A 120,497-nucleotide genomic window follows, 5' to 3' on the forward strand; every position below is an offset into this window, starting at 1 on the left:
TCTGGTGTGAGAAAGGCAAGCACTCAGCTCCTCACGTGCAGGGCTAAAATTATCCTTCCATGAGGATTATTCTTATAAGGAAAAGATCAGCAGTGCGGGGAGGAGTGTCAGCTGAATGCTTCACACTTCCTGGCGTGGGGTTTTCTGTGGGTGATGGAGCAGATCATGTGTGTGCTGGGAACCTCAGGCTGCTGTGACGTAGGAAAGGCACAGGATGAGGTTGCAAAACATTTTCTTCCAGCAGAGTGAAAGATGGGTTCCCCTCTTTCGAAGTGAGAAAAGAGAGGAAGGAAAACTTGGACTCTGCTTACCCTGCATGCCTGGATAAATGTCTGTCTTCATTTTGGAGACTGATTTGTCTTATTTAAGGATGAAATACTCTGAGATTAACTCAGGTGCTTGAGCCCAGTGCTAAGGCAGCCAAGACCTCAGGTTCAACCCTGCATGGGCCACTCAATTCAGTGTTGGCCTCCATGATCCTGCTGCATCCCTTCCCCTTCAGGCTATTCTGAGATTCTGTGACTAAAATGGGAATTCCTCTCCTGGTGCCAACTCTGATTTTCCTTTCAGAGGGACTGTCTGATAACCTGCTCCTCAGTTTATTTTTGCAACAGGAATGGAATTGCCTGCTGTAACTCAGCCTCACCCATTCATCTTTTCCTATGTGGCTCTTGGAGGGCTCTCAAAACTCTTCTTTGAGAAGGTTCTTCCTTCTGCCTGCACAGCCCACGAGCCATTCTTCTCTTTGCTTGTGCCACCTGCAACTCCTCTGCCAACAAAACTGCAACTCCTCCTCCTGCCAACAAAACTGCTCCATTTTTGCTATTTTTTGGTCGCTGTTGTTTCCCTGACTCCTGTTCTCAGACTCAGAGGTCATTGATATTCCCCTGATCCTGTTCCTGACCATCTCTGTGGGAATTGGAGTTTCCCTGTTGCACATTAACTGCCAGCCGTGGCAGATAGGAAATGCTGATATCTGATGATTTATAATAATGAAGATACCCAGGAATAACCTTCCTCTCTCAATCTCATCACCAAGGCATGAGACACACAGGTGGTGGGGATGCACTCAGCACCTGAGGAAAAGCTGAGACACCTGTGAGGAGCAAAGGGTGGATATGGCATGAGGGAATGTTTATTCTGAAGCTTTTATTGAATATTAGAGAGGAAAGCATTATCCCAACAGGTTGCTCCAGGAGCAACAATGTTCAATACTCAGGCAGTGATTGAGGCAGTTAGTGCAGACGTGGTAGAGGCCTTAAAATCTGAGGGTGTGCTGGTTTGGGTGAGCCCTGCAGGGTAAATTCTGAAATGGGGAAGAGCGAGGCAGAGGCTGGCTCATGCAGCCACTCATCCTTCCCTGGGACAGGGACATGGCCCGAGGGTCATGCTCTGGTGGGCGGCCCTTGGGGACAGAGGGAGGGGAGCACAGGCTGAGGTGTCATAAATAGTCACCCATGGGTGCTCCTCAGGGCTCAGCTGGGCTGGACACTGCTGCTCTCCAGGCATCACTCCAGGTAAGCTGGGAAGGGGGAGAAGCTCCCTGGGCTCTGCTGGAATCTCTGTGCTTTTGGTCATGGGGCTGGGCTGGCAGAAGGACACAGGACCAACCTGCTGTCCAGATGGACACAGGACCACCTGCCCTTGGGCTCTGCCTCCCCTGCACAGGGGTTTGTCTGTGCTGGCTGAGGAGCTGCGTGCTCAGGGGGTGTTTGGAAGGCACAGCACACCATGGGAGATTCCTGGGGGAAAGAGACTCCTGCCATCCCCAGGGAGAGGGCAGTGGTGGAGGGGAAGGAGAGTGCTTGGAGAGGTGGCAGAGAAATGAGCAGAAAGGTGAGAGGCCAAGCTGTGAGCTCAGAAGGGCTGGAGCTGTTCCAGAAGGTGGAGGGGAGGTGGGACTCAGCAGAGGGCACTCATGGCTGGGGCAGGAAACAACCACACACAACCCCTGGACTGCAGGTGGGGACTGAAGGGGGGCAAGAGGCCCTAAATTCCCTGTAACCAAGGCAGGGAGGATGGAAATCAAGAGAGGTGGGATTCCAGGATGTGTGGAGCTGATGGTGTGCTCAGGTGTCTCAGAGCCCTGTCCCTCCATGCTCAGCCCTCCCCAGTGCCCTGCTGTGGCTGGTCCCGAGCAGACTCCCTGGACTGGTGTCCCCCAGCTCCTGGGGCTGTGCCAGGGCTGGATGGGCTGCCCTGGGCTCCTCCCTGGCCCTGGGGCCCTGCAGGGGTGGCTGAGAGCTCTTCCACAGAGCCAACCATGGTCCCACAGCTGCTGCTGCCTTGCAAAGGCAGAGCAAGAAACAGCTTGAGCTGGGGAACCTGCGCAAAATGGGCTGCAGTCGAGCAGGAAAGGGGAAAATACTTAAGCCAAACTTCAAGCCAAGAGAGCTCAGGGTAGAAAACAGCTGGGAGCCAGCAGAGCAGCAAACCATGCTGTTTTCAGCAGTGCCAGAGTGACCAAAGGACATCCTGGACAGAAAGGGGCTTGTAGGCGCAGAAGAGAGGCGATTTTGGACAAGGTATCGCCTGGAGATGGGCAGGTGCTTTCTAGATAGACTCAATAAGATGCCAGTGGAACTGGAGGATAGGTAATAATGTTTTCTTAATTAAATTTAATCGGTTTCATACTCAGACCTGAGGTAGGGACAAGGATGGAATTGCTGTTGGATTCAATTGGAGACTGATGGGCTTTCACAAGTCCTGTACAAGGATTTTGCCTCTTTCCTGCCCACTGTAAACCCTGAAAGCCAAGCTGAGCTGTGGTGGGTGCTTGGCTCCCTGCAGTAACATTTCCATACAATCTCTGACTGGTTTTGGTTGGAAGGGACCTTAAAGAAAAAAAAAAAAAAACCCTCTCCCCCTGCCAGGAGCTGGGACACATTTTGGAAGAGCCACACAGGTCTTGGGGTTTGGCGTGGGAACACCAGTGCCCATTTAGCAAACAAGTATTAGAATTTCCACTGGAAATTGCCCCAAGTAGGGGCAGTGCCAGCAGGGTGGGCTGACACCCAAAAGCACAACCCAGCAACTCCCACCCACCCACCCACAGCTGTGAGATGGGCTCGGGCTGGGGAACCCTCAGGGCGCTGCGGGGCCGAATGCAGCCCCTTCCTCTCCTCCTCCTCTTCCTCCCCGTGCCCACACAGGACGGCCATGTGCGTGGGGAAGTGCAGCCGGATCGTGGGGCCCTGCCTGCTGGTGCTGGGCACGCTGTCCATGCTGGCCAGCATCCTGCTGCTGTTCCCGGGCGGAGCATCCCGGTACCTGCTGCAGGGACACCTGGGCCGCCACGCCCGCGCCCTGCCGGGGCTCTGGGGCGGCGGCATCGCCGTGAGTACCGCGGGGCACAGCGCCCTTTCCGCCGGCTAGGGGCACGGCCGGGGCATGGAGCGGGGCAGGCGGCTCCCCTTGGTCCCCCAGCTCCGCTTCTGTCCCCGCAGGTGCTGCTGGCAGCGACCCAGGTCACGGCGCTGGGCTGGCAGCGCCCCGGCTGCTCCGGCCGCCACAGCGTAAGCCAAGGGAGCCGGGCCGGGACAGCGGGGATGGGGCCGGGAACCGGCGGGGATGGAGCCGGGAACCAGCGGGGATAGAGCCGGGACAGAGGGGATGGAACCGGGAGACAGCTCCTCCACGGTGGGACAGGGCAGGGGTCTTCCTGTGCCACGGAACCGTGATCCTGCCGTGGGACAAGCAGGGATCCTCCTCTGGCCCCACAGTGGGACAGGGCAGGGATCCTTCTCTCCCCCGGCCTCCGGTGGGTTGTGTCGGGTCCCTCTCTCCTGTGCTGGGCACAGACCCTTTCTCAGGTGCCACGGTGGGATGTGGAACACCCCTGTCCTACAGCGGGTCCTGAGGCAGGGAGCCACGGCACGGTGTCCCCTCCCCAGGAGCCATGGCACGGGTGTCCCCTCCCCACGAGCCATGGCACGGTGTCCCCTCCCCAGGAGCCATGGCAGGGTGTCACCTCCCCACGAGCCATGGCACGGTGTCCCCTCCCCAGGGCGCAGGGCTCCAGGCCGTGCTGGGATGGGCTCCGCGGGTCGCTGCCTCTCGCTGCCGTCCCAGCGGTGCCTCCATCCTCAGGCACAGCTGGGCAGGGCAGTTCCCCCCTCCCGCACAAGCTGAGCTGGTTTGTCCCCCCTGCCCTCGTGTGTCCCCGCAGGCGCTCCTGTCCGCGCTGCTCTCCAAGCTGGCGCTGCTGGGCGCCGCCGCCTGCTTCGTGCTCTGCGGGGTGGGGCTGAGCTCCGGCCCGCTCTGCCTGCACAACAGCACCGCGCTGGGCCCCGGGCACGCCGCCCTCTGGGGATACCCCTTCCTGGATCCCATCGACCTGGGGGCTGGTGCCAGGTGAGGGCCGAACCGCCGCTGCCTCATTAATTTATTGCTAATTGAGTGGATTAATGGAGGGGGTGGGTGGGCGCTGGCTGGTGGTGGTTGATGCAAGACCCTGGTAGCTCGAGGAATCCTCACCTCCCATGGGTTTCTGCTTTCCATCTTCATCACCTTCCCAACTCCCAGCTGAAGTAATTGTAGAATCAAGTGACAGAATAGAACTCGAATAAGAAGTTGCAGCACTGTTTGCTGGTTTATTATGAAGTGGAATCATCCCCTTGCATTCACTGTTTGAACCCCACTGCTCCCATTTCTTTATTTCAAACCCTTACCAACATTTTATCATATCTGAACCCATGGTAAATCTTTTATTCCAGTGTTTTTGCACTGCAACATCTTGATATGAGTTTGCTTCCAGTGGTCAGGTCAATTCTCAGAGATTTGGCAGGATTATTGTATAGGTTTCTTTCCCTCCTGTCACTGTATGTGCTACAAAATAATTCTGTTCTCTTTTTAGATTCGCACACATGACTACATGTGATTCTTCTAAGCATTCTCTTTCTTGCCTGCTCCTTTCTTTTTTGCTTCTAAGCTTTTATCCTGCTCATCCTCTGCATGAAGGGTGGGATGTCTGGGGGATGTTTCGTGGCAGAAAGCCATGGGATCCTGCACCTTGTCCCCTTCCCGTGACACAGGGCTGAGAACTACCTGTACAACCGGAGCACCTGGAGCACCTGCCTGGAGCCCGAGGGCATCGTCGCCTGGCACGTGGCGCTCTTCTCGCTCCTGCTGCTCATCAGCGCCGCCGAGATGCTGCTGGCCCTGCTCCAGATCCTCAACGGCCTCCTCGGCTGCCTCTGCGGCTCCTGTGACGGCAAGTAGGGCCCGGCGGCGCTGCCGGGAGCAGGTGCCACCTCGGGTGTCCCTTGGCTGCTGGCACAGAGGGCGCAGCAGGAGCTGTCACACCAGCCCGGTGCCAGAGCCCTGTGTGAGACGGACAGAGCCCCCCAGGGGATGGACACCCCGGGGCTGGAGCAGCTCGTGGGGATGAGGAGCCAAGGGCTGCTCCTGTGCACATCCCCTGGCCTGGGCCGTGTCCCCTCCCTTGGGGCTGGTGGCCCTTTGGGGTTGGGATGGAGGGCAGGACCTGGCTGCCAGCAGCTGCCTCAGCCACCCCTCGTGATACTGAAAGGAGAAGAACTGAAAGGCAGATAACCTCAAGATACTGAAAGGAGGCAGAGAACCAATTTCCCGACATAACTGGGAGCATTAGAAAGCAGGCACTCCTTATCCCAGAGCTGGACACACACAGGACATCTCCTCTAACAAATGTGTGCTGTGGAGTCCACAGCAGGGTTTGTTCCACCATGATCAGACAGGTTCTTTACAAGGGGCTTCCCAGAGGAGCACAGAAACAACACTGCCTAGAACCAGCTGACACGCCTGCATCCCTTCCTGGAGGGGATTTTTGATCCCAGAGGTTTGTCTGCAGGGGTGTCTGCTGGTTGTACTCAGTGCCCCAATGCTGTGACCTTGCCTTGAACCTCTCAGGGCACGAGCTGCTGTTTCTTGTTACATAACTTTGCCACAAAAGTCACCATGTTCCTCATTACCTGTTTCTCCAGTGATTCCAGATGTGTTTAGCATCCTTTGTGCCAACTTTTACACCCTTTTATCTCACTTGCTAGTTAGTCTTTAAGTTCTATTTCACAACTTCAGCGGGACTGAAAATTTCTGTTCTACACGTTGTCTGTCATTTGTCAGCCTCCACCCACCCTGGTGGAAAACGAGGCATGGTGGTGTCACAGACTGAAGAGCTGGACACTCTTGTTAATCAGTTTCGTTAATCAGTTCATGTTTAGGGCAGCTGAGCTGGTGTTTGCCCCCTGCACAGGGCAGGACAGGTGAAGGAGCCTGAGGAGCTGAGCTGGGCACTCGGATGGAGTCGTGCTGGGGGAGGCGGAGCAGGAATTGAGGTGTAACCCCCAAATTTCACCCCCACACAAGTGTCAGGAGCAGCTGCTGCTCATTCCCCACAGCAGGATCCCGCTCCTGTGCTCAGCCCCCTCCCCAGGACCTTACAGGACCCAGCGTGGGCCCGGGCTGCGAGGGGCTTTGTCCCCAGACTGACAAGGGTCACAGGAGAGCAGGGATGGCCCTGGCACATTGAAAACCCAAATCCCAGAGCAGACAAAACAGCAGCTGGGCCATTTGGGCTGTTGAACCCCAGCTGGCACCTGAGCACCACCCAGCCACTCACCCCCATGCCGTGGGAGGGGGAGAGAATCGGAGGGGTAAAAGTGAGACATCTTCTGGGTTGCCATAAAAACACCTTTAATAATTGAAATAATAATAATAATAATAAATTGTAATGAAAAGGAAAATACCAAAGAAAAATCACTAAAAGCACAGAGAGACAGAAATGCAATACAAACATTTATCATCAGCCCAAATATAAAACCCAGCCCCATCCCAGCTGCAATGAAGGAACAGAACTCTACCCCAGCCCAAACCCTCAGAGTGACTTCAGAGATACCATAGAGAAAAAGCCTTTTCATGAAAAAGAAGGAATTTAACATTATATACCGTATTTATATGGCATAACAAGGGGAGGAAAGCCCTTGGAGCAGGGTGGTGGTGCCAGCTATCCCACACCCCCCTGAGCCAGCACACAGGGATGGCACAGGGTACCCCTGGCTGCCCCCCCTGCACTGCTGCTGTTGCCCCCCAGTATTTGTTTCCAGAGGTGGCGCTTGCTTGGAGAGGAGCCTGAGGCCGGGCTGGGTGTCACGGACACATTTTATGAAAAATCCTTTCGTTAGGATATTTCCTCCTGAGAAGCTGAGAGGCCTCAGAAACGAAATGTAAACAATGATTATCTGCTGCTGTGGAATGCAACAGGTGCATCTGTCATTGGTCTCATGTGGTTGTTTTTAATTAATGGCCAATCACAGTCCAGCTGGCTCGGACTCTCTGGTCAGTCACAAGATTTTGTTATCATTCCTTTTCTTTCTATCCCTTGCTAGACTTCTGATGAAATCCTTTCTTCTATCCTTTTAGTATAGTTTTAGTATATAATTTTCTTTTAATATAATATATATCATAAAATAATAAATTAGCCTTCTGAAACATGGAGTCGAGATTCTCTTCTCTTCTCTCATCCTGGGACCCCTGAGAACACCACCAGAGCTGGGGGCAAAAGCCTCCCCGCCCAAAACAGAATTTAAAAAACAGCAATAAAAATGAGACAGACCCCAGTGTGGGGACAGTGACACACCTGTGTGTGCTGTGGCCGTGCTGGACGGCGGCAGGACCCAGCCGAGGGGTTGATGCTCCAGGATCCAGCACTGGGGTGGTGGGAGCTGACCTGGGCGGGCTCTAGGAGATGAAGCAGCTCCTCCTCCTCCTCCTCCTCTTGCCGCCGCGGGGCCGCGGGGGAGCAGCGGCTGTCAGGGGGATGTTCTGGAGCACGTCGTGCAGCGTGAACATGCTGAAGGAGATCTGCTCGTAGGGAGACCTCATGCCGTTCTCGTAGAGGCAGGCGAAGGCGGTGGCGGTGCCGCCGGCCACCGGCGCGTCCCGCTGCGGCAGCTCCAGGTACGCCAGGTCCGAGTAGGCGCTCGGGCCCTCGTAGATGACCCAGGGCTCTGTCCAGCTCTCGGCATCCCTGGGGAAGGTGCTCAGGTGAACGCCCATGTTCACCCGCGACATGGGGCTGGTGGGGTGCGAGTACAGGATCCACGTTGGCGCTTGGAAGAAGGGAGCGGGGCTGGGGCTCGCTGCAGAGTCCCCCTGCACCAAGGTGACACTGCGGGCATCGCCGTGATGCCCTGCGGTGGGACAACCCTCACGGGGCTCACGGTGGCTGCCAGCGGGCAGCTCAGCATCTCCTGCCTGTCGCGTGTGCGGGTGCCCAAAGCCCCGGAGCGCCGCGGGGAGCAGCCGGCACCCCGAGCCCCGGCAGGGCGCCCCGGGGTCCCGGGAGGCGGCGGGGACGTACACGAGCGGCGCGGGGAAGCCGATGACGCTGCCGTGGCAGCCGTGGGGCGGCTCCACCAGCCGCTGCACCAGCTGCCCCCCGTGGAACACGGCGCCGTCGTCCGTGCTCAGCGCCTGCACCCTGAAGCCCAGCGGGCTGCGGGCGTTGCAGTAGAGCACGTTGGATCCGTCCTCCTCATCCACGGACACCAGCTGGCACTCGCCCGACTGCAGGTTGGGGATGAACTCGCCGAAGCGCCAGGCGCGGCCGTGGTCGTCGCTGTAGAAGGCGAAGGAGTGCGGGGTGGTCTTGCAGAGCTGCCCGAAGCACTCCTTGCAGTCGATGTGGTAGCTGTAGGCGGGCACCAGCAGCCGGCCCGAGCGCAGCTGGATCCCGTGCCCCGGGCCCAGCGCGAACGTCGCCCAGTCTGGGGAGCAGAGACATGGCATGGGGGGAACGTGGGATGGGGTAAAGAGGGAACACCACGGTGCCCTGCCATGCCCCACGTGGGAAGCTCCCCAGGGCTTCCTCTCAGCCAAGCCAAGCCAAGCCAAGCGGTGGGGTGGGAGGGCAACAGAGCCCAGTGCGGCCCATCTGTCCCCACACATGCCTCCCCATCTTCTCCCCACTCCCACTAACTGATATGCATACTCCCTCCATCCCTTTTCCCCTCTGCTTGAGGTCCTCCTCCACCTTTGTGGAAGCTTGTGGGATTCCCGTGTCAAAGCCACCCCCAGCAATGTCACTCGTGGCTCCAGCAGAGCAAAGCCAGGGCCACCCCCATGCTGGCTGCTGCTCCCTTGTCACAGACATCTTTTATGCAAAATCCTTTCCTTAGGATTTTTCCTCCAGAGAGGCTGAGAGGCCTCAGGAATAAAATGTAAACAATAATTATCTGCTGCTGTGGAATGCAACAGGTGCATCTGTGATTGGTCTCATGTGGTTGTTTCTAATTAATGGCCAATCACAGTCAGCTGGCTCAGACTCTCTGTCCAACACACAAACCTTTGTTATCATTCCTTCTTTTTCTATTCTTAGCCAGCTTTCTGATGAAATCCTTTCTTCTATTCTTTTAGTATGGTTTTAATATAATACATATCATAAAATAATAAAGCAAGCCTTCTGACACATGGAGTCAGATCCTCATCTCTTCCCTCATCCTCAGACCCCTGTGAACACGGTCACATCCCCTCTCCCCCAGCCCCCCTGCAGCTGGGTACCTTTGATGGTGGCACCAATGACCTGCTGTGTCAGGTCTGTGGCTGTGCTCCAGCTCAGGCCCTGGTCAGCGCTGGTCACACAGCACAGGCGGGTCACGTTTTGGCCGGTGACAATCTGGTAGGCTTCAGGCGTCCTGCCCAGCACGGTGATGAAGAAGAGGAAGAGGGTGCCCGTGAACTCATCGTAGAGCGGGCAGGGGTTCATGGAGCGGTGGTGCTGCAGCGTTGCCGTCTCCAGCACACGCATGTCTTCCCACTGCCCACGGAGGAGGAGGAGGAGGAGAGGACGGACAGGGGTAAGGACTGTCCCAGATTTTGCCCAGAGCAGCTGTGGCTGCCCCATCCCTGAATGTTCCCAGCTGGGTTGGATTGCTGGAATCTAGGAAATTCCTCTGACTGCCCTGGAGGACTCGAGACCCTGGCAGGGGGCTTGAAGACCTTGGCACAGAGCCCAAGACACCTGTGACTTTCATTTTGATCCATGGAGCAAATTACCACCTTTATATGAAGAATTACAAGGCAAGAGATTTTAAGTAGAATAATAGTTAGTTTGTCACGGGGTGAAAAATAGACTTTTGAGGTTTTTAGAATGGGGGCTTGGAGTCCCAAGATGGAGGAATTTGGGTGTACCCTGTCCTTCTTCCTTCTTCTTCCTAGCCTCCATGTTCTGGGTGATGCTGGCACTTTTAGATTGGTTTAAGGTGGAAACTCACTGTCTAACATAGGTGATAGGGTATTGGAAAGTTATTGTAAATGTTCCAGGTGATGTTGGCACTTTTAGATTGGTTTAAGGTAGAAACTCGCTGTCTAACATAGGTGATAGGTATTGGGAAGATATTGTAAATATGATACACATAGATTTTAGTATAAAAAGATAACACTGCCTCTGAGGTGGGCAGTGTGCCTCAACCCAACCTGCCAGACAGACCTCAGCAGGTCAGAAAAGAATGTTATAGATAAGAAATAATAATCTTGAGAACGAGAACTGAAGAATCCTGACTCCTTTTTTGATAGCCAGGCTGGGAAAAAGAGCCTTGTACACATCTCAGAGCCACTCTGACCAGCAGAGATCCTGAGACTGGATGGGGCTTGCAGCAACCTGGGATAGCGGGAGGCGTCCCTACCCGTGGCAGGGCATGGAGTGAGATGTCCTTTGAGATCCTTTCCAACCAAAACCAACCTGTGGCCCTGTGGTTCCACCCACGCCATCCTCCCCTCCCCGTGTGGCTGTCTCCAGAGCCCGGCTGTGCCACCCCCAGGCGATGGGGACAGCCCCAGCGTGTCCCCAGGCTGGCACACCGTGTCCCACCTCCACGTAGCTGCCGTAGATGGAGCCGCGGCGCAGCACCAGCAGGTTGGCGTGGGCATCGTCGGCGCTGAGGCGCTCCTCGGCGAACGCCAGCAGCTTGGCCACGCAGGGCAGGTAGAGCAGGGCGGGGACACGATAGGTGACACCGCTGGATTCCTTCTCGAAGAGCACGGTCCGCGCCGGGAAGTGCCGGGAGCCCATGGCAGCAGCTGCAGCACAAGGATGCGGGGGGATGATGAAGGCGGGGGCAGCGGCTGCTGGGTGCCGCCCTGATTTTTTGAGATTTTCTAAGCTTTCTAATATCAACGTTCTTGTAGAGAACTTTCTCACACGCTTTCTGTAAGTAACTCATTGTTTTGCATTCCTTTATGGAGGAGGAGAAAGTTGGTAGACTGTTGGTTTGTCCAGTGTCATTGGAGAGGTGGCACTGTCACCCTCCAATCCGCTGTCACCCTTGGAAAACTATAAATGTCGGAGTCAGAAAATAAACTTCCCTTTTTTCCTCACTTTAAGAACAGCAGTGTGTGCTTGTGTTCTTTTGTGTCCTATAGCGGCAGCTGGGCACGGCCAGGGCTGTGGGGCTGTCCCTGGAAGGGTTTGGGGTTTAACTCGGTGGGCTGGGGTCGGGGCAGCCCCCCGGGGCAGGGGTGGGGTGGAGAGGGGCTCAGTGTGCTATGGCGAGTCACCACAGCTCAGAGATGGGTCAGGGCACCAGCGAGGAGCCCGAGCTGGGGACCCCAAAATAAACGAAATAAAATGAATTTGATCTTTAAGATGCTTGTCTGGGAAATCAAGGCCAGTGAGCAGAGAGCAGGGTGAGACCTGCAGCTCCATGCATTGGGAGGGCAGAGCCCACAGAGGAGCCCCGGAGCAGCCCAGGCTCACGGTGACAGGGCCAGGGGCTGTTCCTGTCCCCCTGCTGCCCCCAGTGCAACGGACCCCTTGTTCCCCTCCTGTGTGGGGGAACCTGAGCTGCACAGCACGGACAGCGGGGTCCCCAGCTGGGCTGTCCCTGTGGCACTGGGTGAGAGCTGTCCCCAAAGCCTTTCCTTCAGGGACAGGTCAGCTGTCCCCAGCGTACATGTCCCTACATTTCCCTGGAGATTATCACCGCAGAAGGAGATGGCATCCACCCCAGGCTCAGCTGGAGCTGTCACCTGTGGTTTCATCAGGAGCTTTTGCTGATTCCACCCCCCCGAGAAAGCGAAGGCACTCACCGTGTCCCGCTCAGCTGAGCGTCCCCTCTCTGTGTCCCTGGCCCCACCGCGGAGTGACGCCGGCTCTGGGCAGAGCTGTGGCCCCTGCTCGGCGCCCCTGGCCCGCAGGGTGCCCCCTCCGCTGGGTCACGGGGCTCCCCCGCACGAATCCCTGACTCAGCAGCGGCGGCGCCGGGGCACAAAGGAGCCCTTATGGCCGGAGCGGGGCCCCGCGCTGCCCAGACACCTTGCTCGGACCCCCGAGGGGAAGCGAGGGCATCCATGCCTCAGTTTCCCTCCTCCCGCAGGCCGGGGGAGGCCAGACTGCCCTGTCCAGGGGCTCCAGCCCATGTTCACCCCAGCGCAGCCCGCTGTGAGCTCCCCAGCCTGGCAGCTGTGGGACAGGGGGTCCCAGCCCTCCCAGGGCCCCCAGCACCACAGGATCCACAAACTGCCCAGGAACCCCGGCCCTCCCAGCCTTTCCAGGATCCCAGCCCTCCCAGGACCCCCAGCACCACAGGATCCACAAACTGCCCAGGATCCCCGCCCTCCCAGCCTCCAGGGCCTCGCCTGCAGTCCCCAGCCATCCACAAATGCCCAGCCCTCCCAGGACCCCCAGCACCACAGGATCCACAAACTGCCCAGGATCCCCAGCCCCCCCAGGACCCCCACTTGCACATAAATCAGCTACTAAGAAAGCATTTTTATATCTATATTCCATCTCTGTGATCGGTTTAGCTAAAAAAGTTTGACAAAATTCATGTCAAAATCATAGATCAGAAGCTCCAAGAGGAGAACAGGTGGAGGCTGCAGAGCTGCTCAGGGAGGGCCCCTGGGATGGCCCAGGGTGACCAAGTGTGGCTCCTGCAGCTCCACCCGGCTGCTACAAAAGCCTCGGGTTAATTTCAGCGTAGCAAAGTGCTGTTAATTGGGTTCTTCCTGCTGGGCTGCTTAACCCCTGCCTCAGCAGCTGCTAAACACAGCTGAGGAAAATCCTGGCTCTGCTTCTCACCCCTCTCCCCCTGACAGCATCAGCATCATCTCAGCCCTCTCCCCCTGACAGCATCACTCCTGCTTCCCAGCTGGAGCTGCTGCCCCACAGCTTCACCCCCCCCCAGATCCCTCCTCCCCATCCTGCCAGCCAGGGCCCTGCTGCTGGGGCAGTGCCAGGAAGGTTTGTGAGGATGGATTTGGTGTCACTGTCACCTGTTCCCAACTCATCTGACAGTGCCAGCTTACACTGACAACACCCCAGTGTTTTAAAGCTGGGCCAGCATCTCCTCCTGCTCAGGGCAGCAGTGGGGACCTGGATGCACCAGTGTGCCCAAAGCTGTGCCTCACTCCATCCCCTCCTAATCTGTGCTGGAGTTTGGCCAACACAGCAATAGGAGCCCCAAAAAAAGTGTCTGCTTTGCCAAAAAAGGGCTCTGGGGATGCTGCACCCAAAGGAACAGCCATGCCCAGGCACCCTTGCCTGAGAGCGAGGGGCACAACCACAAAACCTCCTCTCAGGGAGCCCTGAGCTCTCCCACAGGGGACAGAGGCACATGTGGTGACACGTGTGAGAGGCACAGCTTACATGCCTGGGCAAGGCATGCCTGGCTTTGGGCAGGTGCCTGGCACTGCCACAGCAAAGGCAGCTCCAGCAGCGTGTGGTGCTTAGTCCTCAGTGAGCATGGATGCTGCTGGATGGGACAGCCACCATCTCCCCTGCTTCTCTGAGCACTGTGTCCCCTTGTCACACCCTCCTAAACCCTCCAAAGTCAGGACTTGCTCCGGTGAGCTGTGACCAGACTGATGCAACGATGGGTATCAAATAAAATCAAATTAAGGCAAATGATCACGCTCCTGATTAATGATTAAGAGGCTGGAATGTCTTGGCCAGCTGCAGCCAGCCTGGCTCCCTCCAGCCAGGAGCAGCCAGGTGGGATCGCCCAGCACCTGGACAATGCAAAGCCTTTGGCTCAAGGTCCCCAAAAAGAGACCAACCACCAACTTGGTGTCCCTAAACAAAGCCCCCACTGCCTCTCCCTCATGCACGAGAGTCCTGTGGGTCAGTTCCATGTCAGACAAGGGGGGATGCAAAGCCCTGGGAAGCCACAGTGGGTTGCCACATGTCCTAGTTGGACCCTGGGAGCTGCATCTTCTCCTGGAGACTGGTCCACAGCAATGGCAATCCCACATCTTTCCTCTTCTTGTGGGGGTGTTGGACAGCATAAAGGTAGGAGGTGTACTGGAGCTCTGGTATGACCATTTTCTGGCAGGTTCTCAGAGTCGCGTTGTCCAAGTCTTGTTTGAGGTTGTAGCCCAGGATATCTGCAGCCCCTGACTGGAAAGGCAGGAGAGCTTTATTCCTGATGTGGTCCTTCCTCACCGCCTCCTGCTCTGACAGACAAGTCTCCATGAGCTCCTTCTGTCTGGCCCGCAGGTGATCCACCTCCCTTTCCAGCACCTCCAGCCCTATGGTCTCCTCGATTCTCCTCCAGAAGCTCTGGTTGAAGTGCAGGTAGAGCTTCCAGTCCAGCGAGCACCAGGCTTTTATCTGCTCCTCACTTTCCGGAGTCAACGTCTGGATGGTGTCCTGGCTTCTGGAATTGAGCTTGAAGTAAATCACATCATCCAGATCCCAGCACAAAGTGCGCTTCAGGAGGATCATGGACTCATCAAAGTAGTCTGCTATCAAGATGAGGTGGAAGTTGCGCTCGATCTCCTCCAGGACAGCCTGGGTGTAGTTGGTGTCATCCTTGGCGTTGTTGTCGTAGCCGAAGTCAAACCACATGATGTTCCTGGCGTAGATGTTCCTCCTGTAATCTGCTGGCTCGTAATACCTCGTGGGTGACTCCAGGAACTCGTTCACGTTCTTGGAGCTCCTGAAGGCAGGCACATAGTCCTTGTAGTAGATGTAGGAAGACTCCAGCAGAGAGATGGGGTTCCTCAGGATGGAGAAGTAGAAGGTGTTGGCTGCCATCACCTTTTTTACCTATTTGTGGGAGGAAGAAGAGGTTAGTCTGTCACAGACATATTTTATGAAAAATCCTTTCATGAGGATTTTTTCTCTTGAGAAGCTGAGAGGCCTCAGAGGAAAAGAAAAACAATGATTAGCTGCTGCTGTGGAATGCAACAGGTGCATCTTTGATTGGTCCATGTGGTTGGTGCTAATTAGTGGCCAATCACAGCCCAGCTGTCTCAGACTCTGGTCAGTCACAAGGTTTTATTTTCATTCCATTCTTTTCTATTCCTTGCAAGCCTTCTGATGAAAACCTTTCTTCTATTCTTTTAGTTAGGTTTTAATATATAATTTTCTTTTAGTATAATATATATCATAAAATAATAAATCAGCCCTCTGAAACATGGAGTCAAGATTCTCATCTCTTCCCTCGTCCTGGGACCCCTGTGAACACCACCACAGTTAGTCCTGTCCCAGCCAAGTTTCTCCTCAGGTTTCATGGCTCTTTCTTACCTCCAAGGGGTTAAACCTCAGGTGATTGCACATGATGTTGTAATTTTGGCCTATGGTTTCAAAGCCCTCCACAAAGTGAGCCACGAAAGTCCTTGGGTAGCCCAGGTGGAAGAGCTGGTCAGCAGGGAGGGCGACAGTGAGGTTGTACCTCTCTGCAAACCTGAACATGATGTTGAGCACAGTGCTGCTGGCAGTCTTGTGGGTTTTGAGGAACATGACGTTTGTCTTGGCATGGCACGGCGTGGGAGGGATCAGCAGCTCCTCTTGGCTCTTTGAGATTCTGCAGGAAGGTGACAGATGGGCAAAGGGACTCTCTGGTGCTGCACCCCATCTCTGAGACCTGGCAAAGCCAAACCCAGCTGCTCCTCTGACCCCACACCTGCAGCTGGTCCAAGGCTGCACCCAAATCAGCCCCAACCCTCCAGTGTAGATGTTTTCCCCCTCTCCAGACTCCCACTTACCAAAGATTTCATCTCAATCCCCTTTTCCCACACAGCTGATTTTGTCCCAAAGAGGCTGAGCTTTGGCTAAATCGATTCCTTCCCCAAACAAGGACCTAGTTTTGAGCCACTCCCCTTTGAACATCAGCCCAAGGCCTCGTGAGAAGTAAATCAGGTGTCAGAGGCCACGTCCCTGCTGCTCCAGGTACAGGAAACAGTGCAACCTTGCTTCTGCCTCCCTTACCTGTAACTCTTACTCTTCATATGGAAGAATCCCGAGAGGCAGGAAAGTCCCAAGCAGAAGATGAAAATGATGAGACACCTGGCATGCCTGGAAAAAGAGAAGAGTTTCTGTGGATTTTTATCCAATAGTCATTTCCCAAACCACCACATTTTGCATCTTGCCCTCAGGAATGTGAGCACAGTTTTAGATCAAAGTTCTGGCAGCCACCTTTGGACCCTGAGCAGGTGTTAGGGGCAAGAGAGTGAGAAACTGCACTTTCACTATCACTCTCCTAATTTGGCTTTTGGCAAGACACAGTGTGCTTCAGACAGAGCCTGAGCTCTTCCCACAGCCTCCTGCTCTGCTTGGCTGCCTTTTGTTTTGCTTTTCTTTTGGTTTTCTGGGGCTTTAGAGCTTATTCACTATTCAAACTCCTAGATTATTCACCAGAAAACGAGCCCTTTGTAGGGGTATAAAGACTGCCCTGGTGAGAAACCTGAGCAGCTCCTGTAATCACATCACTCCAGAAGATGGGGATTGGGAAAAAACCACTGAACTGAGGGAAAAAACAATCCACCAAACAGAGGTTCTTTTGCAATGTAAGTATGATTTTTCAAGACAGTAAATCAAATAACCCAACAGCACCTGTAATTGATTTATTACACCACACTTTGAAATGGGTGGGTAGATAATGATGAGGGAAAAGTCTTTTCCAGCACTAATTAAGCAACCTGAGAGATAAGGATGCATCAAGGGTTCCCTGCACATTGCAGGCGGTTGGAATGGGATGGTCTTTAATGTCTTTTCCAATTCAAACAATCCTGTGGTACCATGAGCATCACCAGTGCACTCCAGCTGGGACACAGAGGGGATCTTTTGAAGGTTTGATGCCCACCTAAAAGGAATTTTTCACCACCAAGTTTGATCGGACTTCTCTCACCCTGGAAGCCTTTTTAGCTCTGTGTGAGTCTCATATCTGCAGACATGGCCAAAATGCAGCAGGTCTGGCTCAGGCTTTACACTGTTTTAAGAAGATATAATCCCAATTTCCACACTTGTGGTTTCCATTCTCCAAAGGGAGCAAGCAAGCCTTCAAGCCATCCTCCAAAAGCCCTTCCCAAAGCCAGGGAAGACCCTCAGCCACAGTTCTACCAACCTCTGACAGGAATTTGCAGCACAGCTTCTACATGAAGAGTTTCAAGACAGACCTGCAGGCAAGATTTCATCAGGATTTCCTAAATTTATGGTCCCAGGACTGTTAGGGGGATGGCAGTGGGACAATCCCCTGTCCTTGGAGATGAGGTGGGAGAAGAAAGGCAGAGCCCATGGGCTGTGAGCAGGCTCCATGCAGCCCCCACACCAATCTTCCTTCTTGGTCTTTCACTTAAACTGCCTTATATCTGATGGTTTTCCAAAGCACATCACCCTGCCTGCCTGGAGGTCCTTCCTAAGCTGACATCCTCCTGCTGCACCTTTTCTGTCCAGTTCAATGGGTGCAGTAACAGCCCATTTATCAATTTAGGTAGTGTCCCCAAAATGGCAACTCTGAATGATGTTTTATGGGGCAAACAAATCACATACACCCAAAATCATCCTGAGGGCAGCTCCAGATCAAAATATGCTCTAGAAGACCTATCAATGCCTTCTGCTGCAAGAAGACAGGCTCTCTAGACCTCTGCATCTTATCACCTCAAGGCATCCCTCAATATTTTAATAGTTGTTTATTTAAATAAAGGATTACACAGTGCCATTCTGCCTCCAAATATTCGGACACATTCAGCACACCAAGCCCAACTCCAGCCTGACTGAATGCTCCCAGACACCCATGTTGTCTGGACGTGCCCCACACCAAACAACAGCGAGATTTTGTCCCTGGAGACACAGGGAGGAAGGGAGGTTTGAATTATCTAGGCCAAAACTATTTCTTCCTGGAATGGCATTATCATGGCATGGTGCTTGCTCCTGTGCCTGGGATGCATGGGTGGATGGATGGATGGATGGATGGATGGATGGAAAGGTATCTGCCTTCCTGTCACCATGATATTTTCTGAAAAATCTTCTTTACCCAGGATTCTTCTCCTGGGAAGCTGGGAAGCTTCAGCTTCTCCCTGTTTTGCTGCTTTTTGGAATGTGATTTGGAGAATTGTTTACCCAGCATGTGAATTGTTTTTAATTAATGACCAATCCCAGTCCAGCTGTGTCGGACTCTCTGGTCTGTCACTGGTTTTTATTACTCATTCTTTTATAGTCTCCTGAGGTCTCCTTTCTCTTTCTTTAGTATAGTTTTAGTATAGCATTTCTGTAATATGATATAATATAATATAATGTAATGTAATGTAATGTAATGTAATGTAATATAATAACGAATCAGCCTTCTGAGAACTTGGAGTCAGATTCTCATCTCTCACCTCATCCTGGGGACCCTCACAACTCCACACCACCTTCCAGCCCAGGGAACAAGCAGGGAGTGGTGGCATGGAGGGAGCTCTGGTGCACCTCAGCCCAGCAAAGGCAAGTGAGGAAGGTGCCCAGAGCAAGAGAAAAGGGCAGGGATCCAGGAGATCCCCAGGGAGGAGTGTGGGAAAATGGAGACCCTGGGGATGAGAGGAGGGCTGCAGGTACACAGGGTGCACTCATGGAGTCCTGTCCCCATCACTCCCTGGCTTGGCCACCACAGTTGCACTGTCAGGGCTGTCACTGGCTCCAGGGTGACATGCCCACACACACTGGGGGAATAAGGTGGCTGAATAAACAAACCTCTCACACAGCAAACTGATGGCACCTTTCCCTCCTCTTGCAACAAGCCTCCATCATTTCTGCACAACTTGTGCTTGGAAATAAATGAGCTCCTGAAATGCTTCAGGGTTTTTACTGACAGAAAGTGCGTAGGATCTTCACCTGGAGCATAGTTTTGAACACAGTGTGACTGCTCTCCCAGGAAACAGCACAGGGCCTGTGTGGGATTTGCTACCAGACCTGCTTCCAGTGTTCATTCCAGAATAAGACACGACAACTGTTTGAAATTCTGCAGAGAATGATTACATCTCAGGCTCTCTGTGCTTCAAATGCATGTAATGGAAATTATGAGAATATCAAGAAGCATTTGGAAAATGCTCTCATGCACTTAGTGTGGTATTTGGGGTCGTCCTTTGCAGAACCAGGAGTTGCACTCAATGATCCCAGCTCAGAATATTCTGATTCTATGTCTGCAAACCTGCACTGGGGTTTCACCCCAGCTTGGCCCCCACCACCCTGGCACATCTCTGTGAGAGCCTTAAGCTGTGTTCCCTTAGTGCCACACACCCCCTTTGTCACAACACTGCAGGTCTCTGACCTGCACAGCATCACGGAATTGTTTAGGTTGTGAAATACCTCCAAGATCTGGTGCAGCAAAGTTCAGGAGAGAAAGCCCAAATTTGAATGCTGTGCTGAAGTTACCTGAACGAGCCTGGAAAACCTTTGAGCAGTACATGGGAGACACAAAATTCTAAGAAGCCAAAAAACCCACGGAGCACTTGGTGCCAGAGGTTCCACTTGCCTTTCCAGCCTGTGCTGTGCTTTTTTCCCTTCTAGGAAGAAAACATGGAAATCCACCTCTCTTAGAGCTATAGATGCTTTAAGGCTTGTGAGCCCCTTCTTGCTCCTTCGTCTCAAGCTGAAAATAACAGACGTTGGCATCAAACTAACAAAGTTCTTTGAAATTCAAAGACCTGGAACACAGGCAAGAAATACTAATGGCAAAACGAATCCCTTCCCTGGAGCAAATTGTAACTAACCCTGTAGGTTATTAACAACTTCCAGGGATGACCTTAAGCAGAACTTCCTGCAAAGCAAGTCTTAGTTGGGCACCCCCAGCACTGAGCACCCTCTGCCCTTACCTTGGAGTGCACCCAGGGCTTTTCATGCTGCCGCAGGCTGGGAAATCTCTCCTTTTGCAAACTGACTCCAGCGCCTGTTTGTCTCCTCCGGCTCTCAGTGGCCAAGTCTCTATTTCTAGCATCTGTTCACTGCTATAAATGGCTGGGATAGGTGAGGATGAAGGGAGTGGCTAGGTGTTCCCGGAAAGGGGTGGTAGTTAATTAATAAGCCATGAAAAGTGCTGGTTTCCAGGACATCAACACAGGTATACAGAGCTGCCTCGGGGCACGGCGTTTGCAGCAGCTTTGCTGGGAAGGAAAGGCTGAACTGGGATTCCTTACAGGGGATCCTTTTCTCTCCTGGCTGCAGGAGGGAGGCTCACAGGGGGCTGCTGGAGGGCACTGGACCTTTGTCACCCTGCACAACATCACATCACCAGGGGCCATGGTCAGTGCCTGCTGTCCCTTTTATCTGCTTCTTGCTCGGTGGGTAAGGACAGGAATTCCCTGCCAGACACATTTGGGAAGAGCAAATTAGGGATAACAGGAAAACAGGAATGGTGTTCAGCTATGGAAAATTCCTCTTAAAACATTTAGACTTCAAACTTTTTGGTAAAAATGCAATTATTGTAGCTGAAGGTTAAGAGCTTCATAGACTTGAGACATCCAGGGCTTGGGAGGGAGAAATCTTGCCCCTAAAGGGGCATTATTTTATCTCTGGTGTCATTAACAACTGTTACAATTGGTATTATGCAGGAATTTTAGATTCCACTGAGGCTGCTGTACACCAGGACTTCCAAACTGGGGTTGATGGTTGCAGTTGGCCTCGGGAGAGCAGAATCTGTCCTGCAGGTCTGGAGGTGGGGTCATCTCCCCGCTCCCCATACTGGGATGAAGCCAATGCTCTCCCCATTTGGGCGACTAGAAGTGTACCCACATCTCCCAGCCTGGATTAGGGGGGACTGAGTTGTGACTTTGGTCTTTTATAGTTGTGACTTTGGTCTTTTATGCTGAGTTCCATGCACCTCCTGGTGGTCCCCTTTCCCTCCCCTCACAGTGCCACCCTTCTAACCCTTGTATGCTGTTGGGCCCCACCAACAGCCAAATCCTCAGCACTCCAGGATCCTTCACCTACACTGCTGCATTTCCAGAGCACTGAAATACACAGCATTTCTTTTTAAATCACAGCTCCCCCAGACCAGCCCCAACTCCAGCACTTAACCAAGATGCAGAGATTAGCAAGGTGTAGAGTTGCTTTCCTTGAGTTTCTTGGTAGAACCTGAGTCAATGTGCTCTTTTATGGAGAATTTCTAGGGTTACTCTTGGCACAGCAGCAGCTGCTGCTGGCAGGGGGGACAAATTTCAGCGACCTCTTTCTCCTGTTACATTACACACGTCAGCTGTGCCATTTCTTGCTTCCAGGAGCTGGTAGAGCCCACAGATCACAAAAGCCCATTTTTTACACTTTTACAATTGATTCATTGCTCTCTCCTGGGGTGTTGTACACGAATTGTCAGCTTTGGTTACACCAAAATAAAATTAATTATGCCAGGCATGAATACTTGTCCTGATGTGGAGGTGGGCTGGGGCAGGGAAGGGCAGCCAGGTGAGACAGAATTGGTGAGCTGGGGTGGGATTCATCACTCCATCCTGCCTCTGCTTCCTGTTGGGGTCAGGCCCTGGGGGAGTCGGCCCCTTGCAGCAGGATGGGGAGAATCAGAAGGTGGGAATGCAATGTGAAAAATGCATGTATTTTATGATTGGCTTTTCGCAAATATTAAAATGAATTTTGTATGTGTTGTGTTAGAAAGTAATGCTGTATTCTATTAAGTAGTGCGTTAAATATAGTTTTAGGTTATAACAAAATGTTAAAATAGAAACTATGCTGTGTAGGATACTTTTTTTAAAGAAAGGACTCGCAGCAAGATAGCAGCCACAGGACACCTGAATCTTTCAGAGAAAAAGAATTTATTGCCCTCTTATCAGAAGAAACGAACTTCGTCCTGCCTCAAAGGCACTGTTAGGATTCAGAGGAAGAAGTTGACGATGACCAGACAGAATCCTGTACTAGAATGGAATTTATGCATCATGTATGAGATGTATGAGTATGCAATGGGCTATTGCTTTTAAGGGTTAATCCTCTGTTAACTTGGGTCCTTTTTCGGGATTATTTTGCCCAGAAAATGGTACCCAGACATCCATAACTCTTTGTCTCTATTGTCTCATATTGTCCTAATTCAATTTGTCCAAATTATTATTACTCTCATTATATTACTATTTTTATAACCATTTTATTATGATTAAACTTTTAAAATGTTAAAAACAAGCGCTTGGCGTTTTTCACATGCAAAAACTCGTGGGTTCCGATAAGGGCACTTTAACAGGTAAAGCAAAACCTGCACAAGCAAGTGACTCAAAAGGAATTCATTCCCTGCTCCCTGCCGCAGGTGGGTGTTCGGGCACGCCAGGAAAGCGGGGCTCCATCACGCGTAACGGTGACTTGGGAACACCCCCTTCCTCCTTCCTCCTTCCTCCCAGGTTTTATTGCTGAGCACCGCCTCCTCCGGTGTGGCAGAGCTCTGTGGGTCCCCTCCCAGCCCCGCACTGGAGAGGAGCAGAACAGACCTTGATGTTGTGTAAGCACCACTCAGCAACAGCTACAACATTCCTGTGCTTCCATCGCTGATCCAAACACAGATCCAGACCAGCCACTGTCAAGAAAATTAACTCTATCCCAGCCATAATCCTGTACAGAGAGAGGCAAAACCAGTAGAGAGAGCCAAGAAGACCACTGGTTCTAAGTGCAGAGCATTCACAGCATTCTAGTATTTAAGTCTGTCTCAGAAAAATCAGAATTTTGGACGAGAAATTCCTGTCACAATGATTCTTTCTGAAAATACACACACATGTACCCACCCTGTCTCTCCCTGCTATAAACAACAGTGCACCATTATGTGAAAGCACCACTGAGAACACAGAAGTAAGGTCTAGGAAAGATAAAACAACCTTACACTCACTCCTCCCTGTATTCCCCCAGGAACTGCTCTATTGTTCAGTGAAACAGTAACACTTACATGGAGCTTTAGGATCTTCAAGTGTAAGGAAGATGTTAAATGGAGCTGTGCCAGAACTTCCCTGGCCACAGCACAGGGTTGTGTCTCCCTCCCGAGCACCCTCTCTGTACACAGCTGAAAAAGAGAACTATGGAAAGTTCCACTTCCCAAAAAGAGCCTTTCATGTGGAAAGTCTGTATTTTACACAGTGATGGTCAGTAGTTTAGGGGAAAAAAAAAAGAAAGAATGGTGCAGGAAAAGAGCAGAAAATATAAACAGCTTGATTCAGAAAGAACTAGCTGCATCAGCCTATCCTGGTAGAAAGCAAATCCTGCAGATTTCTTTTCCAAGGACATCATGGACTTCCCATGGCTTTTCATCACCCCACACCCAAGCAGCACAGGCTGACTGTGTTGCACAGGCTGTCTTCTCTTTTCACAGAGCCACAGAATTCCATTTGGGTTGGGAGAGACCTCCAAGACCATTAAGCTCAGCCTGTGACCAATCCCCACCTTGTAACCAGCCCAGAGCACTGAGTGCCACGTCCAGGCCTTCCTTGAACACCTCCAGGGATGGGGACTCCAGCACCTCCCTGGGCAGCCCCTGCCAATGCCTGACCACCATTTCCATGACAAAATTCTTCCTCTTTGCAAATGATGGCATTGTTCACTTTGCTTCAGCCCAGAAGATGACAATCAGCTCCCCTCTGACTGATCCTGAAGGATGGAGGGAGAGGTGGGGAGTGTGCCATAATGCAGAGAAAGGGCTCAATGGACAAGAGTGGAGAGCAGGACTAGGTACTGGCAGGCCATGGAATATGGAGGTGGTTCTGTCAAAAGCATCCACAAGGCCAAGCTGAGAGAAGTGTGATCTTAGAACTGTATTGAGAAGGGCATTGCAACACATTGCTGAGCACAAGCCAGCATCCTTAATGCAATCTGACAGTGTGCAGCCTTGTAGAGATTGTGTTCTGCCTTAAAACAGAAGAAAACACTCCTTAGGATGGTTTTCCTCTGAAGAGCAAGGCTCTGGATGGAACATTTATTTCACTGCTCTGTGGAAGAGCCAACATCATTGGAAAGCAGGTAGTGGAGAAGATGGCTACTGCATGAGACACCACCTTCCCTACTCTCACGACATCCAGTAAGGCTTTCCAAACCAGCACACCTGAGTAAAATCCATCAGTGGGCTCCCTCTGAGCAAAGCCTGAGCCAGCTTGTTACCTGTCCCATAGCCCACCCAGGCAGCCCAGGAGAATCACAGAATCACAGGATGGTTTAGGTTGGAAGCTCATCTTGTTCCCATCCCCCTGCCACTGGCAGGCGACACCTTCCATAGGCCAGGCCACTCAAATCCCTGTCCAGCCTGGAGAAGATTGTGGGAAAGAGCATAACAGGCTTTGCTGACATCCACTGCTCTGCCCATGTTGACAGAAAACATCCTTTTGTTGTAAAAGGTTATCAGCTTAGTGAGAGTATTTACCTTTGGAAAATGCCCTGGCTCTTTCTCATCACCACCTGCTTCATTTGGATACGAGAGCTTAGGTTATGAGTGACACGTATCAGTAAATAAGGATATAACTAACAAACACCGAGCAAGCCAGAAGATGAATGACTCACAGCCTCTGTAGCAGAAAGGTGACTGTGGTTTTGTACAACAAACCAGGAATTACAAAACAGACGCTGTAGCAAATAAAACCAAACCCCAAAATCAACAAAACCCATGTTAGAATAGAACAGTTCAGCTGGAAGGAACTTAGGACAATCATCTGGTCCAACAGCTTTGACCAGTTCAGGGCTGCCCTAAAGTTACACCACTGCTCAAATGCCTCTTGAACACAGACAGTCTGGGGCATCAGCCATCTCTCCAGGAAGCCTGGTGCAGTATTTGATTATATGCTCTATAAAGAAACACTTCCTAATGTCCAGCCTGAACTCCCCTGGCCCTGCTTTGAGAGCAGCATTCCCATGAGATCAGCACTTCCCTCTCCATGGCCCCTCCTCAGGAACCTGCAGAGGGGATGAGGCTGTCCCTCAGCCTCCTCCTTTCCAAAGCAGACAAACCCAGAGCCCTCAGCCTCCTTCTCTCCAAAGCAGACAAACCCAGAGCCCTCAGTCCCCTCCCAGGTCACACCTCCCAGCCCCAGCCTGGTTCTCCTCTTCTGGGCACACTCAAGCCCCTTCCCCCATCTCTGACCCTGGAGCTCTCTGGGTGAGGCTGCCCAGAGCTGAGCACAGCCAGGCCATGCCCTCTCCTGTGTCGGTGTCCCCAGGATGCCACCTGTCCTCCTGGCCATGGTTCCTGCTGAGCTGCTGCCCCCAGCACCCCCAGACCCTTGCAGGGGCTGCTCCCCAGCCTCTCCTCTCCCAGCTCAGCCTTGCTCCCCCTGGGTGCAGAACCCACACTTGGACTCAGCAGTTCTGTGTCACTGGCATTGCCTGTGGTGCATCTGTGCAGAGCCCTCTGCAAGGCCTCTCCTCCCTCCAGAGAGTCCACAGCACTCCCAGCACAGAGTCACAGGGTGGTTTGGGTTGGAAGGGGCCTGAAAGCCCATCTCATTCTACTTCTCTGCTATGGGCAGGGACACCTTCCACTAGACCAGGCTGCTCCAAGCTCCATCCTTTAGGATTATCACTCCAGGTTATCCCAGGTTGGGAGGGATAATTTTTACACCTCTATGTGAGAGCAAATCATGACTTGCTGTGAAGAACAGACTGGAAGTCAAGGAAGCAGGAAATGTTGGCATGCCTAGAGCCTGCCCCTGGCCAAGCAGGAGGGCTGGGATCCTCCCCCTCCTCCTGGTTGCTATTTCTCCTCCAGTTAATAAAATCCAGAAGCTGGGTCTCCAGCACCCTCCTCTGGTCAGTCCTTCCAGCACTGCAAACCTGTACATGGGACAACACTGATGCTTATTTGGGACAGCCTGGAGGTGGCATCACTAAAGAGGCCATGGCCAGATGCTGTTGTGGGCTTTGGGATAAGTGTATTAGATAAAACAAGTGAGGAAGTGTCTCAGGTTTAGCTGGGTGTGTATTTTATTGCCATCTGTTAAAGGCAGGACAGTTATCCTCTGTTCATTGGGCAGTTTACTTTCTCTCTCCCACAGCCAACCCTCCCTCCAGGAGATCTCTGCTGTCCATGGCCACTGAGTGTCCCTGCAGGGCTGATCAAATGCCATCAGCCCATGGGGAGATGCTCCGCCCAGGGGAGGAGCCAAGCATTCCTACCTGGATCCAATCTGAGCCTGGCACAGCACAGCAGCCTTTGCCCCCTGCATTGCCAGAGGAGCAGCTTTCTGCTGCCCTGCATTGCCAGAGGGAGCCCAGGCCCATCTGCAGCAGCCCTGGAGCTGCAGAGGAAAACTCCCCCCTTGTGCAGGATCCCTGCTCCAGCAGAAGCACAGCTGGCACTGCAGGAGGGCTGAGCCCCCATGGGATGGGACTGTGCCACCACCCTGACCTACAGCATGTCAGGGCATATATTCTGACTCTGTCGATGGTTTTGTTTGTTTGTACTATTTCATTTTTATTTTAATTTTTCTAGTAAAGAACTGTTCTTCCTATTCCCATAACTTTGCCTGAGAGCCTCTTAGTTTCAAAATCATAATAATTCAGAGGGAGAGGGTTTACATTTTCCATTTCAGAGGAGGCTCCTGCCTTCCTTAGCAGACACCTGTCTTTTCAAACCAAGACAGGAAGAGCAACAGCTTCACTTGGAAGACTTACATCCACAGGTTCTCCTGTGTCTCTGATGCTTCACTTGCACAGCCCAAGTGAGAAAATGCCTCCTTTGGCTGCTGTCACTGATAAATCAGAGCAAACCCAAGGGGACAGAGAGTTGGAATACTCATAAACACAACGTACCTCTGTGCTTGGTTTCAATGTTCAGACTAAGTAGGAAACCCAGCAGTGTGTTCTTCAGCAAGAGCAGGCACCCCCAAAAAGAGCAACCACATTCCTTTACTTGTTCCATCCCACTAACAAAATCAGACATGGAGCACTCCATGTTCTTGCTGATCCAGGGTGCTTATGGCCCAAGTGCAGGTACAGAGCTGGAGCTGCCCTGCTCTGCTGCCTCCTCAGCACATCCTCCTCTCAGGAGATGAGGGCAGAGTCTTGTAGGGGTTGAGGATCCCTTTGGGGTCCAGCATGGCTTTGAACTGCTGCATGAGCAGCACTGCCTCGTGTGGTTTGCTGTACTGAATGAAGTGCCTCTTCTTGAAGCCCAGCCCGTGCTCTGCGCTGATGCTCCCACTGCACCTCGCAGTCCACTCGTACACGAAGGGCTCGATGGCATCCAGCAGGGAATGGCTGTACGACTCCGCCGTGATGTTCAAGTGCAAGTTCCCATCTCCTGAAAGAAAACATTGCACAGCTGGGTCTGGGAGAAAAACCTGGTGCCCCTGCAATGGATACTCATTCCTGGCTCCTCCACATTCACAAACAACAGGGCCTTTGTTAGTCTGCAAACTGGGCAAAAAGGACAAGCTCACTGTCCTACAAGTGTCAGCCTCTCCATGCAAAAATAATTCAAATGAGATCTTTGCTTTTCCATGCTCCAAGTGCAATATTTGAGGAAAGGTTCTGAGTTAAGCTACTTTCAAACTCTGACTTTTGTGATTTTCAAATTCCCACTGTGCTGCATTAATGTTTGTGCCACCACCGTGATGCAATGACAAAGACTTGCCCAATGGCATTTCACAATAATTATTAGATTTTAACATGGTCCTTCATTAATTTTTCTCTCCCTATTATGCTTGTGCAATGCTCTAAATGTGCTTTGGCACTGTGTCAATAGAAACAAAGAAAGCAGAATAATTTCTCCTTTTGCCACTGTGTGTGACAGTATTTGATTAAGCACAGAGTTGCTGGGTACTCCGAAAGACAAAACAAACAAAGAAAAATACAACTTGCTCATTCTCCTCCTGTACCCTAGCAAACCCTCACTGCACACAGCTTAGTCCTCAAAGAGCTACCAACAGGAAGCCTTTGTTATGCAATGTGTCTTTCAAATGGTTCCTAATCAAGTGTGCTCAACAGTGTTCCATGTTTTTTTGTAAGAGAACAGCTCTCTTAAACGACCAGTTTACCTGCTTGTAAAATCAGATTCGTTTCCCAGCAAGCTGACAAATCTATCAGCCTTTCTGTGCATTTATCATTATCATTCTCTGTTGGAGGGTTAATGGCTCACAAAAAACTGATTTCCAGTAGGATTAATCACTTTGGACAAGAAAGTGGTTATCTGCCAAATGTGTCTAAGTTCATCAACCAAACTGATGGTCCAATTGAACAAATTACATATTTAAATACAAAGTACACAGCAAGAAGATACAGATGACCAATCCCATGGCTCACTGGCCAGCAACCTGCCATCAGTATATGGAAAACAATCTGAAAGCAGTGAAATTCAAACACAAAGATCCTGACGCACTCTCCTCTTCCACAGCCCTCAATTTAAGCCTCTCACCCACAGCACAGAAGGGCCATCACCTCCTTTCCCAGCACCCCTGTGGCATTCACATTCTCTGAAAAAATCCTTTCACACGGGATTTTTCTTCTGGGAAGCTGAGAAGCCTCAGAGAAAAGGAAAACAATTCTTATCTCATTTGCTTCTCCTGTGTTTTGCCCCTTTGGAATGTGTTTGGAGATTGTTTACCACATGCAATTGTTTCATTGGATTCTGCTGTGAGTTGTTTTCACTCATTGGCCAATCAGTGTCAAGCTGTGTCAGGACTCTGGAGAGAGTCACAAGTTTTCATTATTATCTTTTTAGCATTCTGTAAGCATCCTTTCTGTATTCTTTGGTATAGTATAGTATTCTTTAATATAGTATAGTATCATAAAGTAATAAATGAGCCTTCTGAGAGCATGGAGTCAGATTCATATTCCTGCCTTTGTCAGGGCATTCCCTGCAAATCCAATAGACCCCCACTTACCCAGGTGGCCATAGCCCACCACATTTTTGGCACTCTGGCCCAGGCGAGCCCTCATGTCAGTGACAAGGTCATAGAGCTTTCCCACGGGCAGGGAGATGTCGTACTTGTACACATAACCATCGTGAGTGAGGGCCTCAGTGATCCTCTCCCGCAGGCTCCACAGCACCTGAGTAATGAAGGACCACAGAAATCCACGTCACCCAAGCAGCTCTTGGATTCCATGCATACACCAAACCTGAGTCTGAACACTTCCCCATAAAAAACACAAATCCACATCAAAGAGATTTGTGGGAGAAGAAACACTGACTTGCCTTTATTTTCTTTGTGTCCGTTGCCACAGTTCCATCAGTGACCAAACCAGAAGCCATGGCCCGTTCTAGGAAGTTGTTCAATTTTTCTTCATCATGAGTTGAGTTGGAGCCCGAAGTTTCAATTAAAACATAAAAAGGGCTGTCTGAGAATAAGGGAGAACAAAGTAAGTAGATGCCCTGGGGCAAAACAGAGGAATTCAGGGCAGGTTTTGGAGCTTTCCCCACATGTTATGTGCCCAGACTCCCTGGTGCCAGAGAGAGTACTTCACTGACATGCTAGATCTTTTATTAAGCAACCACTTCCCAAAAAGCTACCAGTTTTGTGAGGACAAATACAAGTAAAAAGTCTCATCTTAAAAGATAAAAGGTGTTTGGAATGGATATACTAGATACAAAAATTATGTGGGATGCCCACACAATCACCAACCTTTTAAAAGTCAGTGAGTCAACTTTTTAAAATGAGTCACTTTTTAGAAGTGTTTAAAAGTAGTCTAAAAATTCCCAACAAAGGTATTCCCTGCCCCTTTCTACAGTGTGAATATCACTGGTACCTGCCACTGGGCTGGACAGCTTGAGATGTGTCTCAACCAGTTCCATGCACTTCTCATCCATGAACTCATAGGCAGACAGGATCTCACCCAGCATGGCTCTGCAGGTTGTGAACGTTTCCAGAACCTTGGCAAAACTCTGACACCCTTCAGACAGAACAGACAGGAATCAGGACCAAAAAACAGACACCATCCCAAACCCTCTGGAGGTTTCTGAGAAGTAAAACAATCTCAGTGAAGGCTCCCCACGAACAACTCTGGACCTGCTGAGGGACACCCAGAAGCAGCTTTTAAGCAGCCTGGCCACATACTGATCCAGATCCTGACCTGCAGATGTGATTTCTCAGCCTTGCCTCATCACCTGGTCACCCACCTGACTCCTGGATGGTGGCTGCCTCTGCCTGCTGTCACAGTGCTGCCCTGCTCATCTCCTGAGCCTGTCAGACCAGGCCCTCCCTCACCAGTGAGGGGACTGTCCTGCCTCCTCACCCTGCTAAGCTCCTGGCTTCACTTTCCTTACAGAACAACCTGCCCTTGCAGACATTTCGACAGATATTAAATATCTGCACAGGTATTTTAGCACAGAGCCCTACACTATTTCCCAGAACCAGCTGATGCTGGCAGTCCAGCTCAGCAGGCTGAGCAATGCTTTCTCCTCTCTATCCCTATTCCCAGCCTTTGAATTCAGGTGTGAAATCATTCATATCAGCTTCTACCTAGGAATGCCACATTCACAGCCTTAGGCTTCTGAGGACAGAGGATGGAGACAGCAGTGATAACTCCCAAGGTCCCCTCGGATCCGATGAAGAGCTGCTTGAGGTCATAGCCCGTGTTATCTTTGCGCAGAGAGGTCAGACAGTCCAGAGCTGAGCCATCAGCCAGCACCTGTGGGAACAGGGGCCCAGTCAGAGCACCTGCCTAGGAATCTGCTGGCATGAACTTGCCTATCACCAAGCTGATGGGAGTGTCACAGTGTCACTTCCCTTGAGCACGTGACACAGCTGCAGCCCATTCCCACACTGCTGCTCCATTCCCAGCTCTTCCCCCTCTCTACATCCTACCTGAGTAGGACAGAGTGGGTATTCCCCTCCTACTTCTCTCCTTCCCTCATCACAAGTAATAGCAGAAGATCCACTTTGCTCTGCTTTTCTTACTAATGGTGGAGAAGACCAGACATTCTCTGCAGCCCTAGCTCCCACTATTCAGCAGAAACAAGGAAAGCTACTTGAAACAGTGAACAGTTGAGCAGAATGAAGTGAACCCTCTGCCACTTGAGCCTTAAATTAAGGCTGAGTAGCTCCAAGACAGGTTATTAAAGGCTATTTTGACATTAGAGCCAAACTGATCTCAGACAAATGCTCTCCTTTCTAAGTCTACACAGTAAAACTAAGCCATGCTTTTGTTCCCTGCCCAAATTTTGTCCCCAGCCATGAAAACTTTTAGAGCTCCTAATCCAGCCTTTACAACCCAGGGCACTTGCCTATAGGACAGGAGCAGCTGGGGAACAGCAGAGACTCTAGGGCACAGCCAGCAGCCAAGTGAACCCAAAGCAGACAGCTCTGTTATGGGGTGGGCTTTAAACCCTAAGATAATCCTCAAAGCCCTGTCCAACACAAGACAGTTTGTGATCCTATGATTCTATTAAAATCCGAGTGAGCAGCCACTAGAAGAGAGTGATGCAGGATGGATTTAGCAGAGTGTTCCAGAGACCCTCTGCTCAGAGGCACCAACTCCATATAACCTGGGATGGCCCAACCTCTCCCTACCTTCTTTTCACTTGTCTGGATTAGAAAACCACCTAACACCACCTCTGTCAGCAAGCACTGGAAGTCAGGAAGCTGGAAACTGCAGCAGCAATAACATGCTACACGCATGAAGACCCTTCTCAAAAGAGCCCAACAAGGAGAAGATAAGAGTGGAAGCCTGCAGAGGAATGTGGCAGTGTGCTGGATAGTAAGAAGAGCAGGAAGCAGTACAGCAGAGGATTATACAAGAAGGGAACTGCCAGGTACTCGCCTTACCACTTCCAGGCCCAGCACGGTCCCTCGCAGAGAGCCGTACCTCAGGAGCCGCAAGCCCCCGGCGTTGGTGGCCACGTTCCCCCCGATGTGGCAGCTGCCCTTGGCTCCCAGGTCGAGTGGCATGATGAACCCCTGCTCCTCCAAGTACTCACTGAGCCTCTCCAACACACAGCCTGCCTGGCACACAAGGATTCCTGCAACACAAACATCATGCTACAAGCTGATGGCCCAGAAGGTGCCTCCTCAAGAAGCAGGAGCAGTTTGAGCAGATACAGCCACCATTTTCTTCAAAACTTCCTGGGACTCAGTTTAAATGCACGAATCTGTGCATGTTCCAAGGAACTGTCCCCTCCCCAAGCCTCAGGGAGCTTCGCTATTGCCTCAATATCTCGTCACCCACAACTCTGGACTGGTAAAACACAGTCACATTAAGTGTGTCTCTGCCTGTTGTTCTCCCTCTCTGAACAGACATACTCACACCAGCCTGACCCCCCAAATCCAAACAAACCTCTCTATGATGCTGCTGGGCTGAACCCTGCTGATCCTGCTGCTATCTGTTCCCAGGAAAATGCCTGTTTTGTGGCCTAGGGCTCATTTCTGTGCTTCACATCCCTGGAATATTTACCAGACACCTTGTCAAAGCTGATGATCTGGTTCATGAGAGCAGTGGAGAGAATGATCTCGTCAAAGACAGGAACACTGCCCCCAACAAGGCCTGTGTTTCCTCCCTGAGGGTTCACTGCCAGGTTCCTCTCATAGCAGTACCTGGAAGGAAAAAGGTTTCTGACTTTTTATGCATTTAAAAGCCACAATCAGTCTGTCAGAGAAGTTTCACCTCTACATGAATGTCGACTGTTGTGACAGTGCTCCTTAAAATTAAGCAGCATTACACAGAAAGATTAAATTGATGGAAGGAGAGAGTTTCAATGGCAAAGTGAGAAAGAGCAACTTCTGTTTGAACTCAGCCCAGGGCTGGGCAAAGAACCAACACCTGAGGTTAGGGCCCTGTGTATCTACACATGTGGCACACAACATCTGCCTGGAAAGCACTGCTTATGCTTCTGCAGCAGTCTGTTTTAACAGCTTGGGCTCCCCAGTGGGCTCTGTCAGCCATCCTCTGGCAGTGCTTTCAGACATGACTGCCCCCCTCAACCCAAGAAATTAACGCCCTGTAGGTGACAAAATGTGCACCTGTGCCTCAGCTGCTGCACCTGCCACATCCCTGCCAAGCAGCACCCACCACATCCCCTCTGAGCCCACAGCAGCTCCTGCACAAGGGATGGCACAGAGCCCACAGCACCAGAGCTCCTTCAGAAGCCCTGCCTGCCTTTCCTGTGCTCTGCATCCCTGTTCTAACAGAGCCAGGAGCACGTTCCCACAGCTGTCAGCTCCTTAGCCAAACACTGATCTGGCACAGCACTGCCCAACCAGAGCTGTGCTCTCACCAGTGTGGATAAAACAGACCCTCAAACTGCCTGGTTCTGCCCTAACCTTCTTTACCTTTTCAAACAGACCCTCCTGAATCTTGCACAAAACTGCTCTTTTCTGAGCACCTGTACGATACCTAATTTTAGCCATTTATCAGAACAGAAAAGTCATGAAGAAAACTAACTCAGCAACTCCAGCACTTAAGGAATTGGTGTCTGAACACATACAAGCTCCCTTCAGGTGCTGGATCATCCCTGACTCAACCCAAGTCTCCTCAGCACCAAGCCCAGCAGAAAAGGTGTGTGTTACCTGAGAATCTGAGACACCTCTGCTGTTGTCTGGGGCTTCAACACCAGCTGGCTGCAGCCTGCAATGAAAGCAAGGGACTCTCAAGGCAAGCTGTGGCTCTGCAGAGGTCAGAAAGAAACAGGGGGGAAAAGATGAGGTGGGAAATAACAATGCTCCCTCCACTGTTAGGCATCTCAACTGTTAGGTTGAGATGCCTACAACAAACAATTTCAACAGCAGCCTTTCCCTTTAAGCACTGCAAAAAACTTTGCATGTATAGGTAGACTTGGGTGCCACTGGAGGCAATGGGAAACGGTTTAAATTCTCATGAAATCTTTGAGAGAAGCAACAGAGAATTCACAATGCCTGATTTAGAATCACAGGATGATTAGGGCAGGGAGGGACCTAAAAGTTTAACTCCTGCCATGGCAGGGACACCTTCCACTATCCCAGTTTGCTCCAAGCCCCATCCAGCCTGGCCTTGGACACTTCCAGGGATCCAGGGGCAGCCACAGCTTCTCTGGGCACCCTGTGCCAGGGCCTCAGCACCCTCACAGGGAAGAATTCCTTCCCAATATCCCATCTATCCCTGCCCTCTGGCAGTGGGAAGCCATTCCCCCTTGTCCTGCCACTCCAGGCCCACGCAGAAAGTCTCTCTCCCTCCTTTTTATAAGCCTCATTAAGGTACTGGAAGGCTGCAATCAAGTGTCCCAAAAGCTTTCATATTCTTTTGTGAGGTTCAGTCAAAACTGTTAGCTGAATCAACTTGTCTCAGGAAAAAAATTAATTATTAAGTTAGAGCGTTTAGATTTTTTTTTTGAGAAAGCCTATAAGTTTTCCAGCTACCAGGTAATTCTTAAAGGAATAATTTTATGAGAAAAACTCATTTTGGATTGGCAGGCACTCATCTGCTCTCTGGTGACCAGCGACAGGACCCAAGGGAACAGCTGGAGCTATGTCAGGAAAGGGTTAGGGTGGCTATCAGGGAAAGGTCCTTCCTCCAGAGAAGGCTCCCCAGGGAATGGGCACGGCCCCAGGGCTGCCAGAGCTCCAGCAGCATTTGGATAACACTCTTAGGGATGCACAGGGTGGGACTGTCGGGGTGCCTGTGCAGGGCCAGGAGTTAGACTCGATAATCCTCATTGGTCCCTTCCAACTCTACGGCCTGTACAGATACGATCCGCCATAAATAAAGATAAGCTTTCCTTTGGCAAACTCCTTGTTCCGGTAATTTACAGAGGCAGGGAGGAGGTTTTACCCCGCAGCTCGCTTACCTCGCACCGACTTCAGCCAGTCCACATTAAACGGCTTCACCTCCTCCTCTCCGGTGATGACCCTGCCGGGCATGAGGCGCTTGAAGAAAGCCACATCTCCATCCGCCAACTGAGCGAAGGGCAGCCTCCGCACCGCGTACCGCTCGCAGGTCGGCACCACCTCCCGGGAGCCAGCACAGCCCCTGGCCCGGGGCACACCGGGGAGCTCCGGGTTCCCTCGGCAGCTCCTCAGCCAGGCGGCCCCGCGGCGCCACAGGACTGCGGACGCCATGGCAAAAACCGCGGCTTCGCTCCGTGAGGGGAGCGCAGCACTGAGGGCAAGCGCACCGCCTCAGCGAGACTCTTCCGCTACTCCCACCGCGACACGCAGCCTTCTCAGTGTAGTTTAGCGCGGACCGGGAGGGAAAATTCAGGATTATCCCGGTAAAACGGAAGATTCCAAGGACGCTCCGTGGCCTGGAAGAGGCGGGGATGCGTCGCTCGCCTCACTCCGAGCCGCCAGGGGGCGCTGCTGCCCGCCGCGATGAGCGCGAACGCGCTCAGCGCGGGCGGGCAGCAGCGCCCCCTGGCGGCCGGAGGTTGCAACAGCACCCCCCACACATTCCCGCCAAAAACAACCCCCTCACACATTTATTCCCAAAAATACTTTATTTATAATATAATCCAACATCTCCAAGATCCAAAAATACAGATATACATTTTTTTTTCTTTTAAACTTTACATTCCTTAATTTTTTTTCGGGAATTGGGTGAAAGTCGGCACAGACCTCCAGTTTGGATGAGCTGCAGTAAAGCTGGGCCCCCCTCTTTGTGGGTTTTTTTTTTTTGGGGGGTAATGTTTAGTTGGGTATTCCTTTTGCAGGAAATATTTTAACACTGTACATTCAAAAGTCAGAAGATTTAAATCTTTTAGTAAGCAAAAATGAAGGCTGCTGGTATTTCTGTCTACAAGGAGTCGTAAAAATTGTCTACGACCAGGTGTAAGAGGGCAGGAGATGCTCCTGAGCCCATCCAAGCCCTGCACTGGCATGTTCCCAGTGGGAGAGTTTATTGCTGGTATCAGATCTCAGATGCTTTACACATCACAGGTGTTGTAAAGAACAGAATGTTGTACCTCACACTATTCATCATTCCTAGCAAATTATCCTTCCTTTTGAGGGCTTTACCTTCCAGAGCTTGTTTTCCTTTTTGCTTTGCTGGTTCAAGTAGAAAATGCTCTTCAAAGCCCCAAAAGTACTATTAAAAATGTGGGTTTTTATCCCACCTGACCAAAATTTTAGAGCTGAGGGAAGTCAGCTCCACACTGGCTCACCCAGAGCTGCTCTCTTCCCTCATGGCACATTTCCAGCAAGATCTCCAGAGTGGAGTTTTGAGATTGAGATTGTTTCCAATAAAATGCTTAATCCACAGCAATGCCAGTAATAACAAAACTTAGGAAAATCAGGAAGAGAAGTTGCCTACAATACCATTGGTGGAAGGGGAAAACAAACCCTGGGACAGCATCAGGGACTGGATTACAGGCTGGCTCATGAGGTACCACAAATTTGCTCTCATGAAGAGGCAGGAAGAAGAGAGCTCGCTGAACTCCAGGTTTGTGTGACTGCTGTTTCTCCTCCTTCCATCCAGCACTCTGGCTTTAATTTCCCTGCCTGCTTTCCATGTGCTGTTCTGAGGCAGCAATGACAAATGTGCATTTTCATGCACACAACTGTGGGAACTTCATCTCTCTGTGATGCAGTGTCGTAAAGACACCTGCAACATCACACTGGAAATGACAGCACCCTAAAGACAGGGATTTTATCCTAAAATCCATCCTTTTTTCCTGCCATAAATCAGTGTTCACAGAAAAGCTGCCTCACAATTGAGAGGTTTCTTCTATGTCAGCAGCAAGCACAAAGCCCCACAGGGGGAAGGAGAGGTGGCAGGAGCTGTGTTCTACTTTCCTTCATTGCAAAACATGAGTAACAGGCTCAGTGTAAGAGGAAAAGCCTTCTTTCTTTTGAAAACAGGTGCCAGAATCTGAGTAGAAGTGTTTTTAATCTTCTGTGCTGTTTTTTCAGCAGAAGAAAAGTTCATCTGGGAGTTTCTTGGTGCCTTTCCAGCAGTCTGTACCAAGAGCTCCTGCACACTGGTATGGAAAGCAGCACACAGCCCTGCACAGAGCTGCCACCAACACCCATTGGGGACCAGAGCCAGCAAAGTTCATGAGTTTGGGGCTTTTTTTTCCTCCTTTCACCAGCAGGAAGGAAACCTGGAACACCTTCCCCACTACATCTTTCACTGAAGGCAGGGATGCCTCATGATGCAGGAGACAGATACAAAAGCAAGATTTATCTCTGCTCTTCCCTCAACTTCTGTATCTCAGAGGAAGGAAAAGACAGATTTTTGCTTTCCAGCTCCTGATTTCCTCTCTCTCTTCTGCTGCAGCCACTGACACTGTGCTAATGCAAGGATTCACATTCATCATCTGAAAGGCAGCTAGAGAAGTCAAGAACAAATGTGGCCAATTAAAAAAAGACAAGAAGTTCTGTTACAACATTCCTGATGGCCTTCTTCAACAGCAGAGCCACACCATCATGGGAACAAACAAATATCCTCATGGAGCCTTTCCCTAAAACCTGATTTACCCATGTGCCACACAGGCAATCACAGCTAACAATTCAGGCCTTCATCTTATTTGGTGAATAAATCCGACCTTCTCTCTCTCTCCAAGAATACTGCAGGTTTCATCTTCACAGTGATGTACTCAAAGAATCTTCAGGGAAATGGAAACAGCCAGAAAAGGCAACACCCTCCCTCAGTATTATTGTTCAAGACTAACATAAATAAAATCTCCGTGGCAAAGGGATTTGGGACTCCCTCCCAAAGTCATTGACTTAGGAAAGAACAGGAATTTCAACTGGCCACTGGATAATTAAATATCATACCAGAAAAAGATGGATGATAGACTAACAAAAAATAATCAACGGTAATATTGCAACATGAATGAAGGAATATATTAAATTCTTCTTGCCTCGGCGGTGTATCCCCCTCTACTCCTTACTTCTTTTTCTTTCTTTCCTGAACACAACGAGGACAAAACCTGTAGGGAAAAAAAAAGAGGCAGTAATTAGCTCCTGAAATTAACAGCGCAGAGCCTGAGAACTGTTTTTAACATTTGTGCACAATTAAGCCCGTTTCTGACAGGCAACTTGTTAATTTGATTAAAACTGTTCATTAGATAAAAATAACAATCCCATGATCCTTTCCAAGATAAGCACATAGTAAAACCCTGACAAGTCTTCAAAATTTGCCTCCAGAAGTGAAACAAAGTGGTGCCTGGGTCTGTTTTAAGCACAACCATAACTAGTGACAATACAGCAAACCTCAGATGTAACATGTCCCTGTTTACAAAGGCCTCAGGTAAAAACCTGCTCTGTTTATCAGGCAGTTTTGCTCCCATCAGTACCTAAGACTTTTGTGGAAATGGATTTTAACAAGAAGGTTCATCTTGTATCTTCTACCCTCAAAATAATCCCCAATCACAGAGGATGCAAAGTGTCAGGGTCACAGCAGGGTTTGAATTCTTGCTGAGGCAAACTGCAGCCTGATAAAAACCCCAAAGCTGAATGCTGTCACACTCACCATTTCCCTTTTGGTTTGGTGGTCAGGTCCACACATGCAAAGTGGAACCACTCAATTGGGCACTGCAAAAGAGAAAGGAAAAACCCACAGAGGAGACTGTTAGTGGCTCACAAACATTCCCATCATTTGGTATGAGCTAAGTGAGCAAGGACTGAGCTAACTGAGCAAGGACCCCCTCCTTGGGCTGTACAGGGTTGGGAGGCAACAAACACCTGAAAATCAATAATTTCTCAAGTGCTTACATCTGGGTTGTCACAGCCAATCATCTCTCCATAGGACACCTGGTGACACAGGCAGTAGGTGGGCTCGTTGGGATCCACTGGCATGTCCAGGACATCTGAGGGATGCACTGACAGGATGGTATCAGCAAACTCAGACCTGTGGGCAAGGACAGAGTCAGGACGAAACACTTCTCAACTGCAGACAGCACTGTGTTACAAGGGCATGGCTCCCCACTGCCAGAGGGAAGGGTTAGATGGGATACTGGGAGGAAATTCTTCCCTGGGAAAGTAGGGAAGCCCTGGCACAGGAAAAGCTGTGCCTCCCCATTCCTGAAATGCTCATGGCCAGACTTGGAACAACCCAGGCTAGTGGAAGGTGTCCCTGCCCACTGCAGGGGCTGGAATGGGATTGTCTTTAAGGCCCCTCCAAACCCAAACCATTCTGGGATTTGGTGTTTCCAAGATCCAAATCCTACAGTCTTTTACAGTATCTTCCCTAAACCACACTGAGCCTGTTTTAGAGTTTGTATTACATTACCACAGTCCAGTAATTAAAATCATAAGGTAGGTTGGATCAAACACAATATGACTGGAAAGAATTAAGAGAGGGATTTGTAGCTGTCATGGGTAAAGTAACAAATTATCATACAGATCACTTCTGGCTGTGGGTACAATAACCTGTTTGGGGTTTTTCCCAACCTGTTTCAATACAGATTTTTTCTCATTGTCAGGCATGAGTCAACCGTCCTACCCTGACAGGGATGTGCTGACATGCCAGTAGCAGTCCATAGAAACTACTTTTAGTTTCCTGCCAACTGAAAATATCATTATAAACTGAGCCCCTTTAATATAAATCCCATCTCAGAGAGGGGACAAGCTTTCCTCCTTGCCTCTCAAAACCAAATCAGATTATTCAAGGCTACCTAGGACACAATCCTGTGAAAACAACCCCCCAAAATTCTCCAAGGTTTCAAGAACAGCAGCACAACATCAGTTTCTGTCCTGATGGCCAAGTGAATTTCTTTTACCACCAAGACCACAAGCAACTGTTAAAAATAGCCCTGTGACAAAAATCAAAGCTTTTTTCTCCCAGCCTGCTAACAGCAACAGGAGACTGATCTTGTCCTTCCAGTCAGAGTGTTCCAAGCATGCTGAGCTTCCACATGCCAACCAAGGAGTTAATTAACAATGCTGGCCTGTCCTAAGCAGGACATTAATGAAATGGAGTAAGACCAGAGCACTCCTAACACTGCTCACCATCTGGACATGAGTCATAAATAGGGTAATATGAGCCTGTGGAAAATTCATCAAGTGTCAAGCCCAAGGACCTGGAGTTGTGCCTGGCTCTGCCTTACCCTCCTTTGAGCTTCTTTTTCTTTGGTGTATCTTCTTCAGATGTTCTCCTGCCTCGACCACGAGAGCTTCTTTTGTCTTTCTGACTTCGTCCCTCTAGAAAGGAAAACCAACCCCATCACTTTATCTGAGTGGCAGAAACATCCCCAGCTGCTCTTTTGATGCAGTTACTGGCTTGAAATCCCCATTTCATATGCAATTGAGTAATCCTTATTATATATGCAATTGAATATGCTGACTGAAATGCATTTTTAAGCCACAAGTACACCAAATTAATAACAACTGAGCACCAAACTTGTGTTTGCACTTTTGGCAGTAAAGCACTGCAGTATGTCATAAGCAGCATCACACTTGATTAGACATGCAGTATTTTTCTTCATCTCAGTGTATTTTTAAACACACTTAATAGATTACTCAATAACTAGCATAACTTTTATCTCCACTTCCTTGCTCCTACCCCTTATTTCATTGTTCAAAGGCATAAAGCTGTGCTGTGCTGCTGCCTTTCATTTTAAATCTTCTTTTCATTCCTAATTTCTGCTGAAACTAAGACTGTTACAGTAGTGCAGTTTTGGCACAGCACCCTCTTTAGAACCAGCAACAACCTCAGGATGAAAATGTGACAGAAAATTTGACCCCAGCACCACATTTCTCTTCATCTCTTGCCCACTGTAAGAGCCTTGAAAACAAACAGAACGACACATTTCTTTCCTTCCTCCAGAAATAACAGCCTATTTTACATCTCAGCCTTCCTTCTCTGATACTCTAAGTGCAGGAAAAGGTTGCCAATTGTGTAAAATTCACCCACTTTTCAGGCTCCTGGATGCAGGGGTTTCAAAGTCGCTGCCTTCCAGTTTATCTTTGAGATCAGCTTCAAAGCGCGCCAGGTCCGCATCCAGCCGGCGGATGTGCTTATCCACCTGCCCCGAGAGGAAACCACAAACTGAACTGCAAAGAAACACCCAAAACCAGAGCCCCAGACAAAAACAGGAAGGGCTCGAACTCGGCTGTTATCAGCAGGAGCAGTGTGGTGGTGCAGAGCGAGGCAGGAAAGGGGTATGGGGTGGGGAAAGGGAAACGGCACACGCAGAGGGAATGAGGAGGGAAAGCACAAGGATCCAACCCCTCCACAAGAAAGCAGAAAGGAAGAAGGGAGACAAGAGAGACTCAAAGCAACTCAGGGTAATGAGTTTCAGGACAAAACAAGATAAGAGATACTAAAAAAATGGTTTTGTCCCAGCGATTTTCAAAATTCAAAGGTAGTCCTTGAAATGTGTTGAGCAGAGCAATTTGGGTTTTTCCCATGGTTCACCAGTGTCATGTCAATCAAAGTTTAATAACAAATACAGTCAGAGGCTGGCTATCCTCAATATCAAGTCAACACACACTAATTAAGTACCTGGTACTACCCTGGCTGCAATAAAGTGACTTTCAGAACAGGGAGTTCAAGGCACCTCCCCCAAACTGTGCTGCTGCAATAGTTTGTCATTAAATGAGTGCACTAATTATCCAGAGCATTGATATTCCTGGGACATCATTCCCTTTCTTGCAGTGTTTGATGGCAGCCAAACACCTACTGCAGCTGTAGCAAAACCCAAAGCATCTCTGCAAGCTGGACAACAAACACTTAGTACAGTCAAAAGGATTGCCCTCACTCAACTTTTATCCAGGGGGTAAAACAAGCGGAGATAAGAATTATTCAAGGGACAGAAGGAAAAAAAAAAGGTGGAAAGATCAATCTTAAGAAATGGGATTTTCCCCTGAGGTCCATAGAGGAAATTTTGATGTCCAATAAACCAAGAAACAGAGCAGAATTCCTACTGTTCCTCCACAACACAGCACAGCAGCTGGCTTAAAAGAAAAAAAACAACAATTTGCTTTCAACTAAGTGTGCCCCAAATAAATTATCAGTGACAGAGAGCTGCTGGGGAGGAGGGAGTGGGGTAAATTTGCTGGCATTATCACACAGCAGAGGAGTACTGCTGATAAAGCCACCTCCAAGGGGGGTAAACTCACTAATTCTTCAGCAAAAGAGAAACCTGGTGCCAAAGGAGAGAGCTTTTTGGGGATGGCAGCAGAGAGAAATATAGTAAGGACTAATAATTTGTTTTGGTAGTAAATGTAGGTCAAAAAAAAAGAAAAAGTGAGGGGAAGCTGACACTGTGAAGCATCTCCACGTGCAGCATTCCAGAGATGCCCATTTTTCCATGGCTCACCATCTCATAGGTCTGCATGGCCAGCTGCACTTTGTCATCACTGTACTCCTTACACTTGCTGTAGGCACTCTGGATCTTCCTCAGGTGCTCCACCCTCTCCTCAGGCACCATGTTCTTCACAGACTCAATGTAAGCTGCTGCCAGGCTGTCAATCTCTGCTTTCTTGTCTGGAAAAAAGAAAATAATCAGGTATTTCTGGTTTTCTATTTCCATTTAGGAGACCCTTCCTGACAGCTGTTATCCTCCCCTCAATTCCTTAATACATCTTCCTTTTTAGAAACAAACCCAGTTAAGCTAAAGATGTTCACTCTTGGACATTTGTGGTGTGATTCTGCTTTCTTGAGTGTTCTACAGCTAATTCAGAAGTGAATTTAGTTAATTCACAGTTAAGATCAGAAACTGAACCCATTGGTTCACAAGTTTCGGCCTCTCTTCTCTTCCCACATATAGAATGTTTTAATTGTTGCAGTCACTTACTGCTCTGATGGTTCCAAATTAAAATAATTAATGTGCAGCCAGATACCGACAAAAGCTTCAAAAAGGAAGAAAAACTATCCTGGCAAGGCACACAGGAGTCTTGAACTTGTTAGATATGGGAACAGGTGAAGGAAGGCCACTGAGTAGAGTGACCACAGAGCTGTGAATGTGAACTGCAAACAAGATCAAGTCCTGCCACGTGAGCTCATGTATCCTCACAGGAAAGAGGCAAACCCTGCAGAGCACTCAGCCTGAGAGAAGGAGCAGCCACGGCCCCTAAAGCCCGGCCTCCAGGGGGCTCTCCCCGTCCTCCAGGCCGGGCTCTCCCGGCTCTGCCTGCCGGAACACCTGCACGCACCTTCCGTCCTCTGATCCAGCTCCCGCATCAGCTGGAAGTTCCTCTGCAGCTCGCACGGCAAATTCTCAATACCTACAATAAAAACACTGCTAAATGCTCTGAGCAACCTTGTCAATGAAAGGTGTCCCTGCCCAAGGTAGGGGCTGCAACGAGATGAGTTCTAAACCAAACCAAACCCAGGCCGCGAGTCACGCACCGTGAGCCGCCCGCTCACCTCAGCAGGCCTTGAGCACCTGCCTGGGTGTTGGGTCAGAACCACGGCCCAGCAGAGGGGGCAGCGGGGCCGTGAGCAGAGAGAGGGGGCAGGGGCAGGACCCCGAGCGGAGGGAGGGACAGGAGCGGGACCCTGAGAGGAGAAAGGGGATAGGAGCGGGACCCCCACCCCGCTGATCCCCACAGCCGCCATGGCTTCACTCCCACTCCCAGCGCGCACTGCTGACGTAGACCGGCGCAGGCTGATGACGCAAGCCCCGTGCCGCCCCCCCCACTCCCCCGCGCTGCCCATGGCGCAGTTCTAATTCCCGCGCTGCCGCCGCCGCCGCCGCCCCCGCCCCGATCCCGCCGCCCCCGCCCCGTTCCCCGTCCCGGCCCCTCCGCCGCCCCCGCCCCGCGCTCACTGTCCAGGTAGTGCTCCAGGTACATGGCAGTCGCCATCTTGCGGCCCGCGCGCCGCTCCCCGCCGCCCGCCGGGCCCGCATGACAAGGCCCGCGGCCTCATCCCGTATTCACGGCCCGCCCGCCTCCCATTGGCCGCCGCCGCCGCCGGCGCTGCATATTCATGAGGGGCGGGGCGGGCGGCGATTGGCGGGCGCGGCGGAAGGGGCGGGGCCGGCGGTGGCGATGGCGGCGCGGCGCGGGGCGCTGATCGCGCTGGAGGGCGTGGATCGCGCCGGGAAGAGCACGCAGGGCCGGCGGCTCGTGGAGGCCCTCCGGGAGGCCGGGCACCGCGCCGACCTGCTCCGCTTCCCGGGTACGCTGCTGGGGAGGGAACGGGCGGGGAACTGGCGGGAGGATCTCCCGGCGCGCCCGAGCTCTGGGCGGGCCCGCGTTTGAATGGAGGGACCGCCCCAGCCCTGAGCGATAGAGTCCTCCCACCATGGACGGACCGACCGCCTCCCACCGGACAGACAGACATCCCCCCTCCGGGCGGATAGACTCATCCCGGACAGACAGACAGACCCCCCCGGGTGGATACACTCGTCCCGGACAGACAGACGGACAGACTCTCATTCTGGATGGACCGAGCTCCTCCTCCCCAGCCTGTCAGAGGCAGGTAGATCCAGCCCCCTTATGGACTGATCTTCTCCCACTGTGGCAAATAAACATCGCCCTCACCCTGGACAGACCTCCTGCTACCCCTGATGGACAGACAGACTGACCTCAGCCCATCCATGACAGGCACACAGACACTGCCCTGCTCAGACCAGCCTCCCACCCATGACAGACAGACCCCCGGACAGACGGACACCCCTCTGAGAAGAGCGGTTCGGGGCAGCCTTGGCATGTTGTGTGTTTCCTGCAGACAGAACGACAGAGATTGGGCAGCTGATCAGCTCCTACCTGGGCAGGAGAAGAACCTGGAGGACCACACCATCCACCTGCTCTTCTCTGCCAACCGCTGGGAGCACGTGTAACGTGATGTTTGCTCAGCTGGGCAAGGAAAATGGCTGGGGTGGGATCCCATGGGGTTTGAGCTTGCAGTGGGCACAGAAATACAAGAATGTGGTCCTGTTCAGACAGGGGAACAGCCTGGAAATGGGGTCTTAAGGACTCAGATTAATCACAGAATGGTTTGGGTTGGGAGAGACCTTAAAGCCCAGCCAGTTCCACCCCTGCCATGGACAGGGACACCTTCCACTACCCCAGGTGGCTCCAAGCCCTGTCCAGCCTGCCCTTGGACACTGCCAGGGATCCAGGGGCAGCCACAGCTGCTCTGGGCACCCTGTGCCAGGGCTTCACCACCCTCACAGGGAAAAATTTCTTCCCAAAATCCCATCTAACCCTGCCCTTGTAATCTTAGATCAGATCCCACGGTTTGGGGTTTTTTCTGGAATCATTGGTGCCATATTTCCAGCTCCTGTGCTGTACTGGATTAAAACATTGGGCAGCTGAGACTGAACCAGTTCAGACTGTGAATTTCTTCTCTTTCCTGAAGGTATCCTGCTTTGCCAGGCAGCCCCTGTGAGTGACAGTGCTTAAGGAATTGTGCCCAAATTTCCCCTGTAGCCAAAGGCTGTGTTCAGCCATACCTGGCTGTCCTTGCTTTAGCCACAGAGCCTGTGTGTGGATGTGGGGAAATCACTGTTGGCTGTTGTTTTTACCTGGAAATACAGATTCCAAAATGTTCTCATTTTGCAGAAAAGCTTTGCTGGCTCTGCTGTAGTGGCAGTGCCAGTTAAGCAGAAGGCACAGAAGTGAGCTCTAAGAAGAAGTGTCATGAATAAAGGTGGCAGAGCAGATCACAAAATCTGCTGTACCCCCTCAAAAGGGTAGAGGACTGAGCTGTCCATGTCAATGTAGTTCATTTGTGATCTTGCCTGGAGTGCCTGGAGCAGTGCCCAGTGCTGGCACCCTGAGTTTGGGTGTCATGAGGGGTTATTTGGTCAGTGCCTGGTGGGGAATACAAACAGCTCTCTACCTGCCACCTGCATCACAGCTGATCTCCCTTAATGATGCAGCAATCTTGGAGTTTTAGATGAACTCCTTCCATCCCTGTCACCATAAGGGAGTGCAGCTCTGTTATTTTATCTCCCCCGTGGTTCCAGACCGATGATGAAGGAGAAGCTGCAGCAGGGGATCACGGTGGTGGTTGACAGATATGCCTTCTCTGGAGTGGCCTTCACGAGTGCCAAAGGGGTGAGTGAGACCTGCAGCAGCCCCTGGCCCTCTCTCTGCTTGGGGAATCAGGCTGGATGGCCCAGGGGCCATTCTTCTGGGAGGTGAGGGGTGGAAGGTTCAGCTCAGATTTTAACATGGGCCCACCCTTCCCCAGAACAAGCAGAAAAACTTATTTGGGGAGTTTTTGTAAGTCTGGACAGACTGCTGGACTGGAAGCTGACTTGTGTGACTCTGGAGAATGATTCTGGAAGTTTATTAAAGACTCTCTGTACTTGCTCAGCTGCTGGCCCATCAATTTATGGAACAAACCACATACATTAGAAGGGACCTGTGGAATTCAGCCTCCAGCAGGGCTGACATAAGCAGGCTGCTTGGGCCTCCATCCAGCCAAGGTCTGAGTATCTTCAGGGATGTAGATCCATTCCTTCCTGGGTTCTTCTCTGCTCACCTTCAGAGTAAAAGTGATTTTCTTCATTTAGCCTGAATTTCCCACTTGTCCTTGCCATGGGCAGGGACACCTCCACTACCCCAGGGTGCTCCAAGCCCCATCCAACCTGACCATGGACACTTCCAGGGATCCAGGGGCAGCCACAGCTTCTCTGGGCACCCTGTGCCAGGGCCTCAGCACCCTCACAGGGAAGAATTTCTTCTCAATATCCCATCTAACCCTGCCCTTGTAATCTTAGATCAGATCCCACAGTTTGGGGATTTTTTGGAATCATTGGTGCCATATTTCCAACTCCTGTGCTGTACTGGATTAAAACATTGGGCAGCTGAGATTGAACCAGTTCAGCACCCTCACAGGGAAGAATTTCTTCTCAATATCTTGGGAATTCCCACTTGTGCCTTTTGGCTTTCGAACAAGTCATCTCTGTCAGCCTCCCTTGGAGCCATTCTGCACAGACACTCTTGTCCCACTCCCTCAGAAGTGTCCTGTTCCTGCTGAGCAGCCACCAATCCTCTAAGAGTGGTCACAGAAGCTCCAGCCACGCCTGCAGCACCAGCTGTGACCTGCATTCATTCCTGCCCAAGCCTCTCCTGCTTCCTAGAAGGACTGAGGAGATCCTGGGCCCCCAAGCCCTGCACCCTCACCTGCCTCTTCTCCCACCCTCCTGCTTTCCTGGACATTGTGTAGCTTGACACAGATGCATTGAAGCATTTAGGTGCTAATTAGGGGTCTGCAAAAGCCCCAGATTAAGAGCCAGGATGTGTAACACGAGCTGATCACCCCAAAATAATGATCCCATATCCACATGGGCACAGCAAGGAATGCTCTGCTGCTTTCTGGTGGGGCAAAAAGGCTGTCTTAAAGTGTCTGCATTTCTTTGAATGTAGCTGGTGACCTGCAGGGCTCAGCCATGTGGATGCCACCCTTGGGAAGCAGGGATGGCATCCTTTGCTGCTGGAATGGGCCTCCTCTGCTCCTTAAAAGAATGGAGTTTGGCATGTTTTTCACTCAAGAAGCATTCCCAGGAGAAGGGGAGATGTTGATGCCCATACCTAACACAAAAGTCTGCTGGCTGCCAGATCTCACACCTGAGATGTTGTGGCACTTTCAGCTTCTCTTACCCCCTCATGGGATTGAAAAACCCACTGCAAAAATACATCCCAAAAATACCCAGATTACCAGGATACAGAACATCTGGGGAGAAACTGGAGGGGCAGATGTGCCAGCTCCTCTTAGAGGGATTTAAGATGTGGATGAGCAGTAAGTGGACTCTGTAGTCTCACCAACATCACAGATTCATTCATGGATGCCCTGGTGAAACTCTTCAGACCTGTCAGCAAAATCCCAAAGCTGGAAAACTGCATCTGTTGTGTCTGGGCTGAAATTCCTGGGGAGGTGAGTATTGGGAAGGAGCCTCCATGGGCTCAGAGATCTGCATTGCAGCTGTGTGGTCTTGGTGTTTGGGAGCAGCTTTCTTCTGGACTGAGCAAGTTTTTTGGAGTGGTACTGGCTGTGTGGAGGCTCAGAACATGCCTTGGTGGAGCTCAGATGGGATCTGCAGGAGAGGCATGAAAAGCTTTCACTCTCTCCAACTTAAATAAGCACAGGAGGTGCTGAACACCTGACAAAACCTGCTCAGCCCCAAATGAGCAGGGCTGAATTCCCACATGGCCAGCTGGGCTATCACCTGTGCAGTTCATGGCCTGTGCTGAGTGTTCTGGGTTGCAATTCCTGCCATCCTTGGCTGTTCCTTCCCCACCTCACTCTCCAGCCAACCTGCTGCTGTGCTGTCTCTGTGTCTCATCTCACACTCTCTTGTCCTTGCTTGGGGCAGAACTTTGGCCTGGACTGGTGCAAACAGCCTGATGTTGGGCTCCCAAAGCCAGACCTGATCCTGTTCCTCCAGTTAAACCCAGAAGCAGCAGCAGAACGAGGCAACTTTGGACAGGAACGTTATGAGACCAGCTCCTTCCAAGAGAAAGTTCTTCAGTGCTTCTATTGCCTCATGGAGGACAAGACCCTCAACTGGAAGGTGAGGAATTAACTCTTACTGGTTTGTCATGGACTGGGGGTCTCTAGTGAAAGCTCCCAAATTTTGCCTGTCACATCTCTGTGCTGCCCCTTCCCACTTTGCTCAGTGGGACACGTTGGGAACCAGCCAAGGGCACTGAGAGATGTGGCAGGAGAACTTCCCTGTTCCAGGAGACCCTGGTCAGCTCTTGGTGCACCTGGGATGAATCCCCAGCTTACCTGCCTCTGTCACACACCCCAGACACTGCCACCAAAAAACATGCAGCAGCAGCTCCTTCTGTTTACCTTCACCTACTCTCACTTCTTAAATGTCTATTCCTACATAATTTGATTTCTCCCAAATGCACTCCAGAAACTGCAGAGAGGAGGTGTAATTAGCTCATTTCACTACTCAGGAAGAATAACATTGAGTTATGGGGGGTAAGCAGATGTTAACAGCCAGGTTTTTCTCATTTCTGTATTCTCTGTTTTCTGTCCTGTATTTTTGTTGTCTTGGAAACAGACGGTGGATGCTTCAAAGAGCATTGAAGACTTGCACAGAGAAATCAAGTCCATTGCAAAGGAAACTATGCAGGAGGTTCAGAATAAACCTTTGGGAGAACTCTGGAAATGAAACTTCATACAGGTCTAAAAGAATAAAGGAAAGGTCACTTTTTGTATCTTCTGCACTTGGATGACTGACATGCCAGCAGCTTAGATCCTGTGTATTCTTTTGGGTCCAACATGCTGCTGATGTCCTTGTTATTTTCTGCTCCTCCCTTCCAGCCTGCAGAGTCCCTTCTGCATTTTTTAAATGAGCATGCCATGAGTGTGTATCAAATTCCCTTCAAAACCTCCCTCTCCCAAGCTCCTGTTCCAGCTCCAGTCCTGGAGTGCAGATGTGGGTGTGGAGCCCAGGCCATCCCTGGACACAGAGAGTTCCCATTTTTAGGGAAGTGCCATGTTTCTGATCATTCATCCTCTCTAGAAATGCATCCCCCCCATGCTCAAACCGGTTTGTAGAGGATTTGCTAATAAATTACTCTTTTAAGCATTTGGCACAGGGCATTTTTTCAGTATGATCATTTATATTCTAGAGGGATATATGGGAGGTGAAAGTGCTGCAGTTCAGGCACTAAACCCAAGGAAAACTGTTTGCTAGAGCTATGGAAAAAATGGGAGAGGTGAATTCAAGCCTTCTCTCCAGCTGTGAGCAGGTAAGAACCTGAAATAGATGGATGAGCTCATAGCAAGGCCAGTCTGGAGGACAATGGCACATAAATTATTTTAGATTGGCCAAGATGAAAGGAACAGTCACTTGTGGCTCCTGCACACACCTCAGTGCAGTTTGAAAGCAGACCAGCTGTGAATCACCTAAATCACCAGAACAAACTGCAATGTTATTAATTTCCAAGGGACACTCAGAGATGGGCATGGCCAGGGGAGTTCAGGTCTCTCTGCTGGATGTTTGACTCACCTTCCAGCAGGGTGGATTGCTCTGATCTCCACAGACTAAATATCCTCTCAGAGAGAGGCAGATTGATTCAGGAGCAGGGAGAGGAAGCTAAATATTTCAAACAACATTGCTAATACAAACATCAGCTACAATGGCAACAGCTTCCCTCCACAGCTGCCCAGCACTTGGCAGCCAGACACGCCTGGGGTGAAGGTGAGCCCCTGCAATGCTGCATCAGGCCCTGACAGTAACACTGGGACAAGGCAGCACACTGAACAGCCAGAAATGCCTGTTACAGATTTAAGAGAGCCGAGCTTAGCTCTGCTGTTGGGGTTGTGTTAACACTCAGGTAAAATCTTGTCTTGGCTGACCTTAAACATAAAACCATGAACATGAAATTAATAGTAGAATCACAGACTGATTTGGGCTGGAAAGGGATCTTAAGGATCAGCTTTTTCCATGTTCAGGGACACCTTCCTCTAGACCAGGTTGCTTCAAGCCCTGTCCAAGCTGGCCTTGGACACTTCAGGGATGGGGCAGCCACAGCTGCTCTGGGCAACCTGTGCCAGGGCCTCCCCACCCTCTGAGTGAAAAAATTCTTCCCAGTATCCCATCTAAGCCTGCCCTATGGCAGTGGGAAGCCATTCCCCCCTGTCCAAAGTCCTTCTCCAGCTCCCTTGGAGCCCTGTACACACTGGACTCACCTGGTGTACTGCATACTACCCACAGTGCCTTCAACGTGTGCAAGGACATCAGGACAGGCAAAGATTTTACATCTGTTTATTCAGATAGAAATTGAAAGCAGATGAATGGAGCACAGCCCCACTTCCTCTGCTGCCTCTTCCCCTGACTACAAGAGAGAAGAGGAGAAGCAGGAAGAAAGCAGCAAATAATAATTTAGTGACAGAAGCATTGTGGTTCCCAGTTCAAACCTCTGCTTTCGGGTATCACAGGGACAGTTAGAGCATCAGTAGGTCAGTCACAGGGGAAGCAGGTCATTTCTAGCCTGGTGGCACCACCCTTGGGCACACCACCATCATCTGACAGGTTCCAAACCTGAATGCACAAACCAAAGCCTTGTAAACAGGGTTGAAGTGTGCAGCACACACCGAGGAAACCATGGCAGCACTTCCCTAGCAGTGAGCATGGAGACAGCTCTCCTCCACGGTTTACCCTTCTCTCTGTGGAGAAGGGCCCCAGGCAGAGCTACCAGCTTAAAGTAGCTAAAATTTCCAGTATATTTGGACCTTCTCAAGGCACTCTGCCCTTCCTGGGATGGTCACCTGACAGGGGTTTCTCCAGGTTAGCTCCTACAGCACCTCTGGGCACACGCCACAGGGAGGGGAGCTGGCAGAGGCAAGGCAGCAACACAGCTCAGAAATCTACTCGACCTTCAGGCACCTCTTCTGCTTTGGAAAGGGAATGGCTGACAGGAGGAGCTGCAGGAAGTGCTGATCAACCCACCCAGGGCACCTCAAGAGGTTTTACAGCTTGGGTTTTAGGACATCACTCCCTAGTCACCACGCCAGCACACTGGTGCACAGGCAGAAGAAGCCTGGCAGATCTCTGCTGCCTTGTTTCAGCTCTCCCAGCTCTGGACTCTTGTTTTTTTTTTCCCCAGGGCTGTAGAATTCAGTTTTCTGTTCAAAGCAGCTTTCCTGAAGGTATTTGCAGTAGAGACTATTCCATTGTAGAAGCACATGGACTGACTCACTGAGCAACACACAAATTTTCTACTCTTCCATTCCTTCTGTTATTTAAACTGGGATTGAGATGCTCCCCAGCAGCACAGCACTGCTCCACACTTCACTTATTGAATTCCCAGTTACTTGGAAGTTCCCTCAATTCCCTTTCTACAGGTTGTGGACAGGAGAGGTAGTGCTGAGTGTCCTGCAGAGCATGAACAGGAGTTGTACCGTAGGGACCTGCACTCCGGAGGCTTCACAGCTGTCTGTGGGACGTGGCTGCTGTTCCCTGGCATTGTGAGCTGCAGTCCAGGTTGGCCAGTGAGAAGGGAAGCTGCTAAAGGCATTAACTGGACCTTTCTCCTGCTAAATGACGGGTGGGCTCTACTTAAGCTTCAGAGGGGAGTCCCCATGGGAGGATTCAGCGCTCTAACGATTTCCGTGCCTCCCCCGGAAGGCCCAGCTGACCTGCTGACGTAACAGATAGGCTTTGAGCTCCTAAGCACCACTGCATCCACTTCCAGCAGCTGTTTGCTGCTGAGCAATTGCAACTGCAGCCAGTAAGGCTGGAACACCCTCTGGGTTCTTCATCCCACTGCAGACACCGCTCCGAGGCCGCACGGAATGCCGGGATGGACGGGAGGCAGGGATGGCAGCAAGCGCCTATGAAAACCGGTAGCCCCAGGCTCTCGAAGGAGCTTCCCTCCCCCCTTCTCCCCACACATACACAAATTTGCAGAGTCAGTTTCCTATTTGTTTTCAAAGGGACAGGATTTCAAAGTCTTCATCTTCCGAGTCAAAGAACCTTTCCAATCTGTCGGCATCAGAGGAGTCTGGAAGAGAAGAAGAAAGCTCTGCCTCAGTGGGATGCTGTGACTGTCAGTGAGACCGGCATCACAGTTTGAGTGCCAAGTGCCTACAAGTTCTAAAACTCAGTGACAAAACCCAAGTGAAGGCTCTGAGAAGGATAAGAACATGTCAGTGGTATGGAAAATGCCCTGGAGAGAATTATATGGAGCACAGAAGCACGTTGTCTTTCACAGATCCAAACACATTTCTGCTGCCATTGTTTTATACAACCTTCCTGTGCCCCAGCTCTGCATTGGCAGGAGATTGTTCTGCCTGAAGAGGCTCAGAACAGGAGAACTTGCCAGGTCTGGACCAATACCCATGAAGATTTCTGACCCAGTTAAGAGATACATTTACCCCTGTATGTTAGAGAATAATTTCTGCTATAGTTGGTTTTGGTGCAACTGTTAGGATATGTAATTACAATGTGCACTCTCCTAAAAGCAATTAGCACAGTTCACTTTGTGAGGAAAAGTAATGTTAGTTGATCCCACCTCTCCATCCTTCCAACTATATGGTGAAGGAGCTCACATTTAAAGCAACTTTAGCACAGGGGGAAGGAGAAACCTTTATTAGTTCAGGCTGGACAGTTACAGAATCCCAGAATGGTTTGGGTTGGAGGGGACCTTAAAGATCATCCAGTCCTGCCCCCCTGCCATGGGCAGGGACACCTCCCACTACCCCAGGTTGCTCCAAGCCCTGTCCAGCCTGGCATTTGACACTTCCAGGGATCCAGGGGCAGCCACAGCTTCTCTGGGCACCCTGTGCCAGGGCCTCCCCACCCTCACAGGGAGGAATTCCTTCTCAATATCCCATCTAACCCTGCCCTCTGGCAGTGGGAAGCCATTCCCACTTGTCCTGTCACTGTGCCCTCTTCAGCTTTCTTGGAAGCCCTCTAGGCCCTGAAAGGGGCTCAAAGTTCAATCACTCCTTCTAGTGAGAGACAGGACTAACAGAAATGAATGGCCTTGGCAGATGGGAGAGGCTCTACAAGCCAGGGAAGAGGGAGAAGGACAAGCAGTTCATTAAAAAACATTTTTAAGAGTAGGAAAGACATTAGGGACAATTTAAGACAAGCAAGGATCAATTGACAGTTTAAGGGAATTGAGCATGCTTAACAGCAAAGGACAGTGTGATAATGAAAGCTTTTAAGGAAGGAGAGCAGAGAAAGGGAGAAAAGGGGAGAGAGAGAGAGAGACAGAGAGCGCAGAAGTGCAGGGTGCAGGTTGCCAGGAGCCTCCCCATGCCTGGTGACAGGACAGGCTTGCCCACACACTCACTGCTCTTGGCAGATGCAGCCAATGGCTTTATCTCCTGCAATGTTTACTCATGTCATTAATGTGATAAGCAGAGCCTGACAGGCAAGGTTAGGGCCCAGCACTTGTCCTTTTTCCCACAGGTAATGGTACATGCCAAGAAGGAGGGAGTGCCTTATGCTGGAACTAAGTGTGACCAGCCCTGTCTTGGAGTATTTTCATTACCTACAAACTCAGTTTTCAGCCTTTTCACTGGACACTTTTGATTCCTCCAAACATCTCCTCAGAAACCAGAGAGTCACACTGCCATGACAGCCTGTGAGCTTGTTTTTTCTTCTGCTCGGTGAATTATTTTTAGAATAATTCACAGATTATTCTAAAAACCATCCTGAGACACTGTGGGATCTGCAAACCTCTAGCTGAAAGCTGAAGAATGACACAAGCTGACCCAAGAACTCCAGGTTAAATTCCAGTGGGAACAGGAACATATCAGAAATCATCATGTAATTCCACATGATTTCCAGACAGTCAGAGGGAGGGGCTCACCCTCAGCTGTCCCTCCCTGGTGGCCTCACCTGGTGTGAGATTCAGGACGTCGGGGTTGGAGAAATGGGAGGGCTGGCGTTCCACCAGCTCGAACATGGGCAGCGCTCCTCTGACCAGGGACAGCTGTGGAGACACAGCACAGCCTTGAGAACCACAGCTCTGCACTGCTGGGGTAACAATCATCTCTTGGCACTTCTCTGTAGCTGGGAAAATGTTTTTAAAGCTTTTGAATGACATCATTAACAGGATTTCGGAGCTATGCTCCTTTAGGTAGTTTAATAAACGATTTTAATATGCTTAAAATGGGGTCATGCTGCAGAGAACATGGTTTTTATGCAATTGTTGGAAGCAAAACAATACCTGATATTCCTTTCCCAGGGACAGAGAATCAGAGAGAGGGAAACTGGACAATTACTCCAAGATCTTCAAGTCCAACCATTCTCCCAGCACTGCCAATATCAACCCTAAACCATGTCCCCAAGTCACATCCACATGCCGTTTGAACACTTCCTGGCATGGGGACTCCACCACTTCCCTGAGGAGCCTGTTCCAGTGCCTGACCACATCTATAAACACAAACCTTTTTGATTTGCTGGCACCAGTCATTAAAGTCTGCCTCTGTGTTGCAGAAAAAGCCCTGAAAAAAAAAAAGAAAAAAGACTTTATATTTCTCTATTTTAGATTGATCATTTCAGACTTAAGGCCCTGTGTCAACACGGAGTACCATGATCAGGACTGGGAGCAGTTACTACTCCTGACTGCCTTGCTTTAAAAAATGTGCCTCACACTGCCCTATTAAACTGAACACTCCACAAAGGCTTGATGTGAGTGGTTATCCAAGTGCTGGAATCATCAATATTTTCTTTACTGCAGAAGGAAAACCAGGAGGAACAAAGGAAACAAAGGGCAGGCATCTCAGGTTTAACAGAAAACAAGCCATGGTGCTGAATCCTATGGATTCAGGAATGGAATCAGATCTGCCCATCAAAAGGCTGGAATCAAAGCCCAAAGTAAGCCCCAGAGAATGACACTGCTCCATGAGGAATGGTATTTAACTGCTATGCAACGGGGATGTCACTGTCAAATTTTCTGAAAAATCCCTTCACCAGGATTTTTCTCCTAAGAAGCTGAGAATCCTCAGAAAAGAAATGTAAATAATAATTATCTGATTGCTTGGGATGTGGTTTGGAGGTTGCTCACCAACAGGTGCATCTTTGGTTCCATGTGAATTGTTTCAATTTAATGACCAATCCCAGTCCAGCTGTGTCAGGACTCTGGTCAGTCACGGGTTTTTATTATCATTCTTGTTTAGCCTTCTGATGTCTCTCTTTCTTTAGTATAGTTTTAGTATAGCATTTTCTTTTAATAGAATAGAATATCTTAAATAATATGGTATCTTAAATAATATGATATCTTAAATAATATGATAAATAATAAGATATCTTAAATAATATGATATCTTAAATAAATCTTAAATAATAAATCAGCCTTCTAAGAACTTGGGAGTCAATTCTCATCTCTCACCTCGTCCTGGGGACCCTCACACCAGCACCACAATAACTGGTGACCACAGGGGGACCACCCTGACACAAGCCACTGTGTGTGAGGAGCTGCTTTACCAGTGTCCCCACAACCCAGAGCACAGCAGCACAGAGTCCCCAGCCCACACCCAGCCCTGGGGAGCAGGAGGAGCAGGACCCACCACGGCGATGGAGGGGTCGAGCTCGGCGATGCTCATCCTGCACGGCGGGTGCTGGCAGTGGAAGCTCTCGTCGGGGAGGCAGCCGCTGTCACCGGGCTCCACCGCCGGCTGCGTGGTGTGGGGGTCCAGGTAAATGAGCTCCTCACCTGCCCACAAGGCAAGGACACATCAACAGCATGCCACAGGTTGAGGAGAGCTGAGATACAAGGAGGAGGAAGAGCAATGGCAGAGGAATTCACATTCCAGGGATATCTCGCTTTCAGCCGCTTCCCCAAATGCTTCTCAGCCAGGCACAGCTGCCAGCACAACCACAGTGGCCACTCCACTGAGACACTGGCACTATTTGGGGTATTGTTCCTGCCCATCCCTTCCTGGGTGAGCTCAAATAAGACCCCAGAAATCTAAAGCACAAATAACCTGAGGTCTCTGGCAGACAGGAAACCAGAGGGAAGGAGGAGAGTAACAGGAGTTTGTAGGGTTTGAGGAACACCTAAAGAACAGTTAAATCCAGCCAAGCTGCAGAGGGAGGTCAGCTCTGAATGCAGGAAGCAGGCTCTATGCACTCCACAGACCAGATTTCATGCTATGCAGTGGAAGTTTATGGCCACTGTTCAAATCTACATCACTCAGCCCACAGTAGCCTTCCATGCTTCCAGCAGGAAAGGAGAACCCTGCAGCATGCACCACAGGCTAAGCAGGAGTGTGTGCCACCCCATAAGCATTTTTTAGCCAGGGGGAGATTCTTTGGACAGTCTTTGCAGTCCTCTGGACACTCACCTACAAAGCCAATGAAGTAGTGAGCACTGTTTGGCTTCCCTCCGATCACTCCCAGGGACTGGGGCATCATGAAGCAGTGCTGGAAAAGCAACACAGAAAACACACAGCTGACAGACAGTGAAACAGCAGGTGGCAACAAAGGCAAACATCCAAAAAATGCAGTGGGAAAGATGGACAGGGACATGGAAAATCAGCAACTCTAGCAGTAAAACCAGCCATTTCTGGAGAAAATCTCCATCAGGCTGCAACACAGGGCTTTTTAGGAATGTGGAAGCAGCTTAAAACCACTTTTAACTGCTGACAGGAGTAGACAGGCGGACCAAATGAAAGAAGCTGCACTGCTCTAGGACTTGGCCCTGCTGCAATCAGTGGCAAGATCCCTGGAGCTGTCATCAGGTTGCAACAGTGCTCTCAGGAGGGAATTCAGGAAACAGTTTAAGTTCCTTATCCACCTGGAGCAGCCAAGCATGATCTACTGAGTTAAGGGAAGTAACATCTCACAAAACTGAATCTGGAGGTCTCTTACCCAAGCTCAGAGCTTGCTAGCATGGTGTTCCCTGTCTTGTGTATACCCTAAATTCTGCAGCTTCCAAACTTGCAACCACCTGACAGCTCTTAGCCTCAGTCTGCAGCACAAACTTCAGCATCAGGGACTGTGCAACACTGTATTAATTAGCACTCAGGCTGCCACCAAGCAGGGTATAGCTGTGCTGAACAAAGGCTTCAGCAGGTTGATACCATCTGCACACAAAGAGAGGCTGAGAGCTAAGCTGTGAAGTAAGATCCTCAAAAGAAAAAAACCCAACCCAACCAGAAAAGGCCCAACCCCTCAAGCCCCTCCATTTTCCTGACTACAGCCTTCAAGAACCTGTATCCTGACCTCTGACAAGGACTGTCTCTGAACACATTTTTCTTTTGCAATAACTTCTGAGCAATTCCTTAATTCACAGCAGGATCCTTCAGCATCCCCCCTGCAGGAATTCAGCTCCAGATTCCCTACCTTTAGTGTTTCAATGTAGGCTTCATTGATCTCTGTGAGCCCGAGGCGGAGAGGTATCAGCAGCACCAGTGGTTTCCACAGGGGGAGCCTCCCTCTGAGCCCCAGGTCCTCTGGGCACCCATTGTAGAGCACATCTGACTCCAGGGCAGGGCATGCTGCAGCTCCAGCACATGGCACATGGGACTGGCACAGCCTCCCTACGGAAAGGGAACAGCAGCACAAAGCATCAGGACTCTGTTCCCAGCCTTCAGCCACTCCTCTGGTCAAGAATTGCTCTTCACCAGAAACCTACAGTATTTAAACCCAAGAGGAGCTTGAAGAGGTTGATTGCTGGGGCTGTGTGAGGTGTGCTGAGCTCACACCAAGCCACAGCAGCTTGTACTCACACCTACCAACTGCTGGGCAGTGAAAATGCAAATTCTTCCAGAATGCAAATTCTTCTGAGCAACCACCTGTGCCAACAAAGCTGGAGGGGTTGATTAGCAGGTCAGACAACTGTCCTGAATTCACAAAGCTTGTAGGCAGAAAGAGGAAAGTTCTTGAGTGTTCAACTCCAGAGGAGTTCATGAATGAACTGAGTGAGGACAGCATTAGGAGTTAATAACAGGGGAATATTTCCTGTGTTAAGTGCTGCAGCAAGATACATACATCTGTCTAGAGTAGTTATAACTTTCCTAAAGGTCACAAGAAGCTTCATAAATTTTCTTGGAGATCATTCACAAGCTACTTTACAGATCTAAAGCAGTATGGTCATTAAACTCTGCATTTTCAACATGAGCTCTGCCTCTAAGATATGGGGCAGCAGAACTCCTCAGGGCATACACATGACATAAGCACTGTGCATCCTCATCCTAATGGCTTGACAGACACACAGCCAGGCTGTAATGCACCCAGGTTATGTAAATTCTGGTCCAGAAAGAACTCCAAGCCTACCTGTCTCACTGGCCAATTTAATTACTTGCTGGGTGTGTGGAAAAAAAACCAAACAAACCCAACCCAAACCCCAAAGAAACCCACAGCATGATTAAAGAATCATGAAGCCAAGGCAGTTGGACAGAATGCCAGAGGCTCATTTAATTTATTCCCAGCTTCAACTGAATGCCAGGACACTCTAGCAGGTAGGATGTGATGTAAACAAACACCTTAATCACCAGCCACTTGCCATTTCAGCTGGGCATTTGTTCACTTCTGACAGCTTCAAACTCAGCTGAATGGAGGCAACATTACACCCAAATTTAGAAGAAATAGGACTTTGATCTAAAGCCTCAGGAGGAGAGACAACCTGCACAGATGTTTGCAGTTCCTCAGGAAGGGAGAAGGTGTATGTGTGCATTTCATGCACAGACATGGTTACCAGAGGTTCTGAGGAAACTCAAAGCCATTATTTGTAGCCATTTCTCCTGCTAAATCAGGTTTTTGTGGCAGTAGCCTGCCTGTCCAGATGATGTGAAATCAGCTGCCAAGCCAGGGAGGTTGCTGAATGGAGTGTCACTGCAGGTCTCCTCATCAGGCAATCCTGCACTGTGGATGAACATATTTACCTGCAGTTTAAGCAGCAGAGAGCTTGGCACAGGCTAAATTTACCTTGCTATCTGGCAGGCTTTGCAGTTCTGTGGTGCCACAGCAGAGCAGAACCTACCTAAAGCTTCCCAGCTGGATCCAAATCATTTACTGCAAATATATTCCAACAGATCTGACATGACACCTCTCCTGCTGGCAGGTACTGGCTTCAGCTGCCTTGGATTTTCACCACCTTTGTGATTCTCCTCCCTCTCAGGTCTAGCTGACATGCCCTTTCTCATGGATAAAGATTTATGTTTCTTCACTGCTGTAACAAAAGGCATTTCCTGTGAACCTTTGGCTGAACCCTATCAGTGACAGAATTAACAGATGTCTGAAACAACATTCCTTTTATCCACAATGTTTGGGGCACAAGGGATCAAACACAAACCTACAGACATGTAACACATCAGAACCACTCTCACAGTGCCTTTCAGGCCCTGACCAGGTACATTATGATCCACATTTGAGGAAAACAAGCACACACACGCCTGCCCATGACAAGTTGTATGGACATGTCACTTGAAGCAGCATCAGTGCTGAACAGCCAGAGCCTGCAGCACACCTGAGCCTTGTAGCCAGCATGCTTCACCTCTAGAAGTGATATCTGCAGGCTGAAGAGGAAAGATAATCCAATTTCTGTTTTAAAACTGGCCTTTGTTTAAGTCAAGGGCATCAGCACACGCCTTCAGCTGAGGTTGGGCACACACTTCTCTGTCAGGCCCAACTGAGCCTACCTGACAAGAGATGTGACTTTACAAAGTGACTGTCCTGCACTCCAGGCAAAAATTGCCTGGCTATTGATCCTGGCCTGTGGCAGCCAAGCCAGCCTAAACGGTGCCTGCCACCATCTCAGCTGTAACCCTACATCAGCTGTTTGAGAGCACTGCCCTGGCAGAAACACTGCTAGGTTTGTGCTGGGTGGGCTCACTGCCTCAGGAATTAGCCTGAAGCAAGCCATGGGAAGGCTGCTGAGGCCAAGACCACGCAGGGCTGCAGCAACCAGCAGTGCAGGAGCTCAGCTTTGTAGCTTCGGTTACTGCAGTGCTGCAGCCAGAGCAGGCAGGCTCAGGATGGGCAAGAAGAGCTGCTCAGCCTCCAAAGCCAGCCTGGGGGCAGGATGCCCCAAAAAACAAACAAAGAAGGAAAAAAGAAGAAACCACCAGTGAATATTCTTTAAAATTATGAGAGTGGTGGATTCCCTTCTTATCCTCCCCCCTGCCAATTTTGGCCCTTTTCCTCTTCAGATCTGTTCTGGCTTTCTTATTCTGTCCAACAGCAGAACTCCCCTTACCAATCATGTGACAGCCATTTACTGCTTGCTCCTTGTGGCCATAAACAAGTCTGACACTGACTACCAAGCAGCTCCCATATGCTGTCTGAAGGTCAACAAACCTTCTCTCCAGATCCAGAGGCATCACCAGATGAAATGCAAGTCAAACAAGGCCCTTCCTTGCCCTAAAACAGCAATTCTCACCTTGTTTTAGCACACCTGGACACAGCTTTCACAGATCATGAGTGTTGGAAGGGACCTTAAAGCTCATCCAGGCAGGGACACCTTCCACTATCCCAGGGAAGTCTCAGCCCATTCCAACCTGGCCTTGGACACTCCCAGGGATGAGGCAGCCACAGCTGCTCTGGGCAACTTTGCCAGGGCCTCACCACCCTCACAAGGAATAATTTCTCAAAGACAGAACATGTACTTCATGCTTGTTGTGCTCTGCAGCTTTTTTCTGGGCTCTTGCTGCCCAGAATATACTAACCACATTCTAGCTCTGTGTGACACTTACGGATTTCTTCCATCACCACTGTGTTGTCCATGGCTATGTGTACTGCCAGGGAACTCCACGTATCAAAAGTTGCAAGTTTTCTAGAGGAAAATTAAAAACAAATAAGTAATGAAGGATTAATACAACTACAAGGCAGAGATGGTGGTGTATCAGAGAGGAGAAACTGGATTAGGAGAGACTGGTGTTATCAGTTAGGTGTGAAATGTGCTTTGACCTGGGAAAGCTGCTGTTAGGCAATTCCAGCCTGTTCCAGGGAGCTGCCTGCTCATCTACTGATGTGAGGGGAGAATGTGAGAGGAGGGAGGGTGTTATTAAAGGCAGAAAGTGCCAAACACCAACAGCCCCTGGCTGAACAGAGAAAAGGAAAGGGCAGCACTTACTTGAGCACCTGTGCGACCGTGTTCGGGCCGTACCACTGGCCTATGGATTTTCCCTCCCCGACTCCCATCTGGGCTGCAGCACAACAAAAAACAACAACAACACAGTCAATACCTTCACCCACACTGCATCCCTTCCTAATCAGGTTTGTATTTAATAAGGAGGAGTTGTCACTTGGAAACTTTATTGAATCAGCAGTATTTAGTGTTTTGTGGGGGTGAGAAGATCATCCTGAAGGACTGCAGAGCAAATCCTTTCTCTAAAGTGCAGCAGCACAGACGTTCAAAGGGCGGTGTTGCATCAGAAGAAGCTTTGATCACTAGACCACCCCTATGACCTGAGCTCTGGAAACACTGGAACAGGCTGCTTCTCTGATTTTTCAGGGAAGTTTGTATCAAGGTGAGAGCCTTTTTGCTACATCTGATCATTTCTTTCTTCTTACCTATCTGGTGAATGGAGTAGTAGCTGTCTTTTTTGTCAATGAAGGCATTAAGAACGTTGAAGTAATTATCCATCTGCCTCTTCCCTTTTATCCACCTCCAGTCTAGGACAGACAAGGGATATATGAAATAAACATGGTATTATTAGCAACCAGAGGCTGCAAGCTGCAATTCTCTTCCTGTGTACTGACCAACTCAATTTTCACGTTGTCATATTATTACTAAGTATCTGAGGCATTCCCAATAGTAAAGGGTAATTTTAAAATAACAGAAAACATTCTTACAGCTGTGGTAAGATACCATCACCCATAGAAAAGCAAATAAACAAACATAGAATCAGAAAATACAAATATCCCTGGAGAATTCCAAGTAGACTATTCTCTCAACAGCCCTGAACTTCAGAAGAAAAAAGTTACAGAACTCTCAGCAATTCCCAGCTGTGTCCTTGTTATCTCTGTTCTTCCAAGTGCTGCACTCCTGGGAGCACATGGCCCTGGAGGTCAGTGTGGGCTGGGCACTGGTTTACCTCTTCCCAAATGCCTGCAGACCAAGGCCTGAGCAAAGATCATCTGGCCACAGCGCAGCATGCAGCCCCAGCCCGTGTCAGAGGTGGGACCTGTTCCTCCTGCAAACAAGGACAGAAAATAAACAGGGGGTGAATGGTGAGACAGAGCCAAGAGGGAGAAGAATGAATGGGCAGCAGGCTCACCAAGAAATGAGGCAGGGAATGAGGATTAGCTTAGCTCACACAGCCAAGGCTGAGAACCAAAAATGTGGTTATTGATGAGTAACTTAGTGGCATCCCTTAAAAACAAATAAATAAACTCTTTTAACACTAACTGAAAGGGGAAAAAATCCCAAGGGAAATCCAAACAGCCCAAGAGAGAGCTGAATTTCTCAGGAGAACAACAGCCTTGAGCCTGGCTGCAGACTCTCAGCCCAATTCTGACATTCCTACATGAAGATGTTTGTTAAAGATGACTCTTGTAATCCTCATCTTGAGAAAGCAACTCACCCTGCAGAACAAACCAGTCCCAGGGAATTCCCACATCAGAAGTGGCTACAAATAACATTCTGAAGTGAAGAATGCAGTCAGGCCAAAAAAACAAAGGCACCAGCCAAAAAAAACTACCCAAGCAGTGAAAAAAGACACATCCTACATATTGTTGGAGAAAGCTGGATATCAGCTCGTGCTGGAAAATCTAAGACAAAGGACACAAGGCTGAAAGCATTTCCCTGACAGACCTTCAAATAAAACTGCTGCTCCTCTACTCTAGCTCTGGCTGTTAGTACAAATAACAGAGGTCAAATGTTCAGTGTGATCACAGCAAGTAATCTGTGCCTGAGCACAGCTTCTGCAAGTCTTTGTAATGCTGCTTTCTTCTTTTGGTCCTAAACCAAGAGGGAGAAAAATCACCTGGAGGACTATTTAATCAGCTTCTCAATGGTCACCAGTTGTCTTCTGTAATTTCACCAGTAATTCATAACATGTATAAATTCCAAAGTGATAATGCTTTACAAAATCAGCATTAGACAGTTCCCTAAGCCTTACACTAATTAAATGGGGTAGCACAGAGGGAAGGGATGAACAGTAACAGGGGTGACTGGGAGAAAAAATACTGGAAAAGGTTCACTGTATATGACTTGCAGATCATATCTATGGTGCAAATGGGAAATGACTCAGAAAATGGGGTCTGTCTTCACCCCACAGCCTCTAATGACTCACAAGGAAACCAAAACTGTGTCTGTGAGCCAGTTAAACATGTGCTAACCCTTTGTTCTCAAACATATGTTTAACTACGGTGCACAAACATGAATTTAAAGGGATTAAACTGCATCAAAGATGCCTCAGAGCTTGTGAGGCAGAGAGCTTCCCATCAGGGAAAGAACAGCACAAGCCAGAAGGACCAGTTAGGAAGAAGGCTCTTTTCCAAAGCTGAGCCATGTTCCTTTCCCACTGACTCCTGGGCATGACAGTGACAGGAGAACATGGAATCCCATTTACCTGCTCTTAGATCTCCTCTGGTACACCTTGCACCCAGCACACAAACACCAACCCCAGAAGAGGCCATGCAGAGTATCTGCAGGAACCCAGACATCCTCCTTTGAGCTCACTGGGAAACACTCCCCTGTCACTACAGCTCCTGTGTGTGACAGACACTGCAGGCACAGAACTCCCCCTAGACAAACAAAACCCCCACGTAGAGCCTGGAGCAGATGCACAAAGGCAGCAATTTCTGTAGCATTCTCTAGGCTTCATCATCTTAATCCACTTCAAGCCCAAGTCATCATTCAGCAATATTTCACACTAGACTGATGTAGGATGTGATGAAGTACAAAAATCCTCCCATGCTGCCTAAAAAAAGAGCAGACTTCCCAAACTTCTCCTTATGTCCCTTTAAAAACCACTTCTATCCCTCTTAGCCAAGGGGATGAGGAATTCTCTTTATTACATAAACAAAAAGTCTGTCTAATCAATTAGATGAAGCACATTTCACACTCTCATGAATGGAAACAATGTCATGTTTGTGGGGACTGCTTTATTAGGGATATGAAGATTATAATCATTTCCAGGATGCCTTTAGACTCCCCCACAGTACATACCAATGGCAGGGAAGTTCTTTCTGTAGGTGAACCAAAGCCTAGAGGTCACATCCAGCAGGATCTCTTCCTTCTCTGCAAAGTGTTCAGCATGGAAAGGCACACACATGAGGGGGGCACCAACACTGCTAAACCCACCTCCCACCCACCCTCCCAAGGGATTCTGCTCCTCACAGTCTGCAGGCCCAGAGAGGCAGAGGCTGGCTGAGGAACAGGGCAGTACTGCTGTGCACAAAGTACTTCCTTTGCCCCCAAAATAGCTGCCATCAACCCAAAGACACCAGGCCCAGAGGCAAATTATGAAGCAGCAAACCATCCTTCTGCTCCCTGCCTCCACCATGCTGCCCTCATGACATGTCCCAACAACTGCCATATGGTAACTTCCTGCACAAAAATATTCCAGAATCCATGGAAATGGCCAGACAGACAGAAGCACAGCAGCTAAAACCCAAGTGCAACACTAACAAAGTCCTGTGGAGCCTTAAAACATTGCACTGAGCACAGAAAATACCTGTAAAAACACTGTATTTCCTGCCAAGGATCCAAACAGGTTCTTTGGTCTCAGGGAAGTCTTCATATTCAAACCTGAGGGTGTCGTAGGTAAGCGTAGCTGGAAAGACAAAGGAGAAATCACAGACCTTTGGTAGCTTTTCCTTTTGTTTTTAAAACCAGACAAAGCTGCAGAATCAGAGTTGCTGTGGCCCAGGGAGTCCCAGCCACCCCCAAAGGGCCTGGGCTGGCAGGAAATGGTCCCAGGGCTCTGCACTCAGCTCTGAGAGGCACAGACCCAGCCCTGGCGTGCTCCTGGCTGCTCCACAGGCAGAAGAGCAGCAAGATTTCCAGGTTAAGCCAGCTCCAGGTTCTGCCTGGGGCAGAAAACATCTAAAGCTTCACCTGGCAGCTACACCATTTCCCAGAACAGGCAGCATCATGCACATCACCAGCTATAGCATTGATGTTGAGGGCCTCTTTTCCATCCAGCAAAGTGGTTCAAATCCTCTTGCAGAGAACACAAATTTTGAGGGAAGAACATGCAAAACACAGATCACCTTAAGGTGGAAACTAAATCTTGCTCAATTTCTCCTCAAGAAGCACAAAACCCAGCAGAAGTCTTTACAGGTGTCACCCCACAGAGTGAGGAACACAAGCTGTGAAGATGTGCTCATGGCAAAGGTGACAGGGAAAACTTTTGTCTCTTTTACTGGCTCCCTTCACAGCATGGCATCCATCAGTGCCTAAAAATCCATCCCCTCCCAGGACCATGACAGAACAACCCAGCAGCCCAGGCTGCCCCTGGATCAGGACAGCCTCAGCTGCTGTGCACAGGGTACAAACAACAGGGGGAAAAACCAGAGGAGCTGGATCTCCACTAGATCTGTGTTTGGAAACACAGACTTTAAAGTAGTCTGGGAATTCTGGAAAAGACCACATGATTTTAAAGGTGACAAATCTGTAACAAAGTACCTCTAAAATTTAAAGCAGAGCTAAGGCAGACTGTTCTGTAACTGTTAAAGTAGTGACTGCAAACATCTCTCACAGCAAATGCAATAAAATCTGTGGTAATGTGATGAGTTTAAAGCAGGACAAAGGAGCCACAAGCTCCTGTCAGCCCAGTTCTCTGCACAGCCACCCCTCTCCATGGGACACACACTTCTGGCTTCTCCAGAGTAACCTGCTGCTACATAAAACACTTTGGCCTCCTGAAGTAGCTCAGCCTTCTAATGAGGGCTCCCTGACCTGGAATTCCAATTCCAAACATCCAAGAAAACACTCAGGCAGATACCACCACTAAGACCAACAAGCAAGAACCCCAGCAACAGAAATGACAACAGGCTCCTAAATCAAATTTTGAATCAGACTCAGCCTCAATTCCAGCCCACAAGACTTAAAGCACATTCTTTGTGTGAATTAGTCTTTAAGACTGTTCCAGGCACCTTTAGGATTGCACAGGCCACACGTTCCCATTGCCAACCCATGATGTGACTCCTCAGCAAGCTAAACAAAACAACTCTGCTTGCACAGAAATGTGCCAACAAACTACTGCTGCAGTCTTCTCCCCTAACAAACTTCAGCAGGGAAAGGAAGGATTTCTTTCCTATCTACTACCCAAACTTGCAAATGTCCAGATTTGAAAAGGTAACTGACATGATTTTAACATAAAAGCTGAAGTTCTCAGGAAGGTTTTGAAGCACCAAGGAATATCTGTGGTTTACTTTGTCTTGTATCCAACTCTCTGTCAGGAGTCTCCAATAGCCCAAAGAAAATGAGTGAAACAAGGATGCCACACAGGAACATCCAGCTATCCACAATCCCTCCTTCTCCTTCCCAGCAACATTCCCTGAGCTGCTCAAATAGCACAACCTCTGCAGCTGCACAGTTTGCAGGGCACCAGCTCTTTAGCAAGGACAGGATTTGCAACTGGACACTTCACAGCAAGGATCAGCAGCTGGAAAGGAGCTGCTGGAGTCTTTCCCCTTCCACCAAAGCTCAGAGAGGAAGGGGTCAGCAGATAGAGGGGGATTTCCAGCTGGACCAGCCACGTTGTGTTCAGGGAATGCAGGACATGTGTCATGACACAGCACATTGGGGAAGAGAGTCCCAGGCTTGCAGCCCTTCAGCTGGATGCCCAACATCTGGCTCTGTACAAAGCCCTGTGTGTCCAGCTGTGCACCACAAAGAGGTGGTCAGACATTGGTGTTGGGATTTGGGGAGACAATAGCTGAAAAGGCACAACTACTAAATGCAGGAGTTCAGGTTTTCCCTTCACAGGGAAGAAAATTCAAGAGGTTGCTCCCAGTTAGTATCAAGGACATTCTAATGGGAGCAATAAACTCCCCACAAGGCCTGAGGTCATTGAGTGTTTCCTTTACAAGCCTCCACCTTCATATGTTCCAGCACTTTTCCAAAGTCCATCTACTGTGCTATTGCCCAGATTGGCTAAATTCCAGCCAGTGGGACCCAAACAATTCAGGCAGGGCACAAAGAACATCACAGACTGCACAGGAGCTTTTCTCTCCTTCTTACAGCCAGAGATGAAGAAGAGAAATGCATCTGGAAATTCACCAAGCAGAAATCCTGTTTGAAGCTGCTCCTCTCAGCGCTGCAGAAGCTGGGTGAGATCAGCACATTTCTCAGGCAGTGCTCCAAAACTTCACCTTCAGAAAGCCCTCAGTCTATTTTAATTACCGACCTCTGAGCATCCAGGACAGTGGAGCAGCAGTTTCTGCAGAGAAGGATGTGCAGTCTCTGCACATCAAACACAACAGCACAACTTCACAGGGTTTTAGAGCTAAAAAGCAGAGTGTCAGCCCTGCACAGCTCACCCTGAGAAAGGCAGCCTTGCTTTCCAGGAGCCTTGCACACACTGGCAGTGAGGGGAGGCTGCCTGGATTGCTGCCCCATGGGATCTGCAGAACACCTCATCCCAGAAAGCCTCAGCAGGAAAGGCAAAGCTTTGCACATGCCAAAAATCACAGAATGGTTTGGGCTGGAAGAAACCTTAAGGCTCATCTCATTCCACCCCCTGCCATGGGCAGGGACGCCTTCCAATAGACCAGGGTGCTCCCAGCCCTGTCCAGCCTAGTCTGGAACAATTCCAGGGATCCAGGGGCAGCCACAGCTTCAGTGGGCAAATGTGCCAAAGCCTCACCATCCTCACAGGGAACAATTCCTTCCCAATATCCCATCCATTCCTGCCCTCTGGCAGTGGGAAGCCATTCCCTGTGTCCTGTCACTCCATGCTTTGTCCCCAGTCCCTCTCCAGCTCTCCTGGAGCCCCTTCAGGCACTGGAAGAGGCTCTGAGGTGTCCTCAGGAGCCTTCTCCTCTCCAGGTGACCACTCCCAGCTTTCCCAGCCTTTCCTCACAGGAGACATGCTCCATCATCTCTGAACACACAGGATTAGGGTAGAAAGTGACATTTCCCATTTCTCCTCCTTTCTCATAGCCTTAATCAGCACAATGAAACACGGAGATAAAAACATTGTCCCAACTTGTATCACACACACCCAGAGGCGCAGCTGGGCGCTGGGAGCAGCCCCTGAGGGCTGCTGTCAGTTTGCAAACGTGCTGGAGGCCAGACCTGTGACAGCCCCTGAGGGACCACAGCCAAAGCCATTTGCTTCAGCAACAACTCTGGGAAACAAGTAACAGCAAGTGCAGGCTTGGGTGACTCAAACAGAAACACAGAAGGTGATTTTCACAGCACCAACTACCACGGTCAGTCTGATGCTGAAGAACTCCTCATAAAATACAGAAGCTGAGCTTTGGAGCATGGCACTGAAGGAAAGCCAGGCTTTGCCATATCTCCCTCCCCACACTGCTCCTGGGGCTTCTCCATCCTCTGAAAAGGCTCTCATGCCTCCCCAAATCCTTTAGCATCCAACTAAGGATGAGAAATGAGGTGGATGATCTCCCCTTCAGCTGATACAGGTACCTTAGCCAAGGCACAGGAAGAATGCAACTGGATGTGGAACATTTCAGAGATAGTCAAAAAGAGAAGGTAAATTTACCACTTTAGTAAAATGCATTGCTGGAAAACACCAAACAGCTCAAACCCTTACTTTGCCCTTTGCAGAAGAAAGATTAAATCTTTCCTTTCCCCCAAGCTCTTTCAAACAAGACAAATCCTGATTATCCAAGCACCAACGAGAGACACACAGTGAGGAAATTCAGGCTACTGAGGGATGGTGCTTTCTTGAAGGCCTGGAGCAAACAGTTCCAAGTTCTGCTGTCAGACCCCGACCATCTCGGGAGCTTGAGCCCAGAGATCCTCCTCCTCCTCCTCCTCGTCTCTCAGGGAGGAGACCCAGCCCCACCATCCACCACAGCAAAGTTTTCCTTTGCTCTCACAGCCAGGGGAAGCAGACACATCTCCGGGATCAGGGCGCAGGTTCAGGTGTGACACAGGAGCCGGGGACGCTCTCAGCCGGACCACGCCGACACCAACAGCGGCACCAAGGCCGAAGGCAGGCAGGAGAGCCCTGAGGAGGGACAGGGATCCCGGCACACCGTGCTCGGCCATGCGGAGGAGGAGCCCAGGAAAGCGTTTGTTGTTGCGGAACAACACTTCTCTCTGCCGAGGCGGTGGGAGCCGCTACTACGCTCAGGCTGGAGGGAAGCGTGTCCCGACACAAGCGCCAAACACTTATTTTTACTTTACCCCGCTCGAAACCAAAATCTCCACCACGAGCAGCTTCGCTAGAGCCCTCTGTGAGGGTGATGCGCGGCTGAGCCGCCTTCTTACCCAACGAGGACACCTTCTCAGCCCTCCAAAGTCCCTCTCTTACCCCCACGCTGCCTTCCCGCCCCTCGAGCCCTCAGGGGGAGCGGGACACAGCGACTCCAGCTCTGTCACCGCTCCCGCTGCGGTTCCCCCCGGGCAGACCCGACCCGGCTCGGGCAGAGCTCCGAGCTTTCGAGGAACGACGGCAGCAGCGGGGCTGGGGAGGGCAGGGGGAGACTCGCCGCCCGGCGGCCCCGCAGCCACCGCCTTCCCCTTCGCCCCACCGGGGAGCGGCCGGTCCCGGAGGGCCGCGGCTCCCAGGGCCGTGCCCAGGGCGGAAAGCGGCGCCTTCCCCGCCACCCACCGGGGAGGCCGCGCCAGGGAGCCGCGGGCCTCGAGGGACAGCCGGGCCGGGCTGAGCCGGGCCGGGGAGCCCCAAGGGGAAGCGCGGCCGCCGCGCCGCGGGCAGGGCCCGCCCGGGACCCACCTGCGTCCATGGCGGCCCCGCCGAAGCTGCGGCCGCAGCCGACTCCACGCCCGGCGCGGCCCTGCGCGGCTGCTGGCGCGACGCGCCGCTCCCGGCCAATGGGAGCGCCGCTCACCGCCGGCCCCCGCGCTGATTGGCTGTCCGTGGTTTCGTCACAGCGCGGCGCCACGCGCCGCTGCCTGCGGACAGGGAGCTGCCATGTTGCCGTACGGAGCGGCAAAGCGGAGCGCGGGGCGGCACCGGGCCGGCGGTGGGGCCGGGACTGGGGACAAAGGGCGGCGCGGAGTGTGAACGCTCCGCTTCTTGCGCAGAGCGCCGACGGGCGGGTCCTGTGACACGTATACCTACGAATGATGTGATAAACGGGCGCCGCCATGGTGCTGTACGGAGCCGGCTCAGCCCCGCCCCTCCGTTCCCCGTGAGAGTAACCCCCTCCACCATGCCCGCCCCACTCGGAGACGCCTTTCAGGGCTCGGCTGCCACGGACCGAGCGGCTCGTCGGGAGGCGGACGCCCAGCTGCGCCGACGAGGCAAGTGAGAGGCGCCGGGAGCGAACCCCCCCTTTCCCCACCCGCCCCGCGCCGTACAGCTGCTCCCCGGCCAAAATGGCGGCGGCCATGTGGCGGCCGCCATGTTGTGCCGTACAGAAACCCCTTCCCCACCGGCGAGGGGCGCCGGGGTGACCCGGCTCCGCCATCTTGCCGTACGGCGGCGCGGCGGGGCCGGGGCCGGGGCGGGGGCCGGGGCGGGGGCCGGGGCGGGCCCGGCCGGCCGAGGGCGGCGGCGGCGGCGGTCGGAGATGGTGATCTGCTGCGCCGCCGCCAACTGCTCTAACCGGCAGGGCAAGGCGCGCCACGGCGCCGTCTCCTTCCACAGGTAAGGGCGGCCCGCTCGGCCCGCCGCAAGTGCCGCGGACGGGCCGCCCGCGCCCCGGTCCCAATCCCGCTCCCTTCCCCGGGCCCCCACGGCGGCGACCGCCCTTTGTTTCCCTCAGGGGAGACCGGCTCGGGGCTCCCGGATCCTCCAGCCCCGGCCGGGCAGCGGGAGCGCCCCTCGCCCCGGGGCCGGGCCCTCCCCGGCCTGTCACCCCGACCCTCCCCGGGCTGTGCCCCGCCGCCTCAGCCCTCGCCGGGGATGCTGCCGGCCGTGAGTCCCCGGGAAAAGTCTCTGTCTCGGGAGTCCCATTGGAAACGGAACGCGGCTCCCCTGCTCAGGGGCTTTCTTGCACTGCAGGCATTTCTACAGCTAATTAAATGTTATTGAGCACACCCGGTGTGAGCAGCACCCGGGTTACGCTGGGCAGCGTGCTGGCTGAGCTGGGTGCTTTGGTGGTGGTCACATCCCCATTCCTTGTGGACAGGCTGTTCCTCCTGGAGGTGGTGAGTGGAGTAATGAATCGATTGCTGATGAACATGGAAACAACACCTTCTAGTCCTACGCTTGTTGTGAAGTGGAGCTGTTGACGCAGCGAATGAATATCAAATGTTTCAGCCCAAAGTGAAATAATTCTTAAATGAGTATAACTTCCCAAAACACAACTTTCCCTAAAATCTCCTAAACCTTGCCATCCCCTTGGATTTGGTCACCTCAAAGGTCTTTTCCAACCTCAACAGTTCTATGACTCCATGGTTCTGCAATTCTTACAGTACCAACCCTTCTGATTCCCGACATGTAGCTTGTTTTTTAGAGGGTTTTCTCTGTTCCCCTTTCAGATTCCCTCTGAAGGATTCGAAGCGCTTGATTCAGTGGCTGAAAGCTGTTCAGAGAGACAACTGGACTCCCACCAAGTATTCCTTTCTCTGCAGCGAGCACTTCACCAAAGACAGTTTCTTCAAGCGGCTGGAAGACCATCACCGCTTGCTGAAGCCCACTGCTGTCCCCACCATCTTCCAGCTGGTGGAGAAGAAGCACGGCAAGCTGGATTATGTCAGGAGCAGAAGGAAAATAGCCAGGCAGGTGCTGGTGCAGGATGGGGAGGCCCCGCAGGAGGGAGGCGGTGAGGTAGCACCCAGGTCTCCATCTTCTGGCCAGGACTTCGTGGTGATGCAAGGGACGAAAGAGATGGAGGAGGCCACTCTGAAAGAGGAAGTAGGATCCATGCCCAAGGAGGAACCAGCCCTCCACAGCCAGCTGGACGGCCCTCGGAGAAGGACGTTAGGGGATCATTTGGGCACCAAGCCTGGGGTGCAGGTAAAGCCCGAGAGGTCTCCTGGCAAGGACTGTGCCAGGGGCAGCTGGGCAGGGAGCTGGGTGGCAGACAGGAGCGGCGTGTCCGTGGACGATTTCACCCCTCCTGCCTCCGGTGCCTGCAAGTTCATTGGCTCCCTGCACTCGTACAGCTTTTCCTCCAAGCACGCCAGGGAGAGGCCGTCTCTCCCCAAGGAGCAGCTAGAAAGGAAAAGGCCAAAGAGAGACGTGGAGCCCAGCTGCAGCAGCCAGCCCTTGGGGCACGACAAGGCCGTCACAGAAGTGTCCCCGACGTCCTCCCTCACGGCCACTCCCCAGAAACCCTCCCAGGGTCTGTCAGCGTCCCCGGCTGACCTGACCCCTCGTCCCGCCGCCGAGGCCGTGCTGGGGCGCAAGGGGGACACGGACGCCAACCCCATGTCCATCAACGAGGTGATCATGTCGGCCTCGGGCGCCTGCAAGCTCATCGACTCCCTGCACTCGTACTGCTTCTCCTCCCGGCAGAGCAAGAGCCAGGTGTGCTGCTTGCGGGAGCAGGTGGAGAAGAAGAACGGGGAGCTGAAGCTCCTGAGGCAGAGGATCAGCCGCTCCGACAGCCAAGTCAGGAAGCTGAAGGAGAAGCTGAATGAGATGAAGCGCAACAGTTTCCCTTACTTGAACAGCCTGATATCCCAGGACTGTGGTCAGTATTGCCAGGGGTGCTGCACTGAGGTGGAATTCCTTGTTTTCTTAAGTTGGGGGCTGTGAAAGGTGTGATGGGGAAAAGGTATGACACTCTGGGAAGGAGATGTAGCAGCTTGGTAAGACCAATGGATACAGATTAAAGAATTCACTCAGTGGGCACACAAGTTAATTCTTACATCCCTGACCTTTCCAAGATGTGGAATAGGAATTTAGATTGTGGTGTTACAGGCAACTTTGTTCATTAATTTATTTTCTTGTCTTTCTGGATTATTTTAACTTGTTTGTGATACAGTGGCTCCTGCTAGGATTTTCCTTCTTCCTTTGGCACATGCCTGTGATTTTTTTTCTGGTGTGTTAATGAGCTGTCCTAGCAGCAGGTATCTGGGAAAGCTGTTATTGTCCTCAGTGGCATAAGAAATAGTTTTGATATTGGATTTCATTTACTGCACTCAGTACTGAGAATACAGGAAATGCAAGTGAGGTGGGAGGTATCAAATATGACAATGTCATGATGCACATCGAGGTCACAATTTGTGAGCAAATGTCTGTCTTTGCTTTGATCCTTTCCTCCCTTGGAAGGCAGAAGAAGTCAGGAAACATAATAAAGCAGGGAGTGATGGAAGATGCTTCTCTATCAATTACAAAAATAATAATTAAGCACCATAAAACATAGGAGAAGTCAGTGAGGGATCAGGTCACGTAAAAAGTTTGTTACCTAGAAGTCAAATGAGGCCCTTCTTGCAAAAAAAAAGTGTCCTTTAATGTACAATGTGTGCACAGTGATTGTGGTTGCAAGGTGCATTTCAGGGCAGGAGTTTAGGACCATCTAATGGTGGTGTGTGTGTGGCTGCTGAGAAAACATTGGGTGGCCTTGGAAAGGATTTGTGATGTGGGGCTTGCTTGGAGAAGTTGTCACCTGTGGAGGGTTGGGTGTCTCCTGATGGCTAATTCTCACCTTTCCTTTTGGAGAAACACTCCATGGCTTCTTCTGGAGATGTTGGGCCCTCAGAAAAGTGTTGCTGACACAGACAGGCACATTCTCCAGGCTGTTGCAGCATGGCCAACTTCCTCACTGCAAGAGGAAAGTAGACTCTAAAATTCATGAAGGCTGACACCCAGCACTACTTTTCCTATATGTATCTAATTTTTCAAAGTATGGGAAAACTCACACTTTTATTTGGGTAGAGAGGGGAAAAGTTTTGCCCTGGGAAATCAGCATAGTCTTGTTTGTACCTTCAGGTCTGCATTTTTGTATTGTTTAGGTGTCAAACTGAAGAAAATAATTAAATACCATTTTAGGGTTCCATAGTTGTCATTCATATATACACATATATTTATGTAGGTATATGAAATATTTATTTATACATTTATTTAAAAAGGTGTCTGCCTTTGTTGGAATACCTTCACTGAGATACTAATTGCAGAAAGAGTATCTTTAAAGATTTTTTTTTTATTCTGGTAAGCACTATGATTTTTCTCCTTTTTCTCAAGATTAGTGTTTTTATAGATGCGTCTTTAAGAAGTGAAAATTTTATGTTCTTGTAAAGATATTCTTAATATATGAGTTACATACTCTATTTTATAAGGGAAAATGTAATTTTTCTTAATGAATTGACAAATTCATTACCCATTCTCCCATCTTTTATCAACAAAACTGGAGATCAGTGTGTGAAAATGAACCATTTTGGCAATTGTAGCTTGGCATGATGGGAAGTTTATATGGAACCCTTTGGCTGGGAACTTTTTTAATGGGTTGGTTGGTGACTGACTGGCTTTTTAAAAATTTTTTTTAGCTTCATCTTGGTATTTTTCTGTTTTGGACTCTTTTTTTTTTGTGTGCTTGTAGTACTAGTTCATGGCAGTGAAAATAGCTGATGAAGTGCAGCCAGCTGAGTCTGGTTTATGCCCAGACATTGAGTTTTACTGTAATACAAAGCTGAGTTAAGAAAGACTTTTCATATTCATAAAACTACAGTCAGGTAACACATTAATAACAGTCTTTGTTAGCAGCCCTGTCTCAGTTGTCCCAGCACATCTGATGTGTGGTTGAGGTGATGGCTTTAGCTGTGAACCTGAGCCTGCATATTTTTTTCTGCTGAAGGCATTTCCTTGTGTGTAAGTACCAGACTGGACTGACCATGCAAGTTGTTACCTGTCTGCATCCCTCACCTTCAGCTGTTTCCTCAAAATCCTGAGCACAACACACCAACTTTAGGCCCACACCCACTCAGCAGGACTTCCTTTCAGTGCTAGTTCTCACATATTTCCCTCTAATGAGACCAATAAATTTCTGCTGGCTGTCTCCAAGCTGCAGCAGGCTGGGAAGAGCAGGTTTGTGCAGGAGTGCTGCCCAGCACTGCCTGCCAGCCACACTTGGGGCTGGATGACTCAGGGTGGCCAAGTGGCTCCAAATCCAGCTGTCACAATGTGCTTGAGGGCTGTTTCCCAACCTGTCTTACCCTGGTGTAGGAGAGGCCTCAGGCTGTCTACAGCACAGCTGAAATGGTGGCCTTTTCCATCTAAAGTTTGAATTTAGGTGTTTGTTTGGTAGGAAAATATTTCCTGCTGCTTCATGAGGTCCATGGAGGCTGAGGAGTGCTGCTGGTGGACAAGTGTGGTTAGGCATGGTGTACCAGGCGGGACAGGGTGGGATGTGGCTTCTGGAGGATCACAGGATGCTCTGGGAGAAATGAGGGAGAGCCAGCAAACAACCAGGGATGTGTCCTGGAGAAGTCATGGGTGTCCTGACAGCACTGTCTGACCTTCTTCTGCTTGAAGGTTTCACAGCTCTGCTGTGTCAGCTGTGCTCACTCAGACAGGAGATCCCAGCAGCTCCTTCCACAGCACCACCTCCTCCTGCCGTGCCCCAGTTTGGTCTGGTTGTAAAACTACGTCTCCCAGCAGGCAGCAGGATCAGTGTTTTACCCAAATATGAGCTCACTTCCCTCTTGGCCATCTTGCCACCCTGCACAGAGAGCTTTCTGGGGCAGGGGGGGCTGCAGGTACAGCAAATAGCAAAATATCTGCAAACATGGCCGGGCATGGAGCAGACTCAGGTAGGATTCCATGGGATTTGAGTTTCTGGGTTCATCAGAGAGGTAAAGCTCTTAGAATTCAGCTGCTTGGGGGTATGAGGAGCCTCTTATGCTGCATGTCTGTTTTCATGAAGGTCATATTAAAGGCAGGAGAGTTTGCAAAATGAGTTCATGGGAAAAACAGTTAGAACTCTACTAGGAATGCATGGGAAATCTGGCTTGGATTTGTCTTTGGATATCTGTGCAAAGCCAGTGTAGAAATGGGGTCGTTTGCAGTACGTTTTACATACAAATGAGGCATAGTTGGCAAACTTAAGGCAAGCAGAAGGACAGAGCACTTAATGTGTGGTTTTGTGCTGAGGTGGAGTCCTGAAACCTGGTCTGTGGGGCCTGAAGTGATGTTGCCCATCCTGGGGGCAACAGATTTCATTCATGCTGCAGAAAAGGAAAAGCAAAATCCCGTTCCTGACTGGCATTGAGAAGTGGGGCTGTGCTTGGTTGGAGGTGCTGTGCTTTCACCTGGCTGGGGATTGTGCATGCTTGGAGGTGCTGTGCTTTCACCTGGCTGACAAGGACTGGACCAGCAAGGGGCTGGTGTCCAGTTCAGCTTGAAACTGAAATGTGCCTGATGGGTCACAGAGATGTTCTGTCAGGAAAATTGCCTCCACCAGGGCAGGCACTGCTAGCCTGGCAGTTGCATGTTAACTTAGAGCTAGATTTTGGAAGAAAACTGCTTTTATTCTGAGACAGCAGGTGCTGCTTGTGATTTTTTTTTTGTGCCCTGGCTGGGGTAGAAAACTGGTCTGTAGGGTGAGCATTGCAAAGAACAAGAGAGCCATAAAGTAGACTGAGAGTGAGATAAGGAGTGGGAATATGTGTGCATAGGGGCTGAATCCATGGCAGGAGGTATCTTGAGAGATTTCACCCTGGCCTGAGCACTTGGGTGGGAGGTGAACTGTTTTGTGCTCAGCATGGTGCAGGCACACCAGCTTTGGGACTTGGTTGAGGGAGGTGGCTCTTTGACCTCCCCCTTGGAGAGAAAGGCAGTTGGAAGGGAGGAAACAAGACTTTTTACACTGCTGTTGGTTTGGGGTTTTTTAGTGGGATGGTGTTGTTCTTTCCAGGTTTTGTTTTTTTGCCTAATAGTCTATAGAATTTGTGCATTAAGCATTTAATTTTGCGGTGAGTTGGCAATGACTCACAACAAAAACCAGCTTGCAGCTAGGAAGCAATGAAACAGCAAACTAAGGAAAACTCGAGAGAAAGTCAGGCTGAACTCAGGTAGGGTGTTTGGTTTCTCATAATAGAGTAGAATTTAAAAAATATTTTCTCTGTGTTTTATAAAGCAGAACTCTGGCAATGACTACAGGCAGTGGAGCATTACCACCTTGGCACTTGGCTATGAAATGAATTACTGAGTCTATAGCGTGAACATTTGTGAATATAACCCCATTCCCAGCTTTTGGAGCAGAGATGGGATGATCTGTTCAACAGCTGATCTGCTGGCACCTGGTGGGATGCATCTTTCTTGGGGGAGAAAGAGTTCTAGCACAGGAGCTGGTAGAGCTTGCTGATAGGGCCTTAAACTAGTTTGGAAAGGGGAAAGGGACAAAACCAGGGTCAGCAGGGAAGAGCAATGGGCTGCAGTGCCTAAATTTGAGGGAAGGAGCACTAATGGGATCCCTCAATCTGCTTCACCAGGGGCTGGTCACAGTGCACCACACCAGAAACGTCTCTGCATTAATGCACCCAGCAGGAGGGACCAGTGAGGAGCTGGAAGATTTGGCTCAGAGATCTGGCATCAGTGAAACCTGGTGGGAGTTTTCCCTGTGACTGGAGTGCCCTGAGGGACAGTTCCAGACTCCTCAGGAGGGACAGGCAGGGCAGGAGAGGCAGAGGGGTGGCACTGTGTGTGACAGAAGGGTTGGAGTGTCAGGAGCTCACAATTGGCAATGGCACAGTTGAGAACCTTTGGATAAGAATCAAGGGGCAAACAAATAATGCCATTTCATTGTGAGAGTCTACTCTGGACCTCCCAGCCAGGACAATGATGCTGACAAATTATTCCTTGAGGAATTCAGGGATGATTCCAACTCAACTGCCCCAGGGGACTTCAACCTGCCAGGAATTAACTGGGAGCATCTCACAGCTGGTACAGCCCGGGCCAGAAGGCTCCTAAAACACCTGCATGACAACTTGATGGAACAGGTCCTCAGGGAGCTGACTTGGAAGGATGATCTTCATCTCCTGCTTGTCATCAGAGAGGATCTCATGAGCAAAGTGAACTTTGGGGCCAACTTGGCCACAGAGACCACAGAGCCACCACCAGATCTCTGGTGACAGGAGGAAAAGTGCCTGAAAAACCTCAACTCTGGCCATGAGACCTCAGGCTGCTCAGGGAATTAGTGAGTAAGGTCCCTTGGGAAATGTTTCTGCAGGTTCTGGAATCTGTCAGTGCTGGTCACTTTTAAACATCATCTCCTAAGGGCACAGGAACAGCAATTCCTAAATGTCAGAATTCAAGCAGGTGAGGCAGAAGGCTTGGCTGAACAGGGATTTCTCTTGGAAATAAGATGGAATGATGGAAGATTCCCAGTGGAAGCAAGGTCAGGTCATGTGGGAAGAACATAGAGATGCTGCTCCCCACTGTTGGGAGAAAATTCATACAGGCAAAGCTCAACTGGAGTCAAAGTTGCCAAAATTGCAGAGAAAAATAAAACTTTTTTTTTAATATACAAATGGCAAAAAGCAGTTTAGAAATAACATTGCCCCATTCCAGGATGAGGATGGTCACCTCACAAACAGGGACAGGGACAAGGCAAAGGTGTTTAATGCTTTCTTTTAAACCCAGTTAGCAACTGTGCTGAAAGGAAGAATTTCAGGGAACTGCCCAGTTGATGCTGCAGACCCCACACTTTGAAGACTCAGAGATTTTGTTTGGAGATTTGTTTTGTGAATTTTTGTTGGTTTTTTTTTTTTTGTTTTGTTTTGTTTTGTTTTGTTTTTTTTGTTTGTTTGGTTTTTTTTGTTGTTGTTGTTTGTATAGTTTTTTCCCTCAAGTTTTCTGCAGGAGGGGTTCCCCAGCTCAAGGAAATGGGTTAGCTGCCTTGTTAGCAACCAGCTGGCCCCTCCCTGTGGCTTTACTGATAAAGCTGTGTAGGAATTTGTGCCAACTTAGCTTTCTGTGCCAGGAATCCCACTCAAAAGCAGAGAGAACTCAGTATCTCCTGGTGCAAAGCCTGGACAGCCAGTTCCAGTGCAGAGTGGGATTTGGCTTGGAAATTTTCTGGAGATGGAAAAGATGTAGGAACCGCCTGTCTGTGAGTTTGGAGGGGTGGAGCAGGGTCAGGTGGTGAAATGGAACTGACCTGTGTGCTCAGGGCCTGGGTTGTGGCCTGAGTGACTTCCTGAAGGAAAGAGATCAAGGTGATCAGGTTGCTGATGGGTGTGTGGTTTTGTCTCATGAGTGTTATGTGAGATTTTGTAGAACCACAGGATGGTTTGGGATGAAGGGACCTTAAAGCTCGTCTTGTTCCAACCCCCTGCCATGGGCAGGGACACCTTCCACTTCACCAGGTTGTAGAGGAATGGGGTCTTGGAGATGCTGGGTCCCTAATGGCTTCCAGGAAGGGCAGGAGAGGTGACTCCAGGAATGTTTTTGTTTAGAAAGAGGATGCAGAGAGAGCTTCCCTGTTAGAAGGTAAAAGAGGAGCTGTGCATATGAATGCAAGGGAATCAGCATTTAAGAGGACCCCCTCTGAGTGTGAAGCTTGAAGTGTGCAGAAGGGTGACCAGGGTCTCTTGTGCTGCAAATTCTCAGATGTCATCTGTATTCTTGATGCTATCATACGCTTTCCTTTTAAACCACTTTAGTAGAGTTTTGTAAAAATGATGTGCTAGAAGTTTAGACCTTTAAAAAGGGATGTACAGGCTCCTTCATCAGTGTCTTTGACAGTGACTGTATCTATAAACCTGAAATTTGAAACTAAGCAGCTCAGCATAGAACTTCTTGTTGCTACAATAGTCTTGCATTTACCTGCCCTAACCATGACATAAAAAGACAAATTGCTTTTCAGATAACTGGGTTTTTGGGTTGTTGGGTTTTTTTGTTTTGTTTTTCTGGTGGGTTCAATCAGACTCTCTCCTGTCTGTCTCCCCTCTTGCATTTCCATTCTCCCAGCCCAGCCTTCCAGCCAGGAAGGAAAAAATTCTTAGTCCACAAGTCAGAGCCCAGCACTGAAGGTAAGAAGAGCATGGGATGAGGTCAGGATGTCTGCACTTACCTGCACTTCACTGAGCCCCTGGTCCTTACTCACTTCTGCTGCTCTGGACTTTTCCAAGCCACATGAGAATTAAAGAGCTCTCTAGCTCTGTCATCTAGCTAGTTTAGAAAAGGAATAATGATCACTTGGCTGTGTTGTTTGCCCAGGTGCCAGAGACTTCAGGATGTACAGTTCCATCTTCACTTCTCAGCTGGCTGGAATTCCAGCTCTTTGGAGGTGAGACCAGCTCACCAGGTCAGGCACCTCCAGCCAGGCTGGGTGCTGCACAGCAAGGCAGTGGGATGGTGGAAATGGCTTCTCTTGGCTTCTCTTGGTTTGTAACCAAGAATAAAGAGTGGGAATGGCTACAGCCATTCCTTTCATGTTGTTTTGATGCTTTTCCTGAAGTGCAAGCAGGAGAAAAGGAAGTGCCCAATGAAAGCGCTGTGGTGACAGAAACTGTGCTGCTCCTGGCATGCTGACCCAGGAGAGGGCAGCAGCAGCCCAGGCTGCAGGCTCCTGCAGCTTTTCCAAAGCTTTGCTTTTTGCTTCCATCATGGGAAATGAGCCTGCAAAGAGCTTGGAAAGAAATGCAGCAGAGAGTGAAAGGCAAACATCAGCTGGAGGGAGGAGCAGTATGCTGCTTACCCACAGAGCTGTGTGCTCCCCTCTTGGAACTGGAAAGGTGAGTGCAAGGAAATACTGTGCAGTACAGTGACACTGCTGCACAGGTTGTGGGAACCCCTTTCCAAGTCCTGGGCAAGCTGCTGGGGACTGCACAGTCTGACAGGGTGTTCTACAGATCCTGGCTCTGATGCTGTATAGACCTTTATCACTGATTTCCTACTGAGCTCTCATGTTTCCTCATGTTGCTTCCCTTGCAAAATACTTCAGCATAGAGCAAAGCAAGTAGCAGCACTTTGCTGACATGGGCTGGCTTTTCAAACCTGCTGTCTGTGGGGGAATGAGTACCACAAGTGGTCTCTCTTACCCAGGAAAGCTGCTCTTCCTTCTCCTTTGGCATTTCAGGTGTGGACTGTCCTTCCTCCTTGCTCTGTCTTTTAGCCTGACATTTCATAAAGAGGACAGTGAAACTCAGACTGGTCAAGCAAATTTTGGCCACACCCTTATTTTTAGGTTGTGATTTCTGCCTGCAGTTGAGTCTGTGCCTTTTAGATCAGCCTGTTCTTGTATTCTTGATCTCACTAGGTGTGGAAAACACCCCCCTGCAGCACCCACCTTGCCAGGATGAAATGTTTATCCCATGAGGGGGAAGAGGACATGCTTTAAGCTTACTTCAGTCATATTTCTCTGCATAACAGACTACTGAGAGTAGCAGGCACCCTGTTGGTGTGGGAATCCATCTTTCACAATATCCTGTGGGTGATGTTTTGATTTCCCTACTTACACCTTAGTAATGGATCTGCTCTGCTCTTCATGTGGCTTTAAATTGTCTGTTTCCATTTTCCTGATGTATTTTTTTCAGGTCACAGCCTCTGAAAGTAAAATGCAAAACTGTTTATCAAAACTCTCCTACAGCACCAAGCCTGACAGAGTTCAAGAAGAAGAAGCATTAGGATAACACTCTCAGGCACATGGTGTGACTCTTTGGGATGGTCTTGTGCAGGGCCAGGAGCTGGACTTGATGATCCTTGTGGATTCCTTCCAGCTCAGCTTATTGTGTGGTTGTAAAATGATTTGTTAAAGAAATTTTCACTTTGTGAAACAGACCTTGGTTGCTTTTTCATAACTGCAGTGACAAAGGGAAGTATCTTTCTCTTCCGTTTACTCTTTGCCTTACAGGCACCCAGGTATTTTTAAGATGTTTGCCTTAGTCCAGAGCCTTGGTAGAACAGCTTCTGAGTGATCCTTCCTTGTCTCTTTGTACAAGTTGAGGCCATTGTTAACCTCTTAAAAAATACTGTAGCCAAACTTTGATCTTGGATATGTACCCAGCCTGATTTTCTTTTGAAATGAGGACTCATTTCCTCAGCCTCTGAAACAAACAGGAACAGTATGTGCTCAGTGCTTGAGAGACATTAGCCCAGAGTGTTAGAGGTTTCATTATCATTTAATGATTCTTTGTGCTGAGGTTTCAGTCATCTTCTTCCCTGCACGTAGCTGGGAGGGGACTTTTCTTTCAGATCAAGCTACAGAGAGGAGTCAGAAATGGACCACCTGCAAGAGTGCTCTATGTGTGGCTGAGAGCTGGTTTGGAAACAGACCCACTTTCCATGACTGTTCATTGTTCCCCATCTCCCCCCTTGGAGCTGGCACTGCTCTGAAGAAAAGCATTGCTGTGGTGTAGAACCATTTCTGAGGTGGTTTGTGTTCACCTCCAGCCAGCTGGAGGCAGCTCACAGCAACCTGCAGAGCACAGATCCCTGAGTTTTCATTCTTCCTTCTTTCTTTTCCTTCACAGAGACTCCCCAGCTGAACCCTGTGATGGAACCCCTGTCCTGGATGCTGGGCACCTGGCTCTCAGACCCACCAGGAGATGGCACCTTCCCTACAATGAAGCCCTTCCAGTACCTGGAGGAAGTGCACATCTCTCACGTGGGACAGCCCATGCTCAACTTCTCGTAAGTCAGGGGATCTGCCTGTGTTAGCAGCAGCTCCTGGATTGGAGCAGCCATGGATTTGTTAGTTGGGTTTCTTTTCCAATGGCAAAGTACAGAAATTTTCACCTTAATTCACCAAAGTACATAAATTTTCACCGTAATTCTCAGCTTGTTTTCAAAACAAGATGATGCTGTGGAATGTCACTGCATGGTCTAACTTTGATTTTCCTTGAAAACTTGTGATTAATTGGCATTACAAATGCCAATTACAGTGGCCCATGAAGAGTAATTTTAGATGATTGGCTTTAAGGCATTTGCACCATAGTGTGCCAAAAGCTGATAGGCCAAGAAATGCTTATAATATATTGTAATTAGGAATAGTTAGCTTCTGATTGAGATAGCATGAATTATAACATCTGTGTTGTCTCACCCTTCACATGGAACTGAAAATGGAATAAAAGTTTTTAAAACACCTCTCAGTTGCCCCATCTGAGTCAGAAGAGGGCATAATCTGACAAAAACTTGTGACTAATTGGCATTCTTTGTGAAATTCCCACTTAGAATAAATGAAGGAGCTATGGCATGGCTACCAGGTTTCTGCATTTTAAGCTGTGGTCCTCAGTCTTCACCACTGTGAAAATCTGAGGAAAATTAGTGCTTATCAAACCATGTGGGACAGGAGGCAGGTAGCTTAACTACTTGCTTTGACTTCAGGTGGTTGTTCTAAGAGAAATCAAAAGAAATCCAGAGGGAGGGAAGTGACAGGTTGGCTACTGCTCAGTAGTGCTCCAGTGTTCCTTCAAGAGGGGTGAGTTGGAAAGTGTGTTGCTTTGAAAACCAAGAAAAGAAGAATTACAAGATGGAAGTGCTGTGTGAGGGATGCCCTGTGTTCCTGGAGTGTGCTGGAGCTGCCAGCTCAACCTGGGACTGCTTTTGTCCAATTTCCAAAAGCAACAAAGCTCTGACAGTCTTGCTAGTCTTGCTCTGGCTGCACCTCCCTCCTCAGCTTGTGAACAGTTCCTTGTTTGAGTCACCTTTTTTTTGCCCCTCCTTTTCTTTGTGCCAAGGAGTTACACAGCTGTGAGCTGTTGAGTTTTAGGAAGCACCAGGAAAATAGGCAGCAGTCCTGGAGGACAGTGGCTCTTAACAGACAGTCCCTGTATCCCTTAAATGTTCCAAGCCCTGAAAACTGCCTGATTTAAGTTTGTTTCTCCTTTGATAAGTATAATCACCCATGTTATGGGTGACCAAACCTACAGTTCTTAAGGCCTCCTGAAGAATAAATAAGAGTCTGAGATGAATTTTTATCTTTTTGAAGGAAGTGATGGGAGAAATATGTCTGCTCTGTTGTTTCCTACGGCAAGGAATATACAGATCAAACAACTTTTCCAGGTGATAAAGCTAAATAAATATCTGGAATTACTGTATCATCTTTATTTGAGAAAAGGTTTTGAGACACACATGGCTTCAGTATCTGTGAAACATCTGAGTTCCTGAGGGGTTGCTGAGCTAGTTCTTAGAAAGACCCAGGGGTCATGGAAAGTCTAAAGCTTGAAGTTGAACTTAAGGACTTAAGTCTTTAAGTTAACTTAAAGACTTAAAGACTTGAACTTAAAGACTTGAACTTAAAGACTTAACTTGAACTTAAAGACTGAGCTCCAGCTCTTACCTCTGTCAGGTAATCGTATTTCTCTAGGTTTTCATCTCTCAACTGTGAAGTGTTGTCAGTCTTGTACTCTTCAAAGAATACTGCAGGCACTCATGTGGTTAAATAAGAGGCAGCCAAGCCAAAAAATGTCTTTTGAGTGCAAAGCACATCAGATTTGTGCTCTGGTTTGCCCTCAGGTTCAACGCCTTCCACCCGGACACCAGGAAGCCCATGCACCGGGAGTGTGGCTTCATCCGCCTCAAACCCGACACTAACAAGGTGGCCTTCATCAGTGCCCAGAACACAGGTACACTCCTGATACCCACTCTGGGGAAAAGTAGAGGTTTTTACTCTGCTGGGCCATTTCATCACTTTTTCAGACAGTTCTTGCACCTCTCACAGTTTTATTTTATTAATTTTTCCCTATTGGAATCGCTGCTCTTTGGTGCTGGACCCACAGTGGTTCCTAAACAAGGAGAGCCTCCCAGTGTGTGGGTGCAGCACCTTGGTGCTTCTTGCCTTATGGGGACTGAATGAGAAAAAATCACATCTCAGTTATTATAAGTGAAAGTGTTAAACCCCAGTTGATGCTGAAGTTTGCATCTAAAATGACAGGTGCTGAAGGGAGGAGTGCCAGTTGTGCTGTGACACTCATCCTACATGGTGTGAATAAGTCCAGCTTTCCATGTCTGAGGTTGTGTGGATCTGCAGTTGTTCAATATATAAAAATAAACAAGGCAAATAAAACCATTCTCCACAGGGAGTGCTGGTCTGTTAAGCAGCCTAATAGAGCATGGAGTGGTTTGGGTTGGGTTGGAAGGAACCTTAAATCTCATTGTACCTCCCTGCCATGGTCAGGGACACCTTCACCAGACCAGGTTATTCCAAGTCCTGTCTGACTTTGAACACTTCCAGGGATGGGGCAGCCACAGCTTCTCTGGCCTCACCACCCTCACAGGGAAGAATTTCTTCCCAATATCTAACATAGATTTCTTCTCTTACAGATTAAAAGCTTTTTCCTTGTCCTGCCCTTATCTGAAAGTGTAAAAAATCCCTCTTCCTCTTTTTTATAAGCTTCCTTTTAAAGTACTGAAAGGTCAAGATAACAATTGTGACATGCTTAAATAATCTTTGTAGCCTAATAATATGCGTGCCCTTGCTTTTCCCTAGGTCTGGTGGAGGTGGAGGAAGGGGAGGTGAATGGACAAGAGCTATCTATAGCTTCTCACTCCATAGCCAGGATCTCCTTTGCCAAGAAGCCCCATGTAGAGCAGGTGAGTGCACACAGAGTGAGCCATTTCCATAGCACTGCTTGCCCCAGGAGGAGTGTGGTTGAGAGGATATATTATTTAGCATGCTTTAATTACAGAATGCCATCAGGGGTTCTTGGAAGTACTGCATGGCATCCTGGCTTATTCTTTCTGTAAGAGCCTTCAGAAGAGATTTTTTTGTACATTATGAGACCCAGAGGGATCATTATGATAAAAACTGACAGGCTGGATCAGACCAGCTAACCCAGAATCCTGTCTCCAGAATGGCTAGTAGCAGGTCCTTAGGGAAGAAAAGAGGAAAGTCTTGGCTAAATACTCTTTTATGGCAGTGGGATTAGTTATTAATGCTGGTTTTCTGGATTGATTGCAGTATGAGGATGCACATTTAAGGTGTGGTCAGTACTGGGCCTCATGAGGATATTTCAGGAACACCTGCATCTCACTCTTTGCTTTTCAGAGCATTCAGACCTTGCTCTGGGCTCTTTTCCCATCTTTGGCTGCAGGGTAGGGCTGGCACTTGCTGTCAGCTGCACCTTTGGTTGGCTGCTTTTGGAGGTTTGACTGTTTTGGGTGTGTAGTGGGGGTCTGTTGATACAGCTGGAGGGGTACAGCCAGCTGTGAGGGCAGTGACACTGCTGGAGTCAGTGTGGCATACTGAGGTCACCTCTGGAAGTGTCACTGTCACATCTGAAGCTGTGGTGGCTGAGCAGCAGCTGAGAGACAAGCTCTCACAGCCTGGTTTTTGTGTGCTATAAAACTGGCCCTTAGACAGCAGGGAGCACAAGTTTGTGCAGATGTAGACAAAAATTTGATTTGCTTAGATAGTGTCCTAACTTTGGGAAGTCCAACTCCCCTGCCTTGGGGTGCATGTTTTCAGTTGTTGGGTTTCCTCTTTCCCAGGAACAGCTGTACTGCCTCCTTCCCATAGCAGAAGTCAATTAGATACTGTGGGTGTCAGCAGGGAGGCAGAGCTCTGGATTGCAAATATTTAAATAAAAGGGATTGTCCTCTTTGAGTCATGGCCTGAACTGTGGGCAGATGGACTGGCAGGAGGAGAGGGCAAAGCACAGAAAGCCAGCAGATGTATTCCTAGCTTAGGGCTCCAAGGCTGGCCTTGGCTGGAGAAGGAAGCTCTGGGGCTGGAGGTTTGTGCCCATCTGGCACCTGTGGGAAGCTCAGGCCCAGGGACTGGTCCTACTGAGTATCTGGGAGTCCCTTGCTGGTGAAGGAAGGTGTGGAATGAGAGGGGTTGTCAGGAAACCAGCTCCAGAGCCTTTTCCCTTTCACCAAGAACAGCTTAAATTACCTGTGGAAATGAAGAGGCCACAGGTTTGTGAGAAGGACATGTGTGCTGCTGCTGGAGCTGCTCAATTTGAGAAAAATTCACCATATTGCATTCCTGGTGAAAAGTGATTCAGGGTGGCTGTGGCTTGGCTGAGCTGTCACTGAGGCAGGAAGGCCCATTTCCTGCACCAGGCTGTCTCATGAGTGGTTTAGGTTGCTTGAAGAATCACCTTTAAAGGTGTTATCAATGCAGATTTGATACAAATTTGTGAAAGCACAGCTTAACAGAATTAAATGGCAAGGTTCCCTCTGTTGCTACTCGTGGATGAGGAGAGGCAAGGACAACCTCCATTCTTTATTGGATGGAGGGGGAATATGCAGGAGAAGAGGAGGCTCAGGGGAGACCTCATCACTCTGCAGTCCCTGAAAGGAGGTTGTAGCCAGGTAAGGGTTGTTCTCTTCTCCCAGGCAACCACTGACAGAACAAGAGGACACAGGCTTGAGCTGCACCAGGGGAGGCTTAGGCTGCACATTAGGAATAAGCTGTTCACAGAAAGGGTGATTGAGCATTGGAAGGAGCTGCCCAGGGGGTGGTGCAGTCACTGTCCCTGGAGGTGTTTAAGAAAGGCCTGGATGTGGCACTCAGTGCCATGGTTTAGTTAATAAGAGGTTATTAGGTCATAGGCTGGTCCTGATGGTCTCAAAGGTCTTTTCCAGCTTAGTTAATTCTGTGATTCTGTGAACCTGCCTTGTTCCATGGATAATGGGCTTGAGCTGGTGTTGTGGAGAGGGCTGCTTGCTTTAGGAGAGAAACCTCCTTGTTTATTTGCCTGCTGTAATGAGGATATCCTTCCATTGACAGCAGGCAGGTGGATGGCAAAGGGAAGAAAGCACAGGTAAGGCATTCAGCTTGTGGACACTCATTGCTTGATTTCCTTATTTCTTTTCCTCCCTCTGGTTTAGATTACCAGAAAATTCAGGCTCAATTCCGATGGGAAGCTCGAACAAACTGTCTCAATGGCAACCACTACGCAGCCCATGACTCAGCACTTACACATCACCTACAAGAAGGTGACACCCTGACACCAGGAGTGCTGGGTCACCTCCCTGAGGGCAAGGAGCAAGGACATCATGCACCAAGAGCAGCAGCAGCTCAGGAGCACGGCGTGGCAGACCCCAGAGCTGGCTGTCTGTGCTTGTCCCTTGGGCCCCAGAGCTGCCTGTCCTTTTGAGAATGTTACTCAGATGTTTCTGTAATGGTATATAAAAAAAAAATAAATAAAAAGCTTTTATTTTTATGGCTGTGTCTTTGGTGTGACTGCAGGGTGGTGTGTGCTGCCTGCTGCTTTGTAGTGCTCATGGAGGGGCTTTGTGCTCCCTGTTCAGTAGCAGGTGTTGGAGTGGAGATCCAGCCTCCTGGACAGCCTGGAGAGCTTTGGGGAAGCCACGGGGTTCTGGAATGGGTTTGCACTGCAGGGGAAGACCCTGAGAACTGCAGAGCCTGTCCAGTGGAACTTGGCTCAAATATCGAGAGGGAGCACCTACACCTTGCTCTGGGAGTTTGTCCAGCAGTGTGAGGGGAATTGCTGCAGTGTCAGAGGTCAGGGCCAGACTTCAGCACAGAATATCCCAAGAGTTTGGGGAGAACAACTGTGAGCCAACAAGCAAGAGAAACTGCTAACAGTGGGGCTCAATCTCCAACTCTGAATTTCCAACTCTGGAATCAGGATGCAGCCTTTGACCTTTGTGAGATCTGTCACTGAGTCCCTCAAAAATGAGGGAGGCAAAGGACTTTGATCACTGCTGGCCTACAGCAGACACTCTTCAGCAGGGGCTTGGGCCAGATGACCTATGGAGGCCCCCACCAGCCCCAGTCACTCTGGGAGTGGAACAGTGGCACAGGATGGCCTGGAAGGGATCTGGGCAAACACTGAGGTGTGCAGCCCACTGCCAGGCGGGCTGTGTGCCACAGGATCTGTCTCTGCGGATGGGGGAGCTCCTGGCTGTGCCCCTTAGAACCCTGTGATGTCACCAGAGCCAGGATCACTCACCTGCAGTGGGTAACTATAAACGAACTGTAACCCCCAGTGCTGGGCAGTGCCAGAGCACTCAGGCTGTGACCCACAGCAGCCGAGGAGCTTCTGAGTGCTGTCAGTGACTGAGGAACCTCTGAGTGCTGCCAGAGACTGAGGAACCTCTGAATGACAGCAGGGACTGAGGAACCTCTGAGTGCTGTCAGTGACTGAGGAACCTCTGAGTGCTGCCAGAGACTGAGGAACCTCTGAATGACAGCAGGGACTGAGGAACCTCTGAATGACAGCAGGGACTGAGGAACCTCTGAGTGCTCCCAGTGACTGAGGAACCTCTGAGTGCTGCCAGAGACTGAGGAACCTCTGAATGACAGCAGTGACTGAGGAACCTCTGAATGACAGCAGGGACTGAGGAACCTCTGAGTGCTGCCAGAGACTGAGGAGCCTCCGAGTGCTCCCAGTGACTGAGGAACCTCTGAATGACAGCAGTGACTGAGGAACCTCTGAATGACAGCAGGGACTGAGGAACCTCCGAGTGCTCCCAGTGACTGAGGAACCTCTGAATGACAGCAGGGACTGAGGAACCTCTGAGTGCTGTCAGTGACCGAGGAGCCTCCGAGTGCCCCAGGTGGAAGCCAAGCCCTCGAGTCCTGCCAGCGGCTGAGAGCAGTCAAGTCCGGGAGCGGCAATGTCGGAGGTCAGGGAGGAGCCAGCAGCGCGCCGAGCCGTCCGGGTGTGCCGCATCTGCGTGGATTTCCTGCAGAGCCCCGCTGCTGCCGTGGAGCCCTGCGGACACGTGTTCTGCCACGCCTGCATCCAGCCCCAGGCCGCCCCCGACGCCGCCGCCACCTGCCCGACCTGCCAAGGGCCCATCGGGGGCATCCGCCTGCTGCAGGGGCAGGAGAGCCGGGCCGGGCTGGCCCCGCGCCGCCCCCGCCGCCGCCTCCATCCCTTCGTGGTGCGCTGGCGCCAGCGGCAGCAGCGGCAGCAGCAGCAGCAGCAGAACCAACAGAACCAGCAGCAGCAGCAGCAGAACCAACAGAACCAGCAGCAGCAGAACCAGCAGCAGCAGCAGCAGCAGGAGTAGGCAGCTCCTGGAGGTGGCCAGCACTGGACATTCTCCGATGGGGACAGGGCACCGAGCCCCCCCGGGCTCCAGCAGCGTGCCCAGAGAGTGTCGGAGGAGCTGGGCAGAAACGGGCCAGGGCAGGCCTGGCCTCGGGACCACGTGCACCTCCTCCCCTTGATCCCATTTGATGTGGATCCTCCATGGCCCCTCTGAAATGAAAACCAGGATGCTGAGAAGGGCCTCGCCTGGTTTTTTCTGCTCCTTTGCTCATTAGTGCAGGACTGGGGGAGTGGGAGCTGTGGGAAAGAGAAGGATATGGCTGTGGGAACTTGGGCAGAGGGTGGGATAAGGCTGAAGAACTGGTGGAGAGAGGTGAATGTGGATGTTGGAAATGGAAGAGGGGGGCCTTTCCTTCTGTGCTGCTTTGCTTATTCCTGAGGGGATGCAGCCCAGAAAGAGAAGAGGAAGGGGAGAACCCCCTGGATCCCTCAGCAGATTCCTAAGGGAGTAGTGTCTGCTCTTCCTGAGGGTCAGGGCAAGGACAGAGACTGAGATGGAGACTGGGGCAGACCCTCCTCTCCTTGCCCCACAACAGCTGGAGGAGGCAGCCCTGGCACAGGCACCAGCTGCAGGGCACTGCCTGTGGGAGAAGGGACAGCCAGGACAGACCTGTTCAGGGCATCTCCTCTGAAGAATCCCAGAGCCCTTCCCCATCTGGGGCATCACCAGGAGCTCTGTGGTGGCTGTGCATCCCAAAAGCTGCCAGGTCCTCATTGTCACCCTGCTCCATCCCCTTCCATGACCCAGGTGGCTGCAGCACTCCTGGCATTGGGACTGAGCTTCTGCCCACACCTCCCTGCTGCCTTGGCAGACCTTGTCTGCCAGGAGTAGCCCTCAAACATTGGTGTCAAGAGTGCTGGGGGCTGTGTCTGCCCCAGCCAGGGCAGCCAAGCATGGGGTGAGGCTTCTCAGGGTGACCACAGCCTTCTGCCCTGGAGATGGATGGAAATCTGGAGGTGTAGGTGGGAAAACCCTGGCAAGCAGGAGGTGGCTCTTTGGTACTTCCCAGCACCCTCCTGTTGGAGGCCCCAGGCTGTCTGTAAGAGATCCCTTGGAAGGAGACATCCTCCATGGGAGCTGCTCCAAATGATGTCTTTGGGGCATGGAGCAAAGAGGCAGGAGGGGTCACCTCCCCCTGGCAGGCCAGGCACGTGTCCTCCCTGGCCAGGACATCGGAATGGCTTCTCCCCTGAGGAGAGGGGAAGGGCATGGCCCTCCCTGATGTCCATGCTCTGCAGAGAGGTTCCCCCTTGGGAACACAGCAGTGCCAAGGCAGCGCCACGATGGCTTCTGGGGGGATGGAGAGCGGTCACAGCTGAGAGAGGCTTGGAGTGAGATCCCAGCTCCAAGAATCCCCGTGAAGCTCCAGATCCCCATGAAGCTGATCCCAGCTCTGCAGCACTGGCAGGAGGTTTGTTGTGCCTTGGCAGGAAAGAGCATCCTGGATCCCAAACATTCCTATGACTCGATGTGACCTGGGGCAGGGGATGTGTGTGATGTTTGTGCAGGCACAGCCCCTGGAGCACAGCCAGCCCTCCATGCTCCCACTGCTGCAAATGGATGGTAACTTGCTGGGAATTGCTCTCAGCCTCGCTGGTTTTTAGCTGGGCTTTTAGGAGGAGCAGTGGGAACCACCCCAGCGCTGGCTCCAGGCGAGTCCCACCGGCCCATGGTGGTTTTGGCATGTGCAAAAATGAAATAGAAGCGCTGTTCTCTGGGGAGCCAGCCAGCCCAGAGCGGATGAGCGCTCCCATTAATGTGTCATTAATGTGCAGCCCGGGCGTCGGCTCTCTTGGCACTGCAGAGGTAATTACAACCCAACTATAAAGCCTTGCACATGGATTTATTTACTGCCTTATTAGCAGCATCTGTTCTCCCACAGAAGTGTGGCTCAGCTGTTTGCTCTCGTTCAGGAGAAGCAGTGGAGCTCACCTCCTTGGGCTGGACAGTGAGCTGAGGGAGGTGAGCACACCACTGTGGTTCCATTCTCACCCTGCTTGGTGGTTTAGTGCCTCTCCCCAGCACAGCATGAGGGGGGCACAGAGCTTCACCCCAAACATGAAGGACACGGCTGTGTTGGAGATCCAGCAGCATTTCTCTTCCCACCCCTCTCCCAGCTCTGCCTCACAATGTTTTATTATCAGAAAATCACAAAATCATGGAATCATCAAGGTGGGAAAAGCCTTCTAAGATCATTGAGTCCAACCATCAACCTAGCACTTCCACCAAACCATGTCCTCAAGTGCCACATCCACACAATTTTTGAACACTTCCAGGGATGGTGGCTCCACCACTGCCCTGAGCAGCCCATTCAAATGCTTGACAAGCCTTTCAATGAGGAATTTGTCCTTAATATCCAACTTAAACCTCCCTTTGTACAGCTTGAGGCCACTTCCTCTTGTCCTGTCCCTGTTCCCTGGAGCAGAGCCTGACCACCCCCAGCTGTCCCCTCCTGTCAGGAGTTGTGCAGAGCCACAAGGTGTCCCCTGAACCTCCTTTTCTCCAGGCTGAGCCCCTTCCCAGCTCCCTCAGCTATTCCTTATAAGGTTTGTGCTCCAACCCTTCACATCTGTTTCCTCCTCTGGACACAGCTCTGTTCTCCAGCAGGAGCCATGGGATGAGTGGCCCTGGTGCTGCAGGACCCTCAGCTCTCTCAGAGCTGCAGTTGCCTGGATTCCCAAGTGTTTTGCTGCTGCTGCTGAGCCACAGCAGCCAAATCACTGCTGCAGCATCCACTGCCTTGGCTGCTGGCCTGGCCTAGCTTTGCTGCTGAGCACATTTCCCAAGGAAAACGGATGCTGGATTTGTTAACTGAGTGCTGTGGCAAATGCAAGTTAAGTGGCTGCAAATCCACCAGAGAACCAGTTCATTCACCAGGGCACAGAGCATAATGAGAGGAGGGAAGCACCATCCAAAAGGCTTTTGTTGTCTGTGGTGGGACATGAGGCTCCTCAATAAAAATTCACATGTGGCCCATGCCAACCAAGGTGCCAGGTTGGGATGCAAAGCTTGGAATTACAAAGTGTAAATATTTATTCATGGGTGTGAGATGTCCCAGCCAAATCAGGGCACCCAGGTGGGGTTTTTTATGAGGTTCTTACATCCATCACATGCTCAGGTACAACACAAATTGACTGAGCGCTGACACCCACACTAACAGATCTGCAGCCACAGTAAAACTTGGCAAAGCTGCTCTGTTTCTGCTCGTCCATGGATCCAGGTGTCCTTGAGTCCCTCTGGCTGCAGAGACTGAGCTGTGACACCAGACAAGCCTGGGAGGGTCTCAGAGCCTGGGGTGCTGTGGTACTTTGGTCATCCCAGGGACAAAAAACAGAGATAAAGCTGTTCTTTTTCTTCCTCAGGGACTGCTGTAAGCCTCCAAAAGCAAAATCCTTCTCTGCAGGGCCGGGCTGTTTGTTTTACTTCAGCACAAATGATACCAAAGTCTTCAGTAAAGCTCCACTGCTTCTTTACATGTGTTTAATTACTATATATAGTATACATCTACATAAAGTTAACATACTTTTGTACTATAAAAGGATGTTTGACAGTTAGAAAAGGGATTTTTCATCACATTTACCAAGCCTGTCACACCCCTGGACCTCCATCAGCACCACCAGGCTGCTGCTCCTTTCTAGCACCATCCATCCCCTAAGCAGCCCCTGCTCATCATATCTGCTGTCAGGGAATGGAACAGTTCATGCCTCAAACATTGATATAGTTTGTTTCTCATTATAACAAAAACTGTATAAAGAAGTTACAAGCAAAAAAAAACCTCCCTGAAGATGCCTGACAGGGACTTTGGACTGAAAGCAAACTGCTGAGATTAGATAAAGGGAAAACCCTGTCACAGCACATGTCACAGTTGAGATGGCCACAATGCACAGAGTACCACCACACAATTTCAGAAAGCTTCAGCCCATACAGAGTAACACCACACCACTTCAGAAGGCTGCAAAACTCTGCCCTTCTTGTTCTTTAGCCCAGCCTTTTATCCCCTCCTGTTGATGCACTGCACCTGTGTGCCCTCTGTTCCCTTTGGTGGTTGGTCAGTGTCCCTGGGCACTCCATGGCTCATTGCTGTCAATGCTGCTCACCTGCTGCTCACAGCTGTGCCCACTGAGGCTCAGCCCCACCCCAACCACCACAAACTCTGTGCCTACAAAACCCATTCCTCAATCGCCGGAAACAACCAAGTAAACAAGGAAAAGAATGTGAGCCAACCCCAGCAGCTGTGCTAAGAATCATCTCTGGCTTTCTTTGGGGTGGGGCAGGCCTTGACCCACAGACCCTTTTGTTGGGAGTGGGTTTGCACAGATTTCCCCCCTAACCGAGGTGGGGCAGGAAGTTTGGGTGTGCTGTAACCTCTGCTCAGGGGCAGTGAACCCATCCATCCTCCGTTACACAGATTGCTGTGGAACCCCCAACCCCAGGAATGCCACATCCACAGGATGTTCATGTGAGAGGCAGGTGAGGTTAATTAATCCATTAATCCATCAGAGGCCCCCCAAGTGCCCCCCAGAGTCATTCCTGAATCCTTGCACCACAGGACTGCACGGGATGCAACAAACCCCAAATCTGTTGTGAGAGACAACGGCAAACTCCCCCTCCACACACGCCTTCCCCCAGGGAATTACCTGCATTTTCCTACCTGGCCTGAGCATATATTAAACCATTGAATTCTGTGCTTTTTGGGGGGGACCTTCACCACCAAGAAGACCAGCAGGAGAGAATCAACAGAACATCACTGAGATCCACAGAGTGCTGATATTCTCCTTATTCTGTCCCTGTTTCTGTCCCCCCTGTAGGAGCATCAGGGGGGTAGGACAGTTGGGACGGACGGAGACAGGAGATCTCTGAAGCCAGGTCAGGAACTTGGGGTTTATTGCACAGGGCCTGGGTACAGGGCCCTGCTGGGATTTGGGGTTTATTGCAAAGGGCCTGGGTGCAGGGCCCTGCTGGGAGCTGCCAGCCACAGCTCAGAGCAGGGCCCAGAGAGGAGAGGGGCAGAGAGGATGAGAGGGTAACTGAGTAGGAGGTTAAGAGTGTAAGGGAGTAAGAGAGTAAGAGGGTAAGAGAGTAAAAGTGTAAGAGAGCGAGGTTCCCATTACAATACAATAAATCCTCTTCTGTGTTGAATATTCTGATTCTCACTAACCAATCTAGTACAAGATACAAATCCTATAGCATTTCCATACAGCCTATAAGAATCATTACATTACCATACTGTGTTACATTTTAAACCCTAAAAACTCCTCTTTGGGCCCCTTCTGCCAAGCTGGCAGGGTCTGCTCTGACCCTTGGAGCTGTCTGCAAGCCGACGGTGTTGTTCCATCAAAAGGGGATTACCTTCAGATGGCCACACCATTGTTTTCCAGTTGTTCAGTAACTAAGGGATCTCACAGCTTGCTTTCATTTCAATCTCGTTTATAGTTTCCATATTCTCAAAATCTTTTGCCAGACAATCATATTTATAAGGCTTTCCTGTTTCATCTTCCCCAACACCCCCCCACCTATTTCCTATTTCTTTCTTTCCCTCTCTCTCTCCAGTGAATTTGATATTCACTATCAAATAAACCCCATACCACTGTCGCTGGGCTATGCGACAGTAACATTTGCACCTTAATTCGGGGCAGAGGCACTTCTGACAACCTCAATAACCGCATCCTGACATCTGCCCCGAGGGGTTCGGGTGCAGCGGGGCTCACTGCGGGCACTGCCAGGGTGACTCAGCCACTCCAGCAAGCTCGGGGCCCGCCTGGGCTCTGCAGCTCCCCGGCACGGATCGCTCCTGCAGCCTCATTTGCTGGGAAGCTGCCAGCGGCTGCCGCCTCCTCCTCTCTCTCTGCAGGCAGCTCTGCCCCGCTCCCGGCTCATCACCTCCGGTGACAGAGTGACAGAATGACCCGGCGGAGCGGAGGGACACGGGGCTGAATCGCCCTGGGGGCACGGAGCGGAGAGCCGGGGATGCGGCCCGAGGATGCGGCACGGAAGGTACGGGCAGCGCGGCGGGGTGAGCGGGGAGGGGCAGGAACGCGGGCAGCTTGCAGGGGGTTCGGGATCAGAGGCAGTTTCAGGGGGGCAGGATCAGGGTCAGTTTTCAGGGGTTTAGGATCAGGGGCAGTTTTCAGGAGGTTTAGGATCAGGGGCAGTTTTCAGGGGGTTTAGGATCAGGGTCAGTTTTCAGGGGGTTTAGGATCAGGGGCAGTTTTCAGGAGGTTTAGGATCAGGGGCAGTTTTCAGGGGGTTTAGGATCAGGGTCAGTTTTCAGGGGGTTTAGGATCAGGGTCAGTTTTCAGGGGTTTAGGATCAGGGGCAGTTTTCAGCCCTGCACTCCATCCTGCCGGGTGCTGTGACCACCCCATGCGACCCAGGGCTGACCTGACCCCTCAAGCTGGGAGGCAGGCAGTGTGTGCCACGGGAGGGGCTCTGTCCTTGTCCCCGAGCCCCTAAGGACAGGAATTCCAGGTGCCGGAGCACAGACAGGTATTCCAGGTGCTGGAGCCCTTCCTGCATGGTTTATGAGCTGCTTGTGACCATGCCCCAAGAGCCTGTCTGCCTTGTGGGGCCATGGACAAGAATTAGGAGTGCATTTGACCTTATTTCAACTGCTCTTTCTCCAAAAATCAGATCTGCTGGGGGTTGTGCTGATGCAGAAATCCAGCCTGCCAAAATCTGCCTGCCAAGGTCAGTGGGGCTGTGGGAGATCCCAGGAGGGAGGCTGATAAAATAGCTTTTCATTGCTACTCCGTGATTTAGCATCAGCATCCTTGTCCCCACAAGGACTCCCCATCCTTGGGTGAAATGCAGGATTTGGCTTGAAGAAAGCAGACAAAACCCTCCTTAAACACAGAGCCCACAGCTTGACCAGAGCATCACCTGAGCCTGGTGCTTCCTCCATTACCTAATCCCAGCTCTCCTGAGAGGACATCGCCCCCCTTGGGCTCCAGAGACCCCAGGAGCCTTTCCACCTTTGCTCCAGCAGCTCTCCCATCTCAGCAAAGGGGGCTGTGAGTGTTCAGGGGGGCTCAGGAGTTTTGCAGCAAGCCCATGTGCATCTTGGGGCTCTCAGGGCACCTTTGCAGGGGACACAGGACTCCAGCACCGGGTCCCTGCAGTTGGCATGTCCATGTTCCCAGATTTTCCATGCAGGGCCATGCTCAGGCTGCTCACACAAGAGACCTAGTTTCTGCTCTCCCTGCTGCCAGAAATATCCCAGCTGCCTGCAGTGGAGAGCAGGTGAGGAGAGCCACAGGCTGGCAGTGCTGGGGCACTTTGTGGGCATCGAGGGGCTCCCCCAGGGAAGCGTGGTGCATGCTGTGGTCACCACACACGTGGGGACACCCTATGTCAGGATTGTGCTGAGGGGATGGCAGGTGGACCAACCTCCACCCTGGCAGTGATGGATGGGGCACCTCAGTGCTCTTAGCTCATGGGTATCCTTTATTTCTTTGAAGGCCACGTTGGAGGGTGTGACCGTGTTCACAGGGGTTCTTGGATGAGGGAAGAGACGAGAATGTTGACTCCATGTTTCAGAAGGCTTGATTTATTATTTTATGATATATATTACATTAAAGCTATACTAAAAGAATAGAAGAAAAGCTTTCATCAGAAGGCTGGCTAAGCTAAGAATAGCAAAGAAGGAATGATAACAAAGCTTCTGTCTTGGACAGAGGGTCCAAGCCAGCTGACTGTGATTGGCCATTAATTAGAAACAACCAACATGAGACCAATCACAGATGCACCTGTTGCATTCCACAGCAGCAGATAATCATTGTTTACATTTTGTTCCTGAGGCCTCTCAGCTTCCCAGGAGGAAAAATCCTAAGGAAAGGATTTTTCATAAAAGATGTCTGCAACAGGAGGGGGCTTGGAGAAACCTGCTCCAGGGGAAGGTGTCCCTTCCCTCGGCAGGGAGGTGGAAGGAGATGAAATTTAAGGCCCTTCCCAATCCAAACCGTTCTGGGATTCTCTGATTCTCTTCCACTGCCCTCAGGATGGGGATGTTGAGGAGCTCCCAGCCTAGGAACAGGAGAAGGGAGGCTGAGGAGCCACAGGAGCCATGTCCGCACGCGGCCGCTGCGCCAGGGTGCTCCCCTCCGATGTGAACAAGGTGTGCCCCGAGAGGGGGGATGAGCCTGCCACGCACCCCAGCAAGATGAGCGACTTCGAGGTGGTCCCCAACCTGCAGCAGAGCAGCAGCAGTGTCTCAAGGAGCAGGAGGAAGGCTCATTTCCCCGCTGGCAGCAATGAAAAGGCAAGTTCAGGAGGTGCTGGAAGAGGGGATGGTTGGGCACATGCATGAAACAGCATTAATGAGTGGCTCACTAACAGCAGCATTAATAACTGATCAGGTTGGTTTTAGGGACAGACAGAAAATGCCCAGACACCTGAGGCACATGGCCAGCACTCATATACCTTCTCCTTTGAGTGCATCTGGCTTTGTCCTTGCAGACAGCGATGGAGATTTCATCCTTCACACCCCAAGGAGCACCCAGATGTGATCCATCTCCACGGTGTCTGGCCCCTGGAATAACTTCTGGCCCTTTCCAGAAACCCTGACCCCTTGCTGCTTTTCTTGCTCCACCAGGAAAATCTCATCTCCTGGATTCCTGAAAACATCCGAAAGAAGGAATGCACCTATTTTGTGGAAAGCTCCCAGACGTCAGATTCTGGGTAAGTGAGGCACTCCCTCCTTCCCTCCCCTGCAGGAGAGCAGAAGTGAGGCTTGGTGGTAAAGCTACAGCACCAGAAAATCCCAACTTTCTGTCACAGGGATTCAAACCCCTCTTTTTAACTGGTTGTTCAGCATGAGGTGAGTCACTACGTGGCTGAGATTCTGTGTCCCAGGGAAAAATATTTCCAAGGCTTTTGCAGGCAGTCATTTCCACCCTAAATATTTCCATCCTAAATATCTACCCATGGAAATATTTGGATTTTTTCCTTTAATTTCCCTCCAAACATCGCCCTTGTTTCTGCACAAGTTCTGAGCTGGAGGAGCAGCTGGGTGGGAGATGGGGGGCCCGTGATGCTCCTCAGGAGAACAGCACCTCCTGCCCAGGCTGAGGCCGGGCTTTGCCTTTGGGTTTCTCCATGAAGCTGTCGGTGTGTTTTTCAGGAGGATCGTTTGTGAGTGTGGCTATCTCAGGGAACAGCACCTGGACGATGCTGCCAAACCTCCCATCTTCCTGGGGAAGGAGTGGGACCCCAGCAGGCACATCCAGGAGATGCCAACGGATGCCTTCGGTGATATCCGCTTCACAGGGCTGGGACAGAAGACGGGGAAGGTGATCTGCTTGTCAGACCCGTGGGTGTGTGGGGAGCCAGTGCTTGGGTCAGTGAAGTGCTCAGTGAAGAGCTCAGTGAAGAGCTCATGGGTGTCGTGGAAGAGGACACTCAGTCTCCTCTGGATCAGGGTGATGGTTGTCTTGGCCACGGGCAGGTTGGCCACCTGCACGATGACATGGGAGATGGCACAGGAGCATTTCCCTCCTGGATGAGAGGACATTGGGAAAGGGTGGAATTGCCCCAAAAGCAACAGTGACTCAGGCAGTGTAGGGGTTGAGACAGGACCTCTCATCTCAGCCTTAAACCCTTTCTGAAAGCACAAGACTCAAGGAGAGGCTGTTCCCTGTCCTTGCCCTCAGGTTTGCCTGGGGAATGTTTGTTCCTAGGAAAGCTAATGGGAATAGGGTCATAGACAAAGACCTGGACCAGCAGCAGCAGGACTCTGCTGTGGAATGGTGTTGGGAAGCCTCTGGGGTGGGACAGGAGGAGTTGTGCTGGGGGTGTCCTGTTACCCTGACCCCATGGTTTATACCCAAAATAACAAATGTGCGTGGCTCCCTTTTCTGCAGTACGTGCGTGTCTCCTCGGATACACCCCCTCGGGTCATCTACCACCTCATGACACAGCACTGGGGCCTTGACCCCCCCAACCTGCTCATCTCAGTCACTGGGGGAGCCAAAAACTTCGTCATGAAGCCAAGGCTGAAGAACATCTTCCGGCAAGGGCTGGTCAAGGTGGCCCAGACCACAGGTAAGAGACCACAGAACAATGAAATTGCAGAATCAGAGAATAGTTGGGGTTGAATGGGACTTTTAAAGGTCATCTGGATGCGGAGGGTCTGTGGTGGTGTTCACAGGGGTCCCAGAAAGAGGGAAGACATGAGGATCTGACTCCATGTTTCAGAAGGCTGATTTATTATTTTATGACATATATATATTAAAACTATACTAAAAGAATAGAAGAAAGGATTTCATCAGAAAGCTTGAAAGGAAAGGAAAGAGAATCGAAAGATAACAAAAGCTTGTGAGTCTCAGAGAGTCTGAGACAGCTGGACTGTGATTGGCCATTAATTAGCAACAACCAACATGAGACCAATCGCAGATGCACCTGTTGCATTCCACAGCAGCAGATAATCATTGTTTACATTTTGTTCCTGAGGCGTCTCAGCTTCTCAGGAGAAAAAATCCTAAGGAAAGGATTTTTCATAAAAGATGTCTGTGACAAGGGTCTCCCTGTGGTTGTACCTGGCCATGCCAGGTTCAGTAAGCTGGGCTGTTCTGGTGATGCTGAGCTGCTTTAGGAGCCCTGTAGGTCCTGCCTGGGCCATGATCACCAGGGATGGGTTGCTCCTGCTCAGTCACTGCAAAGAGGCTCAGAGAGGTGCAGAAGAAGGCATTGCCTGTGCTGCCAGGCAGGGAAGAGACATCTTGTGGGGGATGGAGCAGCCCAGGGACCCACAGCCACATGGGGGAGGCTGGGAGATGGCTGTGGGCAGAGCCTCTCCCTTCCCATGGCCCTCTGTGCCCCCCAGGAGCCTGGATCATCACAGGGGGGTCCCACGCTGGTGTGATGAAACAGGTGGGAGAGGCAGTGCGAGACTTCATGCTGAGCTGCAGCCACAAGGAGGGCGACATTGTCACCATTGGCATTGCCACCTGGGGGACCGTGTACAACCGCGAGAGCCTCGTCTGCCCCATGGTGAGCCCGGCAGCCCAGGAAAACCCAGCTGGGCCACAAGTGATGCTCACAGAACTCCAGAATGGGTTGGGTTGGAAGGAACCTGACAGCTCACCTTGTCCCACCCTCTGCCATGGGCAGGGAACCTTTCGTTAGACCAGGCTGCTCCAAGAGCCATCCAGCCTGGCCTTGAGCTCTTCCAGGGATGGTCCCAGGCTGGCATTTGCTGAGAAGCTCTTCCACCCTGCCCAGGGGCTCTGTGCTTCTCCTGGGTGGACTCTTGCGGGTGTGAGGGCCAGTGGAGCATGGGGCAGGGCTGGTGTGAGCACTATGGGGGCACGGGGACAGTTTGGCCACACTGTCCCCACGTGCTGACCCATTCCTGTCCCCACGTGCTGGTCACCTTGGCTGTCTGCTGCTCCTCTGCCAGGCTTCTCCCAGAGTGTCTCCTCTGCACCTTACAGGGGGGCTTTCCTGCTGAGTACGTGCTGGATGAGGAGAACCAAGGCAGCCTGTCCTGCCTGGACAGCAACCACTCCCACTTCATCCTGGTGGATGACGGGACCCACGGGAGGTACGGCGTGGAAATCCCCCTGAGGACCAGGCTGGAGAAGTTCATTTCAGAGCAGACCAAGGTGAAAGGAGGTAATGGCAACACACAGCCTGGCCTGAGGCAGGGATGGGTCATCCCCCTGGAATGGTGTCCTTCCAAGGGGCTGTGGCTTCCCCAGAGGATCCAGGCACAGGGTCTGAGAGGATTGGCGTGATGAATGTGGAACTTGGCTCCTCTGTGACACAGATCAAAGGACTTTTCTCTGCCAGACTTATGGGATCACTAAAGGAGTCCCCAGACACTGGGATGCTGAGCTGATCAGTGAAAGTCATTTCTCCCAGATGGCCAGGTCCCAAGGGAGCTTCCAGGTGTCACCTTCTCACTGTGCAGATGATCTCCTGCCATAACAGAGGCACACGTGTGCTCACAGAGCCTCAGAACCCCCTGAGCTGGAAGAGACCCTCAAGGATCCTCAAGCCCAACTCCTGGCCTTGCACACAACACCCCCAAAAATCCCACCATGTGTCTGACCTGCCATGCCAGACAATCACTGGGCATGGTTTTCCTCCCCTCTCCTGAAGCCTGACATGTCAGGGACACTGCTCCCACCTTGCCTTCTGCACTCCAGCACTCAGAGAAGACCACACGGGGGGATCAGCCCTATGGGAAGGTCACCCTGGGTTTTGCTTCCCTGCAGGTGTTGCCATCAAGATCCCCATCGTGTGTGTGGTGCTGGAAGGAGGCCCTGGGACTCTTGATGTAAGGAACTGCTTGTGGCAAGCTGAGGCAGGGGGTCAAAGGAGGGACAGCTCCTTCCCGGGGTGCTGCTCCCGGTGGTGCCACACGGACCGGAGCGCTGGGAGCAGCAGAGGGTCCCAGGCTCAGAGAGGGCCTGGCTGGGATCCTGACCAAGCTCCCTGCTCTGTTGCAGACCATCTACAACGCCATCACCCACGGGACCCCCTGTGTGATCGTGGAAGGGTCGGGGCGCGTGGCCGATGTCATCGCGCAGGTGGCCAACCTGCCCGTGGCCAGGATCACCATTGCCCTGATCCAGAGCAAACTCAGTGTCCTCTTCCAGGACACCTACGAGCTCTTCACTGAGAGCAAACTGGTGGAGTGGACCAAGAAGGTGAGTCCCTCGCAGCCTCCTCTGAGATCAAAGAGGTCCCAGGGGTTGTGCCCTATGAGCAGCAAGGGTCCCAGTGGGAAGTTTAAGCCTTATCTGCCCCCAGCCACCCTCGTCATTGTCCTGGTGGGCACCCCAAGGGCTCAGGCTCCCTTTGGACACAGAGGGAGTGTTTGTGACCAAGCCATGGTGGAGGACACAGCACAGGGGTTCTGCAGGAGACGGAGGGCAGTGAGGAATTGCGCGGCACAGTGGGGAGCAGCAGGGAGGAGATGCTGCTGCCCACTGCTTGCCCACGGCTCTGCTTGTAGATCCAGGACATAGTGCGGAGCCGGCAGCTCCTGACCATCTTCAGAGAGGGCAAATATGGCCAGCAGGATGTGGATGTGGCCATCCTCCAGGCCCTCTTCAAAGGTGAGGGCTGGGGGCCTCCCTGGGAGGATGGGGCAAGGTGAACAGGACGGGGCTCAAGTCACATCCTAGCTCTGCCTGACTTATGGGGTCACCAAAGAAGTCCCCAAACCTTGTTACTGGGGAGAGATGATTATCCAAAGGTCCACACGTCCAAGGAGGCTCCCACGGGGTATCTTCTCACTGGGTGATGCTCTGTTCTCACACGTGCATGCAGCATCCCGAAATCAGGACCACTTTGGTCGGGAGAACTGGGACCACCAGCTGAAGCTGGCCGTGGCCTGGAACAGGGTGGACATTGCCCGAAGTGAGATCTTCACAGATGACCACGACTGGAAGGTAGGGCCACGCCTGTGCTGCTGGTCAGGCTTACAGCTTCTCAGGCACTTCTCACCTTGGCTGTGCCCAGGGAGAGCTTTAAAGGGATTTCTCCTGGACCCAGAACTCCCAGTGCATTAACTGGGGCTGTTCTTCAAAAATGCTCTCAAACACCCAGAGCAGAGCTAAGCACACACAAAGGCAATTGATATTTTGCTCAAAACCAGTGTTTTTGAAGATCCCGCCCAGAACCTAAAATACCTCTTGACAGCTCTGCCCTGTGGTCAAACAGCAATTTGTGTCTAAACTCATCCCTGCTCATACCTTACTACAGAGTGGGGCAGGGGCCAGCTCTGCCACCCCTGCCTGATCCTGCTGTTGAGAAGCCAAGACTGAGCAGGGCTGTCTGTCCTTCCTGATGGGGCTGTGGCACTTGGAAGGGATTTTCCTACTGCAGTCAACAGTTTGGGGTTCCCCCAGCTCACACACCTTTGATGAGACTGGGAAGGGCTGGTGGGAGCTGGGAACCCAAAAAGGAAACGTTTGAGGATATGTGCCCCAAATGTTGAAGGTGCAGCTGGCAACCTGGACACCTGCAAGGTGTTCCTGCCCCTGGCAGGGGATTGGAATGAGATGAGCTTCCAACCCAAACTGTGCTGTGATTCTGTGATATTCCTGAACTTGGGTTAGGTGGTCTCTACCCTACCCATCCCTCTGCCCAGCAGCCACGGGGGCAGAGGACTCCACTGCCACAGAGGAGTGCCCTCTTCTAACCCCCTGGGAACGTCCCACAAGTTTTCGTGCATGCCACGTGCTCTTTCACATCCAAAGACTCCTCCTGTGCTCAGGGACAAAATCTCCCCCCAAGTGAGGAGCACGGTAGGGTGCTGCTCTGAGACCAGGCAGCCCCTCACCTCTGCCTCTGGCCTGCCAGCCCTCAGATCTCCACCCCGTGATGGCAGCCGCCCTGATTTCCAACAAGCCCGAGTTTGTGAAGCTGTTCCTGGAGCAGGGAGTGCGCCTCAAGGATTTTGTCACCTGGGACACCCTAGTTTACCTCTACGACAACCTGGCGCCGTCCTGCCTGTTCCACAGCAAGCTGCAGAAGGTGCTGCTGGAGGAGAGGGAGCACACGGCGGGCTCCAAGGTGCCGAGGCTGCAGATGCACCACGTCTCGCAGGTGCTGCGGGAGCTGCTGGGCTGCTCCACGCAGCCGCTCTACCCCAAGCCCAAGCAGGCCGAGCGGCCCCGGCTCTCCATCCCCGTGCCGCACATCAAGCTGAACGTACGCATCTCAGGTTACCGCTGGGGAGGGACGGGACACCGCCTCCGGGTCTCTGTCCTCCTGTCTGCTCAGAAATGGCACTAAAAATGCCTTTTAGTCGTCTAAAAGGTGCAGCTCCCTACAGCCGTAGCGCAGTGTGGAGGTGTGATGCTGGTGGGGTGGGTGCACGGCTCCACCTGATCCCAGCCCTCGAAAAAGTGAAAATCCCAGGATGAGTCCAGTCTTGGCCACCCCTGTAGCTGGGCAAAGCCCTTTGCATGGGTGGTGGAGGCAGCAGCAGGGGTTTGAGCATGGCACACCTTGCAGGTGCAGGGCTCCAGCCTCAGGTCCCTCTACAAGCGCTCTCCTGGCCGAGTCACCTTCACCATGGACCCCGTGCGGGACCTGCTCATCTGGGCCGTGGTGCAGAACCGCAGGGAGCTGGCAGAAATCATCTGGGCACAGGTACTGTGGGAGCCAGGGGGTAGGACTGTCGGGACAGACTGAGACGAGAGATCTCTGCAGCCAGGTCGTGGAACTTGGGGTTTATTGCACAGGGCCTGGGTGCAGGGCCCTGCTGGGATTTGGGGTTTATTGCACAGGGCCTGGGTGCAGGGCCCTGCTGGGATTTGGGGTTTATTGCAAAGGGCCTGGGTGCAGGGCCCTGCTGGGATTTGGGGTCAGGCCGGTGCAGGGCCCGCTGGGATTTGGGGTTTATTGCAAAGGGCCTGGGTGCAGGGCCCTGCTGGGATTTGGGGTTTATTGCAAAGGGCCTGGGTGCAGGGCCCTGCTGGGAGCTGCCAGCCACAGCTCAGAGCAGGCCTGAGAGAAGAGAGGGGCAGAAAGGATGAGAGGGTAAGGGAGTAAAAAAGGTAAGAGAGTAAAAGGGTAAGAGAGCGAGGTTCCCATTACAATACCATAAATCTTCTTCTGTGTTGAATATTCTAATTCTCACTAACCAATCTAGTACAAGATACAAATCCTATAGCATTTCCATACAGCCTATAAGAATCACTACATTACCATACTGTGTTACATTTTAAACCCTAAAAACTCCTCTTTGGGCCCCTTCAGCCAAGCTGGCAGGGTCTGCTCTGACCCTTGGGCCTGTCTGCAAGCAGAGGGTGTTGTTCCATCAAAAGGGGATCACCTTCAGCCAGCCACACCATTGTTTTCCAGTTGTTCAGTAACTGAGGTATCTCAAAGCTTGCTTTCATTGCAATCTCCCTTATAGTTTCTATATTCTCAAAATCTTTTGCCAGGCAATCATATTTATAAGGCTTTCCTGTTGCATCTTCCCCAACAAGGTACCACAGCCCAGAGCTGAGGGGCTCACATGGAGCCAAACCTCACAGCCCCACTGGGATTTGGGATAGTGGGAGAGCTGTCCTGAGCCTGACCCCAGGCAAACTTAATGGGCACTTGATGTCCATCCCCAGCCACACCATGAGGCCAGATCCCTCCCTTCCTGGCCATAACAGGCAGAGGGGATGTGCTGGGCCAGAAGTGGGCTAGGTCAGGCTGAGAGAGCCCTCAGGCAGCTGGGGTGGAGAAGGCTTCCACTCATAAACAGCATTCCAGGACAAGAGGCAGTGTAGCTGGTGGCACAGTGAGCATGCCAAGGAGCCACTCTGTCCCATCAGCCAAGGGCAGGGCTGATCCCATATTCTCCAGGCAGTGGGTTATCCACAGGTAAGCGTGGCTCAGCCCTTGTCATGGCAAGCTGTCCACCCTGAGCACCAATCTGCCTGGGCCACCCTCCTTCCTTCCTGTGGCAGCTGGGCAGGGCTTGTCAAGGCTTCTGGGACGTGACAGACAGAGTGCCCATGCTTTCCTTATCCTCTTCTGTGCCAGAGCCAGGACTGCATGGCAGCGGCACTGGCCTGCAGCAAAATCCTGAAGGAGCTGGCCAAGGAGGAGGAGGACACAGACACCACTGATGACATGCTGGCCCTGGCCGAGGAGTACGAGCACAAAGCAATCGGTGAGCAGGAGGGCACCAGCCCCCCAGAGCTGCTCCTGCCCCCCAGGGATGCCGAGCTTTTCCCAGGAGATGTCTGGGGGGTGAGAAATGAGGGTCCCATCCCCACAGTTGGGGATTATGCTCCACAGGCCATGCCCACACGCTGGTGGGAGTACAGGGAATACCAGAGTGTGGTGCCATGTCCTGATCCTGCTCAGAAGGGTGGCTCTGTGAGCCCCAGAGCTCAGCCTCCTCCTCCCCCTGGTCCTGGCCCTTGCAGGTGTGTTCACAGACTGCTACCGCAAGGACGAAGAGAGAGCCCAGAAGCTTCTCACCCGTGTCTCTGAGGCCTGGGGGAAAACCACCTGCCTGCAGCTGGCCTTGGAGGCCAAGAACATGAATTTTGTGTCCCATGGGGGCGTCCAGGTGGGCTGCCAGCAGTGGTCCCTGGAGGGAATGTGCCCAAGAGTTCCTCGTGGGTGGCTGTGTGACTGTGCCCTTCGGCCTCTGTAGCCAGAACTCCTCTTTCTCACCCTTCACAGGCTTTTCTAACCAAGGTCTGGTGGGGGAAGCTGTCTGTGGACAATGGCCTTTGGAGGGTGATCACCTGCATGCTGTTCTTCCCCTTGCTCTACACCAACCTCATCACCTTCAGGTATTCTGGCAGCTGGGACACTCTTGTACTTGTCACAGACATGTCTTATGAAAAATCCTTTCCTTAGGATTTTTTTCTCCTGAGAAGCTGAGAGGCCTCAGGAACAAACTGTAAGCAATGATTCTCTGCTGCTGTGGAATGCAACAGGTGCATCTGTGATTGGCCATTAATTAGAAACGACCAACATGGACCAGTTGATTGGCCATTAATTAGAAACTACCAACGTAGACCAATTGATTGGCCATTAATTAGAAACAGCCAACATGGACCAGTTGATTGGCCATTAATTAGAAACAGCCAACATGGACCAGTTGATTGGCCATTAATTAGAAATGACCACATGGGCCAATCACAGATGCACCTGTTGCATTCCACAGCAGCAGATAACCATTGTTTACATTTTGTTCCTGAGGCCTCTCAGCTTCTCAGGAGGAAAAGCCCTAAGGAAAGGATTTTTCATAAGACATGTCTGTGACATTGCACTGAGGCAGGGCTTCCTCCAGCCTCCCCCTGCGGCTGGCTGGGCTGGGGGGAGCTGCTGTGGCACCTCCTGAGCAGCTGAACCCACATCCATCCCTGCTCCCAGCAGGGAGAAGAGGCTGCAGCCCCCCATGGGCTGCCTGGCGCGCCTCCGAGCCTTCTTCACAGCGCCCATCGTCATCTTCCTCATGAACACCCTCTCCTACTTCACCTTCCTCCTGCTCTTCGCCTACGTGCTGATGGTCGACTTCCAGCCCGCGCCCTCCTGGCGGGAATACCTCATCTACTTCTGGCTCTTCTCCCTGGTGTGCGAGGAGACCCGCCAGGTGTGGGCAGGCACAGCTGGGGCTGGCAGGTGGCACAGGAGGGGGCATACCCCTCTGGGTGCTCTGGGAGGTGCCACACAGCTCACGGTCCCATGCTGCTTCTCCTGTCACCCCTTCTTCTGAGAGGTCCCGGCACGTGGAACCACCAGATCCCCCATCTCTGAGGCCAGGGGTTCTCCTTGGCTGCAGCTGGCTTGGCCCTGTGTATTTGCAGAAGAGAATGCTGTAGGGCTGGTGGGCTTTTTCCAGGAGGTGTCTGGTGTCTGTTTTGGCAATGTCAGGAGATGGAGGGAGCTCTTCCTTTGGGTGAATTCCCAGCAGGATTTCCAGATTTTACTTGACATTTGAGATTTTTCAGCTTTTGCTCCAACATCTCAGTGCCTTTCTCCTCCAGCCTGAAGAGCCCCAGTGCCCCTGGTGTCCCCATGCTCCTCCCATGCCCCTAGAGCAAACCACACGGGCTCAGGTTACCTTTGGGACAGTGAGAGTGTCCAGTGATGGCCAGATGATCTGTGTGGTCCCTCCCCTCCATGAGACACATGAGTACCTTACACCCAGCCCCTTTTCTCTTCCCAACAGCTGTTGTATGATCCAGATGGACTCGGGATTGTGAAAATGGCTTCCCTGTACATCAAGGACTTCTGGAACAAGCTGGATATCTGTGCCATCCTAGTCTTCATCGCAGGGCTGACTTGCAGGTGAGCTGCAGAGCTCAACAGTATTTTCACAGAATCATGGAATCTCAGACTGGTTTGGGTTGGAAGGGACCTTAAAGCCCATCCATGGGCAGGGACACCTTCCACTGTCCCAGGTTGCTCCAAGCCCTGTCCAACCTGGCCTTGGACACTTCCAGGGGTGGGGCAGCTACAGCTTCTCTGGGCAACTGTGCCAGGGCCTCACCTCCCTCTCAGCAATTCCAACCTAAATGATTCTCTGTGGTTCTATGGTGGCACTGAGGTGTTTCCTTTCCTCTCCTCCGTGTCCAGGCTGATCCCATCAACGTTATACCCTGGGCGCATCATCCTGTCCCTGGCTTTCATCATTTTCTGCCTGCGCCTGATGCACATTTTCACAGTCAGCAGAACACTGGGGCCCAAGATCATCATTGTGAAGCGCATGGTGAGAGCTCCCCCCTGTCCTGGGGGGTGAGGCTGGACCCTCCTGCTGCAGCAGCTGGATGTGCCACCCCTGTCATCCCACCCTGGGGAGGGGCTTGCTCCAGGACACAGCCATCCTCCCCCTCTGTCTTTGCAGATGAAGGATGTCTTCTTCTTCCTCTTCCTGCTGGCAGTGTGGGTGGTATCCTTTGGGGTAGCCAAGCAGGCTATCCTGATCCACAACGAGGAACGCGTGGAGTGGCTTTTCCGTGGCGTGGTCTACCATTCCTACCTGACCATCTTCGGGCAGATTCCCTCCTACATCGACGGTACAGGACACTGGCTGTGGCAGCCATGGCATGAGCAGGGTGGCTGTGGCAGCCATGGCATGAGCAGGGTGGCTGTGACAGCCATGGGACAAGCAGGGTGGCTGTGGCAGCCATGGCATGAGCAGGGTGGCTGTGACAGCCATGGCACGAGCAGGGTGGTGTGATAACCATGGCATGAGCAGGGTGGCTGTGGCAGCCATGGCACGAGCAGGGTGGTGTGATAACCATGGCATGAGCAGGGTGGCTGTGACAAGGCTGATGTACCAAACTCATGCCGTGCTGGCCCATGGAAGTGCCACAGAGCTGGCAGTGAGCAGAGCACCTGCGATGGTGCAAATGAAGTCAAGTCCCTGGTGCTAAGCTCCCTGGAGCTGTCTGAGAGCAGAAGGTGCTCCACAAGACACCTGAGGTTTGGCCACCACAGAGTCACATCGTGCTCTCCCACAGGGGTCAACTTCAACATCGACCAGTGCAGCCCCAACGGGACTGACCCCTACAAGCCCAAGTGCCCGGAGACAAATGGGGACAACAACACACCCATCTTCCCAGAGTGGCTGACAGTCATCCTGCTGTGCCTGTACCTGCTCTTCACCAACATCCTCCTCCTCAACCTCCTCATTGCCATGTTCAAGTGAGTCTGGGGGGCTCTGGATGTGGTGGAAGCAGTGGGATCCCACTTGGGGACTGTAGATGTGGCAGAAGCAGTTGCAGCTCGGGGCTGATGAGGGAGCTGGGTAGAGCTGGGACACCACCCAGCCACGATGCGCCCCCTCCTCCCCACGGCACGGCTGACACCTGGGCTGTGCCCCAGCTACACCTTCCAGCAGGTGCAGGAGCACACGGACCAGATCTGGAAGTTCCAGAGGCACGACCTGATCCAGGAGTACCACGGCCGCCCGCCCGCGCCGCCGCCCCTCATCCTGCTCAGCCACCTGCAGCTCCTGCTGCGCCGGGGCCTGCTCCGCCAGCCAGCCACCCAGCACAAGCTCAGTGAGCACCAGCACCCCCCTCCTGCCCTCTGCCCGCTCCTCGGGGCATGGTACCGTACACCGGGCACAAGGCTGGGCACAGGGGCTGTGCTCCTGGCGTTTGGCGTGGCCAGGGGTGGGACAGCGCTGCCGTCCTCTTCCCTGGGCAGAGGAGAAGCTGGAGAAGAACGAAGAAGCTGCCCTGCTCTCGTGGGAGATGTACCTGAAGGAGAGCTACCTGCAGCACCAGCAGTGCCAGGAGAAGCAGAACACGGAGCAGATGATCCGGGACATTGCACAGAGGTACGGCTGCTCCCTGGGAAGGAAATTCCTTCTGTCCTTCAGTGCCCTGGGCATGGAAGAGTTGGGATCAGGGCAGGCGTGGCTGCTGAGGGTGTTCCAGCCTGCACTGTCTCTCCAGGGTTGATGTGCTGGCAGAGCTGCTGGACTTGGACAGGGTGAAGAGGACGGGGGTAGTGGAGCAAAGATTGGGCTCTCTGGAGGACCAGGTGAGGCAAAACCAGGGCAAGAAAGGTGAAATTTTTCCAGGGTCTGAGTCAATTGAAAGGTGAAATTTTTCCAGGGCCTGAGCCAATTGAAAGGTGAAATTTTCCCAATTTTTCAAATTTTTCAATTGAATCAGAACATAGAATCTCTCTGAATCAACACCCTTTGAGACAGTTTGAGTTTCCTTGCAATTAGCCATCTGAGGGTTAAAGGTTTATAGGAAAAGCTCTGTTTGATTCCAAAGTAAACGGGATGCAGGTGGGAAGTGGCGGGATGAGCCGCTGCCCCCACTGGTCACCCAAAGAGTTAGAGCTGAGCCAGCTCTTCTCCTTTATTGTAAATCAAAGGCGACTCCAATGAAGGGGAGAGAATGACAAGGAGGACTCCATGGATATCAGAAGGCTAATTAATTATTTTATTATACTATACTATATACATTTCATCTAAACTGAATCTGCCGAGCACTCCCTCTGCACACACCTGCTCACACTGCCCAGGATCTCATGACTGTCAGTGACAGTCCCAACACACACACACACTCTTGGCCCTGACAGGCCAAGGAAACAAAACACCATCACTTTGGATAAACAATTTCCATATTGCATTCTACTTTGGCGCAGCACAGGCACAGCAAGTGATAAGAATTGTATTTTCCCTTTCTCTGAGGTTCAGAGAAGGTGAGTCTCAGAAATCCTTGGGAAGAATTGTGCTGTGCTTTTCTCTGAGAAGAGAAATGCGGCAATACTCCTTGGCCTGAGAGGGCCCTCCATACCTCGTGGGGACAGAGGCTCTCTGTCCCCTCCCTCTGGAGCCCTGGGGTGCCCAGGGAGCCAGCCCATCTGTTCCTATCTCCCTTTCCACCTGCTCAGTAAGAAAATCCCCTGGAGAAGGTTTTCCAAGGCAAACAGCAGGACACAGCCGGGATCACAGGGCGCGGCAGTCGGTGCCCAGGGTGGCAGTGCCAGGGCAGGGTCCCGTGGCACTCAGGGGGCAGCAGGGCAGGGGGTGACCCTGTGCTGTGCCCTGCAGGTGCATCAGAGCGCCCAGGCCCTGCGGTGGATGATGCAGGCGCTGCGGGGCAATGGCTTCAGCTCGGCAGAGGATGTGCCGCCCGTGGGTAAGCGCAACCGGCTCCTCCCCAGCAGCACCGGGGCTGGGCAGCCCTCACAGCCCTCTGCCACGCAGGGAGGCACGGGTTCCTTTGTTCCTGGGGGGTTTGGTGTCTCCATGAGGTCATCCAGCCCCTCCCGAGTCTATTCCCAGCCTCCCCGGGGTTTAATGGCAGAAGGGAAGCCAGGGGACACCAACATCCCCATGGAGAGACCCAGCCAGCCCCCTCAGCCCACAGTGCCGGACCTGGGGCCCTGCTTTGTGGGACCCTGCTGTCTGTGTCTGCCCCACAGGCTCCTCCACAGCCTTGGGCACCAAGGAGCTGGCCCTGGAGGGGAGAGCCGAGGAGAGCCAGCCCCCGTGCCACGTGCTGGCCCGGAACCTCCTGTACCCAGGCTCCCACATTCTCCGCTTCCCTGTGCCCGATGAGAAGGTGCCCTGGGAGGTAGGAGCTGTGAACTGGGGCACTGGGGCTGGGAGGAGAAGGCTTGAGGCACATCCTGACAGTGGTGGGAAGAGGAGCCCATCATCCCATTTGGGAGCTGTTGTTCTTCCCAGCCCTGGGACCCTTGGCTTCCCAGAGTCGCTGCTTGAGTGACCCCAAAGGAAAGGGCTGGGATCCATTCCTGCTAGGACCTGCAGTGCCAGGAGTGCCTGGGGATGCGTGGTGGGACACAGGGGGTACAAGCCAGAAATGCCTGGGGATGCTTGGTGGGACACAGGGGGTACAAGCACCCACCTGTGCATTTCCTGAAGCACGGCTGCCTCAGGGGCAGGGACAGCATCCAGTACTGGCCCCCACGGGGGTGTGAGCCTTCCAGCCAAAACTCTGAGCTCAGCCCCCAGCAGAGCCTGGAGCATCCCACGAGCTGGCCAGAGGAAGAGACCAGGCCCTGGGGTGTCCCTGGGGTCCCAGCCCCTGCCTGCTGTGAGAGCAGGGACACAACTCAGGGGGCTGACACAGCCATGTGTTGTGCAGGTGGATTTCCCACTCTATGACCCCCCCGCCTACTCGGCTGACCACAAGGACATGGCAGTGCAGGACCCCTTCAGCCTGTGAGTGTCCCCCCAGGGCTGCCCAGCCCTGCTCCCTTGCCCGGGTGGCACAGCCAGCCCTCCCAGCCGGGCTGCCTCCCACCCTCAGCTCCTTGGAGTCTCTGCTGAAGATCAACTACAACACCATGGACGGGCTGATCGACCGGCAGAGCTTCCACGGGCTGTACGCCGTGCAGGACGGGCTGCCACTGTGAGTGCCACTGTCACTGTGTGCCACTGTCACTGTGCCACTGTGAGTGCCACTGTCACTGTGTCACTGTGTGCCACTGTGTCACTGTGTGCCACTGTCACTGTGAGTGCCACTGCCACTGTGTCACTGTGTGCCACTGTCACTGTGAGTGTCACTGTGAGTGCCACTGTCACTGTGAGTGCCACTGCCACTGTGTCACTGTGTGCCACTGTCACTGTGTCACTGTGAGTGAGTGCCACTGTCACTGTGTCACTGTCACTGTGAGTGCCACTGTCACTGTGTCACTGTGAGTGCCACTGTGAATGCCACTGTCACTGTGAGTGTTACTGTGAGTGTCCCTGGCACCGTGAGTGCCACTGTCACTGTGTCACTGCCACTGTGAGTGCCACTGTCACTGTGAGCGAGTGCCACTGTCACTGTGAGTGTCCCTGTCACTGTGAGTGCCACTGTCACTGAGTGCCACTGTGAGTGCCACTGTCACTGTGTCACTGTGAGTGCCACTGTCACTGTGAGTGAGTGCCACTGTCACTGAGTGCCTCTATCACTGTGAGTGCCCCTGCCACCGTGAGTGCCATTGTGAGTGTCACTGTCACTGTGAGTGAGTGCCACTGTCACTGTGTGTCCCTGCCCCTGCCAGTGTGAGTGTCCCTGCCACTGTGAGTGCCAGCACCATGGCAGCTGCCTGGCAGGACAAGCACGGGCACACGGAGAGGCCAGGGCTGCCTGGGCACTTCCATCCCATCCCCACTGTCCTACGGGGCAGGGATGACTGCACGCACCACCCTTAGGGCTGACCCCCAAAACCACCCCAAAATGTGGGATGCAGGGGTAGGGAAGGGTTCTGGGGTGCCCAGAGGGTGCCCTCACTGTCACCCTGCAGGAACCCCATGGGCAGGACGGGGCTGAGAGGCCGTGGGAGGCTGCACTGCTTTGGGCCCAACCATGCCCTGCACCCCGTGGTGACCCGGTGAGTGTGGGGTGGGGATGTGGGGTGGAAAAGGGGCCATGGGGTCACCCCAGAGACCTGGCCAAACCCCACACTGCCAACGTGAGCGCTGCTGGGCAGAGGGGAGCCACAGCTGCAGCGTGACAGGGGCCTCTCCCACAGCTGGAGGAGGAACCTGGATGGGTCCATCATAAGGAAGAGCCTGAAGAAGATGCTGGAAGTCCTGGTGGCCCAATATCCCCTGTCAGATGTGTGGGCTCTGCCTGGGGTGAGAGCTGGGAAAAACCAGGGGAGGGGAGGGGAGGGGAGGGGAGGGGAGGGAAGGGAAGGGAAGGGAAGGGAAGGGAAGGGAAGGGAAGGGAAGGGAAGGGAAGGGAAGGGAAGGGAAGGGAAGGGAAGGGAAGGGAAGGGAAGGGAAGGGAAGGGAAGGGAAGGGTCCCACAGAAAAGGGGCAATCACAGGTGTGTGTCACAGCCTGGCTGAGGAGGTGCCTCTGCCCCTCCTGCAGAGCCCCTGCATGCCAGGCTGCTGGGGGAGCAGTGCTCTCCCGACATTCCCCCACTCACCCTGACCCCCTGCCTCTCCCTCCATGGCTTCAATCCTCCATGTGAGCCTATGAAGCCACTGGCAAAGCATCCTTTGGCAGGCACTGGATCGGGCACACTCAGACATCAGCTTGGGCAGAGCTGAGCGCTTTGGGCAGCAGAGGGAGGGTGGGAGGCACCAGCAGCCCTTGTGGCAGCTTCTGCAGTGCTGGCAGGCCTGATGGCCAAGCTGGTGGCAGGGAGGGAGGCGGGAGTGTGCTGGTGGCAGCCCCCAGTGCTGACATCTGCTTTGGCACAGGGCTCCCTGGAGCCAGGGGAGACGCTGCCACTGAAGCTCAAGTGGATCCTGCGCAGGGAGTTCTGGCCCCAGTTCCAGAACCTGCTGAAACAGGGCACTGAGGTGGGGGCACACGGGGGGCCCTGAGCTGTGGGGTCACAGGAAGCTCAGGGGTGTGGGGGCATGTGGGCATCACCCTGGATGGCACACAGGTGACATGGGGACATCACCCTGGCATGGGGACATGTGGGCATCACCCTGGATGGCACACAGGTGACATGGGGACATCACCATGGCACGGGGACATGTGGGCATCACCCTGGATGGCACACAGGTGACATGGGGACATCACCATGGCATGGGGACATGTGGGCATCACCCTGGATGGCACACAGGTGACATGGGGACATCACCATGGCATGGGGACATGTGGGCATCATGGTGTCACAGGGCCACATGGGTGGCCCAGGGTACAGAGGCAGGGTGCATCCCTCTTGGCCACTGCTCCCACTGGAGAGGAAGGGGCAGGGGAGGTGAGGATGTGCCATAATTCATGTCTGGGGTCAGGGAGCAGCCCAGAGACCCCGGGAAGGGCTGCCCACATCAGTCTGTGCCTGGTGTGGCTCTCCATGGCTCCAGCGGCAGGGGAGGTGAGGATGGGCTGCTCCCTGACCCCTAGACATGAATTATGGCACAGAGACCCCAGGGGAGGGCTGCCCACACCAGTCTGTGCCTGCAGCAGTGGCTGCCCATGCCACTGGGACTGGGGCTCTGGTCTCCAGCTGGGCAGACCCACAGGACAATGCCCCCCCCGCCCCCAGGGTGCCCTCAGAGAGGTGCTGAGGGCTCTGCTCAGCTGGCATCCCCATGCACAGGTGCACAAGGGGTACCTGGACGACCCCCGGAACACGGATAATGCCTGGGTGGAGACGGTGGCCATCAGCGTGCACTTCGACACGCAGCACGACCTGGAGATGAAGCGGCTGAACTCGGTGAGGGGCTGGCACCCCCGGGGCTCCCTGGGCACAGCAGCCACATCTGCACAGCCACAGGGCTCTGGCTGCATGCAGTGGGGGTAGAACAGGGGATGAACGTGGGGTGGCACCTCAATGTGTGCCCCAAAAAAAGGCAGGGGTTGGGGGTGGGAGGAGCTGTTGGGTGTGGCTGGCAGCACAAGTGTGACCGTGTTCACAGGGGTCTCAGGATGAGGGAAGAGACGAGGATCTGACTCCATGTTACAGAAGGCTTGATGTGTTATTTTATGATACATATTATATTAAAACTATACTAAAAGAATAGAGGAAAGGATTTCATCGGAAGGCTAGCTAAGAATAGAAAAAGAAAGAATGAAAACAAAGGCTTGTGGCTCGGACTCTGTCTGAGCCAGCTGGACTGTGATTGGCCATTAATTAGAAACAACCACATGAGACCAAACACAGATCCACCTGTTGCATTCCACAGCAGCAGATAATCATTGGTTCCATTTTGTTCCTGAGGCCTCTCAGCTTCTCAGGAAAAAAAATCCTAGGGAAAGGATTTTCCATAAAAGATGTCTGTGACACACACGTGTGACATCTGTCCCCCTGCAGTTCCTCCAGGGCTGTGACCCCGAGCTCTGCATCCGCTGGCAGGTGCTGGACAAGAGGATCCCCCTGCACGCCAACCACAAGGAGCTCCTGCACAAGGTCTCAACCCTCCTCGGTGCCTACTACTGAGGGCTCCTTGGGCACACACCAGGCTCTGCCTGGCACCTGCAGCTCCTCCCCAGTTGGGAGAACACGGGAGCTGCTGGAGCTGAGGTGCTCTGGGTGCTTCTGTGAGTGTATACTGCAGGTCTCTGGGAGGAAAAGTGTCCCCTCCCTGAGAGCACTGCCTGGGCAGTGCATCCCAGCCACCTGAGCCCCCAAGTTCAGCCCCAGCTCCTGTCTTGGTGCTTCCACATCAGCCCACAGCACTAGCCCAGAGCTTGGGGCACACAGAGCCACGGGGCTTTTCCTGTGAGATGGTCCTTCTGTCCACTCCAGCCTGCTCTTGGCTTGGGGGTGGGCACTGGGGGCCCACCAGCCCCAGCTCCCCCTCCTCCAGAATACCCATCCCTGCTCCTGCTCTGAGCCCTGCTGGCAGCCCCACTGCCACAGACCCCAAAGGATCGCTCTGGGGAAGGGCTGGAGTCGCTCCTGTGGCGGCTGCACCCATACCTCTGGTTGCCTCAGACCCAACAACATGGTCCTGAGCTGTGAGCCAGCACTCCTGAAGGTGTGAGCAGCTCGTGGCTTGTATACCTATGGTTTCACAGCCCTGCCATGCCCCAGCCTGAATGTGATCCTGCTTGTGTATGCTGAGCGCTGGCTTGTAGCTAAACCTCCCTCCTCCCTCTGAGCTGAATGTCACCTGCCTGTCCCCACCCTTGTGCACATGGATGGGAGGTGGCAGCTTGCTGGGACACAGGTCTGTGGTTCCTTGGGCAGGTGGGGACAGGAGAGGGGACATCTGTGTGTCAATCCCAGGCATCCCTGCTTTTAATGGGTCTTTCACTCACGTTTTCTGTCACCTGCCATGGGGAGAACAAGGCACAGTGGATACATTTTTTGATCATCCAGAAGAGCCCCACGGTGGCACAGGACATGCCAGGGACTGCTCAGGAGGGGATTTTGGTTCCCCATCTCCTCCCAGTGGGTCAGACCTGGCCAGCCAAGGCTGCTCATCCCACTCTGGTGGCCACCAGGGCACAACTGCAATTTCCACCAGTGTTGCACGGGGCTCTGGCAAGGGGAGGGGGCTCAGTGTGGCAATGTGTCCAACCCAGCTCAATAAACCATTATTAAACACTGCAGGCTGCTGGTGTCTGACAGCTGTTTAACCAGGGGCTGTTCCTGGGGGCCATGCTTGGAGCACACCCCCAGGATAAGCCCAATTCCCGCCCCAATCTTGCTGTACAAACTCACTTTGGCTGCACACTCACCCCCAGCGATGGCTGAATCACAGAATGGTTTGGGTTGGAGGCGACTTCAATGATGATTTCATTTCAAGCCCCCTGCCATGGGCAGGAGCAGCTTGCAGCAGCCCAGGAGAAGAGGATCCATTTAGAGCTGATGTGCTCGAGAGGACTGGCCCCGTTCAGAGCTGATAGGGGAGTTGTGCTCTGATCTGCTGGCAGGACACCTTCTCCCATCGGACTGTGATTGGCCATTAATTAGAAACAACCACACGAGCCAATCACAGATCCACCTGTTGCATTCCACAGCAGCAGATAATCACTGTTTACATTTTGTTCCTGAGGCCTCTCATCTTCTCAGGAGGAAAAATCGTAAGGAAAGGATTTTTCATAGATGTCTGTGACAAGAAAGTCTCTTTTCCCAGCTCGGCACTCGAAGAGTCAGAGCTCTTCATTTCTCGCTCTCAAGGTTGTTTATTATATCTTATCTATAAAATTTTTTCTCCTGTCCAGCCAAGGTCCACTCAGCAGGACAGAGGCACTCTGCCCACCTCAGTGGCAGTGTTATCTTTTTACACTAAAACCTACATATAACATGTTTACAATTACTTTCCAATACCTATCACCTATGTTAGACAGTGAGCTTCTACTCTAAACCAATCCCAAAGTGCCAACATCACAGCAGAAGATGGATGCCAAGAAGAAGGAGAAAGGCTGGACATGCCCAGATTCCTCTATCTTGCCTCCTGAACCCCCACTCTAGAAACCCCAAAATCTACTTTTCCACCCCGTGAAAACTTCACTGTTATTCTGCCTAAACTGTTGTGGCTTGCAGATCTTCATATAAGCTTGGTAATTTGCTCCACGGGTCATAATCAAACCCACAGGTGTTTTGGGCTCCGTGCCAGGGCCTCTGAGCCCCCTGGCAGGGCTCCTGGCCATCCTGGACAGCCAGAGGGATGTTCTGGGTTCCCACACCATCACAGCAGAAGGTGGAGGCCAAGAAGAAGAAGGAGAAAGGCTGGACATGCCCAGATTCCTCTATCTTGCCCCCTGAACCCCCACTCTAAAAACCCCCAAAAAATCTATTTTTCACCCCATGATAAATACACTATCCTCCTACTTAAACTGTTGTGGCTTGTAATTCTTCATATAAAGTTGATAATTGTTTTTTCCAAGGGTTAAATCAAAGGCACAGGGGTCTTGGGCTCTGTGCCAAGGTGTCAGAGCCCCCTGGGCAGGGGCTTGAGCCCTCCAGGGCAGCTAGAGGAATTTCCTGGGTTCTGACACACCAGCACCACCCCAAAGGGCAGGGCTGGGTGCCAGCTTCCAGCATCTCCACATGGAGCCCGTGACCACCTGGTGGGCATCAACTCTTCCTGGTGGGATTCTCCAGTGCTTTCTCCACACCAGTGCCACCAATCCTCGTCCCCAGCGAGGCTGGACTGAGCATGAGCAGATGACACAGGACACCCCACGTGGGGCTGTCCATGGTGACCAGGTTGTGGGGACAAACAGAGAGCCTTTTTCCCTACCAGAGCTGGGCTCACAGGGAATGCAGCCCCAGGCACTCCCCTGTGGTTGGGAGAGATGGGCTGTGGGGCCAGGAGGTCCCTGCAGGGGTGCAGAGGGGTCACCCCATGCTGGCTCCAGTGAGGCATCAGCCTTGCCAAGGCCCTCAGTAGCAGGGGAACTCCAAAACCTCTGTTTCCTCATAAAGCCCTGCACTTAGGAAAAGCCCTCAGGGTTTGTGCTGTGCTGGGAGATGAGTGTCCAGGGAGTGTGGTGGTGCTCATGGTGCTTGGGGGGCTTATCCTAATCCAATCTAGCCCAAAGCAGAGCAGCCTAAATTCAACGTACCAGCACAACTCCCATTAGGTGCCATCCCCTCCCACCCTCAGCCGAGTCTCCAGCAGGGACCAGCTGCCCAAACACATCTGGTCTTGCCTCATCTTGCCCTTCTCAGGCTGAATTAGAGTTGTTGCTCACAGCTCAGTGATGGAAGCAAATCAGATTCTCCCTTTTCTCACAAGGGAGAAATGGTCCTTCCTGGCAGAGCCTGCTGCACTGAGCAGGGAGAGGAGGGAGGGATGCAGAGGCTCACCCTGCAGGTCTGGGCCCTGCAAAGGCTCAGGCTGTGACCCACCCCAGCCCTTCTTGATGGGGCTGGCAGCTCCTGAGTGCTCCCCAGTGCCGGGGTGGGTGGCC

At 51.6% G+C, this 120,497-nt stretch overlaps 9 protein-coding genes and 1 non-coding gene across 16 annotated transcripts; 5 read left to right on the forward strand and 5 right to left on the reverse strand.

The window, feature by feature from the left end:
- Positions 1-3,062: 3,062 nt before the first annotated feature.
- On the forward strand, positions 3,063-5,220 carry TM4SF19 (transmembrane 4 L six family member 19). Its single transcript, XM_030954821.1, has 4 exons — positions 3,063-3,336; positions 3,447-3,515; positions 4,169-4,353; positions 5,034-5,220. The coding sequence occupies exons 1-4, from the start codon at positions 3,160-3,162 to the stop codon at positions 5,218-5,220; spliced, it is 618 nt and encodes a 205-aa protein (XP_030810681.1). The 5' UTR covers positions 3,063-3,159.
- Positions 5,221-7,716: 2,496 nt separating this feature from the next.
- On the reverse strand, positions 7,717-11,047 carry NEU4 (neuraminidase 4). The gene is made up of 3 exons (XM_030954639.1): positions 10,847-11,047; positions 9,538-9,793; positions 7,717-8,744 (listed from the first exon to the last, which is right to left on the reverse strand). Exons 1-3 carry the CDS (start codon positions 11,045-11,047, stop codon positions 7,717-7,719), a joined length of 1,485 nt encoding a protein of 494 aa, XP_030810499.1.
- A 3,114-nt stretch (positions 11,048-14,161) lies between these two features.
- On the reverse strand, positions 14,162-20,069 carry GAL3ST2 (galactose-3-O-sulfotransferase 2). Its single transcript, XM_030954790.1, has 4 exons — positions 20,044-20,069; positions 16,187-16,273; positions 15,503-15,782; positions 14,162-15,022 (listed from the first exon to the last, which is right to left on the reverse strand). Exons 1-4 carry the CDS (start codon positions 20,067-20,069, stop codon positions 14,162-14,164), a joined length of 1,254 nt encoding a protein of 417 aa, XP_030810650.1.
- Positions 20,070-26,928: 6,859 nt separating this feature from the next.
- D2HGDH (D-2-hydroxyglutarate dehydrogenase) lies at positions 26,929-35,367 on the reverse strand. 3 transcript variants are annotated; one of them, XM_030954346.1, is made up of 9 exons: positions 34,881-35,367; positions 33,628-33,685; positions 32,516-32,655; positions 31,891-32,084; positions 30,586-30,754; positions 29,873-30,016; positions 29,322-29,464; positions 29,011-29,176; positions 26,929-27,428 (listed from the first exon to the last, which is right to left on the reverse strand). In XM_030954346.1, the coding sequence occupies exons 1-9, from the start codon at positions 35,149-35,151 to the stop codon at positions 27,154-27,156; spliced, it is 1,560 nt and encodes a 519-aa protein (XP_030810206.1). In that variant the 5' UTR covers positions 35,152-35,367; the 3' UTR covers positions 26,929-27,153. The 3 variants fall into 3 exon arrangements, with proteins under 3 accessions (XP_030810206.1, XP_030810207.1, XP_030810208.1); XM_030954347.1 differs by having other exon boundaries at positions 33,628-33,725; positions 34,881-35,017; XM_030954348.1 differs by lacking the exon at positions 32,516-32,655 and having other exon boundaries at positions 33,628-33,725; positions 34,881-35,017.
- Positions 35,368-35,546: 179 nt separating this feature from the next.
- ING5 (inhibitor of growth family member 5) lies at positions 35,547-43,869 on the reverse strand. 3 transcript variants are annotated; one of them, XM_030954615.1, is made up of 8 exons: positions 43,746-43,869; positions 43,129-43,200; positions 42,294-42,460; positions 40,886-40,997; positions 40,080-40,173; positions 38,746-38,881; positions 38,504-38,565; positions 35,547-37,961 (listed from the first exon to the last, which is right to left on the reverse strand). In XM_030954615.1, the coding sequence occupies exons 1-8, from the start codon at positions 43,780-43,782 to the stop codon at positions 37,919-37,921; spliced, it is 723 nt and encodes a 240-aa protein (XP_030810475.1). In that variant the 5' UTR covers positions 43,783-43,869; the 3' UTR covers positions 35,547-37,918. The 3 variants fall into 3 exon arrangements, with proteins under 3 accessions (XP_030810475.1, XP_030810477.1, XP_030810478.1); XM_030954617.1 differs by lacking the exon at positions 43,746-43,869 and adding an exon at positions 43,343-43,540; XM_030954618.1 differs by lacking the exon at positions 43,746-43,869 and adding an exon at positions 43,325-43,540.
- A 54-nt stretch (positions 43,870-43,923) lies between these two features.
- DTYMK (deoxythymidylate kinase) lies at positions 43,924-49,478 on the forward strand. Its single transcript, XM_030954619.1, is given in 6 exon segments — positions 43,924-44,098; positions 44,651-44,692; positions 44,695-44,758; positions 45,894-45,984; positions 48,249-48,446; positions 48,948-49,478. Coding segments are annotated over 6 exon segments (636 nt in total). The 5' UTR covers positions 43,924-43,968; the 3' UTR covers positions 49,059-49,478.
- A 1,166-nt stretch (positions 49,479-50,644) lies between these two features.
- ATG4B (autophagy related 4B cysteine peptidase) lies at positions 50,645-70,235 on the reverse strand. Of its 2 annotated transcripts, XM_030954681.1 has the most exons (13): positions 70,175-70,235; positions 64,976-65,074; positions 64,468-64,539; positions 62,390-62,488; positions 61,866-61,967; positions 61,426-61,498; positions 61,046-61,125; positions 57,696-57,892; positions 56,696-56,774; positions 55,919-56,064; positions 54,797-54,853; positions 54,246-54,339; positions 50,645-52,398 (listed from the first exon to the last, which is right to left on the reverse strand). In XM_030954681.1, exons 1-13 carry the CDS (start codon positions 70,182-70,184, stop codon positions 52,325-52,327), a joined length of 1,182 nt encoding a protein of 393 aa, XP_030810541.1. In that variant the 5' UTR covers positions 70,185-70,235; the 3' UTR covers positions 50,645-52,324. The 2 variants fall into 2 exon arrangements, with proteins under 2 accessions (XP_030810541.1, XP_030810542.1); XM_030954682.1 differs by lacking the exon at positions 64,468-64,539 and having other exon boundaries at positions 52,261-52,398.
- A 693-nt stretch (positions 70,236-70,928) lies between these two features.
- THAP4 (THAP domain containing 4) lies at positions 70,929-88,404 on the forward strand. 2 transcript variants are annotated; one of them, XM_030954795.1, is made up of 6 exons: positions 70,929-71,050; positions 71,887-73,043; positions 82,765-82,924; positions 84,749-84,858; positions 85,722-85,825; positions 88,070-88,210. In XM_030954795.1, the coding sequence occupies exons 1-6, from the start codon at positions 70,974-70,976 to the stop codon at positions 88,187-88,189; spliced, it is 1,728 nt and encodes a 575-aa protein (XP_030810655.1). In that variant the 5' UTR covers positions 70,929-70,973; the 3' UTR covers positions 88,190-88,210. The 2 variants fall into 2 exon arrangements, with proteins under 2 accessions (XP_030810655.1, XP_030810656.1); XM_030954796.1 differs by lacking the exons at positions 70,929-71,050; positions 71,887-73,043 and adding an exon at positions 76,017-76,101 and having other exon boundaries at positions 88,070-88,404.
- A 7,469-nt stretch (positions 88,405-95,873) lies between these two features.
- TRPM2 (transient receptor potential cation channel subfamily M member 2) lies at positions 95,874-117,311 on the forward strand. Its single transcript, XM_030954311.1, has 33 exons — positions 95,874-96,259; positions 98,262-98,522; positions 98,856-98,941; positions 99,384-99,552; positions 100,123-100,303; positions 101,085-101,251; positions 101,695-101,875; positions 102,481-102,542; positions 102,715-102,915; positions 103,224-103,326; positions 103,541-103,662; positions 104,576-104,926; positions 105,233-105,370; positions 106,760-106,889; positions 107,149-107,294; positions 107,411-107,523; positions 108,110-108,329; positions 108,909-109,027; positions 109,316-109,448; positions 109,584-109,755; positions 110,203-110,386; positions 110,567-110,745; positions 110,894-111,026; positions 111,145-111,232; positions 112,260-112,347; positions 112,634-112,785; positions 113,320-113,396; positions 113,485-113,586; positions 114,467-114,553; positions 114,695-114,800; positions 115,376-115,477; positions 116,230-116,346; positions 116,944-117,311. Exons 2-33 carry the CDS (start codon positions 98,328-98,330, stop codon positions 117,067-117,069), a joined length of 4,530 nt encoding a protein of 1,509 aa, XP_030810171.1. The 5' UTR covers positions 95,874-96,259; positions 98,262-98,327; the 3' UTR covers positions 117,070-117,311.
- On the forward strand, positions 115,334-115,419 carry LOC115907195. The gene has a single exon (XR_004061011.1). It is a non-coding gene; the product is annotated as a Z6 small nucleolar RNA (small nucleolar RNA).
- Positions 117,312-120,497: the final 3,186 nt, after the last annotated feature.

The sequence above is a fragment of the Camarhynchus parvulus genome, chromosome 9 (genome assembly GCF_901933205.1).
Source record: "Camarhynchus parvulus chromosome 9, STF_HiC, whole genome shotgun sequence".
In the NCBI taxonomy this organism is placed as follows: domain Eukaryota; kingdom Metazoa; phylum Chordata; class Aves; order Passeriformes; family Thraupidae; genus Camarhynchus; species Camarhynchus parvulus.

Bases quoted from the DNA above. Each gene is read 5' to 3' on its own strand.
- TM4SF19 (XM_030954821.1), top strand. From the start codon at position 3,160: ATGTGCGTGGGGAAGTGCAGCCGGATCGTGGGGCCCTGCCTGCTGGTG. The intron at 3,337-3,446 runs GTGAGTACCGCG...CTGTCCCCGCAG, and splicing joins TCTGGGGCGGCGGCATCGCC to GTGCTGCTGGCAGCGACCCA. The intron at 4,354-5,033 runs GTGAGGGCCGAA...CCCGTGACACAG, and splicing joins GACCTGGGGGCTGGTGCCAG to GGCTGAGAACTACCTGTACA.
- NEU4 (XM_030954639.1), bottom strand. From the start codon at position 11,047: ATGGGCTCCCGGCACTTCCCGGCGCGGACCGTGCTCTTCGAGAAGGAA. The intron at 9,794-10,846 runs GTGGGACACGGT...CTCCGTGGGCAG, and splicing joins TCTACGGCAGCTACGTGGAG to TGGGAAGACATGCGTGTGCT. The intron at 8,745-9,537 runs GTACCCAGCTGC...TCTGCTCCCCAG, and splicing joins CATTGGTGCCACCATCAAAG to ACTGGGCGACGTTCGCGCTG.
- GAL3ST2 (XM_030954790.1), bottom strand. From the start codon at position 20,069: ATGAAAAGCCCTGGGTGCACTCCAAG. The intron at 16,274-20,043 runs GTAAGGGCAGAG...CTCTTTTTCCAG, and splicing joins AGCCCTGGGTGCACTCCAAG to GCATGCCAGGTGTCTCATCA. The intron at 15,023-15,502 runs GTAAGAAAGAGC...TCCCACAAATAG, and splicing joins TGAGGTTTAACCCCTTGGAG to GTAAAAAAGGTGATGGCAGC.
- D2HGDH (XM_030954346.1), bottom strand. From the start codon at position 35,151: ATGGCGTCCGCAGTCCTGTGGCGCCGCGGGGCCGCCTGGCTGAGGAGC. The intron at 29,465-29,872 runs GTACCAGTGATA...CCTTATTCTCAG, and splicing joins GCTGTCCAGCCCAGTGGCAG to ACAGCCCTTTTTATGTTTTA. The intron at 29,177-29,321 runs GCAAGTCAGTGT...TTCATTACTCAG, and splicing joins CGGACACAAAGAAAATAAAG to GTGCTGTGGAGCCTGCGGGA.
- ING5 (XM_030954615.1), bottom strand. From the start codon at position 43,782: ATGGCGACTGCCATGTACCTGGAGCACTACCTGGACA. The intron at 42,461-43,128 runs GTGCGTGCAGGT...TCTTTTTTCCAG, and splicing joins GCTGGATCAGAGGACGGAAG to ACAAGAAAGCAGAGATTGAC. The intron at 40,998-42,293 runs GTGAGCCATGGA...CTCTCGGGGCAG, and splicing joins CCATGCAGACCTATGAGATG to GTGGATAAGCACATCCGCCG.
- ATG4B (XM_030954681.1), bottom strand. The intron at 57,893-61,045 runs GTAAGTGTCACA...CCCTTTCCGTAG, and splicing joins AGTGGTGATGGAAGAAATCC to GGAGGCTGTGCCAGTCCCAT. The intron at 54,854-55,918 runs GTGGGTCCTGCT...TTTTTTTTTCAG, and splicing joins TCGACCCCTCCATCGCCGTG to GGCTTTTTCTGCAACACAGA.
- THAP4 (XM_030954795.1), top strand. From the start codon at position 70,974: ATGGTGATCTGCTGCGCCGCCGCCAACTGCTCTAACCGGCAGGGCAAG. The intron at 82,925-84,748 runs GTAAGTCAGGGG...GTTTGCCCTCAG, and splicing joins CAGCCCATGCTCAACTTCTC to GTTCAACGCCTTCCACCCGG. The intron at 84,859-85,721 runs GTACACTCCTGA...GCTTTTCCCTAG, and splicing joins CATCAGTGCCCAGAACACAG to GTCTGGTGGAGGTGGAGGAA.
- TRPM2 (XM_030954311.1), top strand. From the start codon at position 98,328: ATGTCCGCACGCGGCCGCTGCGCCAGGGTGCTCCCCTCCGATGTGAAC. The intron at 102,916-103,223 runs GTGAGTCCCTCG...CTCTGCTTGTAG, and splicing joins TGGTGGAGTGGACCAAGAAG to ATCCAGGACATAGTGCGGAG. The intron at 107,295-107,410 runs GTGGGCTGCCAG...CACCCTTCACAG, and splicing joins TGTCCCATGGGGGCGTCCAG to GCTTTTCTAACCAAGGTCTG.